We start from the raw sequence: 106,046 nt of genomic DNA on the forward strand, positions 1-106,046 counted from the left end.
AGTTCCTGTATGGTTCCCTTAGCCAGGGTCATGATGGGATTCCCTGGGGATAGGTTAAGTTGTGGTGTCTAAAACCTAAGTCCTTTGGCTTTAAAAAGTATTTGCCAAGATTTCCTAGATGCTAAGGTTTTCCAGAGTTCTTAACTGAAATATTTTCCTTTTGAATTGTCAGTGATGTAAACACTAGATTCATTTTTATTCAGACGATATATTGGGGGCTGAAAAAGATAATTTCTTGATTAAAAAAACACCTATTAAATGATCACCCATTAGTGAACATTAATTTTTATTTTTGAGACGCCCAGGCTGGAGTGCAGTGGCGTGATCTTAGCTCACTGCAACCTCCACCTCCCCAAGTTCAAGAGATTCTCCTGCCTCAGCCTCCCGAGTAGCTGAGATCATGGGCGTGTGCCACCACACCTGGCTAATTTTTGTATTTTCAGTAGAGACGTTTCACCATGTTGGCCAGACTTGAGCTCCTGACCTCAAATGAGCCATCCTCCTTGGCCTCCGAAAGTGCTGGGATTACAGGCATGAGCCGCCGCGCCCGGCTGAACATTTATTTTTTGATTGTAGAACCTGAATCTCTTGCAGTGACACTTTGGTTATCACTTGATCAGAAAAATACTCGTCCCAGCTCAAACATTACCTTAGAATAAAAAGTGAGAATTATTTCATGACAGGCAAATTATGGGTACAAACTAAAATGACTTCCAAGATTCTGCTTAATGAGAAATGCTCCCAAAGTAAGGTAAATGTTTGCCCTTTCTCACATGGCAAACTGAATTGGAGGCATGGATGCTTGATTTGATGTTGAGCTGTACATTATAAATTAACAGCTAGAACTTTTTCCAAATGCTGTCTTTAAAAATGCAGAACCTTGAGGTCCACTCTCAAATTTTAAAAAGTGAACCTTTTCAAAAATTACTTTTAATGTATTTGCAAAATAGTAATTTGAAACTTCCAAACAGTAATGATAACAAAGTCAGCCTCTTTCCTGCTAATAATTTTCTATCTCAAACTATCTTATTAGCATAGCCCCTGTATTTGTTAAGAGACGGTAACTGATTACGGTACACAGCACTTCCACCTTACCTCTATGGTAATGAGGATGACAATCATCCACTCCAAGCGGAGTGCCCTCTTCTCATTCAGGTGATTCCGCATTAGATCTGTTAGTTCCATGCAGTGTTGAAGTTTTTCATTCATGACCTGTGTAAGAAAAATTTTAGTAACGTATTTATATTTAAACAATACAGTCATATGCATAAAAATTTTATAGCTATACAGTGAAAAATCCTGGTCCTCAGTTCTCTCCCCAGAGACAGCCAGCAACATTATCAGTTTCTTGTGAATCCACCCAGAGACATTTTGTAATGTACAGATTTAACTGCAAGAAATACTTGGCATACTGAAGCTCTATTTGTAAGATTTTGATGGAAGAACTAAAAATAGGTTTTTGAGTCCTAGTTTTTAGTAGCTGCCCTTTTTAGCAGTTAAAAAAGGCAAACTTGAAACATGTTTTTTTAGCAAGACCTAAAGATAATTTACTTTCTACTAGAAACCTACGCTTAACATTTGACCTGCTGCACACACACCACTAGATGGCATTGCTTTCAACTGAACAGCAACAGTTCTGCATTCTGATGCCTCCAAACAAGCTGGCTGTGGGGGTTCAAAGAAAATAAAGTCCTTGAATTCATAATTTGGATGTGACAACTGTTAAATGCCTACCTAGTATCTTAGTCACTTGTTTCTGGAAACTGGAAATCCTGGAAGCAAAATTTTAGAACAGTTTGTCTCATGGGGTATGCTGAAGTTACAGGTTTGGTCAGCGAACGTTAAGAGATAAATCACACGTACATGTTCAGGAGTTGATTGGAATGTGTTACTGCACCATGTTACGATTTTTGCACATAGCATTAAACTGCCTTACTAGGCTGGGCGGCATATGCCTGTAATCCTGGCATTTGGGAGGTTGAGGCAGGGGAGCACTTGAGCTCAGGAGTTGGAGACCAGCCTGGACAACACAGTGAAACCTTGTCTCTACAAAAAAATTAGCCAGGCGTGGTGTGTGCCTGTAGCCCCAGCTACCTGGCGGGGATGAGATGGGAGGATTGCTTGAGCTCAGGTGGTCATGGCTACAGTGAGACAAGATCATGCCACTGCACTCCAGCCTGGGTGACAAACTGAGATCCTGTCTCCAAAAAAATAAAAATAATAATAATAAAAAAGAAACTACTTTACTCATGGAACCACAGGACTAACTCGCTGAACCACACTCATCACCTTTGCCCCTATTTCCAGACGTTATGGTCACCCTGTAGTTTCTAATCTGTATAAATGTTTAGAGCATGCCTCTTCCCTCTTCCTTTCCCCACCCTCTTTTCCTTTCCTCTTGCCCTTTCCTAATGTCTGTTTTTTTTTGTTTTTTTTGAGACGGAGTCTCACTCTTGTTACCCAGGCTGGAGTGCAGTGGCACGATCTCGGCTCACTGCAACTTCCACCTCCCTGGTTCAAGTGATTCCCCTGCCTCAGCCTCGTGAGTAGCTGGGATTACAGGTGCGTGTCACCATGCCTGGCTAAGTTTTGTATTATGTAGAGACGGGGTTTCATCATGTTGGTCAGGCTGATCTTGAACTCCTGACCTCGTGATCTGCCTGCCTCGGCCTCCCAAAGTGCTGGGATTACAAGCGTGAGCCACTGCGCCTGGCCTCCTAATGTCTGTTTCTATTGGCTACTTGATCTTGGTCTTTAATGTTCATCCTTAAGCTTGCTTCTCTCTGCAGACTACTGATTCAGCCTCTTGCATTTTCTTTCAACTTGGGCCAAAAAACAGGCAACATTTTCTTTCTCCACTACCTCATCATCATCCAGTTTATTCCTTTAGAGTCTGTTCATATTACCACAAGTCTCCTAAATGTCCCAAAGTCTCCTATTAAGTCTAACAACTTAGCTTCAAACCTCAATTAACCCAAACACCTGACGACACACTGAAATGTGCAAGCAAGAGTCCCTATGGCCAGGCGCACTGGCTCACGCCTGTAATCCCAACACTTTGAGAGGCCGAGGCAGGCGGATCACGAGGTCAGGAGATCAAGACCATCCTGGCTAACAAGGTGAAACCCTGTCTCTACTAAAAATACAAAAAATTGGCCGGGCGCGGTGGCTCAAGCCTGTAATCCTAGCACTTTGGGAGGCCGAGACGGGCGGATCGCGAGGTCAGGAGATCGAGACCATCCTGGCTAACACGGTGAAACCCCGTCTCTACTAAAAAATACGAAAAACTAGCCGGGCGAGGTGGCGGGCGCCTGTAGTCCCAGCTACTCCGGAAGCTGAGGCAGGAGAATGGCGTAAACCCGGGAGGCGGAGCTTGCAGTGAGCTGAGATCCGGCCACTGCACTCCAGCCTGGGCGACAGAGCCAGACTCCGTCTCAAAAAAAAAAAAAAAAAAAAAAACCAAAAAATTTATCCGGGCGTGGTGGCGGCTCCTGTAGTCCCAGCTACTCAGGAGGCTGAGGCAGGAGAATGGCATGAACCCAGGAGGTGGAGCTTGCAGTGAGTCGAGATCGCTCACTGCACTCCAGCCTGGGTGACAGAGCAAGACTCCGTCGCGCGCACACAAAAAAAGTCCCTACTACCACAGCATGCTTTCTATTTATTTAGGTATAGAGGCATGTATGCTCTGAGCATGCAGATAAGGGAGCAAAGAAAAAACCAGGAGAGGCTTCACAGAGGCAGGCAATGTGAATTAGGCTTTAAAAGGCAGCAGACATGAAGAAAAGGTGGGTTGCTGGTGGGGGTATAGGGGCATGAAAGGAGCATGTCAAGCATAGGAAACAGCATGGAGACAAGCATAGCTAGATTGTGGACAACCTAGAAGAAAGTGCTTGGAAGTGAGGTTAAGAAGGTAAGTTAGCTGGGGGCAGGTGGCTCCCATCTGTAATCTCAGCATTTTGGGAGGCCAAGGCAGGTGGATCACTTGAGGTTCAAGACCAGCCTGGCCAACACAGCAAAACCCTGTCTCTACTAAAAATACAAAAATTAGCTGGGTGTGGTGGCGGGCGCTTGTAATCCCAGCTACTTGGGAGGCTGAGGCAGGAGAATCACTTGAACCCAGGAGCTGGCGGTTGCAGTGAGCCAAGACCATGCCATTGCACTCTGTCTCAGGAAAAAAAAAAAAGGTAAGTTAGTACTGGATTGTGAGAGGTACTGTGTACATGATGTCCCCCACCCCAAAGATATTTATGTCCTCATTCTTGGAACCTGTGAATATAATATGGCAAAAGAGAATTAAGAATGTATAAGAAATTAAAGTTGTTAATTCGCTGACCTTAAGATGGGGAGATAATCCTAGATTATCTGTGTAAGCCCAATGTAATCACAAGGGTCCTTAAAAGTGGAAATGAGAGGCAGAAGAGTTCAGAATGATACAATATGAGGATTCCACTGGCCTTTGTTAGATGAAGGGGCCATAAGCAAGGAATATGGGTGGCCTCCAGTCACTGGAAAAGGTGAGGAAATGGATTCCACCCACAGTCTCCAAAGAGGAATCAACACCTTAACTTTAGGCCATGCCAGACTTCTGACCTACAGAACAGTAAGATGGTAAATTTCTGATAAGCCACTAGGTTAAGCAGCAATAGGAAAGCAGCATGTCATGCTAGAATATCTGAACTTCATTCTGCAGGTAATGGGGAGACCTCTTCAATCTGGAAGTATTTGTTTAACATTTACTGTACTATGCTGGGCAGAGGAGACAGAATGGTGAAATAGACACGTCTCTGTCTTCCAGCCAAAGGGTGCAGAGAGACTGGAAAAAGGTCCAGTCTGGAGACAGAGTGAAGAAGGAATTCGACAAGTCCAGGTGGGAAAGGAAGATGAGGGGCTGTGTGGATGAACGTTAATAGTTGGGGGCTTGAAATCAGGGGTCAGTATGGTACTCCCGTTTCACCAGCCCAGGGCCTATCACATAGGCTTTCGATAAATATTTGTTAATGAATCCATGATACTGAGAGGAAAATAAAAAGATCGTTTGACTGGATATGGAGGGTGAAGGAGAAAAAGGACACCCAGATGACTTTTAAGTTTCTGGTTGAATGACTAGATAGGTGAGGCTAGAAGGTCCTCCCATGAGCTGAAATAGAGAACTGAAAAGGTTTACTATATTCTGGGGGTGGGGGGAATACCATAAGTTTCATTTTGAAATCTTAAATCAGCTGACTAAATCCTACAAATATTTTTTGAGGACATACTGTATGTGAGGCCTTTGCCAAGAACAGGCAAGAAAATAATCATGGTCTCCGATTTCAAGGGGCTTACATTCTAGTGGAAAACGGTGCACACATAATTTTTAAAAGGATGCAATGAGATATGTCAATGAGGAAGATCTGTGAGATTGAGGGGCAACTAGAAACGTTTGGAAGGCAGACGAGAGACTGGGATGAGAGAGACATTTGAAAATCACCAGGAGAATGTGGGATTAGAAGTCATGACAACAAACAAGTGTTCACGGAGTAGGTGGCATGGGGACAGAAGCCTCAATGACAGGACTTCGGGGGATAACGACGTGAGAAAATGGAGCGAGGGATCCACTGCCAACTAGTTTCTGTCCCATGACACTGTGTAACTGCTCTCTGCATCTGGACCTCTGTGCTCAACTTTTTAGCATGTATTATGCCTACTCACCCCTATTTTCTCAAGACCCTTCTACTTTTTGAGGGAGAAAAAAAACCCCGCCACTCTTTGTTCCATCTGTTTTCTTGGAAGACTGTAATGCCAACACTATGCTGAGCCTAAGGCAGGATGAACTCTTTCAACCCCTTCTAAATAACCTTGACATCATCCAACGAGTCTGAACTGCCTTTGGGATGCTGAGAAACTGAGAAATGTAGTTTTGAGACCTTTTAGGTATTTCATAACTCCTGCAGAAGATTTCACACCAAAAACGATGTCCCAGAGTGAGATGGGAATGAAATAAACAATTAGCTTGCTCAGATTACTCCAATGATTAATTAACATTATTCTGGAATAGTTGAATCACTCAATTCAAACCTGAGTAATTCAAGTTTTGGGTGCTACTATAAACAGTATTTTTAAAATTTCATTTTCCAATTGTGTATTGGTAGTATAACGAAAGATAACCGTTTTTATACATTGATCTTGAAACCTTGATAAACTCACTTATTCTGGTAGCTTCTTTGTAGATTCTTTCAGGTCTTCTACATACAAGATCATGCTGCCTGTAAATAAATTCAGCTCTTGTTCTTCCTGTAGGAAACTTTATCTTACTTTATTATTTTTTTGGAGAAATGTCTTACTGGACAATGTATTACCCAGGCTGGAATACAGTTATGCAATCTCAGCTCATTGGAACCTTCGTCTCCCATGTTCAAGTGATTCTTGTGCCTCAGCCCCTCATGTACCTGGGATTATAGGCATGCACCACCATGCCTGGCTAATTTTTGTATTTTTAGTAGAGACTGGGTTTTACCATGTTGGCCAGGCTGGCCTCAAACTTCTGGCCTCAAGCCATCCTCCCACCTTGGCCTCCCAAAGTGCTGGGATTACAGGCGTGAGCCACCACGCCCGGCCCTATAGGAGATTTTAAATCTTGGGGATATAGATGGAGCCACCCGTGAAGGACTGGTGGTGTGTCTGGGTGACACTGCTTATGGCTTTCTCCACAGGTGTAGGGTGCCAGGGATGGGTGGCTTTCGATTCTTCCAGCTGCTCATGTGCACAGAGGCATAGATGTGAACCCCTTCATGGAGGGACTCAATCTCAAATTGGCCCCAACGCCAGAATGAAGAGTACATTTAGTAGAGGCCGAAGGGGCTTGGGCAGCCTGCTTGTTCTCACAGGTGTCCTTTCTGTACCTGCAGTTGATCTCAGCCATGAAACAGCTGAGCACTTAGTTGTCAAGGTATTCTTCACTCAGGTGGGTATCCTCAGTTGTAGACTTGACTTCAGCAATTCCATCTTGAATACTGAGGATGGACAGATAACAAATGCCACCCAGGTCAAAGATCAGATCATCAATTTTGGCATTAACGTTCTCGTCCAAACCGAGAGCAGTGGCATTTGGCTTGCTGACAGTTCAGAACACAATGAGATCAGCAATGGTTCCACCATCTTTGATGGCCTGAAGCTGGCAACCATTAAAGTAATTATTAGTATGAGGATCATGTGGGTCAGTGGTCATAAAGTAGGTTTCTAGAATTTTCTCCATCTTTTTCAAAACCACTGTGGTAGGCAGATTTCTAAGATGTCACCCAAAGACTCCCCGCCTCTTGGTGTTCACCTTTGTGTAATCCCCTACCCTCGAGAGTAGGCTCAGCCTAATAACTTGCCTTTTTTTTTTTTGAAATGAAGTTTTGCTGTTTCACCCAGGCTAGAGTGAAGTGACACGATCTTGGCTCACTGCAACCTCTGCCCCCTTGGGTTCAAGTGATTTTCCTGCCTCAGCCTCCCAAGTGGCTGGGATTACAGGCGTCCGCCACTATGCCCAGCTAATTTTTGTATTTTTAGTAGAGACAGGGTTTCACCATGTTAGCCAGGCTGGCCTTGAACTCCTGACCTCAGGTGATCCACCCAAAGTGCTGAGATACACGCGTGAGCCACCACGCCTGGCCATAACTTGCTTTAAAGAAAAAATTTTTTTTTTAAAGAGATGGGGTATCACTATGTTGACCAGGCTGGCCTTGAACTCCTGACCTCAGGTGATCCACCCACCTAGGCCTCCCAAAGTGCTGAGATTACAGGCGTGAGCCACCACGCCTGGCCATAACTTGCTTTAAAGAAAAAAATTTTTTTTAAAGAGATGGAGTATCACTATGTTGACCAGGCTGGTCTTGAACTCCTGGCCTCAAGTGATCCTCCCATCTCAGCCTCCCAAAGGGCTAGGATTACAAGCAAGAGCCACTGCACCCGGCCCTAACTTGTTTTTAACAAAGAGAGCACAGCAAAAGTGACGGGATGTGACTTCTGTGATGAGGTTGCAAAAGAGTGTGACTTCTGTTTTACTAGCATTCTCTTCCTGACAGTCACTCTTCCTCTCTGTATTAGTCCAGTCTCTCATTGCTATAAAAAAATACCTGGGACTGGCAAATTTATAAAGAAAAGAGGCCTAATTGGCTCATGGCTCTGCATGGTTCTACAGGAAGCATGATGCTGGCATGTGCTTGGTTTCTGGGGAAGCCTCCAGAAACTTACAATCATGGTGAGAGGTGAAGGGAGAGCAGGTACTTTACATGGCATAAGCGAGAGCAAGAGAGCGAGGGGAGATGCAGGTGCTACACACTTTTAAACAACCTCGCCAGAACTCACTATCACGAGAACAGCACCACTGTTTAGCACATGGTGCTAAACCACTCATGAGAAATCTACCCTGATGATACAATCACCCCCTACCAGGACCTGCCTCCAACACGGGGCATTACAATTTGACACAAGATTTGAGCAGGGATACAGATCTAAGCTATATCGCTCCCCTACTTGTTCATTCCAGTGAAGCACGCTGCCACATTGTGAGATGCTCTATGGAGAAGCCTCTGGACAACAGCTTATGAGGAATTGAGGCCTCAATCTAATAGCCTGAGAAGCACCAAATCCAGCCAATAACCACGAGTGAACTAGGAAGTGAATCTCTGAGATGACTGCAGCCTTGTGAGAAACACAGCATCAGAGGACCCAGCTAAGCTGCACTGATTCCTGACCCACAAAAACTGAGATAGTAAGTGGTGTTTCATTTTTTTTTTTTTTTTTTTTGAGACGGAGTCTCACTCTGTCACCAGGATGGAGTGCAGTAGTGCAGTCTCAGCTCGCTGCAACCTCTGCCTCCTGGGCTCAAGTGATTCTCGTGCCTCAGCCTCCAGAATCAGCTACTTGGGACTACAGGCGCATGCCGCCATGCCTGACTAATTTACGGGGTTTCACCACGTTGGCCAGACTGGTCTTGAACTCCTGGCCTCAAATGATCTGCCTGCATCGGTCTACCAAAGTACTGGGGTAACAGGCGTGAGCCACCGTGCCCAGCCAGTAAGTGGGTGTTTCAGTCCACCAAGTTTTGGGGTAATTTGTTACACAGGAATAGCTAACACAACCACAGGAAATACCTCATCTGTATAAAGCTTTTAGTATTCCTCCGTTGCCTCCTCTGGATCTTCAGCCTGTGTGCACAGTCGACAACCAAGAAAGTCCAGTGCTTTTCATGTTTGACCAGATAATTGATTGTCAAATCGGTGTCTAGTTAGACCTTTGGTATCTAAAACTGTACTGATGGAGTCCACTGAATTTGATTCCTAAACCATCACTAATCAATCTTTCTCTGTCAGCTAAGAGCAACATAGCTTGGTTTTCTTGCCCTGACCAGTGGTGATGATCTCTACTGTCCTGTGCTGGAAGACACCTACAGAGGAATAGGTGGTACCAAGATGAGTGACAACTGCAGATACCTTTGATGTGGTTTTGCAAGGGGCAGTGTCTAGCTTAGAGGAAAAAAGTGTAGACACTAAAGTGGAACATAGCATTCAATAAGTCATGGTAGGGTTTTGAAATGATAAATAATGTATTTTTTATTTTTATTTTTTGAGACGGGGTCTTGCTCTGTCACCTAGACTGGGATGTAGTGGCATGATCATGGCTCACTGCAGCCTCAAACTCCTGCGCTAAAGCAATCCTCCTGCCTCAGCCTCCCAGGGTAGCTGGGACTACAGGCACATGCCATTATACCTGGCTAATTTTTTAAAAAACCGTTTACTAGAAATGAGGTCTCACTGTGTTTCCCAGGCTAATCCTTTATTTTTGATGTGATACAAAGTGGATGTGGGGATTGGTAGGAAATATGATTGAAAAAGGGATACAATAGGAAGGACCTTGTATATTAAGCCAGAACACTTGAGGCAATGAGGGAAACTGGAGGTATTAAAATTAGTTAGAGGGAATAAGAAAAGACAATCAGTAGACACTAACATCAAGAGGTATCTGAGGTTAGGTATTATCAGATGATGTTACAGCAACCATCATAAAAATGATTCAATAAGCAATTTTGAACACATTTGAAACAAATGAAAAAGCAGGAAGTCTCTGCAAAGAAACAGAAGATACAAAGACAAAAACATGGAAATTTTAGAACTAAAAAATACAATAAATGAAATAAAAAACTCAATGATGGGCAGCAGAATGAATGTAACAGAGGAAGGAATCAATGAACTAGAAGATGAAACAAAGGAATACCCAGTCTTAACAGAGACAAAATATACTGGAAAAGAAGTGAACAGAGCCTCAAAGACTTTGTGAAATGATAAAAGATAAAATGCACATGTCATAGAATTATGAAAGATTTCCTATCAGAAACCATGGAGGTCAGAAGAAAGTGGCATGGCATTTTTCATGTGCTGAAAGAAAGAAAACTGTCCACCCAGAATCCTGTTTCTAGGAAATATCCTTCAGGAATGAAGAGAAAATTAATACACTCTCAGATGAAGACAAACTAAGAGAATCTGTCTCACTAGACTTACCTTAAAAGGATGGCTAAATAAAGTTCTTGGAGAAAACAAAACAAAACAAAAAACAGTAAGAGAAATCTTAGAATATCAGAAGGAAAAAAGAACAGAAAGGATAAAAACATGGGTACATACAATAGACTTTACCTTTCTTAGTTTTCTAAATTATGTTTGATGGTTGAAGCAGAAATTATAACATTATCTGATGAAGTTTCCTATGTCTGCAGAAGAATAGTTAAGAAAATTATAAATAGGGGGCCGGGCGCGGTGGCTCAAGCCTGTAATCCCAGCACTTTGGGAGGCCGAGACGGGCGGATCACGAGGTCAGGAGATCGAGACCATCCTGGCTAACACAATGAAACCCCGTCTCCACTAAAAATACAAAAAAAATTAGCCGGGCGTGGTGGCGGCGCCTGTAGTCCCAGCTACTCGGGAGGCTGAGGCAGGAGAATGGCGGGAACCCGGGAGGCGGAGCTTGCAGTGAGCCGAGATCGCGCCACTGCACTCCAGCCTGGGCGACAGAGCGAGGCTCCGCCTCAAAAAAAAAAAAAAAAAAAGAAAATTATAAATAGGGAAGGGTAAAGGAATATAGAAGAAATAAGGATTCTTTTTTTTTCTGCATCCAATCACCCATCAGGGAAATAGATTCTATACTTCATTTAATCTGCAAGATGTTGAAATCAGTAGATTGTAATAAGTTATATACATATGATGTAATAACCAGAGCAACTACTAAATATCTATGCAAAGAGATATACTAAAAAATAACATCAAAACGAAATACCAGAAAATGTTTCAGTAACCACAGGAAGACAGGAACTTTGATACAAGCAACAATTTGGAAGGATCCAAGTTGAGGGCATTATGCTCCATGAAAAAAGCCAGTTAAAAAGTCACATGCTGTATGACTCTATATAACATCCTCAAAATGACAAAATTATGGAGATGGAGATTACTCACTGCCAGGGGTTAGGGACAGTCTGGGTAAGGGGAGGGTAGTGTGACTATACAGGGTAGCATGAGGAAGAACTGTGTGGTGATAAAATAGCTTTGTGTCTTTTTGTTTTGCTTTTTTGAGATGGAGTCTCGCTGCAACACCCAGGCTGGAGCACAATGGCACGATCTCAGCTCACTGCAACCTCCACTTCCTGGGTTCAAGCAATTCTGCTGCCTCAGCCTCCCGAGTAGCTGGGACTACAGGCATGCACCACCACACCCAGCTAATTTCTGTATTTTTAGTAGAGACAGGGTTTTACCATATTGGCCAGGCTGGTCTCGAACTCTTGGCCTCAAGTGATCTGCCCACCTCTGGCCTCCCAAAGTGCTAGGGTTACAGGCGTGAGCCACTGCACCTGGCACAGTTGTGTCTTGATCGTGTGGTTGCGTGGATCTATAGATGTGGCGAAATGTCACAGAACTATGTGTACACATTATACTAATGTCAATTTTCTGTTTTCTATGCTCTTTCCACATGTGGTCTACCTCCATCACTACAGCTTTTTTTTTTTTTTTTTTTTTTTTTGATGCAGTCTCACTCTGTCACCCAGGCTGGAGTACAGTGGCTCAATCTCAGCTCACTGCAACCTCCGCCTCCTGGGTTCAAGTGATTCTCTGGCCTCAGCTTCTTGAGTAGCTGGGACTACAGGTGCGTGCCACCATGCCTGGCTAATTTTTGTATTTTGAGTAGAGACAGGGTTTCGCCATGTTGGCCAGGCTGGTCTCAAACTCCCGACCTCAGGTGATCCACCCACCTTGGCCTCCCAAAGTGCTGGGATTTCTGGATACGCGTCTCTCTTCTCGACTTTGCTTCTGCCCTTCTAAATGCCTACATGATGGAGCTAATTGGATATCTTGTTGCTACTCTAATCTCAGCATCTCCTCTCTGACCTCTCATTGTTTTTCCACCTTTCTACTTGTCACCTCCAGGCAAACATCAGTCATCCTTTATTCTTCCTTCTCCATGGTCTGCCATTACCTATCACTTGTCTTATATGATTCTTCCTTAAATTTATTTCTATTCTCGCTGTCACCATGACAGATCAGGGGCAGTCAGGAACTCTTGCTTGATACTTGACAAGAACTTCCTGATGGACCATTAGGCTTCCAAACTCTCATCTTATTCACCAACCTTATCTAGTCTGTAGAGCTAATATCAGAAGATTCTTTGACACAAAAAATTGAAAAGTGACTGTATAGAGGACAAGAAGGGGAAATATAAAGAGATTTGAACGGAAGTCAAACAATATTTCTCTGCAAGCAGTTAAACATTCAATTTACAGGCAACAACGTGTCTTTTTCTCTCATTAAAAGTGCAAAATACATACCTTAACTCTTCGGGCAATGCTAAGGAATTGACATGTTTTATCATAAAGTCCTTCCAGGTTTTCTCTGTCCCAGTAGAAATCAGGAGTAATCAAGAAGTCTGAACTCAAGTTTATACGGTGCCTTTAAAAAAGGGAAAATTATAACTTTTTATTTATCTTGAATTAAAAATCATTGTTTCTATTATATTTAATATTTACATGGTGCTTTATGAAAACTTTTTTTTTTTTTTTTTTCTTTTTAAGAGAGAGGGTCTCGCTATGTTACCCAGGATGGAGTGCAGTGGTGATCACAACTCACTGCAACCTGAACTCCTGAGCTCAAGCTGTCTCCTGCCTACCATGTAGCTGGAACTACAGGCATGTGGCATTGCATCTGGCTGAAAACACGTGTTAACACTGACCTTTGCAAAATACTTCCAACAAATGTGTAAATAACATTTACAAACGGGTTTCGAAATTCTGAACCAAATTAATTCAATCTTTAATACCAACGTTATTTATGAAGTAGACAGAAAAAAACTCATTTTGTTTTCAATTTTTATTTTTATTTTATTTATTTTATTTTATTTTATTTTTTTGAGACGGAGTCTCGCTCTGTCGCCCAGGCTGGAGTGCAGTGGCCAGATCTCAGCTCACTGCAAGCTCCGCCTCCCGGGTTTCCGCCATTCTCCTGCCTCAGCCTCCCGAGTAGCTGGGACTACAGGCGCCCGCCACCTCGCCCGGCTAGTTTTTTTGTATTTTTTAGTAGAGACAGGGTTTCACCGTATTAGCCAGGATAGTCTCGATCTCCTGACCTCGTGATCCGCCCGTCTCGGCCTCCCAAAGTGCTGGGATTACAGGCTTGAGCCACCGTGCCCGGCCTATTTTTATTTTTTTTGAGACAGAGTCGCTCTTGTCACCCAGGCTGGAGTACAATGGCATGATCTCAGCTCACTGCAACCTCCGCCTCCCAGGTTCAAGCGATTCTCCTGCCTTAGCCTCCCAGTTAGCTGGGATTACAGGTGCCCACGCCCAGCTAATTTTTGTATTTTTAGTAGAGACAGGGTTTTACCAAGTTGGCCAGGCTGGTCTCGAACTCCTGACCTCACGTGATCTGCCCACCTCAGCCTCCCAAAGTGCTGGAATGACAGGCGTGAGCCACCATGCCCAGCCTAAGCTTTTTTCCTTAAAAATTTTATGGCCAGGCATGACGGCTCATGCCTGTCATCCCCGCACTTTGGGAGGCCAAGGCAGGCAGATTGCTCGAGTCCGCGAGTTCGAGACCAACCTGGACAGCACAGCGAAACCCTATCTCTACAAAAAAATACAAAAACTAGCCAGGTGTGGTGGTGCATGCAAGTAGTCCCAGCAACTTGGGAAGCTGAGGTGGAAGGATCACTTGAACCTGGGAGGCAGAGGCTGCAGTGAGCCAAGATTGTGACACTGTACTCCAGCCTGGGCAACAGAGTGAGACCCCATCTGAAAAAAAAAATTAATATGTACACACTTTTTTGTTTTTTATTAAAAAAATTTTTTTAGAGATAATGTCTTCACACGTCACCCAGTTTGGAGTGCAGTGACACAATCATAGCTAACTGCAGCCTCAAACTCCTGGGCTCAAGTGATCTTCCTCCCTCAGCCTCCCGAGCAGATCAAGAAGATATAAACAGGTAAAAATTGATAAATCTTACTCTTATTCTTATCTGTATCTTTCCCTACCAGTAGTCCCTTCTAGTTTCCTCTGTATCCTTCCAGTGTTTATGCAAACACTAGACAAGCAAGCATACACATACACACTCTCCCTCTTAATTTCTACATTTTAATATAAGAAGTCTGTGCTTACTTTTTTTTTTTGAGAGAGTTTCGTTCTTGTTGCCCAGGCTGGAGTGCAATGGCACGATCTCAGCTCACCGCAACCTCCACCTCCCGGGTTCAAGCAATTCTCCTGCCTCAGCCTCCCAAGTAGCTGGGATTACAGGCATGCGCCACCACGTCCAGCTAATCTTGTACTTTTAGTAGAGACAGGGTTTCTCCATGTTGGTCAGGCTGGTCTCGAATTCCTGACCTCAGGTGATCCACTGGCCTCGGCCTCCCAAAGTGTTGGGATTACAGGTGTGAGCCACCATGCCCGGCCTTTTTCTTTTTTGAGACAGAATCTTGCTCTGTTGCCCAGGCTGGAGTGCAGTGGTGTGATCCTGGCTCACTGTAACCTTTGCCTCCTGGGTTCAAGCAATTCTCGTGCCTCAGCCTCCCAAGAAACTGGGATTATAGGCGCACACTACCACTCCTAGCTAATTTTTGTATTTTTGGTAGAGATGGGGTTTCATCATGTTCGCCTGGCTGGTGTCAAGCTCCCGGCCTCAAGCAATCCACCTGTCTCAGCCTCCCAAAGTGCTGGGATTACAGGTGTGAGCCACTGCGTCTGGTCTTACACTTAGATATTTAACGAAATAAAAATCTAAGTTATAAAAGTACACATAAGCTGATGTGGTGGCTCATACCTGTAATCCCAGCACTTTGGGAGGCCAAGGGAGGAGGATGGCTTGAGCAAGGGTTTGAGACACTGTCTCTATAAATAATTTTAAAAATTAGCTGGATGTGGTAGATCACTCCTGTGGTCCCAGCTACTCACAAGGGTGAGGCAGGAGGAATCCCTGAGCCCAGGAAATCAAGGCTTCAGTGACCTATGATCATGCCACTGCACTCTAGTCTGGGTGACAGGACGAGACCCTGACTGAAAAAAAAAAAAAGTAATACATACATACTATGTTCATGATAAAAAAAAAAAAAAGGAAACTATCCTAGAGAAGGATTCAGAAAAATAGTGGTAGGCCCTCTTATGCTACCACACAACTCAAAGCCTTTATTCTCCCCAAGGACAGGCCTGTAGAGACACTTTGCTGGGTCCTTCCAGTTCTTTCTGTATTCATACATGCATGTGTGTGCAAGCAAATACATGTATATGTGTATGCATATAAAGATAAATATGAATATTTTTATTTGCTTACACAAATGGGATCATACCCTATATAAATTTAGATTTAGTTTTTTATTCAAATATTTGCCACGTTTATTTTCACAGATGTATCACATTCCTTGTATTAACAAATAAGCATTTTTATTGTATAAGTAAGAAAACAGGATAATAAAAGTAAGTCTTTATAGAAACTATTCACAAACCCACGTATATTTAGTCCTAACTATTCAGTTTGGATATTATAATTCACTAATACCAAATTCTACTTGCATGACCAAGAGAACAGGAGAGAAGAATCTCTGTACCCTACTTCTCAGAGAATCTGAGGCTTCAGATCTGCTACACGATGCTCCTGATGGATGGGTTTTTAATTTTTGCTGGTACCCTGAACTAGAAGTCCTGAGCTATGAGAGATACATAGACAATGAAACACTGTACCACTTCTCTCCAGGCAGAGCGTCTAAGGAGAATGTGGAAAAACAAGTCTTAGGTGAACATTTGCAATGAGCTCTGGTAACTCATTCCACATGCTAGAAGGGATAAACTGGACAATGCTGCCTGTGAGAAAAACACCAACATCTGGGATGTTTCATTCCATAAATCCTGGGACAACTACAAGAATAAAATAAGCTGAAAACCTTTCCAGACACTTATTTAAATGATTCATCAGTTTTTAGACATAGTTATTCCCATTTTAACATCTCGAGGCGTCTTAAAATTAATGGTGTCTGACAGGTGGCAGTTGAGACTTACTTGTCTTTGCTTTAAATAATTTATTTTCTTATGCTCTCCTTGTCATATATGCCTAAGAGGGAATGTGATATAATTTATATCCAGCTAAGACTAAAAGCTATTTCAGTAAGTGTAAAATTTTAATCCTCTGATAAAAAAAGTATTGTCATAGTTTAACTGGCAGCAGTTTTTCTCTCCAGTGGCATCTTGGTGTCTCAGATTCAAAGAAACTTTTCTGTAGCAATTAGGTCTAGTTAGCATTAGGATGCAGTGATACAGTTTTACGGAGAATTCCCATTAACCAAATTCAGGAATGTGTCTCTCTACCTTCAAAGAACATCTACTGTGTTCCTTAATGTGGGTTTAATGTAGATGAATCGTGATCTCTTTTGCACATGCATAATTTCTTTCAGTACAGTCTTAACACAGCCCAACTACTTCTAATGGGTGAGAGTTCTCCCGGCTTATAACCAATGAAATGAAAACAGCTACAATTCCCATAAAGGTGTAAATGTTTGCTCTTTACCACAGAACTATGGGAATGTTTTCTTGAGATTGTTAAATATATGAAATATTTTATTTAGAGAGAAAACTTTTACCTTAGGGCAAAGAGTTCCCCGATTTTCTGCATGACTTCTTCATGAGATAGTTTCACTTTCTTCCCAGCTTTTAAAGCCTAGTTGAGAGGGAATCAAAAAACCAAAAAACCATGTATCTCTCTTTCTAATAAGCATTTGGTCAACAGGGCAAAATCTGAAGTGGCACGATATGGATCCTATGTAAATATTTTTTAGGATGGCTGTCTCCCAGATTAATGTCTTAACTCACCTTGAAATTTCATAACTTTATAAGGTAGAAATTGTATATTCCCTTTTTTCATTTCCCTTCTCATCAGCATTTCATATGATATATACATTCCTAATCTCTTAGTGGAAAAGCAGGGCCTCCTTTCCAAAGTATAATTAGATTACTCTTTCACAACAAAGACAGTTAATTACAATAAATGATTTTTAATGTACACTGAAATGTTAATATAACTTTATATGTATTTTTCATGCCACTATTTTTCTCATAATTTATCAAACACTTTCTTAAATCAGGAAAAGTGGTCATAATTTCCTTTCTTAGGGAACATTTCACTTTTTTCTTTAATTCAGTTGTATTAAAAATACTGCAACTGGCCGGGCGCGGTGGCTCAAGCCTGTAATCCCAGCACTTTGGGAGGCCGAGACGGGCGGATCACGAGGTCAGGAGATCGACACCATCCTGGCGAACACGGTGAAACCCCGTCTCTACTAAAAAAATACAAAAAACTAGCCGGGCGAGGTGGCGGGCGCCTGTAGTCCCAGCTACGCAGGAGGCTGAGGCAGGAGAATGGCGTAAACCCGGGAGGCGGAGCTTGCAGTGAGCTGAGATCCGGCCACTGCGCTCCAGCCCCGGCGACAGAGCGAGACTCCGTCTCAAAAAAAAAAAAAAAAAAAAAAAAATACTGCAACTGATGGGCATGGTGGCTCATGGCCTGTAATGCCAGCACTTTGGGAGGCTGAGGCTGGAGGATTGCTTGAGCCCAGGAGTTTGAGACCAGCCTGGGCAACATGGCCAGACCCCATTTCAATTATATTAATATTTTTTAAAAAAATACTGCACCAACAGAGGAAAACAATTTGAAGTTTTAAAAAGTAAAAAATAATCAATATGAAGTTTCTTATTTTGCCATTTTATATGCAACTGGGAGTTCTAGTTTGCTTAAGTTTAGTGTAGCTTTCTTATTGTTTATAATAATTTTGTTGTACTCCTAAACAATCGGCCCTCTATAAGTTCTGCAACTGCAGATTCAACCAACTGCAAATTGACAATATTTAGAGAAAAATTGACAATATTTAGAGAAAAAAGAATGGTACTGAACATGCACAAACTGTTTTTTCTTGTCATTATTTTCTAAACAATACAGTAAAACAACTATTTACATAGTATTTACATTATATTAGGTATTATAAGTAATCTAGAGATAGTTGAAAGTATACGGGAGGATACGCATAGGTTATAGGCAAATATTTACCATTTTATATCAGGGACTTGGGCATTGGTAGATTCTGGTATCCAGTGGGGTCTTAGAACAAATCTCCCACGGATACTGAGGGACAACTATGTATTGTTACATTGGGAAATTCATATTTTTTCCATATAAAAATCAATCCTTGAATAAGCATAAAATTGATATAATTACCTCAGGAATTGACTGAATAGATTCAATAAATTTATCCAGTGATGCTTCCCAAATTGCCAGTTTTACTGGGAAAAAAATTAATAATGGAACATTTCTTTATCATCATATTCACATTTATATAAAATACGTAATTGCATAGTATCTTCACTATTTCAATAATAGGTTAAGAAAAAGTACTTGGGAAAAAAAAAAAACCTTGAAAATATAACTTGAGAACAGTTAATTATCATAAAGGACAGAATTAAAGTAGATAGAGGAAACTGAATCGCTTTCCATGAACTGTTGGTAGACCAAAACTACGTTTAGTAGAATTCTTGATTTTCTAATACTACATCTTGGAAACTGAGGAGGGTAGGGTACAGCTTGATACCATGGGTAGCTCTGCAGGAGGGACTAAGACTTTCCTGGCCTCTCCTTTGCTCCGCAGGACGAGGACTAAACCTCAGAAATCTCTGAAGCCCCTCAGGGTGAGATGGACAGGATGCTGCAGCAGCCATCTAAGGTAGACTGCTGGCGAAAGAAATTCTTAAAGAACTTCTATAGTTTTATTCGGGACATGGATCTTTCAGAACAAACTTACAGCCACTGTGACTCTGGGTCCCACTGCTATGAAACACTAGAGTATGTTTTTCTATACCGGGACCTGTACCCAGTCACACGAGGCTGGACATCTCTGTCTGGATTAGAGACTATCTAAGAATAACAGTTTCATAGAGAGAATAGAAAAAAACAAAGGCTAATATAATCATCTAAAAACTACTTTTGGAAAGGTTAAGCTTTATTAATACAATTAATAAGGAATGAGTAACTTCAGCACAGTACTACCTTTTATACCAGATATTTTTTCTGATGGAGGCAAAAAAAGGAAAAGGAATGCTAAGCCTTTGTTGAGTATTCTGAAAATATACTTCAAAAGTCGTTACTACATATTTAAACTTCCCTCAGTGAAATGACAGCTGTAGTGCCCTATCCTATAAGCAGTAGGAACTTACCAGAAAGGCAGAGAGCATTGGAGAAAGCAAACTTCTCTAGAATGGCATCATCTAAATCCAGCTCTGAATTTAACTTGATTTCCCCCCTGTGAAGTTTTGACTGTCCCCTGTGAAAAGCAAAACGATAATACCTTCTAAACTTAAAAAGCACTTTAACTTTTCTTTTGAAAAAGACCATATCATCTTTCTGGAGGTCATTTTGACAATTTATATCAGGAGTGTTACAAATGTTCTCATACCCTTTGGTTCAAGTAATTCCCTTTCTAGGAGTTTATCCTAAGGAAATAATCTAAGATGCAAAGAAAAATTTGTGCACAAGAAAACTTTTTTTTTTTTTGAGACAGAGTCTCACTCTGCCGCCCAGGCTAGAGTGCAGTGGTGCGATCTCAGCTCACTGCAACTTCCATCTCCTGGGTTCAAGTGATTCTCCTGCCTCAGCCTCCTCCGTAGCTGGGATTACAGGTGTGCATCACCATGCCCAGCTAATTTTTTTTTGTATTTTTAATAGAGATGGAATTTCACCATGTTGGCCAGGCTGGTCACGAATTCCTGACCTCAAATGATCCACCCACTTCGGCCTCCCAAAGTGGTGTGATTACAGGCGTGCGCCACCTTGCCCAGCTGAAAACTTAAAAAAATGGTCAGTGTTGAAGAGTAAAAAATTAGGAAAGAAACCAAATGTTCAGTAGGGGTTGGCTCAGTAATAGTCACTCCACACAAGAAAAACTTAAAAGTGTGCTGTGGAAGGATAGTTAATAAAAAGGAGAATATTCACAGTAAATTTCTATGTGAAAAAATGCTCCATATAAAACTATATATGGAGTGTAATCTAAACTCACACTGACATGGTGGGGTTGGGGAGGGAGACAAGTAAGTTGTGAAAATGAGTATGTGACTGTGGAGAACCCTGGACAGGGGACGGGGGAAGAGGGGAATGTGTGAATATAAACATCACAAGTAAATGGAAAAAATACAGGGTAAACCTTCGCAAAAGATGTCAGACAAGAAGAGACGGCCAAAGGGAGGGGGACAAGGGGCCTGATGGAGGGCTGAGAGGCAGTATCTGCTATGACAGCCTCAGATGGAGGAAGGAAAGCAAACACAGCAGTCACGAGAGGTTTTTTTGTTTTTTTTTTTGTTTTTTTCCTTGAGACGGAGTCTCGCTCTGTCGCCCAGACTGGAGTGTAGTGGCATGATCTTAGCTCACTGCAACCTCCACCTCCTGGATTCGAGCGACTCTCCTGCCTCAGCCTCCTAAGTAGCTGGGATTATAGGCATGCACCACCACACCCCACTAATTTTTATATTTGTAGTAGAGACAGGGTATCACCATGTTGGCCAGGCTGGTCTCGAACTCCTGACCTCAAGTGATCTGCCCACCCTGGCCTCCCAAAGTGTTGGGATTACAGGCATGAGCCACTGTGCTTGGCCACAAGAGGCTTTATGAGTGAGCTCGGCCCATGCCACAGAGCTGAGCAGATCCCTGGAATCGTGGCAGAACTCAAATAATAACCACGTAGGTGGCAGCCAGGACAGTGTTTCTGACGAAACAAAATAGCTGACTGGGATCCTAAGCACTGAGGATTTTACTCCTCACAGACTGTGCGGATAAGCCTACACATACACAAGGGTCTAGTAAGCAGTAGTTTGATATGGTAGTATTAGGTTGGTGGAAAAGTCATCACGGTTTTTGCCGTTGTAATGTAAACCTAATAGAACACAGAAAGGGGATTCACAGGAGCCATATCCGCAGGCCAAGGGCTGAATAACCACTAAAGATAACAGAACTATGGGCTGCTCATTTGCTCTCTCTCTCAGGTTTACATTCTTACCTCTGACTGCAGCTGCCACTGGGCTCAGGCTGACTCACAGTCAGGTCAGGTGCCCTTTGGCAAGACAGGATTCAATAAATCTCATCTGAAAGCCAGTTAGCTGCAATTATAGGGTTTTTCTCAGGATTAAATGAAATAATGCACAGAAGGCACTTACTTAGAAAACTGTGGCTGGGTGCGGTGGCTCACACCTCTAATCCCAGCCCTTTGGGAGGCTGAGGTGGGTGGATCATGAGGTCAGGAGTTCAAGACCAGCCTGGCCAAGATGGTGAAACCCCATCTCCACTAAAAATACAAAAATTAGCCAGGCATGGTGGCAGGTGCCTGTAATCCCAGCTACTCGGGAGGCTGAGGCAGAGAATTGCTTGAACCTAGAGGCGGAGGTTGCAGTGAGCCGAGATCACGCCTGGGCGACAGAGAGAGGCTCTGTCTCAAAAAAAAAAAAACCAACAACAAAAAACCGTGACTGGCCCTATTGGTGCTAAGTGCTGATTACTCAGCTCTCATCCCCATCTGGTCTTTCTATAGCTAGTCTCTGTCTCTCTTCCAAATCTTCCCAAAGCTCTGCTTTTAATGCTTTTTTTTTTTTTTTGAGACAGAGTCTCACTCTGTTGCACAGGCTGGAGTGCAGTGGTGCAATCTCGGCTCATGAACTCCTGACTCAGGTGATCTTCCCACCCTGGCCTCCCAAAGTGCTGAGATTACAGGTGTGAGTCACCGTATCTGGCCAACACTACCTTTCTTAAGAACCTGCAAAGACTCATATTCCACTGGGCAGGTAACTCCATGAGGAAAAAGACACTACCATCTTGTTCATACTGCCTCTGTTTTAGCCCTAACATCTCTTCATTTTTTCCCTCTGGCTGAGTCAGGAAAATCAGCTAGAACATTGCCTAGCCATACATCTTAGTGAAAATGGTACATCAGGTCCCACTTCTTCCAGTACCCACACCTCTACAAGTGGGTCTCTCAGATTGCCCCTCACTATACTTCCTTTTTATACCACCCTCACCCCAAAATCAATAGGAAAAAACCAGATTAAGGAAAAATGTACTGGAATAATTTGATAGGTTCATTTGATAAAAGGATACTACTTTATTGGATTATGCTGCCTAGAAACTTAAAATTTCCATTTTGGGGCTATACTATTGACTTGTTTTAACTTGTGGATAGCCTGAGAAGTTCAAAAAATTATGTTTATCTTCTAATATTTATTATATGGTTTAGACTTTGTACCAGTAACCTTTTTCTTTTCTTTTTTTTTTTTTTTGAGATGGAGTTTCACTCTCGTCACCCTGGCTGGAGTGCAATGGCGCGATCTCGGCTCACTGCAACCTCCGCCTCCCGGGTTCAAGCAATTTTCCTGTCTCAGCCTCCCGAGTAGCTGGGATTACAAGCTCCCACCACCATAACTAGCTAATTTTTGTATTTTTTAGCAGAGACTGGGTTTTCCATGTTGACCAGGCTGGTCCTGAACTCCTGACCTCAGGTAATCCACCTGTCTCAGCCTCCCAAAGTGCTGGGATTAAAGGTGTGAGCCACTGTGGCCGGCCACTTTTTCCTTAAAATGAAGTTTCCAGGCAAGGTCCAGTGGCTCACACCTGTAATCCCAGCACTTTGAGAAGCTGAGGCGGGCGGATCACAAGGTCAAGAGATCGACACCATCCTGGCCAACATGGTGAAACCCCGCCTCTACTAAAAATACAAAAAACTAGCTGGGTGTGGTGGTGCCTATAGTCCCACCTACTTGGGAGGCTGAGGCAGAAGAATTGCTTGAACCCGGGAGGCAGAGGTTGCAGTCAGCCGAGATCGCACCACTGCGCTCCAGCCTGGGTGACACAGCAAAACTTCGTCTCAAAAAAAAAAAAAAAAAAAAAAAGTTTCCATATGCATAATAATTTGTCTCCTCTATTGCTTTACCTAATTTTTTCCAAGTGCCCCTTTCATAAATTTGATGAAAAGCTGCTTACTCTATTTTTACGTAGTTAAGTTCTTCATTTTCCCAGTGTACCAGTGCGATTTCATAGGGCTGAATTTCATGTTTTTCTAGAACTTTCATCACATGCTTCATCTAGAAGAAAAGGAAGATTAACTTGAAATCATAACTGACTCCCTCAGTTCAATTATGTTATGATTTTAATGCTTATAACAGTCTTCATTACACTTACAGGCATTATTTCTGTTGCATGTTTTTAAGGAAAAGGCAAATCAAATCCATTGTGATATTAAAGTAATCAGGATGACATGTTCATTTGTTTTTACATTTGGAAAACACAGATGAGAATGGAAAAGAAAATCAAGGTTATCATTATCCCACAACCCAAAGAAAATTACTAGTAATATTATAATTTGTATTCTTTAAATCTCTTTAATAATCCCAGCACTTTGGGAAGCAGAGGCATGTGGATCCTTGAGCTAAAAGTTCAAGACCAGCCTGGGCAACATGGCAAAACCCTGTCTCTACAAAAAAATACAAAAATTATCTGGGTGTGGTGGCACCAGAACCATCCTAACTATACTGCACAGAGAAAGAAGTACTGTAGACTTTGCATGTTGTGCAAGTACTGTGTTTTGCATGTTGTGCAAAGAAAAAAAAATGAAAAGTAAAGTAAAGCCCAATATACTGATACAAAATTAAGCCACACAGGTGTGGGAAGTGATCATCTCTTTCTCTCTGCCCTACTGAAATCCTAATCCCCAGAGGCAACCATGATTAAACTTGGTGCATATCCTTCCAGACTTTTTATGTGTATATATGTACCTATTTATGCTGCTTTTTATGTAAAATAGGATATTATGCACATGAACATTTTCAACACTATTTTCCTTAACAAGGGAACTACAATTTATTTAACCAACCTAGGTGTGTCCTCCATGGGGAATTTTTCCTACTCTCTACTATTACAATGTTGCAATGTGCCATACTTGTGCATAGGTCTTCATGGCCTTGTGGGAATATTTCTTTAGGAACTGCTACATAAAAAGATATGTGCACTTACACAATATGTATATATGTAAGAGACAGGGTCTCACTCTGTCACCTAGGCTAGAGTGCAGTGATGCTACTGATGCAATCATAGCTCACTGCAGTCTCAAACTCCTGGGTTCAAGTGATCCTCCTGCCTCAATCTTCCAAGTAGCTGGGACTACAGGCACACACTACCACACCTGGCTAAGTTCTAAAAACTTTTTTTTTTTTGAGTCTTGCTCAATCGCCCAGGCTGAAGTGCAGTGGTACAATCTCGGCTCACTGCAAGCTCTGCCTCCCGGGTTCACACCATTCTCTTGCCTCAGCCTCCTGAGCAGCTGGGACCACATGCGCCCGCCACTAGGTGTGGCTAATTTTTTTTGTATTTTTAGTAGAGATGGGGTTTCACCATGTTATCCAGGATGGTCTTGATCTCCTGACCTTGTGATCCACCAGCCTCGGTCCCCCAAAGTGCTGAGATAACAGGCGTGAGCCACCGCACACAGCTCTAAAAACTTTTTGTAGAGATGGGATCTCACTACGTTGTTCAGACTGGTCTGGAACTCCTGAGCTTCAGTGATCCTCCCACCCCAGACTCCCAAAGTGGTAAAATTATAGGTGTGAGCTACCACACCTGGCCCACACTTATGATATTGCTAGCCTGCTCTCCAAAGTAGTTTTTTCAAATGTAGAATCTAAACATTTATGAAACTACTCTTAAGAAAATGAGGTTTATCAGCCTTTTACATCTTTGCAACTTCAAACAGCCAACTTGTATTTTCTTATATTTATTGGTCATTTATATTTTCTGTGTGTGTTTCCTTTTAGTAAAATTGGGATTATATAAAGCATGTGTTTTAACCAGTTCTGAGATTATATTGGTTATATTTCGTAACCTTTTTTTTTTTTTTTTTTTGAGACAGAGTATCCCTCTGTCTCCCAGGCTGGAGTGCAATGGCCTGATCTTGGCTCACTGCAACCTCTGCCTCTGAGCGATTCTTGTGCCTCAGTTACCCGAGTAGCTGGGGATACAGGTGCACACCACCAAGCCCAGCTAATTTTTGTATTTTTAGTAGACATGGGGTTCACCATGTTGGCCAGGCTGGTCTCGAACTCCTGGCCTCAAGATATCTGCCGGCCTTGGCCTCCCAAAGTGCTGGGATTACACGTGTGAGCCACCGTGCCTGGCCGTATAATCAGCTCTTTTAATGTAACTGTATTATATATATGGTAATCTCCCAGAAATAGATTTTTTTTTTACATGATTTCTAAGGGAATCTGTAGTATAACTGTAGTATATGGATGTATTTAACAAACTATTATTGTGTATTTTGGTAATTTCTAATTTTTGCCATTATAAATATTGCTCTGATGAACACTTCTGTACAAAAATCATCGTGAATAGTTATGATTATTTCCTTTGGATAAATTTCTAGGTGTAAAATTGCTGGGTTAAATATAAAGGCTTTAATGGAGATTACCAGTTTGCTTCTAAAACGGTTGTATTAAACAAATCTTGATTTGGATATTGAAAAAATTATTTCCCATTAGTAAGTTCTAGACAACTTGACCTAAAAGAACCCTCAATGCAACCAGCTTCCAATGAACTGTGTATACATTTTGTACAGTACAACATGCAAAGTCTACAGTACTTATTTCTATGTGCAGTATAGTTAGGATGGTTCTGATTCTCCACAAACTAGTGTGTGTCTAGAGAAAGGAAAACACAGGAACTCTTAACCCAAAATACAATATATTTTGGAAGCTGAAACTGATAAGTATCATGTAATACAGAGCAAATAAGTTGTGCATTATCTATTAATTTCTAATGTTTCAGTTTGTGCTAATTAGTTCATTCTCACAAAACTACATTTTTATACTTTCACATTTTTATTTACACTTACAGTTTTGTCTTTCACATTCCAAAACACAGCAGCTCCTTCCCTGATTTAAAAAAATAAAAGAACCAACTAAGATACAGGTAGAATACATTCTTTAGGGTCATATATAAAACCATGTAACTTCTAGAATATATACAGGATGCGATTTTTCAAAATATGATGTACTTACTAATTTGCTATTATGGTCCTTAGGTAAGCTTGCTACAATAACAGCGAAAATAAAATTCTTGATAAAACCTGGCCTCCCCAAAATTTATGATTTCTCACATGGTTTGCCAAACAAATAGCCATTATTGTAATACTATAAAACTTCACATATGTAGACTCTTTCATACCTGGTTCAATTCTGATCCATAGAAATCAGAATAAGGAAATTTTCTGAGACCTTGTTTTAGCTCTCATTAGGCAGCTTCTACTATGGCAAGGAATAAAGGACTATGCCTGTAATAGTTGTGGAATAAAGAGATGGTGGTTAATTTAAGCGCCAGATGGTTAAAGGCCTCTATGGAATAATGCTCCCGGTGCTCACAGTGCTTTGAACAGAACTACAATGACACCATAGGAGGCCCTCTGACTCTGATTATGGCTTTAACATTATTTAGGGTCTAAAACTACAAATGCACTTGTTTTGATTTCTGAAGTTTGACGTGTTGAAGCTGTTTCAGGTAGTAAATAAAAACAGGAGTTATGGCTCAGGGTCACTGCACTGGAGGAAGGAAAGGAGGAAATAAAGAAAGGTAAAAATATTAACGGCCCCACATTATTCTTTAAACATTTCTTAAGTATTTAGTATATGTGTGGGTCTGTGCTTAGTTTTTTCTTTTTTCTTTTTTTTTTTTTTTGAGACGGAGTCTCGCTCTGTCGCCCAGACTGGAGTGCAGTGGCCTGATCTCGGCTCACTGCAAACTCCGCCTCCTGGGTTTTACGCCATTCTCCTGCCTCAGCCTCCCGAGTAGATGGGACTACAGGCGCCCGCCACCTCGCCCGGCTAGGTTTTTGTATTTTTTTAGTAGAGATGGGGTTTCACTGTGTTAGCCAGGATGGTCTCAATCTCCTGACCTCGTGATCCGCCCGTCTTGGCCTCCCAAAGTGCTGGGACTACAGGCTTGAGCCACCGCGCCCAGCCGTCCGTGCTTAGTATTTGTGACAGAAAGGTAAGTATGATTTCATTCCTATCCTCAACCTAGAAAAGACTGGGGCTGACACTTAGGCCACCAATTACAACAGCGTGTGATCAGTGCTACACAAGTACGCAGACTATACCATGGGATGTACACCAGAGGGACCCCTTTGCTAAAGGACTAGCAGAGGTAGCCAAATGAGAAAACAAGAGGAGACAACACAGCAGAGGGGACACACAGGCTCAGAGAGGAGGCGGGAGGGAGCACAGCAGCATCTCAGAATAAACAGCCAGCAGCTGCATGGCTGCAGATGTGGTCAAGTAGTGGGCAACCAGGTTGAAGAGGCAAGCAGCGGCCAATACAGAAGGGAACTTTATGTAGTGATCGAGAACTTGTTCATAGTCCATGGAAATTTAGGCAGGAGAGTATAATGGTCAGAAATGGCCACTGAAGAATGACCCTGCTTACAATAGACAAACAGACTGGTGGTGGGTGAGCAGGCAGGCAGGGAGACAATAAGTCAGCTGTTACAACAGGCAGGGATAAGGCCCTTTCTGAATATGGATTTGAGAGGTATTTCAAGCCACAGCCAAAGTATCAGTTCAGAGAATCCCTTCCAGGCAGAAGAGAGGTCTGGTGAATTGCGTATTCCTCCATCTAGAGGAATGCACTGCACTGTACAATATGGTATTCAGAGGCCACATGTGGCTACTGAGCGCTTGAAACATGCCTGGTGCAAACTGAGATGTGCTGTAAGTGTAAGTGTAAAGTACACTGCAAAATTGAAAGATTTAGTATAAAGAGTGAAAAAATATCATTATTAATTACATGTTGAAATGATAATATTTTAGATATGCTGGGTTGAATAAAATACGTTGTTAAAATTAATTTCAAGAAACATATTATTTGTGTTGTTCAAAATTAATTTTGTTGTTGTTGTTGTTGTTGAGACGGAGTCTCGCTGTCGCCCAGGCTGGAGTGCAGTGGCCGAATCTCAGCTCACTGCAAGCTCCGCCTCCCGGGTTTACGCCATTCTCCTGCCTCAGCCTCCCGAGTAGCTGGGACTACATGCACCCGCCACCTCGCCCGGCTAGTTTTTTGTATTTTTTTAGTAGAGACGGGGTTTCACTGTGTTAGCCAGGATGGTCTCAATCTCCTGACCTCGTGATCCGCCCATCTCAGCCTCCCAAAGTGCTGGGATTACAGGCTTGAGCCACCGCGCCCGGCCAAAATTAATTTTATCTTTTTAAAAATATTTAAAATGTGGTTACTGGAAAATGTATCATTACATATGAGGCTTGCATTATATTTCTTTTTTTTTTTTAGGCAGAGTCTCACTCTGTCACCAGGCTGGAGTGCAATGGCACGATCTCAGCTCACCACAACCTCTGCCTCCTGAGTTCAAGTGATTCTCCTGTCTCAGCCTCCTGAGTAGCTGGGATTACAGGCACCCTCCACCATGCCCAGCTAATTTTTTGTATTTTTAGTAAAGACAGGGTTTCACCATGTTGGCCAGGCTGGTCTTGAACTCCTGCCCCTGTGATCCGCCCACCTCAGCCTCCCAAAGTGCTGGGATTATAGGCATGAGCCACTGCGCCTGGCCGAGGCTGCATTATATTTCTACTGGACAGTGCTGATCTAGAGTCTCTCAGAAATCTAAATTCCTCACTCGGAACAACAGGGATGCTATTATTCTACTTGAATTAAATGCTGGAATCTTGATTATCTCTAAAGATGGGGTCAACAGGAAGGTAGGCATTGAAAGGAAAAAAGAACTTCTACTTATAATCAACTGTAAGGATTATGACCACAAAAACTTTACTCAACTTTGGATTCCTACAGATGTTCCATGTGTTTCTGTTCTGTCACGTATTAGTCTCATGACTATGGGTAATTCACTTAATCCCTATGACCCTCAGTTTCCTTAGGTGCAAAATAGGAGTAACAGACCTTCATCGAGTGTGGTGAGGATAAATGAGATTATTTCACACAGTTCTATCATTATTATCATTCCCAGGCAGCTACTGTGGAATATTTAGTATTGAGTCAGCCTTTAGATAAAAGGAGTAAGTGTGCATGTGAGTCTCCTAGTCTAAAACCTCTGGAGAGGTAAGCTAAAACTTTAAAGAGCTACCAAAGGGGAAGGGAGAAAAGAAAGAAAATGCAAGAAGAGACAGCAGGGAGGTAGCGGGAGTTTCCCTGGGGCAGGAGTCTGACAAGGGGCACTAAAGATGAATAGGAATTTGGCTGCTTTCCAGAAATTTAGTCCATGAAAATCTGTATGTACAAAGACAGACACCCCGGGGAAGATCATTCACTTGTTTGAAAAATTCTTTACTTTATAAGAGGGTTTACCAGAGAATTCCTAAAAGTGACAAACTCTCCTAGATTAAATAAGAATTAAGTGATAAATTTAAATCACAAATACAATTTGAACACATTTACTGTTAAGAAAGGTATGCCTGCACCTTTAAAGACCACAATTACTTGACCCAAACCCATCATCACCTAATGGGGCTTCTTTCCTGTCTTACCTGAAGAAGAATATCGTTCCAGGATCACCTTCTTTTGCAGAATTTTCCACACCCATCACCAAAATATTTGCTGCATCTGTGATTTAAAATAAATGAACAAAAAAGCTATGTCAAGGTAACACAAGGTATAAGAGTCACCTATAAACACTCTAATAAAGTACTTAAGATCATTTCTTTATATACCACGGAGTGCTCTGTAACCCAATCACCATCTTTCTACTAAGGCCTCTTAAAGGATTTAATATATAAAAATGCAACTATGACCACCAAAAAAATGATCAGCAATTACTTTCATAAAACATTCAACAACCTGTGATATTATTATTAGAGCTCATTCATGCCCATTTTGATTCAATAATCACTAGTCCAGATAATTATTAAAGTCTTAGGTTCGATATAACTAAGTGTCAAGAATCAGACTTCTTTCTACGAAATTAATTAAAAATAAAATTTGAAGTATTAATATATTCTCTTCCTTTAAATACTATTTCATTAATAATGCAATTTTAATATTTGCAAACTACTCCTTCTGCTGAATTTTAAAGTATAAAGAGTAGGGCAATAGAAAATACACAGAAATAAAGATACTGATCATTTCAAAACATATGTGATTTCAAGGTTAACCACTGCAGGGGCTACCACTGCAGCCACCGGCAACTATTAAAAAAATTTATTTTTCTTTTTTTTGAGACAGGGTCTTGCTCTGTCTCCCAGGCTAAGTGCAGTGCCATGATCTCAGCTCAATGCAACCTCAACCTCCTGGACTCAAGGGACTCCCCCCACCTCAGCCTCCCAAGTAGCTTGGACTACAGGCATGCACCACTGCACCCGGCTAAGTTTTTGTTCATGTTTTGTAGAGATGAGGTCTCACTATGTTGCCCAGGCTGGTCTTGAACTCCTGAGCTCCAGCCATCTTCCTGCCTTGGCCTCCCAAAGTGCATTACAGGCATGAGCCACGGGGCCTGGCCTAAGTGTTGTTAAACATATACTAATATACCAATATTCATCATAAGAAGTTGCTTTACATATTAGTATATTGATATTTATCATAAGCATATATTCCATAATATAAATGACAACCAATGTTAATCAATTAATAAATACTCTTAATTTGCAAAAGGTTGTATGTCTTAATGAAATTAACATAAAGTTAGGATCCTCAAAGCTTCAGAAATATCTGGTAAAGGTTGGGTGATGGGCAATTCAGACAGAGACCAAAATTATTATTATTATTTTTTTGTAAATTGTTAATTACTACATCCTACATAGGACAGGGTTTGCCTATGCAGCCAAAAGCAAAATAAAATTGACTGAAACAACCCAGGGCAGTGAAGCCCCCAATTTTGTGAAGCACAGACCACACAGCTGGCAGCCTTCAGCGTCAGCCAACAGTACCTCCAGGCAAATTTTCATCCCAACGGGCTCTAGACATAGCTCTGTCTTTCTAAGTCAACTATGCTTGTTTTTGTCACCTAATCACAAACGGTCTGTTTGGATTATCACAATGATATTTCAACTATCTTCTATGGGATTGACTCTTAAGAATTTCCTCTGTTACAGGAAGACTTTCAACCTATTTTTGCTACTCTGAGGTAAATTAATAAATGTTCTGGGTATTGGGCTATCCTGAGTTTCACGGTAAAAGTTTATTCATCAAAATGTTCTAAGTAACTTATTTATTTTTGAGACAGAGTCTTGCTCTGTCACTCAGGCTGGAGTGCAGTGGCATGATCTTGGCTCACTGCAACCTCCGCCTCCCAGGTTCAAGTGATTCTCCTGCCTCAGCCTCCTGAGTAGTTGGGATTACAGGCACGTACCACCATGCCCAGCTAATTTTTGTATTTTTAGTAGAGGTGGGGTTTCACCATGTTGGCCAGGCTGGTCTCAAACTCCTGACCTCAGGTGATCTGCCTGTCTCAGCCTCCCAGAGTGCAGGATTACAGGTATGAGCCATCACGCCTGGCCTATTTATTTATTTGTTTTTTGAGACAGAGTCTCACTCTGTCGTCCAGGCTGGAGCACAGTGGCATGATCTCAGCTCACTGCAACCTCCACCTTCCAGGTTCAAGCAATTCTTGTGTCTCAGTCTCCGAGTAGCTGGGACTACAGGCTCATGCCACTGTACCTGGCTAATTTTTGTATTTTTAGTAGAGATGGGGGTTTTGCCATGTTGGCTAGGCTGGTCTCGAACTCCTGACCTCAAGTGATCCACCTGCCTCAGCCTCCCAAAGTGCTGGGATTACAGGCCTGAGCCACCATGACTGGCCTAAATTATTTTTAGTTAATGTAAAGCAAGCCATTTCTCAAGAATCCTTCCTGATATCACCATAAAAATCCTCAATTAAGTTCATTTTAATTTTCTTCTTTTTCATTTTTATCTTTTAACTAGTTGTTTTATTATTATTTGTATTTTTAGTAGAGACAGGCGTTTCTCCATGTTGGTCAGGTTGGTCTCGAACTCCCGACCTCAGGTGATCTGCCCACCTTGGCCTCCCAAAGTGCCGGGATTACAGGCGTGAGCCACTGCACCCGGCTAACTAATTGTTTTAAAGTATTAGATTGAGCTGGTAAATTTTTTTTAAAGGCTCTCCCCATGTCTATCAACTTCATGGTTCTTCTATAAGACTAAAATAACGGGCTGGGTGCCGTGGCTCAAACCTGTAATCCCAGCACTTTGGGAGGCCAAGGTAGGAGGATCAGATGAGGTTGGGAGTTCAAGGCCAGCCTGACCAACATGGAGAAACCCCGTCTCTACTAAAAATACAAAAATTAGCCAGGTGTGGTGGCGCATGCCTGTAATCCCAGCTACTCTGGAGCTGAGGCAGGAGAATCGCTTGAACCCGGGAGGCAGAAGTTGTAGTGAGCCAAGATCCCGCCATTGCATTCCAGCCTGGGCAACGACAGCGAAACTCCGTCTCAAAAAACAAAAAAAAATACATACACACACACACAAACTAAAATAACTTCTTAATGTGCTAGAAATGAAGTAGTATGACCTCTGACCACCTCAAGTAATAATGATCCTATAAATAATGCTTAATAAATCATACTGATTTTAATGAGAAGTTCTCTGTACATTTTCATTTCTTAACTTTGTCATCTGTATAAAGAAATTCAACATCCACTTTTATGATACAATCCTTTCAAAAGAAAATGAATTGCAAACAAATACATACTTAAGATAGTATCATAGGAAAATTATCCAATACATTTTAATATACTTGGCCCCAGGTTCAAGAAGAAGTACCTCTAGGCAAGTTTGTTACTTCAACATATCCGTGGGAGGCCAGATCTTGAGACAGATTTCCCAGATGATACTCATCTGCCGTTGCAAATGCTGTGCAGTGCATTAGGTCCTGTTCCAGGGAGATGAGCACAACATGGGTTACCAAGAGGCTGAAGCATCTGTGATGGCTGCTGAGCACCCTATGGGACTCCATTCTGCAAAGCTAGAACTCCAGAGTTTTCTTCAAACATCTCCAAGGGCGATACAAGGGATGGGATGAAGATGAAGAGAACCAAGTTACTGGGAGACAAATTTCAGTTCAATCTTCCAAAGCACTTGCTCCCTCCCACCAGGCAAAAAGTTGGAATGGGTTATTCTGAAAGGCAAGCCACTCTCAACTGGTAGTGTCTCAAGCACAGATTGAATACAAAATAGAGATGATTAAGGCATCACATGGGTGACTGGATGGAATGATAGTTAAGTCTCTCCAACCCTGAGTTTCCATGAGTCTTTTTCAAAGCAACGTTGGTATTTGAGGTCATTTCCTAATTTGTAACTACTCTTGTACAGCAGATTCCTTTAAATCACCAAAGGAATTACAGTATTTTTACACTAGTTAACATCAAACAAAAAGGTCTGTACATCTGAGCATGTGTCTTGGTTTGCTTAGTACTTTGGTTCATGCCTCATCTTGCCTGTGTACATATGAGGAAAGATGGTAAGAACTATGGCTCAATGCTGTTTTTTTTCAAATTGTAGGTCACAACACATTAGTGAGTTCTGATATCAGTTTGGTTGGCCCAAAACAGCTTTTTAATAAAACTAAATAGAAAAATATTACAGCACATTATTCACAGGAAATGTTATTTTATGAAGTTTTCTGTCACTTATATGTATGTATCTACTCTAGGTCGCTATGTATGCAAAATGTTAAATATATTTCTATGAGATGTGGTCAATAAAGTTTGAAAGCTATTGGCGTAAGAGTTAACATTTTAGGCACAGAAGTTGGTTACAATTTTAAAAGAATATCAGAATAGCAATAATGCTTACTTTATGGGGTTGTTGTAAAGTTTAAGTAAGCTAATAAGCATAAACTGCTCCGCATTGTGGCTAACACAAGTGTTCAACGGTTGTTAGATTCTAGTTGGCCAAAAGAAGTTTATGAGTCATTAAATCAACATTTATTCTTAGGACTTACTCATCTCAGCTCCCCAATTCTTTTCCGTTCTGTATATTCCTAGTAAGAAATTCTAGAGAATATATATTAATTCATTCCTTCCTCCCACCTACATCCCGCAACTCCTGGCTCTTTCTCATGAAATGACCTGACCCCATTTGCTCTTCCTCAATCCGTTCCACAGCTCTGATGTGTGGTTTAAAGGTAAAAGAATAACAGAGAACCTGAGGATCCATGCAAACTGAAAAATCCAAAATCAATAAAGTATCTACTCATAAGCAAAATGAGACGAATTCAATTAGAAAAAAATAGAAGTCAGACAAGCTGAAATTACTGGGGAATGTGGGGATAAATGGATGTAGTACCCTGATTATGAGCAGAAAACTGCTAATTCCTTCCAAATTAGCTAATTCCCATAGTCACATACGAAAGTAGGAACACGGGGATACACAAATAAAAATGTATCAGGAGTTACCAGAGTATAGGGAACAGGCATATGCTTAAGGTTTAGACCTGTGAGCACTAGTTCTTTTTAAGGCTCCATGGAGTTAAAAAGAGCTGACATGCTATGTCTGTAGAGCTGAAGCTAGCTGAAAGAAAGGAACCCTAGCAAAGGACATCAGGCGAGACATGGGGCAGGCTCCACACTCTGCAAGACCTGACAAATTCACTCAAGCTTGCTAGGTGAAATCACAGTATGTTAGGTTGGATGTCAGAATTACTTCTGTGATGGCTAGAGCTCATGTGCTTAGTTTAGGCTGAAGTGGGAAGAGCAAGAGGCAGAAAAAGGAGATAAGAAGGTCATAAGGTAGTCCACTGAAGGATCTTCCTATAGCTGTACTGAAAATGGTAGAGGCTGTCTTTCGCTAGAATCAGAGTTGCAAACTGGCAGCTTGGAGAACCATCTAACTCAAGAGCTGACCTACATCACGTTTCTAAAATTTGAATTGACTTGTCAACAATAAACTGAGAGATTTCACACAAAAATCCAGATTTCCACCATCTTCTGACCGAGTGGAAGATCTGGCAGGGGGTCCCAGGGTCTCCAGCCCACACCCTCCCTGCCTCTCCCTGTTGTCTCACATCTCCTTCTCCATCATGTGTTACTGGCCAAGCCCATCTGCGCTAAGAATGTGTACTACTTTTTTTTTTTTTTTTTTTCCCCAAAAATATTCTTGGCCAGGCGCAATGACTCACGTCTGTAATCCCAGAACTTTGGGAGGCTGAGGCGGGTGGCTCACTTGAGGTCAGGAGTTCGAGACCAGCCTGGTCAACATGGTGAAACCCTGGCTCTACTAAAAATACAAAAATCCAGCCGGGTGTGGTGGCTGGCACCTGTAATCCCAGCTACTCAGGAGGCTGAGGCAGGAGAATCCCTTGAATCCAGGAGGCAGAGGTTGCAGTGAGCCAAAATTGCGCCACTGCACTCCAGCCTGGGTGACACAGCAAGATTCCGTCTCAAACAAAAACAAAACTTTATGTTCCTTTATTGGAGCAAAATTCCAGATTGATATACAGTGACGTATTTACTAAACAGAGACCTGTGCAGAAATTACATACTATCTATGTAGATAGGTTGTTATACTTTGCCTATTGATGGAATAGGTCCATTTATCAAGTTTTATACATCAAAAAGCTTTGACTTTCACCAGGCTCTCCATTAATTCACCTTTGAAAAAGTGGCATTTAATTTCAGCTACTATATTTTACAGCATAAAAAGTTTATGCATTAGAGTGCTTCTCTGCAAAATGGCATGTTGCAGACAGAGCCGAGTCCATCATCCCACCCGGATTGACATAGTCACATTTGAGAGCTTTACACCAGAGAGCCAGGACAAAGTTACTCCTAACCAACACAGACTTCCTACTCTCAGAGTTTATTTTCTTGGCCATATTTTATAGTGCCAATGAAGATGTGCCAGCAAGCATCCCATATACAGCTTGGCATTAGAGTACAAGGTCTGTTTGATGGTGGTGGCAGGCACTACTATTTTACTCTATTTTTTTTTTATTTATTATTTTTTGAGACGGAGTCTTCCTCTGTCGCCCAGGCGGGAGTGCCAGTGGTGCAATCTTAGCTCACTGCAACCTCCACCACCTGGATTCAAGCGATTACCCTGCCTCAGCCTCCCAAGAAGCTGGAATTGCAGGCATGCACCACCACACCTGGCTAATCTTGTATTTTTAGTAGAGATGGGGTTACGCCAAGTTGGCCAGGCTGGTCTCAAACTCCTGACCTCTGATGATCTGCCCAACCCGGCCTCCCAAAGTGCTGGGATTACAGGCGTGAGCCACCATGCCCAGCCAGGCACTATTATTTTAAATCAAGGTAAAAGGCTAGTTTTAAAAACTGCCACTTGGAGATAAAAATAAAGGGCACAATATATTCAGAACTGAGTTTTGGGCAATCTGGTATCCCAAATTATGTGAATATTCAGACACTAACAGCAAATTGAGAACGTGTACTATTTTCAACTCTCAAGGACGGGACAAGGCAAGTCAATCACTATTTTTATGAGAAAATATATTCTAAGCTCCAAATAGATTATGAATAAATCTTTAAACACAATCTGTTTTCACTTAGCCATCCTAAGCATCTTTGTCGTAGGTTTTCCAGACTGTCAACCATCCCCTTTCCTCCTCTCGGGATCTCCCATTTAGTTTGGCTGAAAGTTTTATCCATCCAATGTCACTCAGCTTATATGGTTTGCCACGCTACTTTCTGTATTCTTAAACTTCTTAGCTCTTGAGTCTTAGTTGTGTGCTTCTTCTATTAATAGAAGAACCTGACGTTTTAGACATTTTGTTTTGGTTTTATTTTCTTTGCTTTTTTAATTGTAGCCTATTTGGTAAAAGGAAAGAACCATAGAATGTCTTTTTTTTTTTTTTTTTTGAGACGGAGTCTCGCTCTGTCACCCAGGCAGGAGTGCAATGGCCGGATCTCAGCTCACTGCAAGCTCCGCCTCCCGGGTTCACGCCATTCTCCTGCCTCAGCCTCCCGAGTAGCTGGGACTATAGGCGCCCGCCACCTCGCCCGGCTAGTTTTTTGTGTTTTTTAGTAGAGACGGGGTTTCACCGTGTTAGCCAGGATGGTCTCGATCTCCTGACCTCGTGATCCGCCTGTCTCGGCCTCCCAAAGTGCTGGGATTACAGGCGTGAGCCACCGCGCCCGGCCAGAATGTCTTGTCTGCTTTTTTTCTTCCTTATTAAAGATGCTATTGTTTTCTGAGCAGCTTTCATTTTTATATATCTTTCTCTGGATTTTTATAGTGAATCCTTATTAAGCATTAGCTACATATACATGTAAAGCATATTTTGGATTTCAGGATGGGGAGCTACAACTTGCTCTTAAATAAATGTGTCAAACCAACCTATAATACTTACAAGATTTAGGGCTTCTCTATTTCAAAATGTTTTTAAAAACCCAAAAAACAAAAACCCAAACCCCCAATATTTTAGTATGTTTTGTTTTTCTGGTCACAGAAGACACGGTCCAGCAGATGGGGCTAGAAATCTATATATGATTCTTGTTTCAGAAGCATCACATGCTCTGATCAGAACATTTTGTAAAAAATTGTACTTTCACTTACACTGTATTACTGAAGAAAATTGGTGTATTACAGCAATGCTGCTTCTATAGTGATTTGGTCTTTGTCCTTGGTTCCCAGTACAGACTCCTAAAACCCCTGTAATTTTCTAAGTGACAGAGGCATTTTTGGTTGTAGTATTTGCTCTTTGCCTTTAGTTACTAACACAGAGCTTCTAAATCCCTTGGAATTTCATGAGTGATGGGAACGTCTTTTGTTTTAATGAGGTGACTCCCAGTGTTCTGGACAGCTTCAGGATGGGGCGTGGTTACCAGAAAGACCAAACTTTGATTAGAAGCTTAGAACTTTCAACCCCACCCTTAACCTCTAGTGAATGGAGAGGGGCTGGAGATTGAGTTAATCATCAATCACGGTTTACACAATGAAACCTCCATAAAAACACCTGAACAACGGGGTCTGGAGAGCTCCTGCATTGATGAATGCATCCATGTGCCAGGAGGGTGGCACAGCCCAATTCCACAAGGAACAGAAGCTCCTGAGTTCCAGGCCCTTCTAAACTTCACCCTGTGCACCTCTACATCTGGCTGTTATTTTGTATACTCTATAAAAAACCAGTAAACGTAAATAAAGTGATTCCCTGAGTTCTGTGGGACATTCTGGCAAATCATCAAACCTGAAGAGAGGGTGGTGGTCATAGAGCTGGTTGGTCAGAAGCACAGGTGTCAACAGGGAGGGCAGTCTTGTGGGGCTGAGCTTAATTAACTGGGGTCTGCACTAACTCTGGCTAGTGCTGGAATTGAACTGAATTGCAGGACACCTTGTTAGTGTCTGGAGAATTGGAGAACTGGCTGGGAGGAGGAGGAAAAGGCTCCCATATATTTGATGTCAGAGGTACTGTGAGTACATAGATCATATTAAGGAAAAATGCCTTTTCTCCTGCAATGTACTCATTGGAGATGAAAGCTATAAAAACACAGATACATTTTATGTTACCAGTATTATGCTTTATCTTTTAAGTTTTTTTTACTACAATCTATAAGAAATCATTATACATAGTACATATACACATCTATGCTCACACACCAATAATTGCCACAATAGCTTCACAAACCAGTATTTACCTTTATCATGAGCAATGTATTCTGTTATTTTCTATTTCATTTTTCAAAAAACATGGTTAATAATCCACTAGTGATTCCATAACACACTGTGCTATTAGCCTGAAAACATTCTCCCTGGTATCAGGCTCCACACCACTCAGACCTGCCATTCCCATCCTCTGGTGTTCTCTTCAAAGACTGGGCATTAATAAGCACTGCTATGATTGTTTTCTCGTTTGTTTAGTGGGTCTTTAGTTACTAACACAGAGCTTCTAAACCCCTTGGAATTTCACGAGTGATGGGAACATCTTTTGTTTCAATGAGGTGACTGTTTAGTGGGTCTCCCTCGGTCGCCCAGGCTGGATGGAGTGAGGTGCAGTCATGACTCACTGTAGCCTGGAACCCCCAGGCTCAAGCGAACCTCCCACCTCAGCCTCTTGAGTAGCTAGGACTACAGGTGTGCACCACCAAGCCCGGCCAATTTTTTTTTTTTTAAGTCTTTTAGAAATGGGAGTCTTGCTATGTTGCCAGGCTGGTCTTGAACTCCTGGCCTCAAGTGGTCTTCCTGCATCAGCCTCCCAAAGCACTGGAATTATAGGCATAAGCCACAGGACCCACTATTGCTTTTAGGAACTGTAAGCCAAAGGGATGTGGGTTGAATATCTCAGATGATGATCGCTGAAAATGAGACCAGGTAAAGATTTAATTCGAACAGAGAGGGTGACTGAAACCATTCAGCCAACTCCAGATGCATGTTGTTCTGCAGAGCTGAAAAGATGAGCTCAGTGCAACTATGGGAACAAAACAAAGTCCACATGCTTTTGACACAAAGCAGAGGCTTTTCCTTGTCTCAGTCAAGAGTGGTATAAAGGGTTTACCACTTTGATGGTATAAAGGACATAAAGGGTTTACTACTTTGATGGTATAAAGTGGTATAAAGGGTTTACCACTATGATGGCCGTATGAAAATGGAGTGGCCCTCAATTTGTGGCAGATGAAAGTCAGGCTTCGGTCCCGGGGACATATTACCTAGTCATGCCAAGACTGCTTTCTCTATGAAAAATAAAATCTTCAAAAAATGGTGTTCCAAAATTATATTATCTCAGATCACTTTAGAAACATATGATTTTCTTCTTTTTTCTAAGACAGAGCCTCACTCTGTCACCTAGGCTGGAATGCAGTGGCGCGATCTTGGCTCACTGCAACCTCTGCCTCCTGGATTCAAGAGATCCTCCTGCCTCAGCCTCCCGAGCAGCTGGGATTACAAGTGTGCACCACCACCATGCCTGGCTACTTTTTGTATTTTTGTAGAGACAAGGTTTCACCATGTTGGCCAGGCTGGTCTCAAACTCCTGATCTCAAGTAATCCACCTGCCTTGGTCTCCCAAAATGTTGGGATTACAGGTGTGAGCCACCGTCCGGCCAGAAACATCTGATTTTCTATTATATTCCTGTGCTTTCAGAAGGACAGCATACGGCTTGTTTTTGCCAAACTCCAACTGAAGTCATTGTCTATCGTGTTACACAATGTCTCCTGTAACAGAATCCATGAAATAACTCCTTCATTTCGGTGCTGGAAAAAGTTATTTCTCTGAAGATATTTTTATGTTTTTACTCTGCCCTTTCCCACAATAAAAAACAACAAACAGTAAATCCCAGGAGGATTTCCTCTTTTAATTACCGGGCTTCTCAAAACACAATGTTCAATAAATTATTCATTTCAGGTACTTCATAACATTTCTCTGTTCATGTCAACTATTTGTTCTAATATGCAAAAGTATTTATTATCTCATTTGAAACTATGTTGAATGTTGAAAATCTACTTCAAATTCTTTCCTGGAAGGAAGTAGAAAAAAAAAAAAAAACCTAAAGAAAAATAAGATATGGTATTTAGGAAAATTGCTTGCAAGTCTAAGGATGGCCCAAAGAAATAGCCTAGGGACATCTCTGACTGTATCAGCTTCTTCCTAAGAAACCCGACGCACTGTGCTGTTAGATGTTACAAATGAACACAACTGAGCTTTCTCTTTTTTGGATCTGCCATGAATTCAGGTTTTTACACTTAATGTCATCTTGGACACTTAAATACTGAATTTCCCAGGTTACCCCAAAGCTCCAGCAAAAGGAAAGGTGGAGCAGTAGCCGCACAACACTCCATCCTTCACATCCTGGGTTCAGAGAAACCACACAAGAATTGAAAGCATTCCAGAATCCAACACAAAAACCATTCATTAATTCCTAGCTTCCGAATCAGAGGATGAGTAAAGGTATGTATGTATACCTTTCCAAGGGGTGTCAGCTACACAGTAATAAAAACACGGCCCAAATTAAACAGGCTCAGGGGCTACTTTTCAGAACCAAGACTTGAAGACAGACATTCTAACCTGTTTTCTGATAGATTCAGAAGTCTTCATCAAGTTTAAAGTATCTTTAATGTTGATGACTATTGGCATTAAAGATCCTCTTGCCTCTTTTCAATCCTTTCCAATTTAATAAACATGTAAGTACAACATACAGTTCTAGGTATTATGCAAGACACAAAGGTTACTAAGGGCTTGATCTCGACCCTTAACCTGTTATTGAAGAAGAAATGCAAATTGTAGCAGAAAAATTCCCAGAAACTCCTTAAGGATGAATAAAAAAAATAACCCCTTAAACCTCAGGAGGATAAAAAAACAAGGCCCTCCTCCCCTGCAGCTTTTGGAGGCTACCTTACCATGTCATTTCACCGACCCATGCAACTGCCACAGCCTAATAAAGGCTTATCTGTCGGCAGTTACTTTTTTTTAATTTGATGAAGAATTTCTAGTTTGATTTTTTAATTTTTTTTTTTAATTTTTTTTACAGTCCCATTCTTAGACTGGACTTAATATCGGTCCTCTTTTTCAATTTCCTTAGACCAATACCAAATCTTTTATAAACTATATTTTCATGTTTTATTGTATTTTGTTTTTATATGTATCATTAATTGTTAAAAATTAAGATTTTGAATCCCTTTGGATATTTATTAGGCTTCAAAGATCTTGATGAGGAAGTCTGAGTGACTGCCAGTTCTCTGACGTTGGTGGTAAGGCTGGGGTGCAACGCACACTAGTTTAGCGTGAGCAACGATCACTAAGCACAAGAGCCACGGCCACCCCTACTTTACCTCATTCACGGACAAAACTGGAAGGTTGGTCCTGGATGGCTGTCTGGTCCTGGATGCTTTTAGTGGTCTCTTGATCTGTGGGAAGTCTTGTTTTGGAACAAATGTTTCCGTTGATATAGATGAGAAATGCCTCTTTAATATTTTTATAAACCATTTAGAACCCAATAGATGTGGTTTATGGGTCACTCTCCTGTGAGTACCAAAGGATTTCATGGTTGGAAGGTGTGCCTTTTCATCTTGGCAACGAGCAGCATTTAATGGAGAGAGCAGGCTTGTATTGGATTTTTTTTGGTTCATTTCCAGGATCTGAGACTTATTCAAACCACCAGATGTTTTATCAGGAAGGAAGAAATCCAAGTTTTGACATACTGTCAGTGTGCTGCATGTTGTATTTTCAAATTCCTTAAGTGGTTTTAACATTAGATGACTGATTCTTCGGCACTGATGTGCTTTTGATAATATATGATGAGATCCGGCCACGGCTCTGAGGAGTGTGGCTGGCATTATCACGTCCCAAGCTAAAAGAAAAGGAATTCAAAGTTCAAGTTTTAAAATTAACGCTTAAAACATATATAATATTTCCCTAGGTAATAGGCATGTTTCTGTAAAAAAATTTGTAAAACAGATACATCCTAATTCTAGCAAAAGAACAAGGTTAAAAAAGTAAGTACAGTGTTTCTGCCACTTTGCCTTTATCAACATTTGGCCTTCTTCCTGGAAGATTACAAGATTATAAAGCTACTGACATAACAAGAACCTTAAAAAAAAAAAGTGATGGGACCACTTCATTTACTTCATTAGCATATCAAGTATATAAAAATCTGTACTGGCCAGGCACTGTAGCTCACACTTGTAATCCCAGCACACTGGGAGACTGAGGCAAAGGGATTGCTTGAGTCCAAGAGTTTCAGACCAGCTGGGGCAACATGGCCAAACATTATCTCTACAAAAATGACAAAAATTTAAAAATTAGCTGGGTGTAATGGCAGCTCAGGCCTATAGTCGCAGCTACTCACAGGCTGAGGTAGGAGGATCACTTGAGCCCAGGAGACCGAGGCTGCAGTGAGTCATGATTGTACCACTGCACTCCAGCCTTTTTTCTGCCTCAGGGAAAAAAAAAAGAATCAGGAAAGGCTCCCAGAAAGATCTAAGCTGATTCTAGTAGGGGAAGGTGCTTTTCAGCTTGGGGCTGGGCATGGGAGTGCATGAGGCACATCAGATACACACATGAACCTTCCAGACAAGGTAAACAGAATTTCCCCCTTATTTACAGTACGAAATGTGTTATTTTAAAGTTAGCCTATAGTAGGCCACACACAGTGGCTCATGCCTGTAATCCCAGCAGTCTGGGAGGCTAAAAGGGTGGGGGGGGAAATCTCTTGAGGCCAGGAGTTCAAAACCAGCCTGGCGAACATGGCGAAAACCCCTCTCTACTAAAAATACAAAAAAAATCAGCCAGGCATGATGGTGCGTGCCTTTAATCCCAGCTACTCAGGTGGCTGAGATACAGAATCGCTCGAACCAGGGAGGCAGAGGTTGCAGTGAGCCAGGATCGCTCCACTGCACTCCAGCCTGGGCAACAGAATGAGACTCTGTGTCAAAACAAACAAACAAAAAAGTTAGACCGTAGTAATCAATAATTCTTTTTTTAAAAATAACACATTAGGTGCTAGAGATACATGAATCAATGATCTCAGAATTCAAAGTCTAGCAGAGGAAAATGAATGAGATGCACAAATTGCTCTTTTCCAGAGAAAGGAGCATGTGAAGAGTGTGGCATTGTCACAGAGGTGACATTTGAACTGAGTCTTGAAAGGGCAGAAGGATCAGCAAGTCAAACACTTCAGGCATGGAGTCCTATTTATCTCCCTATCTCAGGGGAGGTAGGAGTGAGCTGCAGAAGGTAAGGACCGAAAAAGAACCGGTGACCAGATCACCAGAGGATCTATAAAGTCATCCCAAAGAGTTTCTACAGGTGGGGAGAAAGCTGAGCTTCTAACTCTGAGAGTCACATAGTCAAATGTATGTTCCTGAAACAACTTTTTGGTGATGATGTGCAGGAGGAAACGAGAGAGACTCTAACATCACTCTGAGCACTTTCTACATGCCAAGTGCTCGGCCTCACCTCATAATGATCCCATTTCACTGATTAGGAAACTGAGGTTTAAAGAGGCTAAGTGCTCACCATTAAGAAGCTGCAGAGACGTAATTAACGTAAAACCCAGGCTTTCCCAATTCCAAAGTCAACACTCTTACCCACTACCTTTTATTTATTTATTACCTCTCTCCAGGATAAGGACAAAGATGATTCACAGTGATACTTAGGAGGTAGAACCTGCTGCTTTCAAAATCCCTTCAAAAGCCGGTATTCTGTGTTTCATTCTAGTCCAATTGGCTACTGCAGTTCACCTTTGATTAGTACTATTCCATTCCAGTTGAACCACTTAATTTTGAAGAACCTAACTATAAAATATTTTAGAAATGTGTCCACAGTCCTGGATTCTTTCATTATCTTTGAGGAAATTCTTTTTTTTTTTTTTTTGAGATGGGAGTCTCGATCTGTCACTCAGGCTGGAGTGCAGTGGTGCCACCTCAGCTCACTGCAACCTCCACCTCCCAGGTTCATGTGATTCTCCTGCCTCAGCCTCCTGAGTAGCTGGGATTACAGGTGTGCGCCACCAAGCCCAGCTAGTTTTTGTATTTTATATATATATATATTTATTTATTTAGCAGAGACGGGGTTTCACTATGTTGGCCAGGCTGGTCTCCAACTCCTCACCTCAAATGATCCGCCTGCCTTGGACTCCCAAAGTGCTGGGATTACAGGCGTGAGCCACTGCACCTGGCCTCTTTGAATAAATTATTTACCTCAAAACGCTATTGACTACCTTAATATGGAGGCTACATGAAGCACTATTACAATGTATGTAAAAGTTACAGGTAATATTATTGTTGCAGTAACTTTCAATGGTTTCTATATCCATGCTGATCAGTGGTGGGGATGATTCTTCCAAAACCCTGGCCCTGAGTTCCCTAATCTCCCTTCCTGAATGGTCCTGTTTTTCACTTTTCCTCAGCCACTCATGCCCATGGTCATTATCCTGTAACCTGTAAAGTAGCCACTAGACAACCCACATTGCTATTGAGCCCTTGAATTCTGGCTAGTATAAATTGAGCCTCAATTTTTTAATAAGCAAAATATCTCAACTCTTCTATCAATTATTTGTTGAAATAATATGTCTGGGTATATTGACCTAAATAAAATGCATTATTCAAATACATTTTAGCTATTCTTTTTTCTTTTTTGATACAAAGTTTCGCTCTTGTTGCCCAGGCTGGAGTGCAATGGCGGGATCTTGGCTCACTGCAACCTCCGCCTCCCCCGTTCAAGCGATTCTCCTGCCTCAGCCTCCCGAGTAGCTGGGATTACAGGTGCCTGCCACCATGCTTAATTTTTTGTATTTTTAGTAGAGACGGGGTTTCATCATGTTGGCCAGGCTGGTCTTGAAATCCTGACCTCAGGTGATCCACCTGCCTTGGCCTCCCAAAGTGTTGAGATTACAGGTGTGAGCCACCGGACCCCATCCCATTTTTATCACTGCACCTTCTAGAAAGCCTAAGATTACATTTGTGCCTTACGTTGTTTTTTTATCAGACAGGCCCTACTGTCATTATCAATACATCGGACCTCCTCACCTCAATTTCATCCATTCTACTCTCTAAGCACCACCTCCTATCTTTGCATCTCACTCCATTACCCAATTCCAACAATTCTTCAACACCAACAGGACCCACGAGTCAATGATCCAACCACCTTTTCGCGGTCTCTCACTCCCCATGACTTCACTTCCTCCATATTCAGTTTAAACTCCATGGTCTACCATTCTAATCTCTCTCTTATACCCCTGGAATCCCTTGCATCCCTTTCTTCCCAGTCTTTCCCATTGACGAGCAGTAATTAGTATCTTTATAACTGCTAAGCCAAAAACGTGGAGTCCACTTTGACTCTTTATTCTCCATATCCAACCTGTCAGTAAATCCCAAGGGCCTTCTAGGGACCACTGCCCATCATCAGTAATACTACTACCTAATCCAAACTGCTATCCTTCTCATGGATTATTATAATAGCTTTAACCAGTTTCCCTGATTCTGTTTTGGGCCCCCTACAGTTTCTTCTCAACACAAGCAACCAAAGTGATCCTTTGAAGTCAAATCTTAGCGCAAAATGTGGCTATGGCTTCACGGTTCACTTAATAAAAGCTGAAGCCCTCCGACCAGGCGTAGTGGCTCACGCCTGTAATCCCAGCACGTTGGGAGGGATCACTTGAGGTCTGGAATTCCAGACCAGCCTGGCCAACACGGTGAAACCCCGTGTCTACTAAAAATACTAAAATTAGCCGGGCATGGTGGCATGGGTCTATAATCCCAGCTACTCGGGAGGCTGAGGCAGGAGCATAATCGCCTGAACCCGGGAGGCGGAGGTTGCAGTGAGCCGAGATCGCGCCACTGCACTAAAGCCTGGGCGACAGTGCAAGATTCCGTCTCAAAAAAAAAAAAGCCAAAGCCCTCAAAATGGCCTGCATGGCACTACATTCTCTGGCCCTTTATCAGCACTCCGACAGCTCTCTCCTTTGCTTATTTTGCTCCTCATTCTAGCCTCTGGATCTTTGCACTTGCTGTTCCTTACGCTCTTCTCCCAGGGATCTGAAAGGCTCACACCTTCACCTCCTTCGGAGGTTTGCTAAAATGTCTTCTACCCAGTGAAGCCTTCCCCAACCACTACATTAAAAACACACAACCAGCACCCGTTCTCTAACTTCCTCCACTTTGCATTTCTCCATTGTGTAACATCACTTACATACCTTTAATTTTTAGTTTATTAATTCATACTGCAAAACAACTCAGTTCTTATCATGTGCCAGCCATTGTGCCTAGTTGCTGACAATACAGTTGAAAATAAAATAGACAAAAATCCTATCTTTTGAATCTTTTGAACCTTACATTGGGAGTGACAGGCAAAAACAAGGTAAATCAGTAAAATACGTGAGACAGAACGCTAAAGGAAAAAAAAGGAAAGGGCTGATTTTTGTGTCTTCCCTCCAGAATGGAAGCTCCTTGAGGATACAGATTTGTGTGTTTTTTCCTACTATATCTCCTGACAATAGCGCCCAGTACATAGTAGGCATTCGATCGAATTTTTAAAATGAAATACTAGGCAGTTACTCAGTTCCTGGGCACATTTCAACTTTTAGACAATAACACCAATTAAGAAAATCAGTTACAGCTAGGCTACGATTCAAGAGACAACTGTCACTCATCTTTGGGAGCAGGCCGTTCAATTCCTCAAACTCAAAATTATTTTATCGATTTCTACAGTTACCGCGGTGCACTGGCTCAAAAAAAGGGTTCATTAATTGACTGAGTGCTTTTTACTCCCAGCTAAGTCGACCAAAGATCACGGTAAGAGGCAGAGGGTCACAGTCGCACCAGCGTAACCCGTGACTGTACACGTTCCGGGCGGCCAGGAGCCAGGGCGCAGACCTCCGAGCCGGACCACCCAAGCAGCTAAGGAAAGGCAGTACACTAACCTCTCCGCCGGAAGAGAAGAAGGAAGGGCCAGGGACGCGCGCTTCCTCTGCAGGACTGCAGGGAAAGAGCCGCAGCACCAGTCTCTCACTACAGCAGCCACCCCATCTCCTGGAAGGGCGCTCCCTCCCACCCCCGATACTGCGCAGGCGCACTGAACTCTGGTCCCACTTAGCGGGAGCAACTCGGACCACGTGACTGTCTGACCACGTGACCCGCGTCGCCGCGACCTCTTCCGCTCCCTAGGCCCTGGGACCTCCCGGTCCTTACCTGCTTCCGGCTTTCGCTGCTTCCATATCCGTTCCTCTAGTCGCCTTCCGCTGTCCCCGCCTTCGTCCCCGGAAGATTGGGTCCTCTGGCCAGCCACTGTTTGCCGTTTGTACGGGCACCAAATAAAGTTTCTTTATTCAAAAGCACTTTTTTTTTTAAAAGCCACACTACCCCCATTCTCAGCTCCTCCTTCGCGGCGGTAACGCCTCTGTTTCTGCGGCGGTTGAGCGCCGATCTTTGCGGCCGGGATCGCGGAACGTAATGGCTGTCGTCCCGGCGTCTCTCTCAGGACAGGACGTGGGGTTCGTCTTACTTTTCTCTTCCCCACTTTTGCGTAAAGCTGGGCCTCATCAGGAGCCTGTGGGGACTAAGCGGAGGGCGCTCGCTCTCCGGTGGGCTGCGTTCGAGTCCCGCCGCCGGGCGCGGCTTCCCAGGACGCCTTTGCGGGTTTCGCGGACTGGCTCGGAGGCGAGGGGAGGCGAGGGGAGGCGGCCCCGGGGAGGGAGCCCGCCCGCGGTGGCTGCTCGTAAGGATCAGGACAGGGCTCAGCTTCGCGGTCTGTTCCTGGCGGTCACTTTTCATTTATTCACTTTAATGAACTCGCTTTGGGGGCGTTAAAATTCTCCGTAAGAGTTGGGGATCTCAGAGCTGTTAAGAAACGGGTTTCTTCCTGTTGATCAAATCGTAATCTCACAGTAAGAACTGTCTGTAGTTTTTTGCTTTATAGTCATCACGCTACAGATTCTTGGGTAAAGTTGTGGGTGACCGTGCAAATAAGAACATCCATTTGCATAAATTGGCCAAATTTATATTTGAAATTGGTCCTTACTTCAAAATATTGCAAAAGACGAGAACACTTTGAGGAAAATAAACCGCAGAAAGTAGGTTGAGGCCAAGAAAGTGGCGCCAATGGCCCAAAATTGAAGCGGGCACTGTTTCAGGTCCTGCAAGTATAGAGAGTGTCTCCTTCAATTTTGCGCCCTAGGGCTTCTGGCCTCACTCGATTCCTGGCCAGAGACTTTGCTCCAGAGGTGCAGGAAGTGTAGTAGTTAGGAAAACAGTAATACTTTCCAATTAAAGTAAAGTCTCAAAAAAGGACTTACTGTACCTACTGCCTGCGAAAATTCAAGTGGCAGTTGATTTAATATTCCTGCTTACCCTCTGAGGTTTTAGTGTTCTTTCATTAATGATTTTTAAAAATTAAATTCTGGTCAACGTAGTTACTATACACATTAAAACCTAATCACTGTTTTGGGTGGTACTGGAGGCACCGCAGAGTAAGAAAGTGTTTGCAGTTTTTTTCTTAGCTATCATTTGAGGAAACCTTTTGAAGAAATACCCGAGTTACAACCTAATAATTTAACGATTGTCTCTTGTGATCCGAAGATAAAAACACTGGTCAGCTAAGCTCTGTGCTCTATGTTTAAAACTGCACGGAGTTTCACCACCAAATAAAGCTTTGTTTCTACCTGAATCATGTATTTCCTTAAAATGATATAAAATGATAATCTGTAAATCTTGGTTTTTTTGTATGAATAAAATCAAGAATATCTTTAATTTTTTAATGCGGGTATAAGTTTTTCTTCATCTCCAGCTTGCTTCATTTTTGGACACTTCTATAAAATCTCTAATTTTTTGACTGGGAGAAAGACAGTAGCATGCCTTCATTTGCTTAGGGGCAGAATAGGATGGAAGGAGTCTATTGTGCAGATAGAGAAGGCAGAGAAGGGGAAAACCTTTGAAAAGAAAATTGACTCAGAATACAGACAGAATCGAGAGACACAGGCTTACAAGTACCTTTAATTATTCATGTTCAAACACGTTAGACACTTTAAAGTGGTTTCACATGCACTGCTTCTTTCACCTTTCTTAGCAGGTGACTTAGCAGATAGTAGTAGACCTGGGACAAGAGCCTGTTTGATTTCTAAGCTAATCCATTCCCTATCCTGTCACATTGCTAAGCGAGTTTCTGATTTAGGAAAATAAAAGCAATAGAATAGGAAAGATAAGAATGATTCAACAGACTCCATGGGAGAATCTGGGATTAGAGGCCCTGAGACAATTTGGCTTCCATGACATACCAGAGAAGTTTTCAGGTTTTCTTATGTCTTAATATAGTAATCACACAATACTTGTCTGCCTTTTAATAGTTGTATGAAGAGTTTAATATACATGAAATGTCCCAGAAACTAAAAGCCAATCTTCTAGTGTAGATGCTACTAAGTAATATAATGCGTGTGACTCTTTTTTCTAGATCATTTGCATATCTTACAATTAAAGACAGAATACCACAGATCTTAACTAAGGTTATTGATACATTGCATCGACATAAAAGTGAATTTTTTGAGAAACATGGAGAGGTAAGAATTGTTTTAATTTTTTGTTAATTTCTCAACAGAAACATAATAAATAGTTATTGAAGGCATCAATTTTCCTTTAAATGTAAAAATCAATAGATGGGCCAAGTATTTATTTGGTTTTAATGTAATACATTGAAATGGAGATAGAACAGCCAATCTTTAATTTAGAAAATAATTGTGTTCCAACAATTACTTCTGTCAGTTATTTAGACCTCAGAATGTATTTTCTAATATATTTAATGTTGTAATTGGTGAGTAGGCAACAGACTTGCACTTGACTTAGCCAAGTGACTAAGCGATTGAGTTGCTTAGAAGAGCTTTTTAAATTTCAAGTTTAATTTGAGTTGTAGTATTTATATTACTAATTTGAGATCTTGAGTCCTGGAAGTTCAAACTGCTATGCAAAGCTCAGTGATATGAATTATAATTGATTGACACATTGTACTGATTCAAGTTGGGACTCATTAGCATTCAGTGCAGAATAGGACGTTAGAAATCACTTTGTCCATTCAGTTAATGGATGAGGAGAAATCCAGATAACTATGTTATGTTAGATATAGGTCTTTAAACTTGTAGGTTCAGTAATCTTTCTATTACACAATAGACTATAAAAGAGCATGCATACACCAGTACATTTTTTTTAAGCGTTGAAAACAAAGATTTAGAGAAATGGTCGGTGATCTTTTCTCCTTGGCCAAGTTGAAATGGAGTGAGATAATACATACACAGTTTGAGTGTAATGTTCTACTTCTTTCAACTTCTTTTATATTTTTTGAAACTTCTTTGAAACGAATCCTGGCATAACACAGGGATCACCTATTGTTCCTTATTGCTAAAATCCAGCTTAATTCAGACACTGACAATTCTATTGATGAATGGTTTTAATGTTTATCACATAAACATAATTTTGATAGCTGACATACTTTTATCACACAAGTATAATTTAGCCAAATTTGGATAGTTCACTTTAGTGTTTGGTCATATACGTAAGCAAATTACCGTAGTACTTGTGTTTTTGTTGTTGTTTTGTTTTTTCGTTTTTTTTTGAGACGGAGTCTCGCTCTGTTGCCTGGGCTGGAGTGCAGTGGCCGGATCTCAGCTCACTGCAAGCTCCACCTCCCGGGTTTACACCATTCTCCTGCCTCAGCCTCCCGAGTAGCTGGGACTACAGGTGCCCACCACCTCGCCTGGCTAACTTTTTGTATTTTTTAGTAGAGACGGGGTTTCACCGTGTTAGCCAGAATGGTTTCGATCTCCTAACCTCGTGATCCGCCCGTCTTGGCCTCCCAAAGTGCTGGGATTACAGGCTTGAGCCACCGCGCCCGGCCCTGTTTTGTTTTTTGAGACAGGATCTTGTTCTATCTACTAGGCTAGAGTGCAGTGGCGCAGTCGTGGCTCACTGCAGCCTCAAACTCCTAGATGCCAGCGATTCTCCCAGCTCAGCATCCTAAAGTGCTGGTATTACAGGTGTGAGCCACTGTGCCTGGCCCCATAGTGCTTTTGTAATTTCATTTTTTTTACCAGAGTGATCTAAAATGTAGTAATTAATGAAGTCTTAGTATATTGCTACTTGGCCTGTATGCCCGTAATCATCAGGTAACTGAAGGCAGAGTTTCTTGTCTCTCCAGCCCTATCGCGTTTCACACTCTACTGGACACAGAACAGGATGTAAATAAAATGTTGACACAGATAAAGTCTGCTTTTGGTAGCCTTTCTGTCCTTTTTTCATGCCTCTATTATACCTATGACTGCTCTCCTTGGGCCTCCTGTGTTCTCCTAGCTCCCTAAGCCCCCACCTATAGCAGGGCCAGGCTTACCTCCAAAGGAGCCATGCCACACAGTTTTCTGTCTTCCCCCACCTCAGCGGTCAAACGTCCTTCCCCTTAGACTACCTGGTTTGGCAGATGTGTGTCTCTTGGAGACAGGGCCAGGCTTTATTCATCTTTCTCTGGTCCTGAGGTTAGTGTCAGGCACATACAGGGTTCAGTAAATGTTTGAGTTCAATTCAAGTAAGTGAACAAACTGGCAGTGACATCACTCTTAATCCATTAGCCTTTGTAGGTATATGTTTCTGTAAAAGGGTGCCTGATACCCTATAAAACCTCAGTTGTTGGAATTTATGGTTAAAGAGTTGAAGTTTAAGACTTTAGGGTAGAGATTTGGAGGAGGGGGAGTTCCTCTCAAAACAGTCAGCCACAACTTCTTTTCTTCTATTTCTGAACCTGCAGAATCTCTAAAGCTTCAATCTTTTGTTCTAGCAGCAAAATAAATTCTACTTGGAACAAAAGAAAGAATGAAGAGATGTTTATATTGAGAAAATTACAGATCTGAAAGTAGGGACTAAATATCAACATGATAAAAATGATCTTATAAAAATATTCAGGCTTGATGTTTATTCTCTACATTTTATCATATACATGTTTTTATTAGGCTTACGTTTTCTTTTTTTTAATGGGGCAGGAATCTTGCTGATGTAAAACCAGAGGTGCCAAGTCATTTTCACTTCATTCTGATCCCATTACATTTGTCCCCACTCCAATTGGCCTGTCATGTGAGATAATATTGTAGCGCCTTGTATGTCAGCATATCTCATCTCTCACCTAGCTAGAACTCGGTGGAAAACAAGTTAAAAAAAAAATTGAGCTACCAAAAGAAACCTCAGAAAGGCCACAGTTTCCTTTCTAGTGGTGTCAATGGTGAAAGAAGAATGTGTATGGAAGCATGAAAGACATGGAAAGTCTGGCAGGGGTTCCTTTCCGTCTGTAGTAATGGTCACAGAAGATAACAGAAAGGCCAGAACTTAGATAGATAAGGCACGATTATGTTCATATGAGATCCGTGTGTGTTTTTGATTTTCAGTTTAAGAGTTCTAAATGTAATGTTTAAAGAAGTATAATGTAGTTTTGAACATTTTTCTTTTCTTAAGTCTGTAAAAATATGTTACCCTAGAGGAATTGCACAGACACACACACACAAACACAGACACAAACACACACATAATTGATTTTTCTTGTATTTTTGCAGGAAGGCGTGGAAGCTGAAAAGAAAGCTATTTCTCTCCTTTCTAAATTACGGAATGAATTGCAAACAGATAAACCAATTATCCCCTTGGTTGAGAAATTTGTTGATACTGATATATGGAATCAGTACCTAGAATATCAACAGAGTCTTTTAAATGAAAGTGATGGAAAATCAAGATGGTTCTACTCACCATGGTTGTTCGTAGAATGTTACATGTATCGTAGAATTCATGAAGCAATTATCCAGAGGTATGTGTGTAATCATCAACTAGCAAATGTTTAGAAATTTATACTTTTTCTGAAATTGTAAAAGGATAAGTTTAAAAATAAACACCAGTGGAAGCTTGAATTTGGTTGAGTTTAGCAAATCTTTTTTTTTTTTTTTTTTTTTTTGACACGGAGTCTTGCTCTGTGCCCCAGGCTGGAGTGCAGTGGCGTGATCTCGGCTCACTGCAAGCTCCGCTCCCCCGGGTTCATGCCATTCTCCTGCCTCAGCCTCCCGAGTACCTGGGACTACAGGCGCCCGCCACCTCGCCCGGCTAATTTTCTTGTATTTTTAGTAGAGACGGGGTTTCACCGTGTTAGCCAGGATGGTCTCGATCTCCTGACCTCATGATCCGCCCGTCTCGGCCTCCCAAAGTGCTGGGATTACAGGCTTGAGCCACCGCGCCCGGCCTAGTTTAGCAAATCTTAATAGCATTGTTGGACATTTCTACAAATGTTACTGATGGACATTTCTACAGCTGTTACCGATTTAACAGATTCTTGGCAATTATAATCCACTTGCCTAGAATAGACATAAGAGTAAATATCTAAAGTACGAATTGGCCAGGCCCTGAGGTTCACACTTGTAATCCTAGCACTTTGGGAGGCTGAGGTGGTCAGATTGCTTGAGGTTAGGAGTTCGAGACCAGCCTGGCCAGCATAACGAAACCTGTCTCTAGTAAAAATAAAAAATTAGCGAGGCATGGTGGCAAAGGCCTGTAATCCCAGCTACCCGGGAGGCTGAGGAATGGGAATTGCTTGAACCTGGGAGGCAGAGGTTGCAGTGTGCCAAAATCGTGCCACTGTACTCCAGCCTGAGCAACAGGGTGAAACTCTGCCTCAATAAAATAGATAAATAAAGCATGAATTAATTGAAGATTATAATAAAGACATAGAATAAAAGAAGTTTTGCTTATTGAGTAAAAAATGTTAATTTGAAATAGTTGCATATATATAAATCAGGATGGGACAAAGTAAGCATATGTTTTGTTTATTAAAATAGATAATAAACATGTTACAACTTATTTGGTTTAAGGAGTCATGAGAACAGTGAATCATGCTATTGTATTACAGTCTTAATCTTTCATCATTTTTTTAAAAACGTTAGTTTAGAAAAAGATTTTTAAAGTACACGTGTTTCAAAGTAACTTTTATAGGCTTGTTTGTATTATTAAATTTTTCCTAGGAAAACATCTGATAGAGAACTAGTTTTTAGGCCAGGCGTGGTGGCTCACGCCTGGAATCCCAACACTTTGGGAGGCTAAGGCAGGTGGATCACTTGAGGTCAGGAATTTGAGACTAGCCTGGTGAACGTGGCAAAACCCCGTCTCTACAGAAAATACGTAATTACCCAGGTGTGGTGGCACATTCCTGTATTCCCAGCTACCCAGGAGGCTGAGGCAGGAGAATCACTTGAACCTGGGAGGCAGAGGTTACAGTAGCCGAGATTACACCACCGCACTCCATGCTGGGTGACAGAGCAAGACTGTTTAAAAAAAACAAAAAACTGTTATTTATAGTGCCAAAGAAAAGTTAATGGGGATTATTGGATTATCCTTAATGATCACAGGTTCCAAAAATCCAGGTTTGTTGACTAAGAGGAATCCTTTGGTATCTATTCGTAAACATAGCATAGGATAATTTAAAGTCATCAAGTCAGCACTAATTATAAAATAAAATTATTTTGGGAAACATATGTAAAATAAAACATATGTAAAAATTATTTTGAGAAAACAGTTCCACTATTTTGGGAAACATTTTGGGAAACAAAAAAGCTAATGAACAGCTTTTTTGTCTTAATCTTACACACACATACACACACACATATATATATATTTTTTTTTTTTAAGTTTTTTTTATGTTGTTTGAGACGGAGTCTCGCTCTGTCGCCCAGGCTGGAGTACAGTGGCGCAATCTTGGCTTGCTACAACCTCTGCCTTCGGGTTCAAGCAGTTCTCCTGCCTCAGCCTCCCCAGTAGCTGGGATTACAGGCGCCTGCCACCTTGCTTGGCTAATTTTTTTTTTTTTTTTTGTATTTTTAGTAGAGAGGGGTTTCGTTATGTTGGCCAGGCTGGTCTTGAACTCCTGACCCCAGGTGATCCTCCCACCTCATCCTCCCAAAGTGCTGGGATTACAGGCATGAACCACCACGCCCAGCCTGTATATATTTTTTCATATCACAATTTGTTGTTTTTTCTGATAGGTAGGTTTTAGAACTTCTGATCTAAAAGCAAAATACACTATTAAAACTCTAGTGCATGCCGGGTATGGTGGCTCACACCTGTAATCCCAGCACTTTGGGAGGCCGAGGTGGGCAGATCACAAGGTCAAGAGATCAAGACCATCCTGGCCAACATGCTGAAACCCCGTCTCTACTAAAAATACAAAAATTAAATGGGCGTGGTGGTGCGCGCCTGTAGTCCCAGCTACTCGGGAGGCTGAGGCAGGAGAATCACTTGAACCCAGGAGGCAGAGGTTACAGTGAGCCAAGTTCGTACCACTGCACTCCAGCCTAGGTGAAAGGGCAAGACTCTGTCTCAAAAAAAAAAAAAAAAACCTCCAGTGCACTGCTTGGCACGGAGAAGGCACCCAGTAGATGTAAGGAGCTGTCAGTAACTAGCAATGTTCTAGTGACTGCGCAACCCAGTGAAATGTAGGCGTTGTTATGGTCCATTTTACAGTTGAGGTGACTGAGGCTCAGACAGATTCCTAACATGCCCAAGGTGACATGGCTAGTAGATGGTGGAACCAGGATGTGAGCCTGAACTGTGTGAGTCAGATTAGAGTCCTTATTTAACCATTCTTCCCAAATAGTAGATTTAGATGCCTGTCAAGGACTGAGAGTAGTCTGAAGTTCGGGGTGATGGTTTCATAATTTTGGAAAATATCTGTGGTATGAGCCAAAGCTGCCAAAGTGTTGAAAGACTGGGTGGCACCTTGAGCAGGGTTAGTGGAGTTTGGGTTTTTAAGGCAACAGCAATGCTGTTTCTGAATTTGCTTTTAGAGATTGATCAGGTTCAGAGACTAAAAGTACCTAGAGCAGATTTTCACAAACCTGGCTGCACATTTATGACCCAGTGGGGGAAAAGGAAGGCGGCTTCAAAAATGCATGTTTTTAGGCCAGGCACAGTGGCTCACGCCTGTGATCTCAGCATTTGGGAGGCCGAGGCGGGTGGATCACCTGAGGTCAGGAGTTTGAGACCAGCCTGGCCAACATGGTGAAACCCCGTCTCTACTAAAAATACAAAAATTAGTCAGGCATGGTGATGGGCACCTGTAATCCCAGCTACTCAGGAGGCTGAGGCAGGAGAATCACTTGAACCCAGGAGTTGGAGGTTGCAGTGAGCCAAGATCATGCTATTGTACTCCAGCCTGGGCGACAAGAGCGAAACTCCGTCTCAAAAAAACCCCACATAGTTTTAGATTATTACGTTGGAATAAATACAGATTGTTTAATTGATCTGGGGTGGGGCCTGGGTGTCAGTTTTTCTTTCGGAAGCTCAGAGAGTGATGATAGCCACTGGTTCAGCGAACAGATTGTTCAATGGAATAGAGGGAACATGCAGCTTTAAGTTCAAGAAACTAGAATGTTGCACAGTCACGGATGTAGAACTCTTCCCAAAGTGATTTCTGTGGCAGATAAAGAACCATCTTACAATGGAGCTAGCACTGAAGTCGTTCTGAAATGTCTAATTTCTAGGTTCTTGTATGGAGGATCACTATCCTAGGTCAATGGCAACTCCAAACTGACCAGCTTTTATAGCAGACATATTTACATTAATTTACAATTTTATGCTGAAATGTGCTTTGATAGTCTGCCAGTCTAAATTAAGATTCAAAGTTTTGGCCATATGTGAAATTTAAACATATTAAGTACATACACTTCAGATATTGAAAGGTGAAAATACAGAGAAAATATTAAATTTTTAAAAAAACTTTAATAAAGTGTAATACACATATAGAAAAATGCGCATGCCTTATATGTTCAAGAACATACTTGTGTACCCAGTGCCCAGATCAAGAGGCAGAACCTTACAGACCCCAGAAGTCCACCTTGAGTCCCCTTCCAGTCACCATCATCATTACCCCTCCAGGATAACCGTTGTCCTGACCTGTGTTAGTTTTGCCTGTTTTTTAACTTTACTGAAATGAAATGATACAGTATATAGTTTTGTGTCTGGCTTCTTTCACTCATTTTTATGTTTGTGAGACTCATCCATATGTTACAGTATAATTGTAGATCATTCTTATTGCTTTATAATATTGCGTTATATGAACGTATTACAATCTGTTTACTCCATTGTGATGGATGTTTGAGTACTTTTCAGTTCGGAGTTGTTAGGAAGAATGCTGCTATAAACATTCTAACACTTCTTTGCTGAACATATGGATGAATACATCTGTTGGGTATATCCCTAGAAGTGAATCACTGGGTCATAGTGTGTGTACATACACAGCTTTAGTAGATTCTAAAATAGCAAACATTCTAAAATGAGGATTTATATATAGTTATGTGAGTTTACTCTCTTAAATACAAGAAATAAAGCTCATTCTTAATATGAGGTGTGACTTTAATGAATGGTTTGTTAATAAAACATTAGAACTTTTTTTTTTTTTTTTTTTTGAGACGGAGTCTCGCTCTGTAGCCCAGGCTGGAGTGCAGTGGCCGGATCTCAGCTCACTGCAAGCTCCGCCTCCCGGGTTCACGCCATTCTCCGGCCTCAGCCTCCCGAGTAGCTGGGACTACAGGCGCCCGCCACCTCGCCCGGCTAGTTTTTTGTATTTCTTAGTAGAGACGGGGTTTCACCGTGTTAGCCAGGATGGTCTCGATCTCCTGAGCTCGTGATCCACCCGTCTCAGCCTCCCAAAGTGCTGGGATTACAGGCTTGAGCCACCGCGCCCGGCCATTAGAACATTTTTTATTAGAACCTTTTGTAGAGGGGCCAGTAAATCTTTGTTTTTTTTGTAGTAAATCTTTTGGGCATAGGGGCCATGTGGTCTCTGTTGCAGCTGCTGAACCTGTCGTTGTAGTGTGAAAGCAGCCTTAAATAATATGTAAGAATGAGCATGGCTGTGTTCTAAAGAAACTTTATTTAATGGACACTGAAATTTGAATTTCATGTATCACAAAATACTACTTTTCTTTCACTTTGTTTTCAGCCATTCAAAAATATAAAAACCACTCTTAGCATGTGAGTCAGACAAAACAGGTGGTGGACCGGATTGAGTCTATGCATCCGAATGATATTTATCCTTTTAAGTCACCTTGAGAGACTGATGGATTTCAGCAGTGCTGCCATTGCTAAAACCATCTTTGAATTATTTGGAACTTCTTTCAGAGCCAGTTTACATGCCTCAAAAAGAAAATTTAGTCTTCTGTTTTTTTAGTAACTCATTTTTGATTAAAAAAAAAAAAGGTTTTTATCCAATTTGATCACACACCTCATTCTACTGCAGTCACTCCGAGTGACTTTTGACTGTTTCCAAAAATAAATTGACTCCAAAGGATGAAGATATGTGATCACTGACAGGAGGTTTAATGATGTGCCACAAGCAAGTTCTGAAGAAAATTCCAAAAGAGGAATTCCAAAAGTGCCCTGAGCAATGGCAGTGCCCTTGGAATAAGGGTGTAGCTTCCGGAGGTGACTAACTGGCCGGAAGGAGGCAGCCATCATTCGGATGTTTAAATACTGGTATGTTATTTAAAACAAAACAAAACAAATCAATCCCATTACATCGGTCTTAGATTGTTTTTACCCTAACATGAATGGCCCATGGAAAAAGTAGCTAATTTGGAAGACCCAATAATCTGAATGTCTTTTATATTCAATTCAGTAAAGTTTATTAAATTAGTATTTATATCTTCTTAGTTATGATTTTCTTAGGCCAATATAATATGATTTAATCTCTCGCTGGAAAACATGAAGGTGTAGTCGTGTCACATACGTCACCTTTGGTTAAAGTTGCCCAAAAATACCTAAATATTAGTGATGAAAAATTATCATTCTTCTAAAACGTACAATAGTATTAAGTCTAATTTATCTTAAGTACTCATTGTATTTCCATCATACTCTGTGTTTCATTCTGTTGATGATTGCTGCATTGTATTCAAATATTCTGTTTATATTCTATACATTTGTTACTAGAACTCTGCCACATCGGGTGCTTAAAAAATGTTTGTTGAACTAAAACAGTTGTCTTGAAATTTATCTTTCTCCTTCTTTTGCCCTGGAATCCCTGCTGGGTAAATAATTATGAACATAGTCATTATCACTATTTAATATTTCCAGAAAAATACTTGATTTGGGAACTTTTGACAATGAAAATGAGTTTGAGAGATTTTTGTGTAATTTGATTATTTAGTGTTAAGTTTTTCTAGTTAGTCAATTAGATAAATGTTATATCTAGTTTCTGTTAGCACTAATTATTGAGACTGTGTGGTGCTATTTTCTTTTAAGAACTGCAGTTATCCTAATGTACAGATTAAAATGTTTCACTTATGTTTTTCTCCTCCTTTAGTCCGCCAATCGATTACTTTGATGTATTTAAAGAATCAAAAGAGCAAAATTTCTGTGAGTCACAGGAATCTGTCATTGCTTTATGTACTCACCTGCAACAATTGATAAAAACTATTGAAGACCTAGATGAAAATCAGCTGAAAGATGAGTTTTTTAAACTTCTGCAGGTAAATGTGATCATTAATCTTCTGAGTGTGTTTTATTTAAACAGAAAATAAACTGTTGTACAGTTAACAAAACATGTAAATATTTTTCTTTGCTATAATTGATCATTTTTTATCTAATGGTGTTAAGAGATGAAAATCCATTAATTTAGTGAAATGGGTTTGAAATCTTTTCTGCTCTGACTGGCTATGATTTTAGTGGCAAAGAAGTTATCTGACTTTCTAGCTTCTGTCATACTTGAGAGAATACTTCATAGTAATTTGCTTAGCTTTTGTCGTGCTTGAAAGAACAATAGTAATTTGGTCTCCCAGCTGACTTGGGTGTGTGTTGGCTCTGTGGCTTATTTGTGTTTGGACCTGAGGCCTGTTGCTTAATTTATCTGGGCCTCAGTTTCCTCCTCTGTTAAATGAAGATAATGTACACTTTGTAATTTGATGTGAGAATTCAACTAGATTCTTGCATGTGAAGTGCTGAGCGCAGAGCCTGGGATACAGCCTGCTGTTAGCATCAGTGGATGATAATATTTGGGTAGTCAGTTGGCCCATTAATACACTTTCATTGCATTTCTTTGTTTATCTTGTATTCAGTTTAGTTTTTAATTCATGCAAACATCCTGAAATTTACAACACATTATTAGAATCAGAACTATTAGGAAACATGTGGTACGCAGCAGTATCCCCAGCCCTCACATTTTCCAGAAAAAGTGAGGAAGACTTTCAAAAAGAAATGTTAGAAAGTGCCCTGAAGAGAAATAAAGCAGGAAAAGGGTGTTGGGGATGTTGGGGATGAGATCAGGGCTGCCAGGGAAGGGTCCATGGAGGCTGAGGCTACAGACCTGAAGGCAGGGAAGGAGTAAGTCAGGTGCATGTGTGGGGAGTACATGGAGAGGTGAGAAAAATTGCAAGGAAACCCTGTAGTTGCTGAGAGGTAGGGGGGTGGAAGGGACACAGAACGGCTTGTATTAAATAAATTTTTACTAAAAGTGAAACAAGCCATCAGAGAAAACCTTCTGAGAGCAGAGTGGTAATGCTATTTGACTATTTCAAGGAATGCTTCTGAGAATAGACTGTGAGGGGCGAAGGTGGAAATGGGGAGAGCTGGTCTGAAAATAACTTGGGGAGGGAGGTTGGGGCCAAGTTGATAGCATAAGAGGTAGTGACATCACCAGAGCCTCGATGTTCTTTGAACATAGAAGCTGCAGGAATTGCTGACAGATTATAGGTGGCAACAAAGCCCTGGTGAGACTTCGAGGGCAAGCAAAGTCACAAATAAAGGCATATTTTGAGTTCAAAACAAAAATTGTCAGGATATTGTTTTGTTTTGTTTTGTTTTTGAGACTAGAGTCTCGCTCTGTCGCCCAGGTTGGAGTGCAGTGGCGCGATCTTAGCTCACTGCAACCTCCATCTCCTGGGGTCAAGCAATTCTCCTGCCTCAGCCTCCTGAGTAGCTGGGATTACAGGCGTATGCCACCCCACCTGGCTAATTTTTGTATTTTTAGTAGAAATGGGGTTTCGCCATGTTGGCCAGGCTGGTCTTGAACTCCTGACCTGAGGTGATCCACCCGCCTTGGCCTCCCAAAGTGCTGGGATTATAGGCGTGAGCCACCTTGCCTGGCCCAGGACATTGTTAACTAATAAACCTTGTTTTTTGTTTTTTCCTTTCAACTCTGCCTTATGCTTAGCCTTGGAATTAAAACAAAAACAAAAACAAAAACTGGCATGCTAGTTCTTGACTCCTAGCTAGCCCATTCTTTTAGGGAATCATCTTCTTTGAATGTGTTCTTTGTCCCATAAGTATAATAAACTGTGAAGAAGAATGAGCATGCATCTGTTTTCTGTCATCTGATTTGGCTAACAACTTCTTCACACTGTCACTGTGCTCCTAAGTGAAGGGGGCCAGAGTTGCCTCCACTTGGTGGCCACAGTGAGCAACAGGTTAACCTCTCAAGGGAAGCTTGAAAACATTCTAGTTTGCAGAGACTGTTGATCGCTTTCAAGAGTTGTAGCACTCTCCCACTGTCCACACGCACATTTCTGGGGCTACTATGGCAAATGCCATTCTAGGTGCTGGGCATGTAGTGGTAAAACAAAAACAGGCTGATTCTCCCTGTCAAAACTTGTGATCTTGAGGGAATATAGACAATCAAGTAATTGCACAAAAAACTATGTCGTTACAAACTAACGACAGATGTTGTCGTTGGGGCGAAGACGAAGACGTTGTGAAGGGCAAGTGCAGGAGGCTAGCACAGAACCTGCTCTCAGTCGCTGAAGGCCATCGTGGACACCATTGTATGGATTTCTTCAGGAAACTTGAGAAAAGGGTGACCTTGGACACTTTAGTTACTATTTAAGCCTTATTTTTAAACAAAATTTATTCATTTATCTCTTTTTAAAATAATACTATTCGGCCGGGCATGGTGGCTCACACCTGTAATCCCAGCACTTTGGGAGGCCGAGGTGGGCAGATCACCTGAGGCCAGGAGTTTGAGACCAGCCTGGCTAACATGGCAAAACCCTGTCTCTACTGAAAATACAAAAAATTAGCCAGGCGTGGTGGTGGGCGCCTGTAATCCCAGCTACTTGGGAGGCCGAGGCAGGAGAACAGCTTGAACCCGCGAGGCAGAGGTTGCAGTTAGCCGAGATCACGCCACTGCACTCCAGCCTGGGCGACAGAGTGAGACTCCGTCTCAAAAAATAAATAAAAATAAAAATAAATAATACTATTCGCCTGTAATCCCAGTACTTTGGGAGGCTAAGGCGATCACATCACTTGAAGTCAGGAGTTCGAGACCAGCCTGTTCAACATGGCGAAACCCTTTATCTACTAAAAATATACAAATTAGTTGAGCGTGGTGGCATACCCTTGTAATCCCAGCTACTTGGGAGGCTGAGGCATGAGAACTGCTTGAACCTGGATGGTGGAGGTTGCAGTGAATCAAGATCGCACCACCACACTCCAGCTTGGGTGAAGAGGAAAACTTTATCTCAAAACAAAAAAATTAAAAAAACAGAAAAAACTATTGGTTGGAACATGCATTCTCCTTATTTTAAATTACAAATGAGGGCCTGACAAGGTGGCTCATGCTTATAATATCAGCATTTTGGAAGGCCACAGCAGGAGGATTGCTTGTGGCCAGGAGATAGAAATTAGCCTGGTCAACATAGTGAGACCCCATCTTTATTAAAAAAGAAATCACAAGTGAGAGTAGAGTCTGTTTTAGCTAGTGTTTATTGAGTACTTCTATATGCCAGGTATTTGGTACATTATTTGCATGCATTATATCAATTCTCACAATAATTCTGTGAGGTAAGTAGTAATATCTCATTTTTCAGTTGCAAGACTTGAGCCTTAGAGAGCTTAAGTTTAATTTGTCGATGATCATAAACTGAAGATGCTGAGTTTGAACCCAGGTTGAGCCTGAAGTCCTAAACATGTAATTTTATGGCTTAAAATAAAAATAGGCCTACATACTGTTTTCTACAAAACGTAATTGAGTATTCAATTTAAAGCGGAATAAGATAATTGATTACAATGGGTCTTTAGTTAACATGACCTTGTTTAAAAAGTAGCGTCTTTAGATATCACCTTGTTCAGTTTTTAAAATTTTACAAATGAGAGAACCAAATCCCAGAGAGGTGTCATGTCCTAAGGTTATCCAGTTAGTGAAAGAAACTGGGCAGTTCTGCAGGGGCTAGGAGGAAAAAATAAACTTTTATTTTTTCTCTTGACTCTGCATTATATGGGCAACTTTGAGCCTCTCTTTACAGCAACCGATGGTGTTCTAATATCATTAAGCTGCAAAAACTTTTATTCTGAATAAATAATGTGAGTGCTAAAATAATTGAAACCAGTTTTTTTAAGTCCATTACGTACTGATGAATTAGAAATTTCAGTTTTATCTTGTTAATACAGCATCACGTGAAACAAAGTTTGTGCATTGTTAGAGAAAGTATGGATTTGATGGGCATTTAAAGAGTTTTGTAGATATGTATTAGTTTTTTAGCAACGTTCCCCCACCCCGCTACATAATGGAGTTTTGTTGGCTATTCAGCAGAAGGGTGAATATTTTGTACTTTTTCTTTTTCAGATTTCACTGTGGGGAAATAAGTGTGATCTGTCTCTCTCAGGTGGAGAAAGTAGTTCTCAGAAGACCGATGTACTAAATTCACTGGAAGACCTAAAACCTTTCATTTTATTGAATGATATGGAACATCTTTGGTCATTGCTTAGCAATTGCAAGAAAACAAGAGAAAAAGCTTCTGTTACTAGAGTGTATATTGTTCTCGATAATTCTGGGTTTGAGCTTGTTACAGATTTAATATTAGCCAACTTCTTGTTGTCCTCTGAACTGGCTACTGAGGTTCATTTTTATGGAAAAACAATTCCGTGGTTTGTTTCTGATACTACTATACATGATTTTAATTGGTTAATTGAACAGGTAAAACATGGTAATCATAAGTGGATGTCCAAGTGTGGGGCTGACTGGGAAGAGTTTGTTAAAATGGGTAAATGGGTTTACCACGATCATATATTTTGGACTCTGCCTCATGAGTACTGTGCAATGCCTCAGGTTGCTCCCGACTTATATGCTGAATTACAGAAGGCACATTTAATTTTATTCAAGGGTGATTTGAATTACAGGAAGTTGACAGGTGACAGAAAATGGGAGTTTTCTGTTCCATTTCATCAGGCTCTGAATGGCTTCCATCCCGCACCCCTCTGTACCATAAGAACATTAAAAGCTGAAATTCAGGTTGGTCTGAAGCCTGGGCAAGGGGAACAGCTCATGGCCTCTGAGCCCTGCTGGTGGACCAGTGGAAAGTATGGAATATTTCAGTACGATGGTCCCCTTTGACTTGATTTAGGAGCTCTCAGTTGCATAGAAAGATGACGAGCACCTTTTCATCCCCAGAAAAGGAGCGCGTGAATTGAGTCGCCTGGCGGCTGGCTCTGTACGCGCTCTGGGAAGCTTGGCTTCTCCGTGCCCATCTACATGCGCACTGGATGATTTTTCTTTTTAACATTTTGCCCCACTACACTGTTTTGGGGATAGATGGGTTAAGCCAGTTACAGATAATTACATTTATATTGGAATTTTAGCAACTTTTTTTCAGGTTAAATACATCATTTCAAGTGCTTTTAATGAACTTAATTGGTTAGGAAGCAAAAAATAAGCGAGTTCTGCTTTTAGTTAACCCTATTTTTTTCTTAAATAGTGCACTGCATGGTATTTAATATTCCAGGAAGCATGAAGTTTTATTTTGCTTGATTTTGGGCTCATGAAATAATAGCTCTGTGAAAATGCACATCTTAATGACTCTCTGTAAAGAGGCATTCCTTACAACTGTGATGTTTCCTCACATAAAAGTTACCTCATAAGTTAATTCTAACTTTTATTCTCCTTGAATTTTATTTCATTTCAATAGCTTGTTTCATTTGCACACCTTTGTATTTTCATTGACCTGTAGAATGGATGTTAGGAAACCCAGAATTGAACACAGTGAAATAAATGGTATTTTAAGAAATGTGATATCTTTTATATTCTATTTATGATATCCATAATCAAATGAGATTATTTTACCACATAAGTGTTTTAAATAAACAGATTTTTAGTTTGCAGTTTTAGGAAAATGCTTTAGATAGAAAAGGTTCTTACGCATTGAATTTGGAGTACTACCAACAATGAATGAATTTATTTTTTATATTCTTTTTTTTTTTTTTTTTTTTTTGAGACGGAGTCTCGCTCTGCCGCCCGGGCTGGAGTGCAGTGGCCGAGATCCGGCTCACTGCAAGCTCCGCCTCCCGGGTTCACGCCATTCTCCTGCCTCAGCCTCCCGAGTAGCTGGGACTACAGGCGCCGCCACCTCGCCCGGCTAGTTTTTTGTATTTTTTGGTAGAGACGGGGTTTGGTAGAGACGGGGTTTTTTATATTCTTACACATTTTATTGGTCATTGTCACAGATACTAAACACTAAAAATTTCAGGTCAGTTTGTTTTGAAACTGAAATTGGAAAAAAATCTGGAAGTGTTTTGTTGCACTAAAATAATAAAATGAGTTGTACTGAAAATCTCATTGGTTTTATTTTCCAGCGGGGAAAAATCAAGAAAGGAAGGTTAAAAATGAGATTTATATAAAAAGAAACTTGTAATATGTATTATAGATGTTGCCAAAAGCAGTTATTAAATATCATTTATAAAAGGTTATTAGTCTATGCTCTAGCTAAGTATTAAAAAAGATTTTTGCAAAATGTTTATAGAAAACTGTACATTTTGAATCTACTGTGTTTCTTTATCCACATGTGTGCCTCTTTTAAAGAGTAAGTTTGTAAAATGCTTTCGTATTAGAATTGTTTGTAGGCATTTGACATAATTTAGAACACAGTTGTTTATTTAGGTTGACTTCATAGCCACCATGTGAGCTCCAGCACTGGAAGTAGTTCAACACCCCCCTTCCCCATGAAAAAGAGCAAGGAAGCAAACTAGTGCAAGAAAGGTGGCACTGAGGAAGAGGGTCAGGTCAAGATAGAATTTTTTTTAATGCTTAGCAGGAGGAAGGGCTTACCTATGTTTTCACCAGTTGATTTTTAACTTTTAATGTTGGTTTAGTGTTGTTTTGTTTTTAAGACAGGGTCTCGCCCTGTTTCCCAGGCTGGAGTGCAGTGGCATGATCACAGCTCATTGCAGTTTTGACCTCCCGGACTTAGGCGATCCTCTCACCTCGGCCTCTTCAGTAGCTGGAATATGGGTGTGTGCCACCATGTCCAGCTAATTTTGTTTTGTAGCGGTGAGGTCTCACTATGTTGCCCAGAGCTAGTCTCAAACTATTGGTTTCAGCCTCCCACAGTGCTGGGATCATAGGCAAGGCCACTGTGCCCAGCCTCACCAGTTTATTTTATTTTTTTATTTTTACTTCTTTTTGAGACGGAGTCTCGCTCTGTCGCCAGGCTGGAGTGGAGTGCAGTCGTGTGATCTCAGCTCACTGCAATCTCCACCTCCCAGGTTCTCTCCTGTCTCAGCCTCCACCACACCCTAATTTTTGTATTTTCAGTAGAGATGGGGTTTCACCATGTTAGCCAGGATGGTCTCAATCTCTTGACCTCGTGATCTGCCCGCCTCAGCCTCCCAAAGTGCTGGGATTACAGGTGTGAGCCACCACACCCGGTCCAGTTGATTTTTTAAAACAGCTTTATTGAAATGTAAATACAATTCATCCATTTAAAGGGTACAGTATTTTAGTATATTCACAGGATTGTTTTTGTCACCACTATGACAAACTAGTACCCGTTAATAGTCATTCCCCATTCCCCCATCCTTAGCACTTGGCAACCACGAATCTTTCTGTCCATAGGAATTTAAATGTTCTGGACATTACATATAAATAGAATCAAAATAGGTGGTCTTTTGTGACTAGCTTATTTTGAAGGTTCATCAGTTGTATGTGTCAGTCAGTCCCAACTCTAATTAGGACTTACAAGTACTTCATCTTTTTTGATGGCTGAATACTTTTTTTTTTTTTTAAGAGATGGGGTTTTGCCATGTTGCCCAGCCTGGTCTCCAACTCCTAGATTCAAGCAATCCGGCCGTCTTGGCCTCCCAAAGTGCTGGGATGACAGTTGTGAGCCACTGCGCCCGGCCCAAATACTATTCCACTGTATGGACATACCTCGTTTTATTCATTTGTCAGGTGATGGGCATTTGGGTTGTTTCCACTTTCTGACTATTATGAATAATACTATGAACATTCATGTACAAGACTTGTGTACGTTTTCACTTCTTTTGGGTATATACGTAGGGGTGAAAGTGTTCGGTCATATGTTAACTGTGTAATGTTTTGAGTGTCTGTCAAATACTTTCCCTGAAGTGTTTGCACCATTTCACATTCCTTCCAACAATGCACGAGGGCTCCAACTTCACATCTTTGTCAGCACTTGTTACTTTTTTTTTTTTTTTTTTGAGACAGAGTCTTGCTCTGTCACCCAGGCTGGAGTGCAGTGGCATGTTTGCTCACTGCAACTTCTACCTCCCGGTTTAAGCGATTCTCCCACCTCAGCCTCCACAGTAGCTGGGACTACAAGCATGGGCCACCACACCTGGCTCATTTTTTGTATTTTTAATAGAGATGGGTTTCACCATGTTGGCCAGGCTGGTCTTGAACTCTTGATCTCAAGTGATGCACCGGCCTTGGTATTCCAAAGTGCTGGGATTACAGGCGTGAACCACTGTGCCTGGCCTGTTGTTAATAGTATCCATGTTTTTTATTATAGCTGAACTTTTGGGTGCAAAGTGGGAATGTCATGCTTTTGAATGGCATTTCCCGAATGAATAATGTTGAGCATTTTTTCATGTGCTTATTGGCCAGTTGTGTATCTTCCTTCAGAAGATGTCTTCAATTCCTTTGCCCATTTAAATATATTCTTACTGGCCGGGCGCGGTGGCTCACGCCTGTAATCCCAGCACTTTGGGAGGCCGAGGCGGGCGGATCACAAGGTCAGGAGATCGAGACCACGGTGAAACCCCGTCTCTACTAAAAATACAAAAAAATTAGCCGGGCGCAGTTGCGGGCGCCTGTAGTCCCAGCTACTCGGGAGGCTGAGGCAGGAGAATGGCGTGAACCCGGGAGGTGGAGCTTGCAGTGAGCCGAGATCGCGCCACTGCACTCCAGCCTGGGCGACAGAGCGAGACTCCGTCTCAAAAAAAAAAAAATAAATAAAATAAATAAATAAATAAATAAATATATTCTTACTGAGTTATAAGATTTAAAAAATATATTCTGGGCTGGGCGCAGTGGCTCACGCCTGTAATCCCAGCACTTTGGGAGGCCAAGGCAGGTGGATCACCTGAGGTCAGGAGTTCGAGACCAGCCTGGCCAACATGCTGAAACCCCCATCTCTACTAAAAATACAAAAATTAGCTGGGCACAGTGGCACATGCCTGTAATCCCAGCTACTCGGGAGGCTGAGGCAGGAAAATTGCTTGAACCAGGGAGGTGGAGGTTGCAGTGAGCCAAGGTCACACCACTGCACTCCAGCCTGGTGACAGAGTGAGACTCTATCTCAAAATAAATAAATAAATAAAATATTCTGGCCGGGCGTCGTGGCTCTCACCTGTCATCCCAGCACTTTAGGAGGCCGAAGTGGGCAGATCATGAGGTCAGGAGTTCAAGACCAGCCTGGCCAATATGGAGAAACCCTGTCTCTACCAAAAAATACAAAAATTAGCCGGACGTGGTGGCGCATGCCTATAGTCCCAGCTACTCAGGAGGCTGAGGCAAGAGAATCACTGGAACCTGGGAGGCTGAAGCTGCAGTGAGCCAAGACTGCACCACTGCACTCCAGCCTGGGCGACAAGAGCGAGACTCCGTCTCAAAAAATATATATATATATACAGGTCTCTTATTGGACATATGACTTATAAATATTTTCTCCAATTCTGTGTGTTGCCTTATCACTTTCTTGATGGTATCAGTTTGCAGCACAAACATTTTAAATTTGGATAAATACTTTTATTGCAAAACATTGGTGTTGGAGCTGCTTAAAATCCTCTCAAGGGTCTCTAAAGTGAGGGACTAAGAAACCAAATGGACAGGGCTCTGCCAACCTTCTCTCAACTCCCCTCAACACTCCCCCCATCCTGCTTCCAACACGCTTGTTTCCACCTGAGCAAATGTGGCCTACACACGTTTAGCATGGGTGCAGAGGAGCACAGTAGGAAAGCTGAGGTTCTAAAATGGGGTGTGAATGGGTTTTCCACTAAAGAGCTGAGCAGGAGCAGCTTCAATTGTTTCTCAACTGCTACCACACCTACATATGAAGTAAGTGTAGCTTATAAATTTCATACAATACATTTTTATCAAGACATAGATCCAGTATTGTAGGTATATTAGGATGAAATGTAGATGAAGGGCAGGCAAATAATTATGCAGAGGATGGTGTTTTTATTTAACAGCAAGTGGACAAGATTTGTTGGCATGATCCAGCTTTTCTTTATTTTTTCTGAGACGAAGTCTTGCTCTGTCACCCAGACTGGAGTGCAGTGGCATAATCTTGGCTCACTATAACCTCTGCCTCCAGGTTCAAGTGATCCTCCTGCCTCAGCCTCCCAAAATAGCTGGGACTACAGGCTCACGCCGCCACGCTCAGCTAACTTTTTTTTTTTTAATTTATTTTTGTATTTTTAGTAGAGACAGGGTTTTGCCATGTTGGCCAGGCTGGTCTAGAACTCCTGATCTCAGGTGATCTGCCCACCTTGGCCTCCCAAAGTGCTGGGATTACAGGTGTGAGCCACCATGCCCAGCCATGATCCAACTTTTCTTTTTTTTTTTTTTTTTTTTTTGAGACGGAGTCTCGCTCTGTCACCCAGGCTGGAGTGCAGTGGCCGGATCTCAGCTCACTGCAAGCTCCGCCTCCCGGGTTCACGCCATTCTCCTGCCTCAGCCTCCCGAGTAGCTAGGACTACAGGCGCCCGCCACCTCGCCCGGCTAGTTTTTTGTATTTTTTTTAGTAGAGACGGGGTTTCACCGTGTTAACCAGGATGGTCTCGATCTCCTGACCTCGTGATCCGCCCGTCTCGGCCTCCCAAAGTGCTGGGATTACAGGCTTGAGCCACCGCGCCCGGCCGATCCAACTTTTCTTACTAATTTGAGGCAATGTTTGTGTTTGATAAAATGCGGTAATGTTTTTGAACTTTTGTAAAGCCAAAATCCTAGTTGCTTATTCTCAAGGTCATGTTACTATAAAAGAAAAACGCACCAGCCACAAAAAGCAACACAGTTTAAACCTTTATTTGCATTTTAAGAAAACCCCAGAGTGGATTGAAAACACAGTTCAAAGTTCTTATTAAAATTTCCTCTCCCAATCATTTTTCTAACACAGCCCTCTCTGCGCAAACTCCCACTAAGCCTTATTCCAGAACATCTGCCACAAAATTTTTCCTCTTTTTCTTTCTACCCTCCTTTTTTTTGCTAGATTGGGAGTGGAGGAGACTTCGAACACTTCTATGCATTCATGTCATTACCTAAAGTGCTCATGCCATGTCTGACACTCGTGTTAAGCATTAAGTGATATCTTGAAATTGCAGCAAATGAATACAGCAGAGGAAAAAAAAAAACTCAGAAAAACAACAACAGGGTAGTAACACCATCTCCGAATACCCTTGTTAAGATTTGATGTGTATATTGCTAAGTTCTTCTTTATGTATAGACATACTTTTTTTTTTACATTTCTAAGATAAAAAAGCAGAATCATACCATTAAAACTTTTTTTTTTTTGAGATAGGGTCTTGCTTTTTCGCCCAGGCTGGAGTACAGTGGTGCAGTCTCAGCAGCTTCCACCTCCTAGGCTCCAGTGATCTTCCCACCTCAGCGTTCCAAGTAACTGAGACTACAGGCGTACACCACCATACCTGGCTAATTTTAAAATTTTTTTGTAGAGATGAGGTCTCAGCATGTTGCCCAGGTTGGTCTCAAACTACTGGGCTCAAACGAGACTCCTGCCTCAATCTCCCAAAGTGCTGGGATTATAGGCATGAGCCTATACCCAGCCTTTTTTTTTTTTTTTTTAAATTCTTAAGTATTTTTCCAACTTCCAACTTCTGTTTGATTGGTTTTATTGTTGTTGTCATTTTACTTTTTGTGGGGTTTTTGTTTGTTTAATTTACTAATTAGTTCCTGTTAGACGGATAGGAGGTGTTTTTGTTTTGTTTTGTTTTGTTTTTTCTTTGAGATGGAGTTTCGCTCTTGTCCCCCAGGCTGGAGCGCAATGGCACTATCTCAGCTCACTGCAACTCCGCCTCCCAGGTTCAAGCGATTCTCCTGTCTCAGCCTCCCGAGTGGCTGGGATTACAGGCGTCTGCCACCATGCTCGGCTAATTTTTATATTTTAGTAGAGACGGGGTTTCGCCATGTTGGTCAGGCTGGTCTCAAACTCCGGACCTCAGGTGATCCACCCACCTCGCCCTCCCAAAGTGCTGGGATTACAGGCGTGAGCCACTGTGCCTGGCCAGGAGATTTTTCTTTCTTTCTTTTTCTTTCTTTCCTTTCTTTTCTGGATAACAACATGATCCTGGTACTAAATAATAGCCTGAGACTCATAAATACTTGATTTCTAATTCTTGATTGTCTTAGTCCATTGGTGCCACTATAACAAAATACCTGAGACTGGGAAGTTTAAAAACGACAGAAATTTATTTCTCATAGTCCTAGGGGCTGGGAGTCCAAGATCAACGTGCCAGCAGGTTTGTTAACTGTGAGGTCCTGGTCTCAGCTTCCAAGATGGTACCTTGTTGCTGCGTCTTCTACAGGAGGGGAGGAACACTGTGCCCTTGCTTGGAGAAGGCGGACGGGCAAGGGAGCTGAAGGCTGCGTGACGCCTCTGAAATCCACCTGTGAAGGCGGATCTCTCCTGACCGAATCAACTCTTAAAGGCCCCGCCTCTTAATACCACCCTATTGGCCACCGGTTTCAGCACATGAATTTTGGAGGGAATAGTTTCAAATCACAGCACCAGTCTACTATGAACTATGTGACCTGAGTCACATTCTTACCACTTTGCTGGGAAAAGAAACGTTAATTCCTGTCAATTTAAACTGCATTCAATCCCAAACCCAGAATACCCCTGGGAAACCGGAAACTTGCTGAACGGTATTAACATTCTGGCACCCCCTAGTGGCCATCTGAATATTCTGTAAAACCTGATTTTTTTCCATTTCGCTTTTCTTTGGTGTGGTACATTTTTCGTTTTCAGTTTATTTACTATTAGTTCACCCCATTTTCAAACCTTTTAGAAAATAAAAGGGAGCATCAGTTCATACGGAAGACACTTCTAACTTGTCGATTCCCACTAGTCTTACATTTCTTGGGGGCAGCCACCTGTATCTTCTGTGTATTTGTCCCACACACAATTGAACACAGTAGATGCTCAACGAATGACTGATTGATAGGTAATGCATTCCGGTGTTTGAAATGTTTCTTGTTTTGTTTTGCTTTGTGTTTTGAGATGGAATCTTGTCTTGTCACCCAGGTTGGACTGCAATGGTGTGATCTCGGCTCACTGCAACCTCCGCCTCCGTGGTTCAAGCGATTCTCCTGCCTCAGCTCCCCGAGTAGCTGGAATTACAGGCGTGCGCCACCACACTTGGCTAATTTTTTTTTTTTTTTTTTTTGTATTTTTAGTAGAGACGGTGTTTCATCATGTTGGTGAGGCTGGTCTCCAAACCCTGAACTCAAGTGATCCGCCCACCTCGGCCTCCCAAAGTGCTGGGATTACAGGCGTGAGTCATCATGTCTGGCCTTGAAATATTTCTTTAAAACTCTGAGCTGATGCTATTTAAATTGAACTCTGAAGGATAAAGTGGATCTGTTGGAAAGCCTGACATATATAAGGAGATCAATAGTACTTGTTGGATGAACAAAGGAATATATATTTTATATAATTGAGGGTTTTCTTTTCTTTTTTTTTTTTTTGAGATGGAGTTTTGCTCTTGTTGTCCAGGCTGGAGTGCAGTGGCACAATCTCGGCACACTGTAACCTCCACCTCCTGGGTTCAAGCGATTCTCCTGCCTCAGACTCCTGAGTAGCTGGGATTACAGGCATTCGCCACTGCGCCCAGCTAATTTTGTATTTTTAGTAGAGATGGGGTTTCACCATGTTGGTCAGGCTGTTCTTGAACGCCTAACCTCAGGTGATCCACCTGCCTCAGCCTCCCAAAGTGCTGGAATTACAGGCATGAGCCACCGCACCCAGCCCGAGAGTTTTTGATAAGTGTATGCTTCTTTAAATACTGCTTTGTTCCTTCAATATTATATTATAATCAATTTTCCATTTGTTAAAAATTCTTCAAAAATGTGAATTTTTTTTTTTTTTTTTTTTTGAGACAGGGCCTGGCTCTGTTGCCCAGGCTGGAGTGCAGTGGCACGACCATGGCTCTCTGCAACCTCCACCTCCCAGGCTCAAGAGATCCTCCCACGTCAGCCTCCTGAGTAGCTGGGACTACAGACACCTGCCACAACACCTGGCTAATTTTTGTATTTTTGGTAAATACGGCATCTTCCTATGTTGCCCAGACTGGTCTCTAACTCCTGGGCTCAAGCGATCCACCTGCCTTGGCCTCCCAACGTACTAGGATTACAGGCATGCGCCACCGTACCCAGGCCAAAAATGTGATTTTTATATGGCTACATTCATCATATGACTAGATCATAGTTTATTTTGCTATATAGATTGTTCAAAATTTTTGCTATTATAAAAAAAACTGAAATGAACATCTTCAAACAACTAAAAGTCTTCAGATACTGCTAATTATTAAGAGCCACCCAGTTACTCTAGTCCACCTAGAATCGTGTTTACATTAGATTCATAGCCCCAAGTTGTCAATATCAAGTAACTGCTTATCATGGGGAGGGAATCTGCTTTTTCCTCTACTTTTTAATTTTTTATTTGTTTATTTTTTTTGAGATGAGTCTCATTCTGTCGCTCTGGCTGGAGTGTAGTGGCGTGATCTTGGCTCACTGCAACTTCTGCCTCCTGGTTCAAGCGATTCTCCTGCCTGAGCCTCCCGAGTAGCTGGGATTACAGGTGCTGGCCACCATGCCTGGCTAATTTTGTAGTTTTAGTTGAGACAGGGTTTTGCAATGTTGTCTCGGCCTACCAAAGTGCTGGATTGCAGGCGTGAGCCACCATGCCTGACCCCAAATTTTTGTCATTAATGTTTTGTTAACTATTTCTATGTAATTTTTTCCCTTTGCATTGTTTATTTAAGGCATTTACACACTTTATTTGGAGGAGTCCATGGCACAAAAACAGTTATGAACATGTGCTCTTTTTTTCGTTTTCCCCCAATACGCTTTCCTTTTCAGAAAGTTGATGAAAGGCATGGCTGGTTTTATTTATTTATTTATTTATTTATTTATTTATTTATTTATTTTTGAGATGGAGTCTTGCTTTGTCACCCAGGCTGGAGTGCAGTGGCACGATCTTGGCTCACTGCAACCTCTGCCTCCCGGGTTCAAGTGATTCTCCTGCCTTAGCTCGCCGAGTAGCTGGGAATACAGGCAAGCGCCACCACACCGGCTAATTTTTGTATTTTTAGTAGTGACGGGGTTTCACCATGTTGGTCAGGCTGATCTTGAACTTCTGATCTCGTGATCCACCTGCCTCGGCCTCCCAAAGTGCTGGGATTACAAGTGTGAGCCACTGCGCCCGTCCCATTTATTTAATTTTTTGAATCAAAGAGGAGATGCATTGTAGTGTACTTTTTTCTTCTCATCTCAAATCTCACTTAATGCTAAGCCTTTCTTATCCAGCTCTGTGCCTTCAAAAGATCTTTAAAAGAAACAGAAGATTTCACATGTGTACAAGGATTGAATCACCCTTAACCTTATTATTAAGAGGTATTTTACAATTGAAAAGGATGTTTCAGGCCACCAAGCAGCTGGAAGCCAGCAGGTAAGATTTTGGAGGGAAATTTTTTTTTGAACAGATGGAAATGATTTGACAAGGACACACTGGCTCACTCTTCTAACCAAATGGATGATCGTAAAGTGGTGTTTTGCTCTCAACTTGAAATCCAAAATTCTACTTGTGTAAATTACTTTGATACAAAGTATCTTTGATAATGAAGGGGTGGCCTGCCCCTCACACCTGTGGGCATTTCTGGTTAGGTGGAACAAGAGACTTGAGAAAAGAAATGAGACACAGAGACAAAGTATAGAGAAAGAAAAAGTGGGCCCAGGGGACCGGCGCTCAGCATACAGAGGACCCACGCTGGCACCGGTCTCTGAGTTCCCTCAGTATTTATTGATCATTATCTTTACCATCTTAGAAAAAGGGAAGTGGCAGGATAATAGGATCATCGTAGGGAGAAGGTCAGCAGTAAGACATATGAATAAAGATCTCTGTGACATGAATAAGTTTAAGGAAAAGTGCTGTGCCTTGATATGCATATGCAAACATCTCCATAAACCTTTTTAGTGCATAAAGAGCAGCATTGTGCTAGCAAGTCCCACCTTTCGTCCTAAGGCGGTTTTCTCCCATCTTAGTAAATAGAACATAAAATTGGGTTTTACACCGAGATGTTCCATTGCCCAGGGACGGGCAGGAGACAGATGCTTTTCTCTATCTCAACTGCCAAGAGGCCTTCTTTCCTCTTACATTAATCCTCCTCAGCACAGACCCTTCACGGGTGTCAGGCTGGGGGACGATCAGGTCTTTCCCGTCCCACGAGGCCATATTTCAGACTATCACATGGGGAGAAACCTTGGACAATACCTAGCTTTCCTAGGCAGAGGTCCCTGTGAACTGTGGCAGTGTACGTGTCCCTGGGTACTTGAGATTAAGAGAATGGTGATGACTTTTCACTAGCATACTGCCTTCAGGCACTTGTTTAACAAAGCACACCCTGCACAGCCCAAATCTGTTAAACCTTGAGTCACCACAGCACATGTCTCTTGCAAGGACTAGGTTGGGAGTAGGGTCACAGATTAACAGCATCTCAAATACAGAACAAAATGGACTCTCTTATGTCTACTTCTTTCTATATAGACACAGTAACAGGCTGATCTCTCTTTTCCCCACAGATAACATTACTGATACATTGTTTAAAACTAAATGAGGTACAACTTTACATTAATCTGTAAAAGTATGCATTAATTTTCCATGTTTATTTTTTATTTTTTCTCATCATTTCTCAAATGGAATGTGATTTGAACCACTGAAATCCAAAAAATTGTGGTCTTGGAGAAGACTCATCAGCCTCTTCCATTATTGAGATGGATTCAAAGAGTCAGTAACTCGGGCAAGCGTGCTTCCAGTCCCAGCTCTGTTACTAAATAAATATGTCATTTGAAGATAGGTCACAAAATCTGACTAGCTTTTCATTCATTGGCTACTTAATGTCCTTATATATAAGCAGAAAACTCACTTTTAGCTCTGTGTGTGATTATAGGATCTAATTGCTTATGCTTTTTGCCATGCACCAAGCAATCCTATTTGATCTTGCTCAAAAGTTGGCACTTCATCTTTGTAGAAAATTCTACTTCCTTCTTCCTACTTAGCTTATCTCATTTTTGTCTACATGGAAAACTCTACTTTTTCTCTCTGCTAATTTGTTTAACTCATTGAAGTATCGGCTAAGTCCCATCTTGACTTCCATCCATAAGGTGATGACTCCCACCTCCACGCCGGGCGGCTTGGTGGTATCTCTCTCTCTCTCTTTTTTTTTTTTTTTTTTTTTTTGAGACGGAGTCTCGCTCTGTCGCCCTGGCTGGAGTGCAGTGGCCGGATCTCAGCTCACTGCAAGCTCCGCCCCCCGGGTTTACGCCATTCTCCTGCCTCAGCCTCCCGAGTAGCTGGGACTACAGGCACCCACCACCTTGCCCGGCTAGTTTTTTGTATTTTTTTAGTAGAGGCGGGGTTTCACTGTGTTAGCCAGGATGGTCTCGATCTCCTGACCTCATGATCCGCCCGTCTCGGCCTCCCAAAGTGCTGGGATTACAGGCTTGAGCCACCGCGCCCGGCCTCTCTCTTTCTCTTTTTTTTTTTCCCCAAGATAAGAGTCTCACTCTGTCACCGATCTCCACTTACTGCAACCTCTGCCTCCCAGGTTCAAGAAATTCTCCCTGCCTCAGCCTCCTGAGTAGCTGGGATTACAGGTGCGCGCCACCATGCCCAGCTAATTTTTGTATATTTAGTAGAGACAGGGTTTCACCATGTTGGTCAGGCTGGTCTCGAACTCCTGACCTTGTGATCTGCCCATCTCGGCCTCCCAGAGTGCTGGGATTATAGGCGTGAGTCACTGCGCCCGGCCAGTTGGTGGTATCTCTTATACAACAACACGCTTTTGCAAGTTTACTGCTTTTATGGGAAGTTTAAAATGGTTTCTATAAGACAAATCATGAAGATATAAATAAATGCATTAGTAAGGAAGAACCAGAGGTTAGAACTTATTTTCAGGTAAAATAATTCATTGGCTGAGGAGGCTGAGGCAGGAGAATCACTTGAATCTGGGAGGCAGAGGTTGCAGTGAGCCGAGATTGTGCCACTGAACTCCAGCCTGGGCAATAGAGTGAGACTCTGTCTCCAAAAAAAAAAAAAAAAAAAAAAAATCCATTGAAAAAATTTCACATTGTAGACTGTTGACACTATGTGTAGAAATTCTTCATGGAATGGAGGAATATTTTGTAGCATTGAGGGGTTTGGCCTAGCAGCAGGACTCCAAGGGTAGAAATTGAAGCCAGCATTGTTGAATGACTACACAAAAGTCGTTTTCTTTGTCTTTTGCTGGCACAGGCACCATCTTGTCTGGGGATCCTTCCTCATGTTGGTACCACCCCCGCTTGCCAATGATTGCTTTATGCGTGGGATGCAGTTCTAGCCAAGGTGAGGCAAGGTCGCTGGACGCTTCTGGGAAACATCATCTTGCTTTTACAAAAAGCTTATGAAGAGACATCCCCTTCTTCCTCTGGAGGTTTTCATGTCCGGAAGCAATGCTCTATTTACTGCATTTCACACATAAAATAACATGACTCAGAATAAGACACTTGCCAGTGGTAACGAATGGCAGAATCTGTATTTGAACAAGGTCAAGGGGTCCCAGCCTATTGTTTGTTGCCACGACCTATGTCACCTCCCATAAAAATAGTACTCTATTGTACGTTTTGCAAAGTATTTCATACTTTATCAAAAAATTCATATATTATGTATACCAGAAGAACACTATGACATAGGTATTATTACACTTACTTGGTCTGTGAGGCAATAGAGCTTCAATTAGGTCCACACAGCTAGTAAGCGGCTGGGTTGGCAGTGGAACCCAACGATTTCCAAGTCTTCTGCCTTTTCTGTGGTCCCAGAGATTACTATTTAAGGACAAATAGTAAGATCTCCCAGAGATCAGAAATGCAACTCTGAAATCATAGACTTTGTCCTGTTGGTTGTTGGTTTTCAACCTGCGCTTTTCTGAGCACTAAGCGTTCTGTGGAGGTACTTTGGGGACTTTGGGTGGCATGGACAATGGAGGTCATGGAGACTCTAGAGCCTCACCCCTTGTTTACAAGGTCAACAGAGGGATCCCCAAATTGATCTGTTCCAAATACTAGGCTCCTGAAATAGACTCCAATTGAACAAAGATTCATTGGCTTTCAAAGGAGTAAGGGCTAGGCTGGGCACAGTGGCTAATGCCAGCACTTTGGGAGGCCAAGGTGGGAAGATTGCTTGGAGCCAGAAGTTTGAGTGAGACCAGCCTGGGCAACATAGTGAGATCCTGTCTCTACAAAAAATTAAGAAGTCAGCTGGGCGAGCTGGCTCATGCCTGTAATCCCAGCACTTTGGGAGGCCAAGGTGAGAGGATTTTGTTTTTTCTCTTTTATGAATCTCATCATTCCTCGTTAATCTGAACATCCTTGAAGACAGAGTTGAGTACCTTTTACTCTCTTTTTAACTCACTGTACACTCTGATCAGTGCTCTGTATTCAGCAGGCTGATTTATCAGATGAAATAGAAGCAGTTGATGGTCTTAAATCAGTGCTTTGTATCTAGTGGTAACACTTTTAGGAGCTGTCTCGAGGGACACCTGTCTCTGGGAAGGTTGAGGCGTTCATTTAAAAAAAAAAAAATCATTAGCTGATTGCTCAGCTTCCTGTGTCTTGCTTCCTTCTCTCTTTTATAAGAGGAAGTTTTACAGACCAAATACATTTATGGCCAGTAATGCAAGTTTATAAATAGGGTATTTTAGTTGAGGTTAAATCTGTGAAATCAGCAGAAGATAAAATGTCTTTCCAAAAATTAGACTAATTTATGATGATGATGTTTCTGAGAAGGGCAGCTGAGAATCACTTTATATATATAATTAAATGTATAGGATTGGCTAAACCTCAACTGGTAATAAAAATCTAGCCTGGTCTGAATCAGAAAACTTACTGAAATGTTTTTGAATGCTTTTGTGAAACCTCAGCAGGAAGTCAGAATCAACACAGAGAATCCAGGGCAGTAAGTACATATGAGAAACAGTCGTCGCTCTCAGCTTTTAAAAACAAGAAGTATTTGTTGCTTTTTGAAAGAAAGTTGGCACAATTTTAAAAGAAATCTAACACATATCTAAAATGGGGTCAGGAAAATCCCACACTAACCTCCTCCCCACCACCCAAAGCCATAAGATTTTCCAAAATAATAAGGGCATTTTAAAGATCCAGAAGCTGTATTTTTTCCTACGTTTAGAAACCACGTTTACTTTTGAAGTTGATTTTAATGGAATGTTAGGCAATTATCATCTTTTTGGAGGAATTTTTAACATTGGTCTTTCTAGAACTTCAGCTTGTGGGAGCAATATCATTTTCTCATTGCTACCTTAGAATAATCCTGACTAACCTCGCTTTGGTGGTTGTGTTAGCCAGTGTTCCCTAGAGGGACAGAACTAATAGTATATATATATATGGAGTTTATTAAGGAGTATTAAGTCACATGATCACAAGGTCCCACAATAGGCCATCTGCAAGCTGAGGAGCAAGGAAGCCAGTCCGAATCTCGAGGCTGAAGAACTTGGAGTTTGATGTTCCAAGGCGGGAAGCATCCAGCACGGGAGAAAGATGTAGGCTGGGAGGCTAAGCCAGTCTAGCCTTTTCATGTTTTTCTGCCTGCTTTATATTTGCTGGCAGCTGATTAGATGGTGCCCACCCAGGTTAAGGGTAGGTCTGCCTTCCCCAGCCCACTGACTCAAATGTTAGTCTCCTTTGGCAACACCCTCACAGACACATCGGGATCAATACTTTGCATCCCTCAATCCCATCAAGTTGACAGTATTAACCATCACAATGGTCATAATGGTGACCTTAATGTCCTGTTCTATTGACCGCTCACAAGTACATCCTGTGAATGGACAGGGATCCTGAGGGAAGTGGAGTCCTGGGGAGGGCTTTGTAGCCACAGGCTTGCAGGCTTTGAGGGTGAAACGTTGATTTTTATTAATTTAGATGAGAAACTGAGCTATTAAATGGATCAAGACATTGGCATTTGAGGTCCACTGTCTTCTCAGCCTCCCCGCCCCCCCAACCAGTTTCCACTGTGAAATAATCTGTCTTGTGATTATCATATGCTTTTCTTATACGTATTAATATATTTAGTTAAATTTCTGTCTTGGCTGGGGAGATAGTGTGTCTTCTTAAGATGTTTGACCTATCTCTGCTTTGGTTTAACCATATGAGGCCAATCAATCGATTGATTTTATTTTATTTATTTATTTCTTGGAGACTGGGTCTCACTCTGTCACCGAGGCTGGAGTGCATTGGCATGTCATAGTTGACTGTAACCTCAAACTCCTGGGCTCAAGTGATCCTCCCACACTGGCCTCTCAAAGGGCTAGGATTTCAGGCATGAGCCATCATGCCCGGCCCATAGGCCAACTGATTTCTAAGTTTCTGGAGGCAAGGCACCTCTTTGTTGCTCCAATCCCCTTCTAAAATTTCTATTTTCCAAAAGTAAAGAAAGTACTTCAAAAATTTATTCTTACATACTGAGTAGTTAAAAAAAATTAAGCCAATGATCTTCCAAAGTTCAGAGTAATTTAGAGTAAGAGTAAATACTTTGCTTTGCTAGCCCTTCTTTGTAGTGTCTTATGGGGGAATTCTCCACTCTGTGTTTAAGAAGAGTAATGCTAACAGCTCATACTTATTTTGTACTTTGTCCTAGGTTCTGCAGACTAAGCATTTTACATGCATTAAATAACTTAATCTTCAAAGCAACCTCATGGATTACATACTGCTATTACTTCTATGCTACATATGAGGGATAGGCCCTAGGAGGTTGAGAAGCTTGCCCAAGATCAGGGAATTCAGAAATGGCAAAGGCAGGATTTGAACCCAGACACCCTTACTCCAGGGTGTGTCTACCCAACCACTGTTAGAGGCCTTCAAGTCCAGGGGCAAATCCAAGGACTTTCAGTTTTTTAATTTTTAGTTTTAGTGATAGAGTCTCCCTGTGTCACCTAGGCTGGAGTGCAGTGGCACGATCTTGACTCACTGTAACCTTGAACTACTGGGCTCAAGCCACCCTCCCACCTCAGCCTCTCAAAGCACTGGGATTATAGGTGTGAGCAACCATACCTCGCCAACTTTCAGTATTTTTAAAAAAGGACATTGTAGTTCTTGAGCAAAAAAAAGATCTCTTGTACACTTTATGTATTTTTGGTTTTCATTTTCATATATATGAAACCAGATCTCATTTATAATACATTTTAAATTAAGGGTTAATTTACCGATTGGCAACTTGGTTAAAGCAGGGAAAATGTTTTACCTCACAACAATTTCACTGGGCAATCTGGAGGGCTAGTTTTTGTGCAGCAAAAAGCTGCCAACTCCATGCCTCAGCTCCAATTTTTTTTTTTTTTAGATGGAGTTTCACTCTTGTCACCCAGGCTGGAGTTCAGTGGCACAATCTTGGCTCACTGCAACCTCTGCCTCTTGGGCTCAAGCGATTCTCTTGCCTCAGCCTCCCGAGTAGTTGGGAATATAGGTGGCTGCCACCACACCAGGCTAATTTTTTTGTGTTTTTAGTAGAGACGGGGTTTCACCATTTTGGCCAGACTGGTTTCGAACTCCTGACCTGAGGTGATCCGCCCACCCTGGCCTCTCAAAGTGCTGGGATTACAGGCATTAGCCACCGTGCCCAGACCCTAATTTTTAAGTACTACATCTATTAAAGACTTTTGCTCTTAGCTGTCTTCCTCTGTCAACATCCTTGGTGACATCAACGTCCAACTATGCGAGCCATCCAACTGTGCGACCCATCTTGGCCATTCAGTTCTTTGATGTTGTGTCTCAGAATCAATGATTTTTTTTGCAATATTTCAATGGAGCCACCTGTTCCCATGGTTACAGCCTAGGCCAGGAACTGCACTATCTCTGGTTTCAAGCATCCTACTCTGACCACCACCAACTGTCCTTTCAATTAACTTAACTGGAATAGCCCTATTGCAGCAATGCTCTGACCTCATCAGGACCTCTCAGTCATTGATCCTATTCTATTTTTTCAAACTCCTATATTCCTTTATTTTCTTTCTATCTTCATTTTCTTTACTATCCAGCTTAAATTCTAGGATCCATCATTATAATGACTCCCTTGTAAATACAATCAATTACCTTGTTCCTCTATCTTACTTGCCTGGCATAACCCTGACCTTGGCTGAAGGTAACTATGTTCCATTTTCTCAAACAATGGAAACATATAGGAGAAAAATCATACAATTGAGCTGAGTGGTTTCATTTTAAAATCATGACCATAAACCTCAAGAGCTCACTCAGCACTGCCAGGTAATTCCACTGTGTTTCCCTGTACAGTGTTCTCCAAATGTTAGTCATTCCTCTATCACCTGTATGACTTTTGCTGTATCTGAATACTACCTATGCAATCATTTACTAAATAATTTAGCTTAAGTTGATTCCAATTGAAAAATGTACCCATATCCTAAACTTTGAGCTAGACCAGGGGTTGGCAAACTATGGCCCATAGACCAAATCCAACCTGTTACCTGTTTTTATATGGCCCAAAAGCTAAGAGTCAGTTTTAAATTTTTGGTTGGTTTAAAAAAAAAGAATAATAATATCTTGTGACACGTGAAGATAAGTGACATAAAATTCAAATTTTGGGGTCTATAGGCAGTTTTACAGGAACATAGCCACAGTTGTTTACGTTTTGTCTCTGGTTACTTTCACACTCAAACAGCAGGACTGAGGAGGTGCAAAATAGACTACATGTGGTGCCTTTATCATTTTGCCCTGCTCATCCACAAATCACAAATAATAGGGGTACAGTTATAAATCTACAGTGTTTGGTAAAGTACCATATGTATTGTACTATGGTGACATTTACTTTAATTTTAAAATTACCAGAGCTTACCCATCGCATTAATACAAGAAACGTGGATTTTGGATGTCATGCTTTTAAGACAGTGGATAGTAGATTATTTTTGTAGAACTAAATGCCAGAGCATTATGTTTACCATAAAGATGACACTATAGATGTGCTAAAAGAATACTTAGACATTGACATGACTAGACTAAGCACTTATTATAATATCCTTAACTTACAGAAAAGTAACAGTTAGAAAAATTAGAAAATTTAAAATGGAATATCTGACCACAGCAGAATTGTCTCACAAAAATAAAAGATAAAATGAGGCTGCAACCAAAGTCAGTTTCTGAGTGGTTAATTTGTTAGCCAGGCAAAGAGAGCCATTTACCAATGTTGAGTTCATTAAATCATGTTTAATTGCTGCAGCCAAAGAAACGTGCTCTTAGAGAAGATAAACTTGCAATTCAGTGAGACTGGTTGTTCACAGAGTTGAGGATGTTGGGAGCAACATGAACATATTTTTGTCTTAAAAAGAAGGCAAATGATTTTCTTTGGCCCTTGACAAGTTCACAAATGTTGACAATACTGAGCAGTTGTTATCTGAGATATCAGTGCCAAGACCGAAGGGACCAAAAAAACCCTGTGTGGAGAGAATACAGGTGAGAATATTTTAAGAGAAACAGAAAACACAAATTCAGTACAATCTGAAGTAGAATCTGACACGATGTGTTAAAACTGATGATGGTAAAAATATGTGTTAACCAGAAAAGGGTTTAATTGGATACATTTACGAAGCTTTTGAAAATGAAAAGCTTGTGGTTATTCATTATATTATTCATCAGCAAACACATCACAGAAAATATTTCCACTTGTCAGGCATTATTAAACCAGTAGTGTAAATGTTGAACTTCATCACTCTTGTGGACTTAACCATTGTCACTTCTACAAGTTTTTGCCAGAAATAGAAACTGTACATCCTGACTTGCTCTGACACACAGAAATTTGATTGATTAGTAGTGACAATGTTTTATTTCAATTTTTTGAAACTCAGGGGTGAGACTGAAAGTTTTTCCAAATAAGAAACACAGCCTTCAATCAGTGTTATTGAATACTGAACAGTTTTGGAAATTAGCTTTTGCCATAGAGTTAGTAATATTTATTAATCAATTCAAGGTATAATTACAAGGTAAGACAGTATTATATGCAATAACTGCTAATGTTGTTATAAGTACAAGCTGTCAAGCTGCCCTATATGCTTTCTATGCTGATGAAATTTAAAACAAAATGTGAAATCTTCATTCTCACACAAATATTCAGCCCTCAATGCACATGCAAAGGAAACTCCCATATTTCAAAAGCATGTTAATATTCAACTGCAATTAAGGAGCTTCCATCTAACCTTCAACTGGAAGCTTTTAATCTGCAGCGTAATGACATGCTTAAAGATAAATATCAACATAAAAATCTAAGGTAATTTTATAGATGCCTTCTGAGTGATTAATATGCTCAATTTAAATCACATGCTTATGAAATGAAATCAGTAGTTAGCAGTACCCATCTGTGTGAATGACATTTTTAAAGATGAAACACGTAAATTTTCATTCCACATAAGCATTAAGAAGTGGAAATTTGGGCGGATGTGGTGGCTCACACCTGTAATCCCAGCACTTTGGGAGGCCGAGGCAGGCGGATCACCAGATGTCGGAAGTTCGAGACCAGCCTGACCAACATGGAGAAACCCCATCTCCACTAAAAATACGAAATTAGCCGGGCGTGGTGGCACATGCCTGTAATCCCAGCTATGTGAGAGGCTGAGGCAGGATAATCACTTGAACCCAGGAAGCGGAGGTTGCGGTGAGCCAAAATTGCGCCACTGCACTTCAGCCGGGGCAACAGCGAAACTCCATCTCAAAAAAAAAAAAAGTTGAAATTAGGAATAAATTTTGATGATAGGAAACACTAACTTTGAGTCTTAGTGAAGAAAATTGTTATTCATCCCCCAAAATAATTGTGTTCTTAGTAGTAGTAGACTCCAGCTCTTCTAGAGAAACCCCCAAAGGGAAAAAGACTTTAGGAATAATTAGCTGCCAGGTGATTCAGAGGACAGAGGATTCAAAGCAGGCTCATGCAGCTCTTGCTTCACCCCAGACTTTCCATAATCCTTCTGATTGGTTGACACTTTTCCTATAAAAAGACATGTGATGCGGTCCTTCTGGCAGTCCTTTGCTAGAAAGTGCTTTCTCCTTCTAGAACAGAAAAATGTTAACATTGAATGCCCAGTTTATCCCTGTAAATTTTTCCAAGAATATTAAACTATTTTAAACTTGCAATTTCACAACTGAAAGATCACTTCAGTAAGGCCATGAATGGTGGTATTGTATTATATACAACAAATCTTTTTGACTAGTTAAGAAAATACCAATTAAAATGGCATTAAAATGTATTGAATTTACAGTCAAATAAACATGATATAGGACCAGAAAATATATATTTACTGTAGGTGTTTTTTAGAACCTTATATTTACCCAATTAAAATGTCTTGAAGTGCACTTTACATTTTTGGTAAGATGTTTTTTAAAAGAACAATTGTGATTTACCTGAATAGTGAAACCAAAGGTCTTTGAGTTGTTTATTTTTCATAAAGTGAGTTCTCAGTGGTTCTCAAGCTTAGCCTATAGTAAAGTTATAAGACAGATCACATTTATTTTAGGTGTAAAAATACATTGGAAACAGTCATATGTATGGGGAAAAGATAGAAAATGGACCTTAAAATAAATGAAGTGAAAATGTATGAAAATCTTTGGAAATGACACCGACAAATTGCTTGACAACCAGCTGTATGTCACAATAGAACAAATAAGGGACAGGGGATGTGTTTTAGGATGAATTAAAGTCACTGCTGAAAAGTGTTCATTTATTAGATAAATCAAATAAGGATCAGCAAACAAGTGAAACAAGTCTAGGAAAGGACCGAGGATGGCTTTAAAGACCTTGAAGTGCTGCCTCTCACTTGCAATAGCAGGTGTCAGTGGTCTGTACTTCACCAAGTAATCTTCTTGTAGATGACTGAAGGAGCTGCTTGCAGTCTTTGAGAACATTTCGTTCAGCTAGGACTTAGTCCATTCAGGCTGCTACGACAAAAATACCTTAGACTGGCTAATTTATAAACAATAGACATTTATTTCTCACAGTTCTGGAGGCCGGAAAGCACAAGATCAGGGAGCCAACAGATTCGGAGCCTGGTAAGTTCCTTATGGGTGGGTGGCACCTTCTTGCTGTGTCCTCTTTTTTTTCCCCCCCGAGATGCAGTCTTGCTCTGTTGCCCAGCTAGAGTGCAGTGGCACCATCTCAGTTCACCGCAGACTCCGCCTCCCAGGTTCAAATGATTCTCATGCCTCAGCCTCCTGAGTAGCTGGGATTACATGTAGTCGCCACCACAACTGTCTAATTTTTTGTAGAGACACGATTTCACCACATTGGCCAGGCTGGTCTTGAACTCCTGACCTCAGGTGATCTGGCCACCTTGGCCTCCCAAAGTGCTGAGATTACAGGTCTGAGCCACTGTGCCCAGCCTGTCTTGCTATATCCTCACATGGAGAAGGAAGCAAGGGAGCTCACTCAAGTCACTTTTTCTAAGTTTCAAAACTGTTACTTTATATATAGATATAGATGTAGATAGATATGTCCTTTTAAGAAAGAATTTCGCTTTTGAAAATTTTTTCTTCATTTAAAAATTTTAATTTTTTTTTTTGAGATGGAGTCTCACTCTGTCGCCCAGGCTGGAGTGCAATAGCACAATCTTGGCTCACTGCAAGCTCCACCTCCCAGCTTCATGCCATTCTCCTGCCTCAGCCTCCCAAGTAGCTGGGACGACAGGCGCCCGCCACCAAGCCCGGCTAATTTTTGGTATTTTTAGTAGAGACGGAGGTTTCACCATGTTAGCCAGAATGGTCTCGATCTCCTGACCTCGCGATCCACCCACCTTGGCCTCCTAAAATGTTGGGATTACAGGCGTGAGCCACCATGCCTGGCTAAAAATTTTAATGTGTTTTTTAAATGGACATATGACTGTATATGTTTATGGGCTTCATAGTGAAGTTTTGATACAAATAATATATAGTGACCAGGATAATTAGCAGATCCGTCATCTCAAACGTTTATTATTTCTTTGTGTTAGGAACATTCAATATCCTCCTTCTAGCTATTTGAAACTATATAATGTACTATAGTAAACAGTAGTCATCAAACAGTGGTATGGAACACTAGAACTTATTCCCCCTGTCGAGCTGTCACTTTGTATCCTTTAACAAATCCAAGCTACTTTTAGAAGGGCTAATGTCAATCATAAGGGTGGTGCCCCCATGACTTCATCATTCCCCAAAGGCCCCACTTTTTAGCACTATCACAAGGGGTATTAGGTTCCAACAAATGAATTTGGGGTGGAGAGCACCAACATTTAGATCATAGCAAGTGTTTAGGAAAATACTAAAATCGAGCCTACTCTTTTAAACAACCTTTAGGCAATTAAAATGTCATAGGAGAGATTTTAGTGATTTATACGGAAGTCAAAAGTCCCAAAAGTTTTCATATTACAAATGTTCCTATGAGAAACATGTACATCTGTAAAACAAACAAGCAAACAAGCAAAAGGAGGAAATGAGAGTTCTAAACTTATGACACCACAAGAAAACTCCAAAACAGAGGTCTGTACTGAGGTATTGTGGGCCACAGTGCGCTGCCCACACACCGGGTTTTGTGAGAGGTCTGGACTGGAGCTTGTTTGTACATTTTTTCTTCTCTCCTTTGCTTAAACTGTTATCAGACCTAGAGACCACTCCCACATCATCACATTATCAGACCTAGAGACCACTCCCTCCAACTCCCAGACTGAAATGTTCTACCACCATGGTCCCAGCTAGTCCAAATCATCATCTCCTCCAAGGTCCAGACCTCAGGGCCCCCCAGCTGAACTTCTTTTACGTCATCACATCATCAGATACTGCTTGAAGAGTCACTTGGCTCATGTCTTGATATTCCAGAAATCTCAAAGGCATTTGGCGAGGGCTGAGCCAAGTACTTTTTCCGCCTCCAGTTACCACAAAATCACATTGTTTTATACAGAGAAAAATCTGTTTCATGCTGATTTTTAAAGACTGTGCAAATTTATATCTTCTATACTCATGAATAAGAGCAACGAGGTTGACCGAAGTGACCGGAATTAGGCTTTATGACATGGGATTCTTAAACAATTGGATTAGAGTTAATGGAGAAGGATTTCCATCTGGTTCTCTTCCAGGTGTCTTGAGTTTTAATCAATTTTGTGTTTCCTCTGGCAGTGTTGGTTCATAGAAAATTTAACAAGTTTGGCCGGGTGCAGTGGCTCACACCTGTAATCCCAGCACTTTGAGAGGTGAAGGCAGGCGGATCACCTGAGGTCAGGAGTTCGAGACCAGCTTGGCCAACATGGAGAAACCCCATCTCTAGTAAAAATACAAAATTGACTGGGCGTGGTGGCGCATGCCTGTAATCCCAGCTACTCAGGAGGCTGAGACAGGAGAATCGCTTGAATCCAGGAGGCAGAGGTTGTGGTGAGCCGAGATTGCACCATTGAACTCCAGCCTGGGCAACAAGAGTGAAACTCTGTCTGAAAAAAATAAAAAAAGAAAAGAAAATTTGACAAGTTTGTAGTGGTTTTACTGCAAGGAAAAACTACATCTTAAAAATGTGTTTACTCCAAATTGTACTATTAATAGATTTCTGAAAGCCTAAGTTTTCATTAAGAACTTTTTCTTTAAAGGTGTATCAGGTGAAAGCCTTGAGATGATTCTGGATTAGATATATGGCAAAGTTACTGTAAGATCAAAAGCCATTGTCCGGATGAAGAAATCTTCAGGGTCGATATGAATGCACGTAGGATGACTGATGGAATCCAAGAAAAGCTGCCATAGCTCTGATTTTGTCTTTTTGTTTTGTCTTTATGGACATGCTCTTGCTCTGTCGCCCAGGCTCGAGTGCAGTGATGATCATAGCTCACTGCAGCCTTGACCTCCTGGGCTCAAAGCTATCCTCCTGTCTTAGCCTTTTTTTTTTTTTTTTTTTTTTTTTGAGATGGTGTCTTGCTCTGTCGCCCAGGCTGGGGTGCAGTGGTACCATCTCAGCTCATTGCAACCTCCGCCTCCCAGGTTCAAGCGATTCTCCTGCCTCAGCCTCCCAAGTAGCTGGGATTACAGGCGTGTGCCACAATGCCCGGCTAATTTTTGTATTTTTAGTAGAGACGGGGTTTCACCATCTTGACCAGGCTGGTCTCAAACTCCTGACCTCAGGTGATCCACCCGTCTCGGCCTCCCAAAAGTGTCGGGATTACAGGAGTGAGCCACCGCCCCTGGCCCCCCAAAGGCTTTAAAGTGAAGTGAATGAAGATTTCATTTTCCGATTCTGCTACAAATTGTGGGACCTTAAACAGGTTACTCATCTTCTCTTTGCTTTAGTGTTGTGGTCTGGAGCCTGATCTTCACTCTACCACTTACCCTGTACATCTTGGAAATTTTATTTTATTTCCTGTGACTGTTTCCTTGTCTTGAAGATGGATTATTCTAATATCCACTTCATAATCTTGTTTCATTTAAGGAGATCGATCATACGCGGGAAGCACGTAGAACAGCGCATGGAAGAGCACAAGTATTTCATAATGAGAAGCCGTGGCTGTTACTAATACTGTTATTACTAGTATCCGTATTTCCAGGCAGGGTTGTTGAGAAGGTGAAATGAAAGAACGCATACCAGGGCAGGCTACATAATTTGTGGAGCCCGGTACAGAATGAAAATGCAGGACACCTTGTTCAAAACTTCCTAAAAACGTCAAGACTGGGACAGCAGAGTATTAAATCAAGCGCAGGACCCGGACCTGCAAAGGTTGCAAGCTCGCAGACACCTTTGCACAGAGTGGGTGCTAAATAAATGCTCCGTTCACCTTTGTGAAGGCTCCTATGCCTCACTCGCGGCAGCACCGTTCACACTGACCACTGGTTGCATTTATCGCTGACATAAGGATGAGGCCTGGAATTGCATTCACGGCAGAGTCCCACCGGGAGGACCGACCCTTACCCCCGCCGACTCCCCCAGGTCGCCCTGCTGCAGGCCGCTCAGCTGCAGGCCCTCGGCACGGAGGCCACGCTCAGGGGTTCGGGGTCCATCCCGGCCTCCAGCTGCCGGGCCACCCGACTCGAGCGCAGCCGGGCGCCGCCGCGTCCCCGCGGTGTTTACTCGTTGCCCGAGGAGACGCCCGGGCCACCCGCCGGCTCCACGCGCCGCCGCCTAGCTCAGGGCCGGTTCCGGGTCCGAGCGCACCCTCGGGCTCGGGTCGCCATGAGCCGCGGCCGCTCCTCTGGCTCCGGGAGCCTGGACTGCACCAGCCATACCGCATTGGGCGCTGCTTCGCCCGCGCCGGAGGTACGGTCCCAGCTGCCGGCCGCGCGCGAGGGTGGCCCCGGGGATAGACGACCCCTGAGGGGCTGAGGCGCCCCTGATTTGCACCCTTTTCCTCCCGGAGGCATGGGCAGAATCAGAGCAGCTCTGTGCGCGCGTGGGCGGTGGCCTGGGACTGCCAGGGCGCTGATTTCAGGAGGGGATGGGCAGGACTGGAGTTTGCGGAGTGCGTCTGAATTTTAGGTTGTGCCACGCTGCTTCTCTGACCATTTAAAAATGTGAAATTCGAAAGACAGTGTGGCCGGGCAGTTCCTCCCCGCCACCTCTGGGAGCAAAGAATTTCTTCGTTTAACTTTTCTGGCTTAGCTACTGAAGTTTGCTTCGGAGCAATTTCTGGAAAATCTGATGTGGTAGGAGGAGGACCAGCCCGGAGTAGAGTCGCTGGCCCTTTCGTTGCGAACTAATCCAGAAACGTTGATAATTCAGTTGCTGCTGGATGCAGCTATTAATTTACCCCCAGGAGTTACTTAGGCTCTGGGGACTTTCAGGTATTAGATGTGCCAACGCGCGCGCGCACACACACGAACCTGCGCGCACAGACGCTCGTGCACACACGCGAACACGCACACACGAGAGCAAACACGGGCGCGCACACACACGAACACGGGCGCATGCACACTTGGGCGCACAAGAAGATCTGGCTGGCTCAGCCTGGGTGAAGTATCCCGCTTTGGCCCTGGCATCGGGGCCCACCAGGTATAGTGTGTATCGGGAGTAGATGCCCGAAATGGAGATATTGTGTTCAGCTCAACTGCTAACGGCAAGTAGCTCACCCAGTTAGCAAATGATTGAGCATCTTTCTTTCTTTCTTTCCAAAGTTTTGGACTTTTCCTACCGCGCTGTGTACTAACCATAGATATCGCTGGGGGATGTAGTGAATTCAAAACATGAGTTGGATTCTCCAAGGCGCTATCGGAATTCTTCTAATATTCAGCAGTTTTGATTGTTGCCTTACATCTGACCTGTATTTAGATCTGTCTGATTCCTGGCATATTTGTGGAAAATAAGTACCACTATGTGCAAATAAAACTATTTTTTTTTCTTTCGAATTCAGAGGCCAGTTACTAGATGTTTTTTTCTTTCATCTGACGTTTTCATATTTGACTTTATTAATTTTTATCCCAATGTGGTGTCTTAACCATACATAAGTATGTGATAATTTTTATATTATTTATATATATATTTTTTGGTGAACCCATTGAGAGTAAATTATAACCATCATGATTCTTTCTTTCTCTCTCCTTTTTTCCCTCTCTTTCTCTCCCTCCCTCCTTTTCTTTCTTTCTTCTTTTTTTCAGACAGGGTCTCACTGTGTCACCCAGGCTGGAGTGCAGTGGCACGATCTCGGCTTGCCACCACCTTGACCTGCCCCCGGGCTCAAACTAGCTGGGACTACAGGCATGCCACCACGCCTGGATACTTTTTGAATTCTTTGCAGAGGCGGAGTTTTATCGTGTTGCTCAGGCTAGTCTCAAACTCCTGAGCTCAAGGGATCCACCTGCCTCAGCCTCCCAAAGTGTTGGGATTACAGAGGTGCACTACCATGCCTGGTGCCCTATGACCTTTCATCTGTAAATACTCTGATGTGTTATCTCCTATGAATAAGGGTATTCTCTAATGAACATATAATGATCAAAATCAGGATATTTAGCATTGTGACAATAATATTATCTAATGTACACGATCTACTAAAACTTTGCCAGTTGTCCCAATTATGCCATTTATTGCCATTTTTTTTCCATTTTAGGATCACACATCGTATTTAGTTATGTCTCCAGTCTCTTCAAACCTGCAACAGTTCTTCACCTTTTTGTTTTGTTTTTTGTTTTGTTTGTTTTTGTCTTCGATGATACTGATATTTTTGCAGAGTCCAGGTCATTTGTTTTATAGAATAAGTTTCTCTGATTGTTCTTCATGATTCGATTTTTGGTAGGAATAACACAAGAGATGTTATGTCTCAGTGTATCACACCAGGAGGGGCATATATCAGCTTGTCCCATTATTGGTGATGTCCCCAACTGGTGGCCTCTGCCAGATTTTTCCCCTTTAGCAATAAATAAGTAATCATATTAGTTGAGTAATAACATTGATTCAGATAGAAATTTTTAGCATAAGTCACTACCTACAAAAGGAAAATGTCCTTTAAGCATGAGATTTTAACTGGCTTGAAATAACTAAATTTTATTGAAAACAAAAGTAGCTGCAGACAAGGCAGCATTTATTACAATTAAATATTCAGTTTGCAAAATACTTCATCTGAGATAATCTTATAATTTAGATAGGCAGGGCAGAAATTTCTCACTATATAAGGTGAGGAAATAGCTTACTCCATTAGAAATGATGGAGCAGGGACTTGTATCTTTCTTTCAAAAGTTTTGTACTTTTCCTACCATGCTGGACTGAAAAACATTAAATTACAAAGCCCTGATAGCCTGCAACTTTCTGGAAAAGTAAAATATTGTAGAGACTGAGATACTAGCTTTAGACTCAAAACTAGATTCAAACAATCCTGATTATATCACTAATCTGTGACACCTTGCTCAGAACAATTCATGTATCAGCATTTTAGTGTTTTCATCTAAAACATGGAATCATAAAACTTATCACATAATGTAGTTTGAGGATTTCACAGTTAATAAATGGAAGGCACCCAAGAGAGTGTCTCACAGAATAAGTGCATATCAATATTAGCTATTGTTATTCTTTGTAACTTTTGGAATTTGATTTGGTGTCAACACCACTGCACCTACTCCTACCATCATCACCAATGCTTCCATCAATACTTCAGCCACCATATCAATAATCAGTGTTTTGAGAGTCTATAGGAGGGACAGAGGCTACAAAAATGAATTGGAGACTGACCCTGCTCATAATGAAGAATCAACAACTTACAATCCACTGTGGGAGGTAGAGGTGGGTGTATTGCTTGAGCCCAAGAGTTCAAGACCAGCCTGGGCAACACGGCAAAACCCCATCTCTACAAAAAGCACAAAAAGTACCCAGGCATGATCTGTAGTCCTAGCTACCTGGGAGGCTGAGTTGGGAGGATCACTTGAGCCCAGGAAGTTGAGGCTGCTGTGAGCCTTGATCGCACCACTGCACTCCAGCCTGGGCAACAGAACAAGACCCTGTCTCAAAAATAAAAAAATAAAAATAAAAAAAGAGTTTACAATCAAGAGAAACAGACACATAAAATATTACTCTTTTATTGATACTAAAATTTAATGCTGAACTCTTCTCAAGTTGGATTTACCTATAATGTGATCACCAGCAGAGCCTTACTGGGATGGAAAATGTGACAAATACTAACAGCAATATTATGAGAATTGAAGTGGAGCAGCCCAAACACGAAGGAAAGAGATATGCTTTGGGGGAAGTTTAGAAACAGCTTTCAGTAAGACTGCACAACTTTGTCATGCATTTGAAATAACGCTACCCAGTGAAAAATGTGCTGGGCGTGGTGGCTCATGCCTGTAATCCAAACACTTTGGGAGGCTGAGGCGGGAGGATCACTTGAGGTCAGGAGTTTGAGACCAGCCTGGCCAACATGGTGAAACCCCATCTCTACTAAAAATACAAAACTTAGCCAGGCCTGGTGGTGGGTGCCTGTGATCCCAGTTACTGGAGAGGCTGAGGCAGGAGAATTGCCTGAGGTGGAGGTTGCAGTGAGCCGAGATCTTGCCACTGAACTTCAGTCTGGGTGACAGAGCGAGACACCATTTCAAAAAAAAAAAAAAATGACCAAATTATAAAATAGGATCACCAGTCAGCAAAAAGCTGTAGCAATAGTTTTGTGGAAGGTGCTTGGATTCCAAATCCTCTGCAGGCTCTCTTGCTATGTCAGTGTTTTCACATACCTGGAAAACTTTCAAAGTTAGAACTCTAGTAGATACCATTGTTGGGAATTTGAGCATCTCTTTCCTTTCTGTAAAACAAGGGTTAATTAGAATAACTGTCAACAGAATTGTTATGAGAAGCAAATGTAAATAGCAACACACTCTGTCAGCAGCTATAGTTCCTCAAAGCAAAGGACTAAGAGCTGGTCATAGCTAATTATAAAGGAATTAAAGTCTGTTTTCCTTTTTCTTCCCAGCATTTTCACTTTAAAAAACCTCATATAAAATACATATAACATAAATTTTGCCTTCTTAACTTATAAAGGTACAGTTTCGTGGCATTAAGTACATTCACATTGTTGTGCAACAGCTGCCACAAGCCATCTTCAAAACTTTGTTCATCTTGCAAAAATGAAACTCTGTACTCATTAAGCAATAACTTCTCATTTCCTCCTCCCCACCACTCCTAACAACCACCATTCTACTTTCTTTCTCTATGAATTTGACTATTCTAGGCATGCTGTATAAGTGGAATCAGACTGTGTTTATTCTAGGTGTGCTGTAAAAGTGGAATCACACTGTATTTGACTATTCTAGGCACTCTTTACAAGTGGAATCAGACTGTATTTGACTATTTAGGCATTCTGTATGAGTGGAATCAGACCGTGTTTGACTATGCTAGGCACTCTGTCTGTGTAAGTATAATCAGACTGTATTTGTCCTTCAATGACTGGCTTATTTCACTTAGCATAATGTCCTCAATGTTTCTTCATGTTACGACATGTGTCAGAATTTCCTTCCTTTTTAAACCTGAAATATATTCCGTTGTATGCACATGCCATGTTCTGTTTATCCATTCATCTGTCTCTGCACACTTGCGTTGTTTCTATCTTTTGGTTGTTGTAAATAATGCTGCTACGAAAATGAGTGAACCAATATCTCTTTGAGACCCTGCTTTCAATTTTGAGGTATATATACCCAGAAGTGAAATTGTTAGATCCTATGGTCATTCTATTATTAGTTTTTTGAGGAACTGCCATAGTGTTTCCGTAGTGGCTGCATACATCTTACATTCTCACCAGCAATGCACAAAGGTTTTCATTTCTCCACATCCTCACCCACACTTGTTATTTTCTGTTTTTTTTTTCTTTTATTGTAGCCTTTCTAATGGGTATGAGGTAGTATCTATTTCCACTTTTTAAAGAACCATTTCCTCCCTCTTCTGGTTTGCTCTGTTTTTTTTTTTGTTTTCCTCCTTTTTCTCAAAATCAAATTTAAGAAGAGATCTGTCTCTAATCACATTCTTCATATGAACATAAATCAGAAGTCTTCTCTAGATATAATGAAAACCAACCTCCACCCCACCACCCCGAAAAACAGAATACAGAGAAAAAGAAACCGAAGGAATAGAGAAAAAAGAAAACACAAATGATAGTTGAAAGAAATAGAAACATATCAGTAATTACGATAAATACATATGGACAAAATGCTTAGTTAACTAAGAAATAGTCATATTGCATTTAAAAATCTAAATATATGCTATTTATGAAAGACACATTTAAACAAAAAGATATGGGAAGGTTGAAAGCAAAAGTGTATAAAAATGTATATCAGTCACATAACAACCAACATAAAATTGATCAACTATATTAATATTATGCAAAGTACTTTAACGCAAGAAAAGCATCAGTAGTGGTAAAGAGAGTCACTAAATAATGATAAAAATTTCATTCATCAGGTAGTTGTAATAATTCTAAATGTATATGTTCCTAAGAACACAGCATCAAAATAGAAAAATGAAAATTGACAGAAGCAAAAATCTGTAAGGACAAATAGACAAATCCACAACTAAGAGAATATTTTAAACATATCTCTTGGTATTTGGTAGATCGACCAGACAAAAATTTGGTAAGAGAGCTGCTAAAAGTGCTGAAATGTAAATTTGGGTAAGTCACTGTGAAGAATAGAAATATGTAAACTATTTGGGATATGGCTATAAAAATTAACAGGATTATTTTTCCCCAATTACCCAAGAGAATAAATGCCTTTCATCTATGAAATAATCAACCAGACAAAAGCTTAGAAATTGTACTCTATTGGTGGGAAGTGAATTAGATGAGTAATGTTTCCCCTTGTTTTAAATAAAAAGGCTTTATACTATTAAAAATAATGACTATCTAATTGTGAGCAAACATTAGAAAAACCCACCTTGAAGGACATTCTACAACATGTTGACCAGGACTCTTCAAAACTGTCAAGGTAAGGATTTGGGGATACTAAGGAAAAATGAAAACTAAATGGATTCTGGGCTAGAAAAAAGGACATTAGTGAAAAAACAAACTGATTATATTGGAATAAGGTCTATTCCTTAGTTAATAGTATTGTAACAATGTCGATTTCTTGGTTTTAATAGATTTACCTCAGTTGTATACGTCGTTACCATTAGGGGAGGTTGGTTAGAGGGCATATAGAACTGTTTTGTTTTGTAACTTTTTTGGAATTCTAAAATTATTTCAGAATAAAAAGTCTCAAAAAATAAACCATAACCAGTTAATCCGTTTACACATATCTAACTTCATTTTAACTTTAACATTTAATTTCTTTTGGTATTATCTACTCTTTTACCACCTGGCTTTAGAGATGAGATAAAATCTTCAAAGAACAGGTAGGAGAGAGCTTTTTGAATGCCAGAGTCACTTTTTCTTTGCATATTTTAAAGAGACTGCTTGTGTATTTACTTACTGTTACCAAATATAATGTGTAGTGTATTTCAAACAATAGTGAATACTCCTTGGTTTGTACTTGAGTTAAGTTGACTAATAATTATAAAGAGTTTTTTCCATGTTCAAGGACAACTTGATTTTTTTTTTTTTTTGAAAAAGGGAGTAACATTTGCTGAGCCAGGAATTATTTATGCTATGTTCTTTTACCCAAGGTTTCTTTATTTCTTTGTTTTGCTTCCAACTTTCTTTCCTTTGAAATTGGTGCTTTGGTGGCTTTGATCTAAGGCAGAGAAGTTCAAAGGCATTGCTGAGGCAGACCAGTAGCACCTCATTCTTTCTCTTATTGATACCAGCACAGCTATTGCTGATAGCTTATATATCTGCATGTTCAGATATTGCTTATAAAAATAACTGTCTAAACCAGGCATGGTGGCCCATACCTGTAATCCCAGCAACTCAGGATATTGAGGCTGGAGGATCGCTTGAGCCCAAGAGTTTTGAGATTGCAGTGAGCCATGATCGCGCCACTGCACTCCAGGCTGTGTGCAGAGCAAGACTTTGACTCTAAAAATAATAATGGCAATAATAATTAGTAAATGATCAATCAATAAATATCTGAGTTCCCTTATTAGTGCCATAAGGAATGGGTCAGTCTCATAAAAATAAATATCTGAATTATATTTCTGAGTAACTGAAATGACTTCCTTTTCATTGACTGAATTTCCCTTATGCTTTTCCTCTTGAATCTTCCTTATTAGTGTCATATAAAAATGCATTTTTCAGCATATTAAGGCCATCGTAGTCTAACCTCAATGTCTGTAAGAAGGAACAATTTTAAGACATGACTATAATTGTCACATTTCCCTAAGTCTTTTCTACTTCAGACTAAAAGAAATGGATAGTTGAACACTGAAAAGGAACTCTTGTTGAAATCTTATGAGTGTTTGGAGTAAGCAAAAATGAAAACTCAGGAGGAAATGGGAACCATAAGTATTCTGCTTAGTGAATCATACATTATATTAGTTACCCATTTGACAAACACTTATTGAGTCTTAGGCACTCTGTTAGGCACTGAAGATAAAGAACTTTTTCCCTGACCAACAATAAAATAAGTGCCCATTTTCAAGCGGATGCTCTTTTAGATACGGTACCCCTCTCATAAAAGTTATATCCGCAGCCGGGTGCGGTGGCTCATGCCTGTCATCCCAGCACTTTGGGAGGCCGAGACGGGCGGATCACGAGGTCAGGAGATCGAGACCATCCTGGCGAAAACGGTGAAACCCCGTCTCTACTAAAAAGTACAAAAAAACTAGCCGGGCGAGGTGGCGGGCGCCTGTAGTCCCAGCTACTGAGGAGGCTGAGGCAGGAGAATGGCGTGAACCCGGGAGGCGGAGCTTGCAGTGAGCTGAGATCGCGCCACTGCACTCCAGCCTGGGCGACAGAGCGAGACTCTATCTCACAAAAAAAAAAAAAAAAAAAAAAAAAAAAAAAAAAAAAAAAAAAAAGTTATATCCTAGTGGGAGACATAGATTTTTAAAAAGTAAACAAATAGGCCGGGCGCGGAGGCTCATGCCTGTAATCCCAGCACTTTGGGAGGCCGAGGCAGGTGGATCACGAGGTCAGGAGATCGAGACCATCCTGGCTAACACAGTGAAACCCCGTCTCTACTAAAAATACAAAAAAAATTAGCCGGGGGTGGTGGCAGGCACCTGTAGTCCCAGCTAGTCGGAGGCTGAGGCAGGAGAAGGGCGTGAACCCGGGAGGCGGAGCTTGCAGTGAGCCGAGATCGCGCCACTGCACTCCAGCCTGGGAGACAGAGCCAGACTCTGTCTTAAAAAAAAAAAAGAAAAAAGTAAACAAATAGATAAACAAGGTAATTTTAGAGAGTGTTAAGTCTTTTGAAAAGAAAATAAAGCAGAATAACAGAATGGAGATGGAATGAGGTGAAAGGTGAGGTCTAGTCTGGGTAGGGTGGGGAGGGTTGGCCCTCTAAGGAGATAACATGCTGAATTAGAATATTCTTAGAAACAGCAAGAGTGGTGCCAGGCCCTTGGGTGGGAATGAGCTTGATGTGTTTATTTTATTTTTATTTTTATTTTTTTGAGAGGGAGGCTTGCTCTTGTCACCCAAGCTGCTGCTGTGCAGTGGTGCGATCTCAGCTCACTGCAACCTCCGCCTTCCACGTTCAAGTGATTCTCCTGCCTCAGCCTCCCGAGTAGCTGGGGTTACAGGTGTGCACCACCACACCCAGCAAATTTTTGTATTGTTACTAGAAATGGGGTTTCACCATGTCGTCCAGGCTGGTTTTGAACTCCCGACCTCAGGTGATCCACCTGCCCCAGTCTCCCAAAGTGCTGGGATTACAAGGGTGAGCCACTGCACCCGGCGATGTGTTTAGAAAGAGTGCAGTTTGTGGAATGTTCCTCGATTTGGGTATATCTAATGTTCCCTCATGATTAGATTCAAGTTAATCATTTGGGGCATTTTTGGCAATTGGATAAGAGGTGTTGTGTTGTTCTCAGTGCATTGCAGATGGAACCTCATGCCAGAAGACAAAATAAAAGGCTGCAAAACTGTTCCAGATTCAATAGACTAAAGAAACTTGGCACATGTAATGCATTTATTGTTTCTCTAAGGAACATTATTGAGATAATTGGTGAATAATACAGTGTCATTGTTAAATTTCTTGAATTTGACAATTGTATGAAGAGGAATGTCCTTGTTCTTAGAAAATACAAGCGGAAGTGTTTAGGGGTAAAGGGCCATAGTGTCTGCAAATCGCTCACAAATGATTCAGCAATCATACTGTAATATACACATAGAGAAAGGAATAAATCAAATGTAGCACACTGTTCTCACAATTGGTTAATCAAAGTGAAACATACTTGAGTTCATTGGATTATTCTTGCAACTTTTCTGTAGGATTGAAATAAAAATTTTAAAAAATTATGTGCCGGGCAACAAATGGAGTTACAAAGTAGAAGTCAATGTTTCCCTGTTTCTAACTGTGGAGCTTACAGTTGAGTCAGGTAAATAATAATTGATAATAAATAAAAATTTTAAAAAGGAAGAAGGCAAGCATGGCTAGAGTAAATATATGGTCTCAGAGAAGAACCTAGAGGGACAGACACAGTGAACAAACATAATTACACAGGGTGCTCTAGTAGACCAGGGAGGGACAAGGGAAAGGAGGTTTTGCTGAGGTTACTGGGGCAATGGTGGTGGTGGTCAGGGGGTGATGCTGACCTTGACATGCCATCAGGACATGTAAATGATGGTCACTAGATGGCTGGAAATGTCAATCTCTAGTTAGAGATGCAGATTTGGGAGCCATTAGATACTGGAAGTGGCTGAGATCGCAGAAGGGCATGAAGTAACCCAGTGAGAATGTCCCACTCTCATGAGGAGACAGCGTCGAGGACAGAACACAGCAAGTATCAAGTTGTGAGTGGGTGAAGGAAGTGAGCTGCAGTAGTGACTGAGCGGAGGGCCAGAGAAGTGGGAAAAAGGAGAGACGCTTGGAAGAGAGTGGGGGCATGAGAGTAAGGAGGATTCCCCAGCAGTAAGTGATTTGTGTGTCAAAGGCCAAAAAGGAGGTCAAGTCAGGTAGGGAGTGAAAAAGTGTTACCTGGACTTGGAGGCCTGCGGAGCCGCCCTCTGGCCCCCTCGGCACTTCTCTTAGTCTTTGTCATTTATTCTACTCCCGGGATATGTACTGCCTGCAGACCTTCTCTGAGAGGCTCCAGTCTCAGTGGCCTGCGTACTAGGAACCAGCTGGAGTGTTTATGCCCACCATGCATCCAGGTCCCAAGAGGGCAGCCAGCATCTCAGCACTGGTCCTGCCTCCCCTTTCCCCCTGTGTTGGTGGCACACATTCCCTTTCAGGTGGGAAAATGGGTCTCCATATGGATTGTTCTCCACTCTAGGATTAAAAGCAAGGATTCTTGTGCTGTGACTCCTCTAGGCTTTGCTATTGATATGCAAAGTCATGCTTTTGAAAATTTAAATCATTCTTCTGTTCCAGAAAGTCCACTTCTTAAAAATCAAGAACTCAAGGCTGGTCATGGTGGCTCATGCTTTTAATCCTAGCAGTTTGGGAGGCCAAGGCAGGAGGCTGTCTTGAAGCCAGGAGTTTGAGACCAGCCTGAGCAACATAGTGAGACCCCATCTCTACAAAAAAATTAAACAAACAAACAAACAAACAGCGGGCATGGTGGCGTGTGTCTGTAGTTCCAGCTACTCAGGAGGTTGGGGCAGGAGGATACCTTGAGCACAGGAGTTCAAGGCTGCAGTGAGCTATGATTTGTACCATTTCACTCCAGCCTGGGTGATAGAGTGAGATGCTGTCTCTAAAAAATAAATAGAGAAATAAAAGAATTCTGTAGTTCGGGAAATCTTCCAGTGTTGGCCTAAGCTATATCCTCCTGGACCCACCAGCAATATCTACCCACAAAATATACCTCCAAGTAATAGAATGAGTTGACTTATCACGTGGATTTATTTAGAATTGACAATTAGAATTTTAGAGAATAATTGCCAAAAAATGATTATGGTTTTGACCATATTGGCTGTTAAGTGTTTCTTTCTGATAGTAATTACCAACTATTTAATGTCTGGTTCACGATTTTAAACCATGCCATTTGAATAGAGATCAATGCCTGTGCTTCTATTCATGAAGGCAAATGGGCAGACTGACATTTACCTAACAGTGAAATGAAAATATTCGGATTTATTCAAACTTACAAAGATAGATTTATTCAAGATGCAGGTGATACAGTTTCATTTCACATCATTTTGACCTGGAGACAGTTTATTCCTTCTCCAATCCTGGAAGGGATATTTGCATGAAGATTTTTGTAACCTTGTGTAATGGTCTGGTATCAACCTTAAGACCACAGTCTTTTGGAAACACAAGATGTGATGGTTCATTTTATGTATTGCTGGGAAGTTTTTTTGGTTTTGTTTGTTTGTTTGTTTTTAGATGAGATTAACATTTAAATCAATAGACTGAAACTAAAGTAGATGGTCCTCTGTAATGTGGGTGGGCCTCATCCAAGCTGTTGAAGGCCTGAAGAGAAAAGACTAAGATTTCCCAAGGAATAGGGAATTCTGCCTCCAGACTCCCTTTGGACTTGAGCTGCAACATCAGTTCTTTCCTGGGTCTCCAGGCTGCTGGCCTGTCCTTCAGATTTCCAACTTGCCATTCCCCACAATCTTGTAAACTAGTTCCTTAAAATGAATCTTGCTCTATGTACATACACATCCTACTGGTTCTGTTTCTGTGGAGAATTCTGACTAATATACAGGGGAACTTCACTGTGAGTCCTTCCATGCTTGAGGGGTTTGTTGAAATGAGGAGATCTGGAGCCCACACAGAGGGCAGGGTATAGCTAGGCCAACAGGTACTTGACACACAGACCCAAAGGTGAATAATGGACAGCAGGATGCTGGGAAGAGCCTGTTGTAGCCCCTGCCCAATTTCCTAGAGAGACAGGGCTAACCAATCCAGCAGTGCTCACGGTAGCCTACCATTCTTTTAAGGATCCATGAGAATGTTCTATTTTTTTTTAATCAGTAGAGAAAAAAAATGAGCTTTGAAGTTGAAAAAATTACAGATGGTCCCCAACTTATGATGGTTCAACTTAGGATTTTTTCAACTTTACCATGGGTTTATGAGGATACAACCCCATTGTAAGTTCAGGAGGGTCTGTGTTTTGATACATAGTATTTTGATATATTCATCTTTAAACTAATGTAGTCACAAAAAATTATTCTTAATATCTTCTATGGAACAGGGGACCCATGAAGGCAAAAGTATATAGGGCCCACAAAAATTATAAGGCAGCCCTGTAGGGAGATGAAACTGTGTGTAGAAACATTGTGTAGAAAACATTGATAAATACTGGCCAGGTGCAGTGGCTCATGCCTGCAATCTCAGCACTTTGGGAGGCCGAGGTGGATAGATCATGAGGTCAAGAGATCAAGATCATCCTGGCCAACATGGTGAAACCCTGTCTCTACTAAAAATACAAAAATTAGCTGGATGTGGTGGCGTGCGCCTGTAATCCCAGCTACGCGGGAGGCTGAGGCAGGAGAATTGCTTGAACCCGGGAGCTGGAGGTTGCAGTGAGCGGAGATCATGCCACTGTACTCCAGCCTGATGACAGAGCGAGACTCCATCTCAAAATAAAAAAAAGAAAGAAAGAAAGAAAAAGAAAATAAAACATTGATAAATATTAACAATAGAAGAGTTACTGATAGATAATGGAAAATTCAGTCTTAAAGTTGTTTGCTCCTTCTCCTATAGGTTGATATGAAACTGATGAGTATTGAAATGACATCCAACAGTCTTCAGTCTCCCTAGTTACACAGTTTTGTGGCACTAAAGCATTGCTCTTTTGGAAGATGGGATTAACTATATTTCAAGTCTATTTAAGGGAAATATTCCTGAGGAGATAATTTAAATCAATAGCTTATTAAGGTTTGAAGCACACCACTCAACATCTGAGATAAAATATTATGTATGCCGAACCCAGTGGCTCACGCCTATAATCCCAGCACTTTGGGAGGCCGAGGCAGATGGATCACCTGAGGTCAGGAGTTCGAGACTAGCCTGGCCAACATGGTGAAACCCTGCCTCTCTTAAAAATACAAAATTAGCCAGGCGTAGTGGAGGTTGCCTGTCGTTCCAGCTACTGGGGAGGCTGAGGCAGGAGGATTGCTTGAACCCAGGAGGTAGAGGTTGCAGCGAGCAGAGATCATGCCATTGTGCTACAGCCTAGGTGACAAGAGCAAAACTCCATCTCAAAAAAACCAAAAAACAAAAAACAAAATCAGGTGGGAGTGGTGGCATGCGCCTGTAATCCCAGCTACTCAGGAGGCTGAGGCATGAGAATTGCTTGAACCCAGGAGTTAGAGGTTGCAGTGAGCTGAGATCGCACCACTGCACTCCAGCCTGGGTGACAGAGTGAGACTCTGTCTCAAATAAATAAATAAGTAAATAAATAGGCTGGGCATGGTGGCTCATGCCTACAATCCCAGCAATTTGGAAGGGCGAAGCGAGTAGATCACCTGAGGTCAGGAGTTCGAGACCAGCCTGACCAACATGGAGAAATCCCATTTCTACTAAAAATACAAAATTAGCCGGGCATGGTGGTGCATGCCTATAATCCCAGCTACTCGGGAGGCTGAGGCAAGAGAATCACTTGAACCCGGGAGGTGGAGGTTGTAGTGAGCTGGATCATGCCATTGCACTCCAGCCTGGGCAATAAGAGTGAAACTGTCTCAAAAAAAAAAAAAATAATAAAATAAAAAATAAAAAATAAAAAAAAATAAATAAACATTGTATCTTAGAAAATTTTTCACTTTAAAATAAAAAGTATCAAGTATCTTATAATAAGTGAAGTGAAAAAAAATCCCATTTTGGAAGAGTTCTAAAATCTTTAACATGTGGGAAGATCTCTCTTTCTCTCCCTCTTTCTCTCTCTCTGTCTTGTCTGTCTATCTATCTATCTATCTATCTGTCTATCTATCTGTCTATCTATCTATCTATCTATCTGTCTGTCTGTCTGTCTGTCTGTCTATCTATCTATCTATCTATCTATCTATCTATCTATCTATCTATGATAATGATGAATAAAGAGTGTCTCATCTGGTTGTCAACAGGGACTTTTGATTCCACCATTCCTTTC

At 41.6% G+C, this 106,046-nt stretch overlaps 2 protein-coding genes and 1 long non-coding RNA gene across 4 annotated transcripts; 2 read left to right on the top strand and 1 right to left on the bottom strand.

Annotated features, from left to right (window-relative positions):
• Positions 1-269: 269 nt before the first annotated feature.
• On the bottom strand, positions 270-48,015 carry RMND1 (required for meiotic nuclear division 1 homolog). Of its 2 annotated transcripts, none has more exons than XM_028846745.2 (12): positions 47,883-47,993; positions 42,295-42,812; positions 33,340-33,569; positions 30,093-30,168; positions 26,441-26,480; positions 23,539-23,639; positions 19,737-19,843; positions 18,745-18,809; positions 17,117-17,193; positions 12,830-12,950; positions 1,096-1,212; positions 270-649 (listed from the first exon to the last, which is right to left on the bottom strand). In XM_028846745.2, the coding sequence occupies exons 3-12, from the start codon at positions 33,530-33,532 to the stop codon at positions 617-619; spliced, it is 930 nt and encodes a 309-aa protein (XP_028702578.1). In that variant the 5' UTR covers positions 33,533-33,569; positions 42,295-42,812; positions 47,883-47,993; the 3' UTR covers positions 270-616.
• LOC144340301 (uncharacterized) lies at positions 14,348-22,587 on the top strand. The gene is made up of 3 exons (XR_013416251.1): positions 14,348-14,478; positions 19,172-19,246; positions 22,168-22,587. It is a non-coding gene; the product is annotated as an uncharacterized LOC144340301 (long non-coding RNA).
• Positions 48,016-48,298: 283 nt separating the features above from the next.
• Positions 48,299-66,171, top strand: DCPH1 (damage control phosphatase 1). The gene is given in 5 exon segments (NM_001257928.1): positions 48,299-48,452; positions 50,405-50,510; positions 53,535-53,779; positions 60,314-60,479; positions 64,565-66,171. Coding segments are annotated over 5 exon segments (1,326 nt in total). The 5' UTR covers positions 48,299-48,411; the 3' UTR covers positions 65,333-66,171.
• The last annotated feature ends 39,875 nt before the right edge of the window (positions 66,172-106,046 follow it).

The sequence above is a fragment of the Macaca mulatta genome, chromosome 4 (assembly GCF_049350105.2).
Source record: "Macaca mulatta isolate MMU2019108-1 chromosome 4, T2T-MMU8v2.0, whole genome shotgun sequence".
NCBI classification, from domain to species: Eukaryota; Metazoa; Chordata; class Mammalia; order Primates; family Cercopithecidae; genus Macaca; species Macaca mulatta.

Bases quoted from the DNA above. Each gene is read 5' to 3' on its own strand.
- RMND1 (XM_028846745.2), bottom strand. From the start codon at position 33,532: ATGGAGTCCCATAGGGTGCTCAGCAGCCATCACAGATGCTTCAGCCTC. The intron at 19,844-23,538 runs GTAAGCAGCTTT...TGCTTTTCACAG, and splicing joins CTTAACTACGTAAAAATAGA to GGGACAGTCAAAACTTCACA. The intron at 1,213-12,829 runs GTATGTATTTTG...TTTCTTACACAG, and splicing joins GCATTGCCCGAAGAGTTAAG to GTCATGAATGAAAAACTTCA.